The sequence below is a fragment of the Nycticebus coucang genome, chromosome 24 (assembly GCF_027406575.1).
Source record: "Nycticebus coucang isolate mNycCou1 chromosome 24, mNycCou1.pri, whole genome shotgun sequence".
NCBI classification, from domain to species: Eukaryota; Metazoa; Chordata; class Mammalia; order Primates; family Lorisidae; genus Nycticebus; species Nycticebus coucang.
Genome location: NC_069803.1, coordinates 17,672,328 through 17,816,506, shown reverse-complemented (window position 1 = coordinate 17,816,506; position 144,179 = coordinate 17,672,328). Strand labels below are relative to the sequence as shown.

The following is a 144,179-nucleotide window of genomic DNA, read 5'->3' as shown; positions in this document are numbered from 1 at the left end:
AATTGTTACGCACAGGCAACTTATTATTGACCTGATATTTAAATTTTTTCCCTAGGTAATATCTCTACGGTGATTCATATCACCAGGAACTGTTTGTAGTGTTTCCAATGCTTTGAAACTGTGAATATTCTTCATCGTTAGGTTGAATATTCAGTTCATCCAGGCTAGTCTCATTTCCTTAGAACCATTATGCTAGACAACATATTCAATTCTGCCAGTGGTCTTCCAACCACATGAAAGTAATCAGACTCACAGATATAAAGTGCACCAAGAGTGTTGTAATCAGTTATAACCTCAGAAAAAACTGTATGGAAATGAAGTGTTAGAATCCATTTTTACATTATGTTATAGTTTAACTGTAAATATATTGGCCTCTATATCACAGAAAATATATGACATATTTGAAAGATGCTAAAATACTTCTTACTAAATGATTGGTACATACTTGAAAATTAGGCTCAACTTGCTTCAAAATGTTTTCCAAATTAATAATCGAGCTCGATTTTCCAAGCATGTAATTGTCACTTTATAAATTGCACCCGTGCACTCGTGGTGCTCCGGCCTTCTGAAAGAGTTAAAAGAGCTTCCAGAAATAATTTATTTCCCCATGATGTCGTGGGGAAAATGTGGATCATAATGTAACACAATGACTAAGTTACAAGTTTTCAGAGCCAATAATGAATAGTTAAGTTCTCTACCTTTTCCCAGCAAGGCTATATTGAAAACAAGGCCATATTTGAATGGTAGCAATAAATCGGCAATTGTTTTGTATAAATAAGCTACATGTTTATTAACCTATTTTCCATTTCCAATATAATAAAACCAAATTTTATTATTCTTACATTTTACAGATCCTTAAATTTTAAGTGTATGTGAGTATCTATCTTTTTGAGATTTTATATTTGATACAGTGGTGAAAAGAGTGTGTAAAATAACTTCATGCTGGCTACACATTTTATTGTAAATAGCACCATAGTAAATTATAGCTTGTGTTGTAATTCCAAGGATATTGTTGTTATCTGCTATTGCATTTTGATGGTGGTAATTAACAATGATGTGAAACATTTTATCAAATATTGAGTTAAATATTTAAGTTAGCAAATTATTCCCTAATATAAATGTGTATTAGTTATCTTATAATATTTAATATAATATAATATTCAGAAGTAAATGAAGACTTCCTTGTATAAAATGTTTGCAACTAATTTAGAGTTCAAATTCAAAATATATTTTGCATGACAAATTCTCAGAAGATGGCAAACACTACTAGAGAGCTATGTTTCTAATTTCTCATTAAAGACATCATGGATTTACCAGAAACCAAGAACTAATACATATATGCATATATATGTATATGTATATAAATAATATATAAATGATATTTTATATATATACGTTTTTCAGAGTATCATTTACAAGAGTAATTAGATGATCTAAATATCTAGAGATAAATCTAACCCAATATGTGCGATTTTGTGGTATCTGTATGAAGCGGGGAAAAAGAAGTATTTAGTTTGATTCTGTGGATTATAACTCTTTTCAATGCTTTCTGCAGGACCTAGACCAACCTTGTTTTTCTAAGATGTTCTAACCCTTCCTTAATGATTGTTTTTTATTCTCAGGAAAAAAATACGTTCCCTTTCAGTAACTAGTGTCACACAGTGGTGTGTCTGAACTACGGGGCCACAGAGATTTCGATCAGATTCAGGCCCCACAATCGCATAGCTCTGTGACCTTGAGCAAATTAGCTCTTTTCTAGGACCATTAAGCTTCATCTCTTCAATCCCCCCCATGCTACTGTTCAGATAGCACTGAACTGGCACACGCAATGTGCCTAGTGACCGTGTTTGGGACTTGACGAATGATGAATTATAATTCATATCAATCCTCTCCCTTGGTGCCTCCATGTCACTAATGTGAGTTTGCTATGTCATTTGAGAACGTGCAATTCTGCTAGAGAAAACAGAAACAAAGAGTATTGATATAAAATATTCAGCAGGTTGTAAATAAATAATTAGTATGTGAATGTAGACAGGTTTTAAGAGAGAGAGTAATTTAGTATCTTGCAAAATATGCTAAAGATCAAATAAATGGACTAATAGTGGAACAAGCAAAACATTTTATTCTAGATAAAAAGGACTGAAAGACTGAGTCATAAATATGACACCTGTTTCTTTTCTGGCTGCCTAAACCTGGCCAATTAGCAGCTCCAGCTGTAATTCTGTGTAATTACCCCTCCAGTTCCCTCTAATAGAGCGAGGGCGTAGTGGCCCCAAGCACGTTCCTTCGGCCAGGCCCTCATCCTCCGTTCTGGTTTCCTGGACCATGTCCTCAGTGTGCTGGAGGTGGAGGGATGTGACAGCAGACTGACCCCCTAATCCAAGCTCCTAGAGCCACAAATCCAGTCTGTACAGGGGGACTGGTAGAGCCTTAAATATGGTATGTGATTTCTAAAATTCAAGCTAAGAAACTTAAAACAATGGAATAATTATGGCATTGAAATTATATGTTACTAAGAGACCAACACCCCAGCCGTGAAGGTGTTTCAACATTACATGTCTATATTTGAAAGCAGTGACTGAAAAATAGAACTTTTTCTTCTTCTTTGTTTTTTTTTGCAGTTTTTGGCCAGGGTTGGGTTTGAACCTGCCACCTCCAGTATATGGGGCCGGCGTCCTTTGAGCCCCAGGCACCACCCCGAACTTTTTCTTCTTTATATGTGGTACACAGAAGCTGAGACTCCTCTGAGCACCAGTTATACAGGTAATAAAACCATGATTCACCAAATAGTTAACTGTAACTACAAGTTACAGTTGTAGTTCTAGGAACAAGTGTTCCTAGAAGCTTTCAGATCCAAGGAAAAACTCTAAATTCAGACAAGATTATCCCATGTTTTGTTGTAAATAAAGTAGCTATTTTTTCTTAAATCTTGCTCTTTGCACGCAGAGAGAGAGAAGAGCCCAAATCTTATCAGCTGGTGGAATTTTAGTTTTGATTTCTTTTTCTGGGTATATAAAACCACCTGTGATCACCTTTTAACAAAATAACTTTTTAAAAAGTATTTACAAAAGTGACAAGGAGTAATAGTGCTTGAAGGCAAAGTATCTTATCTTCTCAGACACCTCTGTAAGACTCTCACTGACCCTCAAGCTGATTATTTCTGGGAAACACTCCCTGAGCACCTCCATTGCCCTTCTGTTCCTCGCTTCTTGAACACCACTATCATTACCTGTACAGAAGATAAGAGCCTTTATTGGTAAGGAAGATATTCAGAAGATAAAATGGACACAACTGTTTTTGACTTGTTTTGTTTTGCAAATACAAAATATCTCAACAGTGTATCGAAACCCCTGGGATTATAAAAAACAAAGCAGTGATGTGTGAAACATAATATGATGTCATGAAAGAAATATTTTTAAAATAATCTATGTCCTATGCTCACTTGTTATTTGCAAGAGTAATTCTAAAGCACCCAAGATATAGCAAAGACTTTTTGATGGATTTAAAAATCTAATTTCTGTCAATATAGAGGAAGGCTATAAATGAAAATGTTCTGTTGTTGCTATTAATGGATAATCTATGTTTCTTTAGGTTGAAAGACATTTTTCTTTACCTAAGTGTACATGTGATTTGCCTCAACTGTGTAAAAAACTAAACGTATGTCCATGGTTAATTTCTTCATGTCTGTCAAAATTAACATGAGTCGGTCAAGACTTTAGCTCGTGTAAGCATCTTCACCTACAAGGTATGGCCCACGAGGATTAAAATAGTCACACACACACACACGTATGCACACACAAAACATTTCAGTCACAGACAGGTCACCGGCCTTTAAGAGATATGTCCCTTCACACAAACTGAGAATAGAAAGTGAGGAGACACTCGACAAGTCATCCAGAGGCAAACACATGAGATGTTGACGCCAGACAAAGGTGCTATGATGGGGAAAAAAGAGGCTGACCTCACCACAAACACAGACGCAACATTTCTATGCACAGTATCAGCAAGTTGAATCCAGTAAGTAGAAAGTAGTTACTTTGGGAAAATGTAATGTCGAGATCAAGTATGGATTAGCCCAGGATTCACATATGGTGTGTCCCAAGATTTCAAATGTGAAAAGGCAGATTTAACATTCATAAATCAATCAATATAATGGACTATATCAAAAGAATAAAGGAGAAAATTCATATGATCATCCCAAAGACACAGAGAAAGCATCTGATTAAATTTTATATGCATTCTTTTTTTTTTGAGACAGAGCCTCACTCTGTCACCTTGGATTGAGTGCTGTGCTGTCACAGCTCACTGCAACCTCTAACTCTTGGGCTTGAGTGAGCCTCTTGCCTCAGCCTGCAGAATAGCTGGGACTGCAGGTACCTGCCACAACACCTGGCTAGTTTTTCTAATTTTAGTGGAGATGGGTCTTGCTCTTGCTCAAGCTGGTCTCCAACTCCTGAACTCAAGCAATCTATCTACCTGCCTCAGCCTCCCAAAGTGCTAGGATTACAAGCGAGAGCCACCGCGCCCCACCAAAACATTTTATATTAATATGATTAGAAAAGCATTGCAAGTACAGGCATCTTTGCAACATTTAATTCCTTTATCTCAACACATGGGATACATCTCTGATAAATTAAATTTTTCTCTCTCTTTTCATATTTTTCCAGAATATTTCTTACAGTTTTAACATTAATTATTTTAATTGCTTAATCCTCTCACAATTCTGAGTAGATGCGTTAGCCTTCTAATTTCTAACTCATCACTTTTCTATAAATACATTTGGCCATATTTTGAAATAATGAAAAGGACAATAGCACAGCACTATTTTTTGCATCAGTGGAGAAAGGTGTTGTGATCATTTAAAAGTACTCATCTTAAAAATGGATTATAGAAAGTTATTGGCCGGTAGTCACACACCGTTCACTAACCAAAATCAGTATGTCATCATTTCTTGGCCCTGTAATTTTAGTAAAATAAATAAAATACAACTTTAGAATTATCCTCGAATGTGCTAATTAGTTATTAATACATAACTACTTTCTAAATTGTTAAAAGAATGCTCTAGTAATGTATCTGTCCATTCACACATGTTCGATATTTTTAAAGCAATCCTGGGTAATCAAGAAAATGTTAGGGTATCTATTTTTAGTAGTCTGGGACTCTTAGAAAAGGTGAAGATTTATTACTCTTTTGGTAAAAGACAGATGTAGGACCAGAGATGATTTGAGTGTGGAGAACCAGAAAGCCAGAACGGCAACAAATTCCTTTGGTTTGTTAGAAGGCCACCATTTCTTCAGCACAGGGGACTTGCTGCCAGCATATGTCATAATGAAACATGTCAGTGGCTCCCTGGGCCTTAGTTTACAAACATCTTTTTCATTTGGATCTTTCATCCTTTTCTTTTTTCCATGGAATATTGAACAGACCATTGCAAGACGAATTATTAGTCTTTTTGTTTCCTTTTTGTTGTTCATGTGATTGTTACATTTACAGAGAAAAAGGCCTTTTATGTAACATAAAAGTGTGTTAATTTCAACTAATGTTTTATTTGTTTTGAAGACAGTTCATCCTAAGTTGACACCGAGAGCCTAGAGTGCAATTGAAAGTATAATTTTGTCCAATTGCTAGTTAATCAGGAGTTAAAAGCACTTGAGCAGAGAATTGGCCAAACCCTTCAGTCAGCGGCAAAAGGCAACCTTCTTTTGTCACATAAATGAAGACATTTCCTATTTCAGGAAAAAGAGTCATAAAAAATGAACAGGCATTATTATCACATTACCCACATCGTTTAATTTTGTTTTGTGCTCTCTTATAAAATTTGTCACAGCACAAAAAGTTGCCATTGGATGTATGTGAGCAGCTGCTGGTGACCTCACTATCAGTGTGATTTAGGGATTCTTCTCTAGCCAGGCCTATCTTTTCCCGTTGATGCTTTGAAAATTAAAGCAGATTCTATCACCTCTCCTCAGTCATATTCATTTGCACTTCAGTTTTCTCTTACTTACGACCTCACATTTTTGCAGGGATGTTACATCCCCGTTCAAGGGGAAGCAGTCTCTGGCAGAATGTGATTTTTCATTTGCATAAAAAATAAGTGGATTTTAACAATTGTTCACAAGCACAACCAAAACCGTAGGCAACGTGAGATGTCACCTTTGACTAAGGTATGAATGTGGCCCCAATCTTATTATAGTTCCAAATATAATTCATATTCTGCCTTAAGCAATTAATCCTCTGGTCTGCCACTATGCTCTGTTTTTATATCATCACGAATGGTAGACATCTCCAGAGTCATGCAGGCTACAGTGGCTTCACTTATCTCTTTGGCACTTGAAGAATATTGTTGAATTTAATGATTTTTTTTTTTTTTGGAAAAATTCCTAAGCAGTGGAATAGAGGGACAAGTATTGATATGCCTGCTGTTTTCTTTTGTTTTCAGATAGAATATGACAGATAATGTTGCTATCAGTATGTGCAGGTGATAGGAAAAGGCCAGCAAAGGATGACTGGAAGTTGTTTCCAATTCCATAAAAATGAAGATGGACTTTGCTTTCTTTGTTCTTTTTCTTCTTCCCCAAGATTTATTCATAGTGAAGCCCCAAGTTCTGTGGTTGTGGTGGACTGTATTGTTCTTCCCAAGCTTCTTTGCATCCATTACATTTGAGTTCTTATTAAAGCTGACGATGTGTCTTGCCTTGTAGCCTTCTACGGCTTCTAATGCCCTCTCTGTCTAAAATAATTTCATTTGGCGTGCAGGACAGCAGCCGCTTATGTATCTTTTCCCCATCCATCATTCTCATATTAGTACACATTCTGTATTTCAAGGGAATAAAAAAGTCAGTTACTGCTAATAGAAAGACTGTATTCAAGGATTCACTTGTAGAGAATCTAACTGAAGCTTTAAAAATATCAGAGGATTGAGGGCGGCGCCTGTGGCTCAAAGGAGTAGGGCACCAGCCCCTATACCGGAGGTGGTGGGTTCAAACCTGGCCCTGGCAAAAAACTGCAAAAAAAAAAAAAAATCAGAGGATTGGATGGAGCTTACAAAACACTTCCATGTTGTCCTGATTTTGCCACCATCATCCTTACCATCATACAACACAGCTACACAATGGAACTGTTACCTTTATTTGGGAGGCACTGAGCTAAAGACTTTATTGGAATCATTTCATACAATATTCTTGCTCATGAAAAAATAGAAAAGGTGAGAGGGGTTTCATGAGAAAATTCATGATGAGAGTACATAAGTATCATTCCTAGAGTCACAAAAATTGGTAAGCTCTTGAGAGAGAACTACAGACCACCAGTAAGTGACCATTCTGAATTGTTAGAAATAGAAATAAAATCACGAATGGAACCAAATGTTTCACTTTACCACAGCTTAGTTTCCTCTTCTATAAAATGCATATAATAGTAGTATTTTCTTCATTGGTTTAAGATTCAAATGAATTAATATGTTTAATATGCTTATGATAGAATCAGATTACTGACCTGCCCAGGTAGAATTGACCCACCCAGGAAGAATGGACTGTATGTCCCTCCCAGGAAGTGGTGAACAGACCACTCCCAGTGTCCCTGCCCCTTAAATCCCCACTCCCAGTCTCCCTGCCCCTTAAATCCCCCTCCCAGTCTCCCTGCCCCTTTAAGTCCCCACTCCCAGTCTCCCTGCCCCTTAAATCCCCACTCCCAGTCTCCCTGCCCCTTAAATCCCCCTCCCAGTCTCCCTGCCCCTTTAAGTCCCCACTCCCAGTCTCCCTGCCCCTTAAATCCCCACTCCCAGTCTCCCTGCCCCTTAAATCCCCCTCCCAGTCTCCCTGCCCCTTTAAGTCCCCACTCCCAGTCTCCCTGCCCCTTAAATCCCCACTCCCAGTCTCCCTGCCCCTTAAATCCCCCTCCCAGTCTCCCTGCTCCTTTAAGTCCCCACTCCCAGTGTCCCTGCCCCTTAAATCCCCACTCCCAGTCTCCCTGCCCCTTCAAGTCCCCACTCCCAGTCTCCCTGCCCCTTTAAGTCCCCACTCCCAGTCTCCCTGCCCCTTTAAGTCCCCACTCCCAGCGTCCCTGCCCCTTTAAGTCCCCACTCCCAGCGTCCCTGCCCCTTAAATCCCCACTCCCAGTCTCCCTGCCCCTTTAACTCCTCACTCCCAGTGTCCCTGCCCCTTAAATCCCCACTCCCAGTGTTCCTGCCCCTTTAAGTCCCCACTCCCAGTGTCCCTGCCCCTTTAAGTCCCCACTCCCGGTGTCCCTGCCCCTTAAATCCCCACTCCCGGTCTCCCTGCCCCTTTAAATCCCCACTCCCGGTCTCCCTGCCTCTTAAATCCCCACTCCCGGTCTCCCTGCCCCTTTAAATCCCCACTCCCAGTCTCCCTGCCTCTTAAATCCCCACTCCCAGTCTCCCTGCCTCTTAAATCCCCACTCCCAGTCTCCCTGCCCTTAAATCCCCACTCCCAGTCTCCCTGCCCCTTTAGTCCCCAATCCCAGTCTCCCTGCCCCTTTAAATCCCCACTTCCAGTCTCCCTGCCCCTTTAAGTCCCCACTCCCAGTCTCCCTGCCCCCCTTAAATCCCCACTCCCAGTCTCCCTACCCCTTTAAGTCCCCACTCCTAGCGTCCCTGCCCCCTTAAATCCCCACTCCCAGTCTCCCTGCCCTTAAATCCCCACTCCCAGTCTCCCTGCCCCTTTAAGTCCCCACTCCCAGTCTCCCTGCCCCCTTAAATCCCCACTCTCAGTCTCCCTGCCCCTTTAAGTCCCCACTCCCAGCGTCCCTGCCCCTTAAATCCCCAATCTCAGTCTCCCTGCCCCTTTAGTCCCCACTCCCAGTCTCCCTGCCCCTTTAAATCCCCACTTCCAGTCTCCCTGCCCCTTTAAGTCCCCAATCCCAGTCTCCCTGCCCCTTTAAGTCCCCATCTGCTATAACCCAGAATTGCTTTTCTGATGTCACCCCGCCTGCATCCAGGTGGAAATGAAGACCACGTTACTCACACAGAATGGGGATTCTATTTTCCTTTGTTTCGCACCTTGGAATAATCTTTTATCCTTGGGTCCAGAACCTTTCAGCTGATATTAATAATATTTCCTAGCACGCATAGCAAACATTTAACGAAGGTCAATTCCTATGAAGTTCACAGCTATAACGATATGGTTACTTTTCAGATGTCTAAAGGAGAATACTACTCATCATAATTCACTCTAAGTAATAGATCTTAAGTGTTATTAATTACTTTTTGTTAATTAATTCTGTAGACTTTTTTAGTCCCTATGATAAAGTTTAATTTAATAATTTTCTTAAATATATATTTGTTCTGTATTTCTCCTTAAGGTCAGGCTTATTTTCACTGTAATTAACTGTAAGTAGAGTCTCACTTTGTTGCCCCCAGTAGAGTGCTGTGGCATCACAGCTCACAGCAACCTCAAAGTTTTGGGTTCAAGCAATTCTCTTGCCTCAGCCTCCTAAGTAGCTGGGACTACAGGTGCCTGCCACAGCACCTGTCTGTTTTTAGAGATGAGGTTTGGCTTTTGCTCAGGCCGGTCTTGAACTCACGAGCTCAGGCAATCCACCTGCCTCGGCCTCCAGAGTACTAGGATTACACGAGTGAGCCACTGCGCCCAGCCTTGTGTATATAAGTTTTTAAAGCTTGAAACAAAGTTTACTGAGGAAGGAAAAGATAGGTTTACAAAACATGAGTAAGATATAGATTTACAGAGCAAGGTATGTCCTCCATAGACAACGAATGGGTCCCATTTGTCCTAATAAAAGAAGAAGACTGAATTGTGTATAATCTTGATAATCTTGGTAATGCCTCATTAAGTAAAGGCTACACTGTTCACATAAGCAACATTTACCATCTTATAGAAGAGGATAGAAGACTATTGAAAACGTTGCTCGGTCACCAAAGTCATTATCAAGGTAGAAATTATTTAACATCTAAAGTATCACTGGGGAAAAGCACACAGCAAGAATAATCTGTGTTTACCGTGTTCTGATTTATTTTGTTGGGAACCGAGAATGAACTAGATGTGATTAAATGTTCTTGGTGAGTAGCTTTACAATGTATCAGAAGGAGCAGTTTGGTTATAAATCCCAGTTCTGCTGATGGCATCAAACACTTTAATGAGTTAATATTGAGTCACATGTCGATGTCTGTGGGGAAAAGGAACAACAAAGAAAAATCGTAAAAATAGAGAACATTTTTTAATGAGTAAGATGAATGTTCTAAATCGGCAATGAAATTATTCCAACAATTTTACTATGATTTATGCTTTTTCTTTATCGTAGTAAAAATGGAATGCTAGGTAGTAATTCCTACAGAGTCATTTCTATTAAGAAAAATATGGAAATATTATTCAAAATATTTGCCCTAATCTTCCTTGCTAAAGACCACATATTTTTTAAAAAACATTTACATATTAATCTTCCTACTTTGGGCAAACAATTATTTGAGATAACAAAAAATACTGCCATCCTGAAATTGATAAATAATTTTTCTATTTTCTTTTTCTGTTTCACCCAACAGTTTCACATTCAAAATAAAATTAGTTTAAAGACTCTGAAGAGAAATTTCAGTGGTTTTGAAAATTGTCAACCATTGTCCCTTAAAATATTGCCTCTTTTTTTCCCCGAAACTCCGCTAAGGTGGATATGAGACATTTTATTCCCAAAGATGCTTGACACAGTTTCTATTTCCTCTCCCCAACCTTGTACTGCATTCTGCTTGATTTCTTCAGATAAATCTTTAGGTTCAATAATTCTCTCTTCAGGCTTATTTCATCTTTTCTTTAATCCACTGTTAGCTGACACTTCTTTAAAAATTTCAATAGTTATAAAGGATGGTTACAGAGTTCGTGCGCAATTTAAAATAGTAAACTATTTTCCTATTTTTACCCCCCCGTACTTCTCATTTCTGGAAGTTTTAATGTTTTTCATCTCTCTCTCGTCTGTCCTCTGTTCATAGTTGTCAGCAGCTACCTCACATTTCTTTAATCATTTCATATATAATTATTATAATCATTGTATATCGCAATTCTGCGGCCTCTGACAATTTCATGCTCCAAGTTCCTTTGGGGGCCTGACCGGTTGCTTATAAATGGTGGTGATGTTTATTCTTGTCACTTGCCCCAGGTGTTTCTAGTACCCTCATACTTGCTGTTTCACGTCTGTGTGGTAGTGAGTTGCGACACTTTCAATGTTCATTTCCAGAAAAGTTTTATGTCCATTTTGCTAGGAGCTGCAGTATTTAAAGTCAGCATGTTTGAAGGAGAGAAATGGAAGCACTTGCTCCTTTTTTAAAATGCCTTAGCACTGCGTGGACTCTGAGGCTTAGTTCCCAGGATTTGCTGCTGGGCCAGGCTTGGGTCTGGATGGCGGCAGTATCAGCAGCGTTGGCCATCAGGCAAACTGTGTTCTTTCTGTTCTGTTTCTTCTCCAGCTTCCCTTTATCTGGCCACTACCAAAACTCCTTTGGGCTGATAGTTCATTTTATTTATCTTCTGGAGGAGGCGTGTGGAGATCATAGGAGATTTTTCTAATAACTATTTGTCTCTAAAGATAAAGGGTATTCTGTTTTCTATTTGTTAAGCAGCGACATTCTTTTTAAATACCATACTATTGGTTTAGACCAATAAGATTCAGACCCCTTTGGACCACTGAGCCGTGGATGAATGACTATATTACAAACGCAGGCCCTTCTGCTGGGCTGATAAAGTCTTATGCCTTTTCTTGACCGGTTCTGTCTTTCCCTTCACCCCATCCACCCATGTTTTGTGTGGCTGAGGCTGTGTAAGTCATAAAAATACATTACGGGGTAGTGAGCCTGGTCCAGACTGTGATTGTGACAAATCACAATATACAGACAGCATGTCTGTATTGGCCCCGTTCCCCTGGCCCACTTTTCCTTGGAATTAAATCTCCTAAAGAATCTAAGCTAGATGTGCTGGCAACTGACATGTTAGCACAATGACACCTGATGGCTGCACAAACCACCTTATCTACCCAGGGAACCGCGGGCTGTTTCTTTTTAGAGTAGAGAAATACTTGTACTTTTTTTTTGTTGTTAGATGATCCTTTGCCTTCATCGGGATAGAAGAGTGATCAGATTTAAGACAAGAATGAGGGATGTGTCTAGATTGGACGTATGTAGGAAAATGGAACTCATATTTAATAAGAATATCATATTGATTTTATCTTCCATGAGACACATAATGATTTTATTTTTTTTCTGTTTTCCCATATATTTGTAGCCCCATAGCAGGAAAACAACCAACCAACCAATAAAATTAAAAGGCAGCCTCACTGAAGATTACCTGAGAGAAAAGCAATTATTTATAAGCCTTTGTAGAGATGTTCAGAATCCTTCTTCCTCTTTTTAATTTTCCAAGGTTCTGAAGACATTGGTTTTGCAATAGACATCATATCTTGGCAAAATAAACAGCTTAATAAAAAGAAGCATGATATATATCTCCAAGGAATAAAAGTAAATGGAACACAAGTTAAATCTGTCTCAGGGTAAAATGAATAATAAAATGCCTCTCATAATAGAATAGGGAAGGAAATATGTATTTTTTATAGTCATTCATAACATAGTATTGAGATAGTGAAATAGCAGAGAATCATCTCTGAATAATTTTTCCTTTTTTTTTTTTCTTTTTTTTTTTTATTGTTGGGGATTAAAAGTACACACAACTTGTCTCAAAAAGTCTCCCAGTGTTAAAACTGCATAGAGGCGTCTTTTCAGAAGTAGATTTACCTTCCCATGGGACCTTTTTCATATTGTCTTTTAACTCAACACCAATTTCTTGTTACTCATACAGGACTGAACAGTACCAATAAGCAAATTGTGTCGCTTAATTTCTTTCCATAGGAAATTTGGTATCTCCGACCAAAGTCTTCCAATCCTTTGTGAAATTGCGGAATAATGGTAACGACCATTGGAAATATATATGGTGCTGTAGAAAATCAGGAAAGCCTAAGTTGACTTTGTCCTTGTCATCTCTGAAAGGTTGATGGCCCACAGATGTAAGTACATTTTATCATATGGATGGGGACATGATACTGAAGGGGATGGAGGAAACCTGTCTTCTTGTGCAGCTTACATTCTAGCAGTGGGAGACAGAGAATAAACGAGAAGAATCCGTAAAATGTGTAATATATAATATATCATCTGGTGTTAAGTGTTAGTGGAAAAATAAAACAGAGGCTCAGAGAGGGGTGGTGCAAAACACCAGTTGAGATTGGGGAAATGCCTCTCTGAGAAAGTGGTTTTGAGTAAAGACTTAGAGAAAATGAGAGAAAGCTATCGTGTAGATATTGGAGAAGAACGTCTTAGAAGAAAATTCACACACAAAGTCCCTGAAATGGGGGTGTTTCTGGGGTGTCCCACCGACAGAAAGCTGCTGTGGCTTCAGAAATCAGACAGATGATGAGGTGTAGAACCTTCATGTGTACAGTGAGATAGGAAGACTCTGGAGGATTTTGAGATATGACTTCCTAAGAGTTACTTTTTAACACAATCACTGCCACTGAAGTATTATGAATAGTCTTGCAGGGCAGGGTCTGAAGTAGGGAGGGAACCTATTTTAATTAAAGTAGAAGAGAGAGAAAGAGTGGAGCTCAGGTAAGTGCAAGGCCTGCTGAGTTAGTGAGAAGTACAACTGGTCTGGATCTAGTTTTAAGGCAGAGCAGACAGGATCTGCTGATGGAATGGGTGAGGCTTTTGAAGGGAAAGGAAGAGTCAAAGACGGCTGCAGAAGTTTTTAGCATCAAGAATGGAAAGAATTGACTGGCCAATTCTTTCAAGATGGAACAGTTGAGAGGGAGCACTTTCTAGAAGGCAATGAGAATATTAGGAGCTCAAAGTTTGCCCGTTAGGCACTAGAGTGGGCACAGCGATATTGTAAGATAAATAGGACTCAAGTTCAAGGGGAACATAGGAGCTGAAGATTTAAATGCAGGAACTATATGTCAGATTGTGGATGATATTTCAAGCACCTAGATTAGATGAAATCACCTATGGAGTAAATGTTGCTGGAAAAGGAAAGAGGTCAATAACTGAGACCAGGGTCACACAGAATTTAAAGGTTAAATGTGAAAATAAAATAGCAAAGGAATCTGAATAACTAGAAAGGTAGGAAGAAAGCCAAGTTGATATGGTGTCTAGTGAAGGAAGTGCATCAGAAAGGGTAAAAAGGATCGATATGTCAAATTTTACTATATTAAATCAGATAGGACAGGCAGCGCTTATAGCTCAGTGAGTAGGGCGCCGGCCACATACGCTGAGGTTGGAGGGTTCCAACTGTCCGAGGACCAGCTAAACACGAATGACAACTGCAACAAAAATAATAGTTCGGTGTGGTGGCAGGCTCCTGTAGTCCCAGCTACTAGGGAGGCTGAGGCAAGAGAATCACTTGAGCCCAAGAGTTTGAGGTTGGTATGAGCTATGATGCCACAGCACTCTACTGAGGGTGACATAATGAGACTCTGTCTCCAAAATAAATAAATAAGAAAGATAAGACATGTGAAATGACAGTGACTTTAGGGACTTTAACTTGAGAAGAGCAACTCTCAGGAAAATTCAAAGTAAAATCATATAGTGTTTTATTTTTAAGTTTTTTTTTTTTTTAAGTATCATCAAATATTCACCAACATGTAAAAAATGGATAGAATGTACATTGCTTATGGGAATAAACATGATAAACTCTTAGGGGAAAAAGTTTCACTTATTTTGCAAATATGAAGATGAGCATGCAATTCCATTCTGAAATCTCTCCCTTGTTGCCTACTCCAAGGAATGTTTACACATCACATACAAGAACCTTTGCAGCAGACTCTGCTGATAACAGCCCAGACTGGAAACAATCCGAATGCTCCTCAGTGTAGAAGGGGTACATGGATTGGGACTAATTTATACGATGAAATAATAATCATCAGCAAAGATGGATGAAGTACACTTAGAAGAAACAGCACAAAGATTCTAAAGAAGAAATATTGAGGAAAAAAGCCAGTCTCACAGAAGGCATAAAATAGTTTCTACTTAGATATGATTAATAAACTTAACCACATAAACTTTAAGGACACAATTCTAGATTGTAAAATTACAAGTAAAACGATGAAACTGTCAATGCCAAGTTCATGATAGGGGTCCCAATCAAGGGAAAAGCAAAGCTGTTAGGCCTGGGAAGGCCCATGTATAAAACTTCAAGGTAATGCTAAACTCTATTTCTGAACCTGAATAATGAGCGTATGGATATTTATTACTGCTACACCTCACATCCTCCATGTATGTTACAAATGTTAGCGTGTATCTGCTCAATACTTAACAAAAACAAAAATTAGTCTGTAGCAACCTATTGTCATTATTCATAAAATATATACAACAAACGTAAGTCGATTTCCTATATTATATAATCTCATACTATCATGTGACTCTTCATTGTCACATTTATAAAATTATACCTTTTACACACATCTTTTCAATTATTTTATTACTATCTTCCACTCCATTAGGTAATACAATCCAAAAATGAGAAGCTGTGCTTTCTAACCCTGTCTTATGGGACAAATGGCTGGGGTTTTGATAAGCTTTTAATAAACACTGTGTGTATATATAGGTGAACCAATGAATGAGTAAATAAATGAGTGAAAATGCCACTTTGTACAAGGCACTCATTTAAAAAGACCTTATAATTTATGACTCAATGTAGTATTGTAGGACTTGAACATTCAATCATTTTCCACATTTGAATATGACCTTCATTTTCCCATCACCATATTGTAGTTCCAGTATATGCAGAAGATTTTATAGATCTTATTGAACACATATAATATAATATTTATATATGCACTCATTTCTCAGCATTTCTTTGCAAGTGACCATGATGTGGAGGTCCAGGCCATCTGGCTGGGATTCAGCAGTGTACCGTGCAGAGCATGGCCCTGTCTCGATAACATTAGTCAGCAGAGATTCAAATCTAAACAAGCAAACGTCACCTGCGGTGCATCTTACAAGGGTATATGTGAAACTTAGTAAATGTAGAATATAAATGTCTTAACACAATAACTAAGAAAATGCCAGGAAGGCTGTGTTAACCAGTGTGATGAAAATATGTCAAACGGTCTATAAAACCAGTGTATGGTGCCCCATGATTGCATTCATGTACACAGCTATGATTTAATTATAAAAAAAAATTTAAAAAAAAAGTTTATTTAATGTTGTGAGGTAGAAAAAACAAACCAAGCAATGGAACAAAAAGAGCCTGACAACTATGAGGTGGGGAATCTTCTTTTGCTTGGGTAATCAGAGTCCTCATATTTCAGTAAAAGGTAAAATGAGGTAAAAGAACGTGCAAGGATCTGAGAGAACTGCAGTTCCCACAGACAGCATTCCAAGAACAGTGCCCCGTGAATTCTCTGAGCAGATTCAGGGAACAGAAAAAGGCCAGAATGACTGGAAAAGTCTCAGCAAGAACAATCAAGGGCAGGAAGGTGCATACCAAATGGATCGTGCCAAGTTTAATAGACCTGGCAAACCTTAGGAATGAACTCCAATTTCAATGAGATGTCGCTGGAGAATTTCGAGTAGCACAAAGACACGTGCAGAAAGAACAATGAAAGCAAGAGAGGAAAAGGGGCACTATGGTCACTTTTTTGGAAATGAATATCAGTTAGGGTGACACCTTTTGTTTGGGTTTGTCACGATTTATCATGCTGCCCAGAAAAATCATTTCCAAGGTTGGATAAAACATTTTCCACTCTTTCTAGTATCCATTCACACAGTGGCAAAACTTTCCAGAATATGTGTTAGCTCATTGCACGCAAAATGTTTTCCTTTCATTCTATTTTGTGAAAGATAGAGAATACTTTTGTTGAGGATGATTTGGGCGTCACTGCCCCTGTATCTAACATCACACTCGCGTCCTACACCTCATTCTCCGTTCTACTCCAATGTCAAGATTTTATGAATTAGGTTATTTCATATTAGCTCGAGACTTAGGAGACAGTTCTAAACCTGATCCAAGAAATTATCCAAAGGGATTATAAATCATCTCCTGATTATCTTCACAGTTGCCACTGAAGTGTTCAGACAGTACAGACTTGTTGCTTAGCTTGGACAAAAGTAGAAAGTAATAAAATGTCCAGAAAAGTGTCACACAAGGGTGATAAAGTTGTGATAAAAATGACTTGGATTTTGTGATTCATAGTTTGCTGTTTGGCACCCAGTACTTAGAAAACGGGCAAAGGGGCCTTCTAGTATAGACAATAAATTATTCAGAAGCATTGGGTTGTAAAAATGAAGCGTTGAAGTCCTACATATTCTTTCTTTTCTCTCCCTTTCCTCCTCTCTGCTCTGTTACTGAGGCTTAAATTACGGAAAATGGAATCTGAAAAGGAAAAACAAAAAGCAGGTAGCTATTTACTTCCACCAAAGTAACAAAAACACAATTAAAATCTGAAGTATTAAAAACATCTCAGGAATCTGATCCAACTTAAATTTTCTAGGAACCAAGCCACTTGCTCTTGGCAATGTTAGATGCTTTGCTATGTACGTATCTACTGTAATCACAATAACATAACTGTTTTGTGAGTTTCTGTTATTTTTATTGTTGCAAAGAGTCTGAAATATAAAACTTATGGATATAGGGTCTAAAACATAAGTAATCTAGGAAAAAAATGTGCACATAATTGTAAACAAAAAGATCACACGCAGACATCACACTCAGCCTCTTAAATTTTACCTGCGCACAATAGTTCCATTCCTACATTCGACAGATTGGCACCATATGTTTCTTGCAGGAGGCTCCCTTTTGGGGCTCTCAGTTAGGTTCTCTGATGGATTTATCATTACGAAAAATGATTGCCTCTAAGCCATCATTTTTGGAGAAGTCAACTTGAGGTGGAAACTATCTTTCTAAGACAACTTCCGAATTAGGTTATTACTATCATTTTTAAAAGCTTAATAATATCCAGTTACTCCCAAGGTAAAATCTGAATAAGTTTTATGTTATAAAAATGTCATTTTTCAGGCTAACCATTCTGTCTTGACTTCCCCCACTAGCCCCACCATCAACCCTCAGTTCCATGACATTACACTTGCACGCATACCTTTACACTTAGGCACATTTTATTTCTCTTCTAGTACTTGGATTTTAAGATCAGGTTAAATGCCCAGCTTTCTTTGAAGACATTCATGGCTTTGGACCTGGGGAAGAATGACTGTCCCCCTCTTGCCATTTTCCATAACGGGGACATTAGGGAAGGTGACACGGTAATAGAGGTCGAGACATGAAGAACCTGTGCTCCTGGTGTCCGCCTGGGGAAAGCATCGATCCTCGGGGCACACTGTGTAAAGTAGACCGTTTCTACAACCATGCAGTGCAAGGCATTGAGACCCAGGCAATGAGCATTCAAAAAGGGAAACAAAGCTATTAGCAGGGGCAGCTGTGATCCACATCACTTTCCTTCCTTGATTTTTCCTTCCTTGATCCTCCATCACTTTCCTTCACACATTGTGCAGTTTCCATTACGCAGTTTCCACATCGTCATATTTTATTACAGGCATTTTTCCACCTTAGAAGGCCTGTTGAATGTTTGCAACCCGAGGCCCTGTGGCCAGTTCAGCCAGCATCACCATTGTCCTACTACAAGTCAAGTTCTACTACCTCTCGCCTCCCTGGAGTTCTGCAGCCTGTGAGCCTCAGAGGGACCCATTTTCTGCTGTGGGTAGAGTCAGATAAAGATGGTCCTGGGCCCATGGTAGGGTTTGTTTGAACCAGGTTGTAAGAGTATTAGGGGTAGGGTATTTTGTTCACCTTAAAACTTCTCTTTTGAAATAGGTTTTCCACGAACTTCTACATGCCTCACAAAACAAGGCAAGTGGGATGATGATAAGATGATCTTGGGAGCTGGTCAGTTGAGACACCTGTATTGAAGGACTTAGAAGGCCTGGCTATAAAAGGCACAGTCGTCCTCTCTCTGGTCACCCCTCACATCCTCCACCCAGTATACATCCTTTTGCCCGGGAAGGTACCCTTCTGCTCCCCAGTATTTTCTCTTGGTTTAGTAGGTTACTGAAGAGTCACATAACTTTCTCGTTAAGACCAAATTTAAAAGAGAAAGAAAGACAGAGAGAGAGAAGGAAGGATGGAAGGAAGGAAGGGAGGGAGTGAGGGAGACAAGAGAAGTTAAGGGAAAGGAGGGAAGAAGGAAGGAAGGAAAGAAGGAAGGAAGGAGGGAGGGAGGAAGGGAGGGAAGGAAGGAAGGTCCTCACATTTCAACACTTGTGAAACTTTCAAAGCGTAAGGAACAGAAAAGTAGCCCCTGGTGACCAGCTCTGGAGGTGCCACTACCCCTAGCTGGACACTGATTGCTAGGATTGGATTTTATTCATATTTTCACAGTTTCCAAAAAAATTAGCAGCTGAATGATGTTAAATAAACTTGAATGAAATAAAAAAAATATTTTAAGCATGTTTAACAGAGAGGTTGTGTTCTGCTCAAGGACACTCGCATATTGGATGCAAAATTTCAGACCAATGTAATAGTCAATTGAAAATTCACATTGCTGATACCTCTGACGCACGAGACTTATAAATTCATGCGTATTTTGGTCATTCCTTTCATTTTTAACTATTTCCTTATGTGTGTGTGTGTATATTTATCAATAGTAGTGTTAATTGGCATTGCTCAAATCATTATTCCACATCTGGAAAAGTGCTGGTGCAGCACAAAGAGATATATCGGCCTAATACACTTAATACACTAAAACATACTAATTTTTAAACATACAATTCCACAGACTCCTCATACATACATCTTGGAATCCAGAATTTAATTCATTTAGTCATTTAACAAATACAGAGCACCTATTCTATGCTAACCACTGAAGGAACATCAGGGGATTGTTCTTACTGATTTCTAACATACCATATTTTCTCCTTAAAATCTATTCTTCTCAGAGCATCCAAGATGGTATTCTAAGAACATTAGGCAGGAAATGCCATTTCCATCTACAAGCCCCCCCAATGGCTTTGCAATTCAAGAATCCAACCTCTTGGCCCCCATTTATTTTCTGGACACTTTCTGAACTTGGGGCCTTTGAAATCGCTACTGCATGTTAACATTTGCTCACCACCTGTATATACCAAGCTTGTTTCTTCCTCTGCCTCTGTAGGTGAAGTTGCTGAGTCCAGAGATCCTTCTCCCGACGATCATAGCACCCTCAGTCTCAACGAAGCAGTCAACCCCTCAGAGATACAAAACCTGACCTACCTTTCAAAATTTCTCTCCACCCACCTGACAGTCCTCAGGCACGTTAGTAACATGTCTTATATTCTGCATAGCAATCATGCATATGTGAAATTTTCTTACATATTTAAACATATTTTACAAATGGCTTCTAGCTTCTTCTATACCCTCCTTATTTCTAATTTCCAGCAAGGGTTTCTGTGGCAGTGGAAGTTATGGAGTTCAGGAAACTGCATCTGCTCAATAAAAAAATGTTGAGTGGAAGTCATCACATGAAGATGAGATTGAGGGTACCTTTTTAAAAAATATGCTATGACTCCACTTCCATAATTTCAGGAAATGACACTTCATATAATTAAATGAATTCTCATTCAAGTTACTTTGAATATCAGGTTCTCTTTTTCCTTTTAGTCTGTAGTATTTTCTTGTCTTTGACAGGAGGTATTAAATGCTTTGTCTTTACTTGAGGATCTATACACACCTATATACACACACATACACATGTATAAATACTTCTGGGTGAATAGACATTTAAAAAAATTATTTAGTGTTCAACTGAAAGTATATTTGAAACATCATTTCTTAACTTAAAAAATGCAAAGCAATCTACTGAAGATCTCTAGTGTACATTTAGTGTTATCTGTTATGGTTTATTAAGGAGGTATATCCTGAGGGAGGCTACCTCAAAGGCACATTATGTGCTAAGATTACAAAAGCAAAAATAGTTTTACTGGTTTCCTCTGGAGGATGGATTTAGTTGCCCTTGGTTGTGACTTTTCTCTTTATGTTTGTAATCTTCAACTTGTAGAACACTGTATTTTGTTTTTTTTTTTCCTCAAAATGCTTTGCCTATTTTTTAGCAGTTGGTTATAGAGAATCCATATCTTCCTATCCAGTCATGTTTCTGAATGGAAACATGGCCTTTATCTTTTAAAGAAACATGTAAAAGTAAAATAATATTTCTAAAAAATATCAAAATATATGTTAGTTTTATTTTTGAAAACTATGCCTAGGAACTAGTAGAAGTGTTGTGTTTCTTTTTTTTTAACTTTAATAATTTAAAACTTCCAGGAAAGTTTTATATTGGCTAGACTCATGGGGGTGGGGGGGCTGTTACAACAAAGTATCACAAACAGAGTGGCTTAAATAGCAGAAACGTGTGGCCTCATCGTAGTAGAGGACAGAAGTCCAAAATCAAGGTGGTAGCACGGTTGGGCCCTTCTGAAGGTGGTGAGGCAAGGCCGGCTCTGCCCAGGGCTCTCTGGCGTGTGGCTGGAACTCTGCCCTTTGCGTCTTTTCGTATCGTCTCCCTACCCTGTTCATCTGGCTTTAAATCTTCCCGTTTTATGAGGATGCCAGTTATAAACTGAGTTAAAACTCATGCTACAGACCTCATTTAAACTTGATACTTCCGTAAAGACCCTATCTCCCAATAAGGTCACACTTTATTCATTTGTTATAATTTTTATATAAACAAAATGCAGTGAAATTATATATTAATCTAGAATTCACATTTTTGTCAACGTGTTTCTGAAATTCATTTATTCTGACTAGGTTTTGCATATTCGTTTTTTCCCTTTAGAGTAAGCCATTAATTCATGAGACCCAATTTAGCTATGCATTTTACTATTCCTGGGTATTTGGATTTATTATTATTTTGAATTTTCTTTCTGCTATATTGAATGAAGGGGCACAGTCCCCTGCACCCTTGTAAGGTGAATCAGTCTCATTTATGCTCCTTGAGGTATGAGGCTCTGAGAAGGAACATTTCCAATACTTGGGCTAGATGTGAGTTTGAGGCGATATTCTCCCCCGGCTCGCAGAAGCGGTTTTGCTGAAAAATGCAGGCAGTCATGCCCTAAAGGAGAGAGTGTACCAGAGGGCCCTGCCAAGTCGCAGCTGGAGACAGATCATCTGCCTGGGGCAATGGACCATCACACTTAATCGCCTACCTCTACTTGCACAATAACTTTCAGTTAGTCATATAGGGAAGTGGGCAAACAGAACAGACAGCCCAGCACCTTTGTGGTTCATCTCCATTGTTGTTTATCTCCAAATAGGATATTCTTGGTTTAGAAAGGTGTGTACATACTTTGCTGTATTAACACTGATAAGGAATTTTTACCCTTTGTCGTCTTTATTCTTGGATTATTTTTATCTGATGAGTTCGGATATATAAGAAAGTGAATAAAGACGGCCTGAGTGAGCAGCAGCCATCTCTTTTAAAATCAATCATTTCATCTCTAGTGCTGCCTCTACGTCATCGACTAGAAGCCCAGTGGACAGCAACAATTGAACAATGCTACTGTTAATGGTCTCATCTAGGATTCTTCCTATTCTGCAGCTCATCTTTTTATTTTCCTAACAATATCTTTCAGAAAGCAAATATTTCTTAATTTGACAAAGTCTCATTTGGCCCTGTGTTATTTTATGGATAACACAAAATTGTCACACCTAAGAAACCTTTATCACCCTCCAAAATTAGCAAACTGATTCAGCAACCTAGTGACAAATTAAATACATAATTAAGAAAAAAAAGTATCGGTTGCTCTGGGATTGAAAGGTTGTTCATCATGAGAAACTCTATAATCAATTAATTAAACTAATCAAATTAAGAGTTAAAGTTATAAACCATATTATCTCATAAACCTTGAATAGTAGATAGTAGCATTTGAAAAAAATTTATGCCATTTATGATAAAGACCTTCGGTGAACTGGACACCAAATTAGCTCTCCTCAAATCAAAAAGATATCTACAAAAGATTCAGAGTAAACGTACTCAATTACATAATGTTGAAAGAATTACCTTTAATCTCTGGAGGAAACAAATAAATATTAATATTCAACATTTTACTTGTGCATGTTGACAGCACAATGAAACAGGATAAATGTATATAATCTGAAATAATTTGAAAGAAATTGAAAGAAACAGAATTTTCATTCTTTACATGTTAAAAGTTTTTACATAGAAAACCAAAAACATGAGAGACTCGACAAAGAATTTAGTAAATTATTGGATATGAATTCAATATATAAAAATTAATTGCATTTCTATACACAGAAACCAGAGTCATAAATGTTGTACTAAAGATTTACAGTAACATATACTCAAATATGTTGCATAGGAATAACTCTAAAGAGAGGTGCTCAGCCTTCCCTGGAGAAAAGTAAAACATCAAAATGCTAAACAAGGCTCAGCGCCCATAGCACAGTGGTTATGGCGCCAGCCACATACACCAAGGGTGGTGGGTTTGAACTCGGCCCAGGCCATCTAAATACCAATCACAACTGCAACAAAAAATAGCCGGGTGTTGTGGTGGGCGCCTGTAGTCCCAGCTACTTGAGAGGCTGAGGCAAGAGAATCACTTAAGCCCAAGAGTTGGAGGTTGCTGTGAGCTGTGACGCCATAGCATTCTACTGAGGGTGACATAGGGAGACGCTGTCTCGATAAATAAATAAAATAGATAAATAAATAAACATGCTAAATAATTCTCAAACAAATGAAAAGACATATAATGTATATTGACAGAAAGATATTACATTCTCCAGGTATAAATCATTTACAAATTTATAGAGTCAATGAAATTTCAGTTAAAGTTCTAAAGCACTAAAATAGTTGTTTTATAGACTTTATTTTTTTCCAAATAGTATATTGACAAATAAAGAGTCAAGAATAGCTACAACGTTCTTAAGCATGGCTGGAACTCAAAGTAATTGTACTGAGTGCAAGAAGCTTGAACAACAACAACAAAAAATCATCTGCTCTATATATGATTCTATTTATGTAAAATTCTAGAAAAACGTAAACCAAATTTAGCGACAGAAAGAAGATCTGTTGGTTGCTTGGTAACTGGGGAAAAGTGTGAAAAAGTGCAGGAGGGGTGAATTTCAAAGAGACGTGAGGACATTCTGAAGGGAGATGGATATGTTACTTATGTTGGTTTCATGGATGTGTACAGATCAAATATATCCCATTTCACATTTTATATTTGTAGCCTATTGCGTGTCAATAATGCCTCGTTAGTATTGTTAAGATAACTAATTAAATGAAAAAAAAAAGTAGATGCCATTATTTGGTTTTGAGAGTGATTATTTTGTATTCAAACAATGTCAAAGAAGGCACCGTAAAGGTCTATCCCCATAACGTCCTCAGAAGCTTTGGATGTGATTTACAGACCTTCTATTTGTCAACAAGACCACTGGACACTGAAAGCAGACACAGGATACCCGCTGAACCGACGTGGACTAACCACAGCTGGCAGGTGGAATACATTGGCCTGTTAGCTATAGACCTCCTTGTGAATATCTATGGGTCTCAATTAAAATTAATTCTCGTTCTTACTTTGGATCTGTTTGCTTAGTGTAACTGAAGCAAAGCTGCAACTAAGACACACATCACAGAAAATATTATTCCAATAGGACCCCTTGCTAACATATCATCTGATCCTGGCAACAGTTTCACTGCAGGCACAGTATTACAACTAAGAGCCCATCTAGAATAGGCTTATCATTCCTATCCATGAGAAGTGGACGGATTCGGAATGATAGTTGACAGCTGAAACACCTACTTCATAAAACATTAGAGTAAGAAAAGGCTGAAGACATTATTTGCACAATTGAATGAATGTGTTTAAAACTATGCACGGAATGAAAGATCATGATGAACTAGATTGTTAAAGTATTATGGGGAAGTTGGAAAGAGGGAATGGGAGATGGCTTAGGAATTGACATAAACTTCTTTCCTACTTCTATTATTATTTTCTTTTTTTAGTTCTGCCTGATCCTATAGAAAAGAGATCTGAACTGGATTTATAACTTTCAGTTAAATGAAACTAAATGTTATCCATGGCACTACCTCACAACTTTATTATCCCAATTCCTAAAGGAGTGATAGGGTCAGGTGGTTGGTTTCCCTCACCTGTCCAAGCTGGTATGAATGGTTTCTACCTCTTTCTGATACAGGAGATTAAAAAGTCTGAATAAGCTGGGACTTACCCTACTCTACTCTGTATGGCACGGAATGAAAGTTGGGAAAGTCACTGGCCAGATCTGGACAGCTGTCAATTCACTGTGTTTGTCCTTTGATAGAAACTGGTACCCCTCTCTCTATAGAGGCTTTGGGTGAAAGTTAGTAACAAATGGAAAGAAAGAGAAGTGGTTGCTCTTGGATAGGAAGCTGATACATGATAAATCATAAAGGAAATGCCCACCTTACCCTGGTGCCTCCTAATGTTAAACCAGAATTTCTTTCTTCAATAGGTCCTTGGTCTGGGGATTCAAAGAATGAATCCACCGACCACAGATCAGTGGTAAGATAGGATTTAATACAGAAAAGAATGCAGAAAATGCACCAGAGCCGGGCAGAGGGAAAGACCCAAATTGAAAGTTCTCAATCCTTGGTTTAGGGGCCTATAGAGTCACCTGTGTCCTTTGTAGTTACATTTGGCCAGGACTTGGTAAGAAATGAATGGACATAGTCCATCTGCTGGGGTTAGAGGAATGAGCCCTTCCCTTGATGAAATTGCCCAGGCCTAGGAAATTTACGTGAAATTGCCCAGGTCTAGGAAACTTACATGAAATTACCCAGGTCTAGGGCAATGGGGGTCCCTGGTCATCCCTGAATGTGGGAACCCTATATCATCCTTAGGCCTGTGAAATGCTCACAGTGGGGCATCACAGTCAGAGGAAGGCTCTCTAGGCCCAAGGGTGGTTCTGAGGTTGGCACCGGCAGCAGCACGGGCCGTGCCATGTCTCTCTCAACTTCCAGATACCACCAGATTTTCACCCCGCTTGCCCCTCTCTGCCTCACTTGGTTCTCCAGCCCTCCCTTCTCGGCATCCCAGCGCACTGACACCCCCGGCGGCGACACAGAAGGTGAGGCAGGTCCTATCGGGCTGCCCAGGGCAGCCCAGCCAGGGCACCAACCATCCTGTATCCCCAGAGAGCCAGAAAACGATAGTAGCTTTTAGTTATGTTTACTGATGCCGGAAAGGTGAAGCTAATTACTTTGAGTTGAAGATCCAGCATGGGCACAGCTAATGGAAGAGGTTCTGTCTGGAGTCATTTATATGATACATGGCGGTGACACTAATACCACCAGATAAGGAACACTTAGAATAATTGTAATGTTTTATCTGCTCAAGGGCAATGGCCTGGCATTATGGCAGAAGTCCAAGGAATGATGTTATGGGAAGTGCGTGGTCTGGATTCTCCAAAATAGGAGAATACAATTTGCATTGGTGTCCTTGAACTGCCCTTGAACTGCCAAGGCTCCCCTCATAAACAAAAGTCCCAAGTATCCAGTAGTGCAGTTAGTTGGAATTGGAAACCTGTTAAACTAGATTGGATTTTAATAGTGGGGAGAAATAACCATTATTTAAAGCCCATTATTTGGAATCCACCTCAGTATAACCTTGCAGGGGTCCTCAAACTGCGATCCGTGGGCCACATGAAGTGGTGTGATTGTATTTGTTCCCGTTTTGTTTTTTTACTTCAAAATAAGATATGTGCAGTGTGCATAGGAATTTGTTCATAGTTTTGTTTTTTTTTTAAACTATAGTCCGGCCCTCAGTGAACTGGCCCTCTGTTTAAAAAATTTGAGGACCCCCTGATGGGCTCTTCTGGAAAAGACCTACAATCCAAAAGCAGCAGAAATTTCATTTTTGGTTTATTCCTTAATCCTCGATATTTCTTATAGTATAGGTATAGGCTGCTTTTGTTGGAAAAGCCAAGAAAATGTTATATTTAAATCTGACTGATCTGATAATCTTGGTCTAATTCATAATGCAACTATTTTTTTATCATACCATTGATGATGTTGATCAATTAATTGGACTGATAATACGGATATTGAGGATCAAGTTAAAACATACACAAAATGTCATACTGGACACAGGCAGCCTGTAGGAGTAACTGGCTAGTAACATCAGCACCTGGGTTATGCGCGAGGTAGGTTCTGTGGAATGGGTATGTTTACCCATTACCTGCAACAGTCTCTGTTCATAAGTGCGAGCTGTGCTCATGTCAGCTGTTTGTAACTTGCAGACTCCCTGGATTTCATCTAGTAAGACCCTTCACAAAGTTCACATTTTACTGGCGAAAGACAAAAGAAATGTTGAGCTTTTGCACGATTACAGGCAAGTCTAGGCTGGGACAAATTTAAGTATTTCCTTGAAGCAATACTGCACCTTATTGAATAATAGAACTAATTAGTATTTTAGATATCCCCCCTTTTCTGTTTAATCAATGGCAAAAATCCACAAAAATATGATAACAAATGATTTGTAATTTTTGAAAGTTTGAGCAAAAGAGCCAAGAATGTGAATTGCATAAGGTAAAATTATTTTACAGATGGACTAGGGCAGCTCTTGGGTCATTTTTGAAGACATCCGTAAGTCTGATATTGACCCTTGGTCAAGATTAGGATGAAATGAATTAGCTTGTGAGTGACAATGTGCTACTGAAAGTTCTAAATTATCCTTGAGACACCAAAGATCAGCCTGTTTGCATTACTTAGGATTATGTGAAATGGTGACCTGGCCTGGCTGTACCCGCTTTACAGCCTGGCTTGGCTAAATGACCAGTGGGACAGAAAGTTTCCCAAAGTTGAGATCCCTCAGCCACTTGTGGTGTTTCATAAACTGGAGATGAAGCACATCGTGTGTGCCCAAGAAAGGCCCCTCTGGGGCTGTGCCTGGAATTACTTTTTCTAATTCCAGTGCTGCCAACTTTCTTTTGTTTCCTTTCTCCTTTGCCTTTATTAAAGTTGTACACGACTCAGCACCCAGAGAAGAATACTGAGACTCAGCACCCACAGAAGAGTACCAAGACTAGCACCCACAAAAGAGTACTGAGACTCAGCACCCAGAGAAGAGTACTGAGACTCAGCACCCACAGAAGAGTACCAAGACTAGCACCCACAGAAGAGTACTGAGACTCAGCACCCAGAGAAGAGTACTGAGACTCAGCACCCAGAGAAGAGTACTGCGAATTCCTGTTTGTAATCGACACACTTCAGTACAATTTTATAATGCTAAAATGTGTTTTTGTGCTTATGTATATCAATATTTTAATGGTTTCTGGTTTTGTTGATATCAGTAAGAGCTAACATTTATTGAATACTTATTATGTGTCAGACACGGTTCTAGATAACTTCTAAGGATATTAATTTGATCCCCCAAACAACACTGGATACAGTTTTTAAAGAAACTTTTTTCATTCCCAATTTTTGCATAAGGAAACAGAGGTGCTAATATCCTACGAAGTTTGCTCTTCTAGGTCAGTCTTACTAGCTGAGATACAAATCCCAGCAGCTGGGCCCAGGTCTACGTATTTCTCCTCCATTATTTGTTGCCTTAATAGAGTATCCGGATATCAGAATTAGAACATTTTTTCTCCGCTAAAAATGATAAATACATTTGTACAAAATTTTGCCTCATCCTCACTTCTTTCAAACTAAACTATTTGTAGTTTCTTAAACATTTTATATTTTGGGCTGTTTTGATTTTTGTTTTTTATAAACAGAGCCTCCCTCTGTCACCGAGGCTAGAGTGCAGTGGCCTCATCATAGCTCACTGTAACCTCAAACTTCTGGGCTCAAGAAATTCTCCTGAATCACCCTCCTGAGGAGCTGGGACTACAGGCACACACCACCACACTGGGATTTTTCTATTTTTTGTGGGGATGGTGTCTTGCTCTTGTTCAGTCTGATCTCAAACTTGTGAGCTCAAGTGATCCACCTGTTTCAGTTTCCGAGTATTAGGATTTCAGGCAAGAGCCACCCTGCCTGGCAACATTTTATATTTACTATGACACCTTACTGTGTCTTTGTGTCCCCCACCCCCAGAAAATCTGTTACAACAAACAAGTTTTTTTTTTTTTTTTTGTGATTTTTTTTTTTGGCCGGGGCTGGGTTTGAACCCGCCACCTCCGGCATATGGGACCGGCGCCCTACTCCTTGAGCCACAGGCGCCGCCCAACAAACAAGTTTTTTACTGTTTATTTTTGCTATTAGGTCATTTACTTTTCCTTCCTTACTCAGATCATATCATTGGTTTATTTCAGTTTTTTAAAATAAGACAGCAATAACCATCAACATTCATTTTACTTTTGCTTTTTAACTTGAATAAATGTGGTATGCAAAAGTATATGAAAATAATTATGCCCAAAGGAATAAACATGAACTAGTATTTAGTACATGGTAAAATCATTGTGTTTTTAAAGAGGAAAAAGAAAACCCTAGATTTCCAAAGTTCCTACTTTAAAGAGAATGCTGAGTTTCCACTCCTTTTCTGGACTCTCGGCTACATCTCTTTTATCTCATTCCAAGAATATACATTTTGATTTTTCTAAAGCATATTGCCAAGTATCTCTTCTTTAAGAAAGTTAAAATGAGAATGAATGGGCACAATTAGGTTCATTTATTAAGATGCTTGATTTAGAATGCTAGGCCTTGAATTAATGAGTTAGAGAGAAATTTAGACTGGTTTTAGGCAATCCTAAAGTACTATAGCAATTAGCTGGTTTAAAAGTCAATAACCCAGTGAGATTTTAGACCCTCTTGTCTTACGTAACATCCTTGCAGTAAATGGACCCGTTAGCCAGGCGTAGCCCCAGTTTGGGTTAGAACTGCAGTTCTTCAGTTTTTCACTTATAGCAATTGTTCTGTTTGGATTGGACCTGGTCTTACTCTACTAACTTGGACTCTCAAAGCCACAGATATGCCAAGAGATCACGGCCAATCATGTCTGTGAGGAGCTATAAGCATATCCTGGTCACTAGTCACATTTGGGCCAGTAAGAAAAATATGAGAGTTTCATGCCCTCTCTCCAAGTAAGAAATTAATGTTGTCTCCTACTCTCATTTGTCTTTTAGTTTTCTTTGTTCATTTATTTTTGTCTTGATGATTAGTATTAATCAATAAAAACGAAGTTACTGAATTAGTTTCCTTACCTGAAAATTAAGAATAATAACTCACTCTTTTCCTGAGTCTTAAAGTTGAGCCCCAAATTAATGTGGAATATGTTCTAGCAAGCAAGCTTTTCTGGACATGCACATTTTAAGTTGTGCCAGGATACGTGGCCTCTATCTTACAGTTGGGGGGCAGGAGGAGTGGAGAGAGAGCTGCAGCACGAATTTCCCTGCCCTGAAATCTAGCCACGACACAGCTGCTTCCCTCAGTAAATACAGGATTCAGGATTCTGGGACACAGCTCGACTTTCACTTGCAAAAATTCCATTTTAGAGCTGTGATTCTTTTCTCCTATGATCCCAAGTGCTGTGGTTCTTAATACCTTGTCATGGAATATTCCTAAAGTCTGAGACTCCCCTGGATTCCCCTGTAAGCTCACTTCTACCCATATGTCAGCTCTGTTTCAAGAACACTTCCTTTCCTTGCCTGCGGACCCAGATCTGAGACCCTCGTTTTTCCTTTGCAACACATTCATTCCGGTTGTCCCAAGCTAAGTGGTCACCCGTGTATCTGGATGTGCAGGGGAATCATATTCCTCCTCACTATTCCAAGGACAGCATTCTGGAAAACTTGCTCTCTAATCCTGAGACTGGGATGAAATTAACTCAGTTTTCCTATGATAGGAATCCACATGAATCTATGAATGCTGCATTTTTCTCCTGATCTCAGCTCCAAACCTCAAGATTGGACATTTGGAAAGACTTCGTATATCCCAGGAACTCTGCTAAGAATTCTATAGGAAAGGGGCTAATGGACTCTTTCAAAAACCCTATGTAAGAGAATCTGTGGCTCAAGGAGTAGGATGCTGGCCTCATATCTGGAAGTGGTGGGTTCAAACCCAGCCCTGGCCAAAAACTGCAAATAAATTAATTAATTACTTAAAGCATGAGATTAAAAAAAATTTTTTTAAACCCTATGTAACTTTTATTATGTAACTTTCCTCATCTTTTAAAGATGAGGAAACTAATGTTAGTAGTGTCTCTATTTTGTTTCAAAATAGAACTTTAAAATTGTTAAACCCAGAGTTTAACCTTAGGATCATCAGGAGGTTAGAAGCAGACTTTATAATACAATGTGCTTCGAAGTACTCCATAAGATATGAAGTATTTTAAATATATATAACATTGTCATTATAAAAGAATAATGGTTTATACGATAAACTTAACAGTGACTTTGTCTTTCTTCAGCTTCAGTTCTAGCAAATAGATCTGGATTACAGTGAACAAACCTGGAGGGGGATTAATAAAAGTTTGCTTTATTAGGATGTAGGGAAAGGATGGACATACTTTTTTGCTTTAATGCTAAAAATGTAGACGAAAAGGGAGGTAAGTGGTCTGAACTTAACGCCTACCCTTGACCCTGAAATTCAACCAGAATTAATACTGACAACGACCAGATATTCTGCTCCTGGTCAATGTCCGTTAGAAAAACTGTAAGATTCAGCCTGTGTGTGTTGTCATCCTTGTCAGAGATGGTTACATGAGGCCAAGCAGAAAATGCTATTCGGTGAGGTGAAAAGATGATTATTCTCCCCAAGGTACCAAATTCCATAGGGACAAATCCAGTGATTAGGAATCACAGACTCCCTTACCATGACCTTGTTCCGTTATTCAATTTTGTTTGACCATTTCATAGGCTGGCAAGTATCAAAACATGGGGTGCCACGTACTCAGAGAGGAATGGCATTTCTTATGTGCCCTGAAGGGCCACTGAGGTCAGAGTAAGATTCAACCACAAGTACTAAGATCAAACTTGCTAGAAAACTAGTTAAGTTTTCAGTTACCATCGAAAGATAGCCCTTATTCTATCACATGTTGCTGTATCTTCTGTTGAATGCACTGAGAGTTATTTTACCATTTCTTCTATGTTAATATAACCTAAAATAATCCCTGACCCTGACTTAATGTCTGTTGGAATGCAGCATTCTATAGACAGGAGATGTGGATGGATCGCCTAGCCTCATTTCAGGTAGGAAACATATCAATGTACCTGATTCACTCATCTTCTTAACATAAACTGTATTTTCTTAAAGCTGAAAACCGAATATCCAATTTTGAATCAATTGAAAAAATAATACAGAGGAAATTTATGCTGCAAATTTCCATTTCAATAAAGGTATTAAAGAATAAATCTAAATCTTTCTATCTTCGTGGCTTGGTTTATTCTTCCAGACGAGTTCTCTCGATAACCGAATATTTGTCCTTGATGATAACGGGAAGGAAATGTCTAAAGTATGTAATCCCACACAAGATTGTCATTTTCTCTGAACATAAAATAAAATTACACTATTACTCACTTTCATTTGATTTTTAGTATTTAGACCATTACACTAATGGTTTTTATGCAGAATCAATCAAACAGGCGATAGGCACTATAGTAACTATGTTCAGATATACTTTTGTTTTAATAATAGTTCAGTAAAATTTGTGGATTTCTAGTGAAATTTTCTAGATTTTTTTTTTTTTAGAGAAACTTTTACAAAAACGGTAAAAGCACACACCAAAGGTGCGCAATGAAAGTTGAAGGCAGGATTGTGCAATTCTGGGATAAGGAGATTTTCAAAGAGGGCTTTATTAGTGAGTCAAAAACTTGGCATTAAAGATCAGCTATCAGCTATAATATCTGAATACAGAACAAAGAATAACACCAACTAACTTCCTGTCTTCCCCCATCACACCCCAGTTTCCCCTATTCTTTGCTGACTCATTTACCGGTTGCAAAATAGTCTGTGCTTTCAGTTAGAGTGTTAGACCGTTCATGCTTCTCCGCACACTTCAGTCTGAAAATCCTTCAGACAAAAACCCAGTAAGACATGGGGCTCTTCATGGAATTGTTTCTCCTCTCTGAGGAATCACTGTCTTGTGCTACTTTGTATCAAATACCTGAAAACCATTTTCATGTATTTTAGCTAGTTCTGTAGTTGTTTCAAGCGGGAGGGTAAATCTAATCTCTGTTACTCTCTCATGACTGGAAGCAGAAGTTCTATTTCTTTTCTTTTTTTTTAAATCTTATTAAAAACGGGAAAAGTAATTTAATTTTGTATTTTGTATTCAGATTGAAACTGGTAGTCTCAACTGCTTCATGCATCATGGGCTGCTTGGAGAGTTCTCTTGCATGAAAAGTCTCCGTTTCTTAATGCAGAGGGGTTTGGCTATAGCATGATTTCCCTTTTAGCACACCAAATGAACATAGTATTTCTAGGTAAGAGATCAGGAGTTTCTACTACCTGAGTTTTAACTACACCAAATGGTCAAGTGTCTAAAAAATTCACCAAGAGGGGCGGTGCCCCTCAAAGGAGTTGGGTTCAAACCCGACCCCATATACCAGAGGCGGCGGGGTCAAACCCGGCCCCAGCCAAAAACTGCAAAAAAAAAAAAAAAAAACAAACAAAAAAATTCACCAAGATAAGCCACATATTGAAGAAATTAAGACCAAGAAAATAACCAGACAAATGTTTAGTTGTTAAGTTATAAAGAGTAGGAACTCTTCATCAGACATATTATGGGATAAAAACCTTGATGACTCGGTAGCATCTGTGGCTCAAAGGGGTAGGGGGGTAGGGTGCCAGCCCCATATGCCGGAGGTGGTAGGTTCAAACCCAGCCCCGGCCAAAAACTGCAAAACAAACAAACAAACAAACGAACAAAAACATCTTGATGACCTATTTGAATATAAGAAATTTCAAAATAAGTAAATTATTGAATATCTGGAAATATAAATTTGCATTTATCATTATGAAAAATGAGTTGCATTGTAAAGGATTCCTTGTTTAAGCTATTAGCTAATACCATAAAACATCATAATGAGTAAGGCATTTAACAAATACAACAAAAAACATCTATAAAACAGAAAAAGATCCATCCAGAGAGTGTCAATTGAATTGTGACACAGCTTACATCTCAATGTTGTTGGGAAGGGCATGTCCTTTTTGATAGTGGGGTTAAGTTAATTAGATATCTACATAGAAAAAACCCAATCAACCCTTTATTGGACAAAACAAAAAAGTCATTCTAGCTGTATTATAGATTTAATATTGAAATAAAAAGTAAAGCTTTTGGAGGAAAACATAAAAGAATACTCTCAAGATCTTGATAATATATAGGCAGATTTCTTCAGAAAGGGATAAACTTAAAAAGTTAAGAGAAAATTCAGCTACCGTCTTGAAAGAAGACATTGCTATAGATATTTGATAAAGAACTCATACACAATATAGAAAAGCCTCCTTTGCCAAAGCGTCAACCCAGTAGAAAAATGCATAAAAATATCTAATAGAATTTCACAAATTAGCATATCTAAAATCCAATAAACATATAAAACTGGGTTCAAATTCATTAGTCACTAGAGAATCGCAAATTAAAATCACATACATAACAATGACTAAAGAGAAAAAGACTCAAAATACTAAATTAAAAAGAATAAGGAATACCTAAAAAACTTCATTACCAGCTAATATGAATGTAAATTGGCACAAACATTGTGGAGAACTAATTATTATCTACTACGAAACCTGAAAATCTACATACCCTATTATCCATAAATTCGTTTTCATGTTCTCCTAAAAAATGTGAACATTAACTTGCATTTTTATATAGCAAAAACACACCAAAGCACATATAAAAATGTTAACGACATCTTTTAAATGAACCCTCTATGAAAAAGAGTCCACTTATAATAAATTGCCCTAATTCATTTATGTTTATACAAAGACATATTGTATAGCAATTGGAATGAATGAACTGTAACAAAATGCCTCGATAATGAATAAACATAATGTTGTGAGAAAAGAAATCTACACGCAAAATATACTGTATTCATTCTTGCATAAGATATTCAAAAATAAACAAAACCTATGGTGTTAAAGATTGCAATTATGGAATCTTTTTCCCCTAATAGTTGCTAAATTCTTTATAAAAAAAAAAAAAAGACAGATAAAGAGTATGTAAATATGTTCAGACTTTCTTATCATTAAATGCTATAGGTAATTTAAAATAATATATAAATGAGTCATAAAAATCTGTTTTGAGGCAGATACTTAGGATGACTTTAATTACGTCATGAATATATAATCTGTAAAGCTCAGTAAGAGAACCAATACAAATATACATGGTTAAAAAAAAAAAAGAAACTTTTAACCTTGAATTCTAACATTATTTTCAAAGCATTTTGTCCTTTTGGTTTTTTACTGTTCTCTTCAATCCAAGAGTTGAATTAGCATTTATAAACATTATCTCTAATAATAAACAAATGGTATCTTCGCTATTTCAGAAACAGGTAAAGAAGTAGATATGTCTCTTACCTAGCTTATTCTATTGTGCTAAATAAACTAGGGAAAAGTCCAAACCCAAGGTCACACTGAAAATCCTGGAAGCCTCAGGATAAATCTGCACTCACATAAAAAACGAATAGAGCTCATGTTTACATCAACTATTTAGATACTTCAAATATATGTGGACTTTTGTTCTATTTTGTACTGAGTTATGAAAATAACTTGTAAAAGGACAGAATTTCAAGCCCTTATTGAGACTCCATGTTTTTGTTGTTCAATTATGGCATAATTCTGTAATGTACACTATGTTCTTTGAAAAGAAGCAGAGGTTAGATATCAAAGGCTAGTGATATTACTGAATATGGTGTTCAAAATAACAAAGAGCATTTTTTCATGTGTCTGTAGGCCATGCGCCTATCCTCTTCAGAGAAGCTTCTGTTCAAGTCCCTTGCCCACAATGAAATGGGATTACTTGTCATCATCTTTAATCATCAGAGAAATGCAAATCAAAACCACTTTGAGATATCATCTAACTCCCATAAAAGTGGCTCACATAACAAAATCCCACAACTACAGATGTTGGCGTGGATGTGGAGAAAAGGGAACACTTCTGCACTGCTGGTGGGAATGCAAGCTAATACGTCCCTTTTGGAAAGAAGTATGGAGAATATTCAGGGATCTAAAGGTAGACCTGCTATTTGATCCTGTAATTCCTCTACTAGGTAAATATCCAGAAGACCAAACATCACTTTATAACAAAGATATTTGCACCAGATTGTTCATTGCAGCTCAATTCTTAATAGCCAAGTCATGGAAGAAGCCCAAGTGCCTATCGACCTATGAATGGATTAAGAAATTATGGTATATGTATACCATAGAATATTATGTAGCCTTAAAAAAAGATGGAGACTTGGGCGGCGCCTGTGGCTCAAGGAGTAGGGCGCCGGTCCCATATGCCGGAGGTGGTGGGTTCAAACTCAGCCCCGGCCAAAAGTAAAAAAAAAAAAAAAAAAGATGGAGACTTTACCTCTTTTCTGTTTACATGGATGGAGCTGGAACATATACTACTTAGTAAAGTATCTCAAGAATAGAAGAAAAAATATCCAATGTACTCAGTACTATTGTGAAACCAGTTTACAATCACTCACATTTCATATGAAGAATAGATCACAACTATGGCCCAGGATGAAGGAGGGAGGAGGGGATGGGAGGAGGGGAGGTCACATTGAGGGAGGGTGAATGGCGGGATCACCCCTATGGTGCATAATGCAAGGGTACATGTCAGCTCTATTAGTATAGAGTGTAAATGTCTCACAATAATTAAGTAAATGAGAAGAGGTACATATTAACCAGTGTGATGTAAGCGTTCCTAATTCTATATGAAATCAGCACATTGTACCCCATAAATGCATTAATGTACACATGATCTATGTGTTTGATTTAATAAAAAAAAATAAAAAAGACACAGTGCTCAAAAACAACAACAACAACAAAAAAAACAACAAAGAGAGTCTTTCAATAAGTAAGTGATTTGAGGTCTCTATGGCTATAATTAAGAACCACACAGGGACGTCAGAGCATGCTGACATCGAAAAATATGTTTTGCTAAATGTGAGCTTGAAACAAAATGTTTTAAGACAAACAATTTTTAAAACATCATAAATTTATTAATTACAATATAAATATGTGGGAAACAGAAGAACTTATTTTAATAATGTGACTTTTTCTTTTTTTTTTTGCCGTTTTTGGCCAGGGCCAGGTTTGAACCCGCCACCTCTGGTATATGGGGCCGGCGCCCTACTCATTGAGCCACAGGCGCCGCCCCCAATTTATTTTAAACTTGTAGTCCAGGTTTCCCCAAAATGAAATATGTAGTTCTGTGCAGAAAAGAGAGGAGAAAATGGATGCTGTTATTTTCTGTAACATGGATTTCAAAAATAGAGATCTGACCCCTAACCCCTATCCTGCATTACTTTAATCTGATTATATGCAAACATGGAGGGAACAGGGAAAGGACTGGACAGCAATGGTATTCCCAGATTTCTATAGAAGAACCATAAGGAAATAAGTTTAGGAGTCTTATCATTCTGGTTTCTTGAGCAGAGCACCTGTAGTTGGTACGTTTTTGAAACACAAAAACACGAAACAAAGGAAAACACTTTGAGTTGTGTTTTGGCTTGGGTGCTAATCCTTGCAAGTAAGACATTTGCTGTGGATTGTTGCTGATGGAAAACAACAGCCTGAGAGGAGGCACTCCCTCAGCCCGGTCTCGTGTTTCACCTGCTGTGTAAGGGGAATTGGGAGAGGAAAAGATGTGAAGGAGGGGAGAAAAACTTAAGGGAGGAGAGTGTGTGCAGATGAGAATACTAATCAGTCAGGCACCTAAAAAAGAGGCACCTGTCATCCCAGCTACTTGGGAGGCTGAGGCAAGAGGATCACTTGACCCCAAGAGTTTGAGGTTGCTGTGAGCTGTGACACCACAGCACTCTACCAAGGGTAACAGAGTGAGACTCTGTCTCAAAAAAAAAAAAAAAAAAAAATTAAACATATAAAGAGAACATAGGGGAAAAAATGATCCAGAGGCACTTGAATGTGTCTTAAAATAGATGCATTTGTGTGTATGAAAAATACCTGAAATACATTACAGAGTTATTTGCATCAGGATGCTTTTAGGAGTATTACAGGTGATTTAAATTTATCTATCTATCCATATATATATATATAGAGAGAGAGAGATTTATCTATCTATCCATATATATATCTCGAGCCAGGTAACACATGTGTGTATATATTCCAAATCGTCTTAAACAAAACAAGAAAGTGTGAAAGCTCTACTTCTTTTTCTCAATTCATTGGTATGTGAAATCACAAAGACTTTAAATGTTAACATACGCAAATGTTTATCACAGCACAATTCACAATTGGAATTGGCCTAAATGTCCTTCAATTTATGAGTGAATAAAGAAAACATGGGAGAAATGTTGGAATGTTTCACCCCGTGGAAAAATACCCAGTCATATAAAGGAACCCAATCATATCTTTGCAGCAACTTGGATGGAATTAGAGACCATTAATAACATGATTTGTGGATATGTAGCCCAAATGATGGAAATTCCTTTCCTTTCTGTGATTCATTAGATTTAAAAATCATATTCGCCAAACAAGAAATGAAAAATATGTTAAAAACGAAAACTTAAACACAACCCTCTAAAAAACTAGAAAAGTAAAAGAAGTAAAACATTTATTTTTTTCTTTCTAGAAAATTGGAACCTAGGACGTAAAAAGCCCCGTAGCGTCCAAGTCAAGTGAAAAAGGGAATGTATCTCTGAAATTAAAATATTTCACTTGAGGCAGTGTCCATAGCACAGTGGTCAGGGTGCTGGCCATGTACACGGAGGGTGGCGGGTTTGAACCCAGCCCAGGCCTGCTAAACAACAATGACAACTGCAGCCCAAAAAAAAGCTGGGTATTGTGGCACACACCTATAGTCACAGCTATTTGGGAGGCAGAGACAGGAGAATCGCTTAAGCCCAAGAGTTTGAGGTTGCTGTGAGCTGTGCCGCCACAGCACTCTACCCAGGGCGACAGCTTGAGACTCTGTCTAAAAATAAAAAATAAAATAAAAAATTGAGAAGAAAGAATTGTGATTCAGGCTATACACGCTGACTGGGTAGTCTTCAGTATGTCTGAAGAACAAAGAGAAGGTTGGAGGTTTTATGAAAAGAAGGAATATTGGGTGGTGCTTGTGGCTCAAAGGAGTAGGGCACCAGCCCCATAGACCGAAGGCAGTGGGTTCAAACCCAGCCCTGGTCAAAAACTGCAAAAAAACAAAACAAACAAACAAACAAAAAAGAAGTATTATATTTTGCTCTTCAAGAAAGTTCGTTGACACTGGGAAAGTTTTAGGGAGTTAGCAAGCTTTGACTGATGAGTAACTGTGTTGTGTAAAACGAGTCTTCAGTCACAACAGGTCATCTTAGTAACCTTTAGATAAAACTGGGTTTCAAGTTGCAGCACCAGTTTCAGCTGCTGAGCTGCAGAGAATTCTACTCTTGCAGCTGTTATATGCCCTGAGTGGTTTTTCCCTCTGGCCTCTTAACTCTGTTTTACCTGGGCATAACGAGGACAGCCCAGTGGGTATGATTGACTTTCACTGTGGCTTTTGGCTTGCTGTTATTTACTGTTGGATCACTAGACAAGAGAGAGGTAAGCCACCCACATGGTAAGCAAATTAAGCCTCCTGCTCAGAGCCAGCCAGGAGAGCAAGGTAGCATCTTGACTGCAGCCTTGCAGAGACCCTGAGCCAAACCATCTAGCTAAGCCAATCTGAGTTTCCTGACCCACAGAAACTGTTAGGAAAAAAAAAAAAGGTTTTTTTTTTAAGCTGCCAAGTTTGGAGATAATTTAATAATATCCAACTCCATCAGTGATACCCACTTTTCCAGGAATTTGAATATTGAGTAGAGTAACACCAAATGAAAGTGCTGAAGTTTCTAGACAATTTAATAACTTAAAAATATAATATAAAACTATAATTAAAATTAGTGTCAACCCAGGAACTGGTAAGTAAATTAATGGGGAAGAAATTTTATTATTATTGAATTTAGTGTTATTATTCTATTTAATACAGAACATCACCTTCCTAGAACCAATGAAAACCCACAAAATAATCTCAGGAGCAGCTGAAAATGCTTTTGTTAAGTGGTACAGGACAAAAAAAGTTCACACAGAATATTCATGCTACGACACAAAATTAATTTCAAATATGTCAAACACATTTTCTTATGCAAAAATTTCAATTATATGGGAGAAAAATTCAGTTTAGAACTTTTCTTGTGACTGTATTCTGAGATAAGGTGTAGAGTGCTTAAAGATTTAAACACAGTGGTATTCAGGAGCTGCTCCTACTGGCTTATAAAAGCCAACAGCCAAATATTCAGGAATTTTATGAGTTAGTTTTATTAGCAGCTTGCAATCAGTCATGATTGCAGCATCTCCCCCAAGAAAATCGGCAGCTGCTTGTTACCAATCAGCCCCTGTTGCAAAAGCCAGTTAAAAGGTTGCCAGCATACCAATCTAATCTTTTAAAGATTAATTTATTTTTATTTGATATTGACCAATTGTGATTGTATATGTTTATGGGATACAAAGTGATATATATGTATACAATGCAGAAAGATTGGATCAAGCCGATTAAAGTATCCACCCCCTCAAATACTTACCATTTATTCTTTCTGTCTAACTTATCATTTGTGACACCATGAATGGACATGGAGGACACTATGCTGCGTGAAAAAAGCCAGGCACAAAAAGATAAACATCGACTGTTCTCACACATGTGAAGCTCGAATAATCAAATACATAGAACCTATGTAGGTAAAAAGAGGATTCATTATTTTTAAAACACAGAAATATGCACAACTAATTTTGGAAGAGATGAGTCCTTTTGCATGTAAGCTCAGTGGAATTGACAACAGAAGATGTCAATATTTTGTAAACATAAAATTGCTTAAGTTTTTGAATGTTAAAAAATAGCAAATGGTAGCAAGGAATGTGATCTGTGGAGCACCATGCAGTTAAGAGTTACTATAGCTAGTATAAAAAGAAAACAAACGGGGGCAGCCCCTGTGGCTCAGTGAGTAGGGTATTGGCCCCATATACTGAGGGTGGTGAGTTCAAACCCGGCCCTGGCCAAACCGCAACAAAAAAATAGCCGGGCCTTGTGGCTGGCACCTGTAATCTGAGCTACTCAGGAGGCTGAGGCAAGAGAATCGCCTAAGCCCAAGAGCTGGAGTTGCTGTGAGCTGTGATGCCCTGGCACTCTACCAAGGGCAACAAAGTGAGACTCAGTCTCAAAAAAAGAAAAAGAAAAAGAAAGAAAACAAATGGAAAAACACTAACAAGGTATTGAAAGTTCACGTAGTGAAATTTCAAATTAAATAAGTGAAATATGAGGCATCTCATTATTAAATAGAAATTAAAACACAAATAGATTTTCTAGGTCACCTATAAAACTGGCAATATTAGTTATGAATGATTATGCTAACAACTGCTGTGGGAAAACAGGCAAAGCTTATCTTGTTGGTTTGAAATGTAAATTAACACAATTTTTTTTTTTTTGGTGCTAGGTTTGAGTGCTTTAAGCAAGAGTTCCCTTTAGGATTCTGTCCTAGAAAAGGAATTAAAGATATACATACAAATTTATATGTAATAATTGTTATTGAACAGCTTGTTGTAGTATTTCAACTGAAAATGATTTACATTAAAAAAATAGAGGAACATTATGTAAGTCAATAAAAATAGTGGCATAATAGGCAACCAACAAAATGTTTTATCTGACATTATTTAGGACATGGAAAAATGTTCATAGCATAAACATAAACAGCAATAAAACGTGTACACAAATTATAATCATAATTAATTAATAAATATTGCGTACATTAAAAAACAATGTCGGATGGGAAATATTCCAAAATATTAATATAATGTATTTCTAAGTAAAAGCAAGTTAATTTTTAATTTATAAATTTTCAAATTATTTTTATGTTTCACTTTCAGAACACAAAATTGCATGATAATCTTCAAATTAAAAAATGCCACAAACTGAATTATGTATCTCATTTGCTCTCATAAAAACAGAGAATTTTTATACAACAATCACGGTGTCAACAGTTTTCAGATATTTTGAGTAAACTTTTTACTTGTAATATTTGTAGCCTGTTATCCTGGCAATAATAATATTTCATGTTTCTACAATTACCATTTTTAAATTATATGCCCTAAAATATTTTATGGTTACTATCATTTTCAAGAATAAAACTCTTACTCATTTTTGAGGTCTATCTGAACTGATTTTGAAGCAAAAAATTTAAAATCCATTGTTTGAAAATAGCATGAGCGTATGAGCCACACAGAAGGATCCCAGTTCTCACTTCTTGGAATGTTGTGGAACACCTGCCAGGATAGTTTTTGGGCAACAACATCAGATGGCCTTTGGAATCAGAGCCATCAGTCCTTTTACAGGGAATGATGGCCATGTCACTCCAGGAGGAAAGGAAAGCTGGACCTTAGGTGCTAACTGGGTAGGTTATATAGCAGAATATCTGGGTTAGCTGGAGCTTAGGTGCTAACTGGGTAGGTTATATAGCAGAATATCTGGGTTAGCTGGAGCTTAGGTGCTAACTGGGTAGGTTATATAGCAGAATATCTGGGTTAGCTGGAGCTTAGGTAGCTAACTGGGTTAAACAGCAGAATATCTGAATCTTGCTAAAGCTTTTCTATTTTTTTTCTTTTTTTTTTAATAAATCATAGCTGTGTACATTGATATGATCATGGGGCATCATTCACTAGCTTCACAGACCGTTTACCAAGTTTCACATATACCCTTGTAAGATGCACCGCTGGTGTAATCCCACCAATCTCCTTCCCTCTACTCACCTTCCCCCTCCCTCCCCTCCCTTTCCCCCTTCCCCCTATTCTTAGGTTGTAACTGGGTTATAGCTTTCATGTGAAAACCCTAAATGAGTCTCATAGTAGGGATGTGTACATTGGGTACTTTTTCTTCCATTCTTGGGATACTTTACTAAGAAGAATATGTTCCAGCTCCATCCATGTAAACATGAAAGAGGTAAAGTCTCCATCTTTCTTTAAGGCTGCATAATATTCCATGGTGTACCTATACCACAATTTATTAATCCATTCGTGGATCGATGGGCACCTGGGCTTCTTCCATGACTTAGCAATTATGAATTGGGCTGCAATAAACATTCTGGTACAAATATCTTTGTTATTGCTAAAGCTTTTCTAAATAACTACCAGTAGACACACCCCGCAAATGTCTGGAATGTGAGAAACGATCAAAGGAGTCCCATCCTTCTATTGTTTCATAACTAAGAAAGCCCGGCTAATCAATGGTTACAAATCTACACTGAATTTTCTATGTGTAAAAACCAGCATTAGGATACCCTTTCTCTTAAATAACATACATTCTTCTGTAAGAAAATGTCTACCAGAATGATTATCAAAAGATATATTTCTTTATTTCCGTCTTTGTTAAAGAAGTGATAAAACTTAAGTGACAAAATATAAGGGATAAAGTTTAAGTTATTCCTTATAAGGAAAGTAATGTGTATTGAACTAAATGTAAAATAATTTGCAAAAACTATACATGTAAAAAAAAAATGCAGCTGTAAATTATAAAGCAATGTGGAAGGAAACCAATGAGCCTTTATTTGATATTTTCAAAACATATTAGATCTAAATTTTAAAAAAGCAAGTATAATTTTTGAAATGTTATTAGAGGTGGAAGGTGGAAATAGGAACTAAAAAACCTAAAGGAACAAATGGAGGTGTGTAATGTTATATTCATGGATTAAGGAGTGAGCAAGGCATTTACAGATTCTTCAAGATGAAAATATTTTATCATAGCATTGAAGTATATGCTTTTAGCAATAAGAAAAGTAAATCTAGAGCAGTGGTTCTCAACCTTCCTAATGCCGTGGCCCTTTAATATGGTTCCTGTGGGGCGCGACCCAAAGGTTGAGAACTGCTGATCTAGAGGGAAGAAATAAAATGGGAAAAACAAGTGTGAATGATAATACATTAAATCTAAATCAGATCACATAAATATGGATCAAATAAAATATAAATCATGTAAAGCACATTTTACTCTATCTTTTTTACATTAAAAATTGCCTGACTTCAAATTCTATACAAACGTCATAAGAAGGGAATGGTAAATAAGTAATTAAAGAATACAATATCTGTTTTGTGGTGCAATAAGATAGTGATACTAAAAATATGAAATTTTATACAAAAAATGCGTTGTCGGGTGGCGCCTGTGGCTCAAGGAGTAGGGCGCTGGTCCCATATGCCGGAGGTGGTGGGTTCAAACCCAGCCCCGGCCAAAAAAAAAAAAACAAAAAATGCGTTGTACAGTAGAACCTCCATAGTTGACCACCTCCTTACCTTGGCCACCTCCCTATACTGACCACTTCCCGACATTGACCACCTCCTTAAGTTGACCTACTTTTCATAGACCAGCCATTCACCACATGTGTTTATCAGTACAACACACATGGCCTAGGCCTAGTTCCTTATGTTGACCATCTCCATAGGTTGACCAGTGTGTGATAGTCTCTTGGTTGGTCAACTTACAGAGGTTCTGCTGTAGTATTAAATTATATATTAATAGTTGCCACAAAAATAAGAGAAATGCAATCTAAAAATTTCCAAATCAAGAGAAGCAACAATGGACAACTAAAACATTTCTGACATACCTTTTCCCCTTTTTAACCTCCTTCCTTAGGCCAAACTCCTCACTTCCAATCACTTTCAGACTCCCAGAATTGTGGAGGTGAAAAGGCGAAAGTTCTGGATGCTGGTGCAACCTCAAATTTGTAAAGTTAAAATTTAACACCCGAGGTGATGGTAGGGAGATGTGGGACCTTTGGAGGTGATTAGATCATGAGGGTGGAGCCCTGAGGAACAGGATTAGAGCCCTTATAAAGCAGACCTGAGGCCATGTTCCCTGTTTGTGTCTGGTGAAGCGCAGAGAAGCCTCACTAAGACACTGGATCTAGTGACACCTTAAACTTAGACTTCCCAGCCTCTAGAATTGAGGGCAAGAAATTTCCCATTGTTTATAGATTACACCCTCTAAGGTATTTTGTTGTAGCATCTGGAAAGATAGAAAAGAGGGGGGAGCAGACTCCATTTCTTTAGTTGCACTTTTACCAATATTTGAGTTTTAAAATAAGCAATGGAAATCAAAGAGATTTTAAATAGTTGATGTGAACTTCCTGAGTTCACTTTAAATGTTTACATAGCAAGGGATCTGATTTTATAAAGCAGTAGGCACTACGTGTTAGGAATCCTCAATGAGAAATATAAGAGAAATACTGAAAAATTCTGAACACAAATCAGAGCTTAACAATAAAGGTAGACTGATCAAGAGAAGCTGAGGGCAGAGCTAGGGAATTGAAACCTGACTTTTGTCTTTTAATCTGTGTGCACACATCTGCAAACTGTTGAGCAAATGCTATAGTAGTACCATGGGAAATTGTCAATATTGATGCTGCCTATAGATAAAGGGGACTCAGAAGGTAAAAACAGACTAAACCAACTTAAACTATGTCACAGAATTCCAATTATGATCATTTGGGGGAACTTCCCCATGTGAATCCCTTTTTGTCATGCCTTTCCCTAAGATTCTCATTAAATCTGCACCATTTAAATTTAATTAAAATGTGTTTGATTTTGTAAAATGATGATTTTTTAATTTCTTGATTGTGCTGAGGTCACAACTTATAAAACAATACCATCTTGCTGGCAGAGTTCAATCAAACAGGTAAATGTGCTTACATAGAATTTTCTTTTTGTCATCTGATGTTTTACATGGAAATTATCTATAAATAACATTTTTCCTCTTGTAGATTGTCACTATGTTATTTTAACTAGTGTTATATGTTCACAGTATATACAGACTGCCAATTGGATAAAAATGCATTTCACTTTTTTGTAGAATCAGCTACTTTAAATATAGGCAGCCCTCACTTAGCCTGGTAGTGTGGAAAAATACGAATAAGCATGCAAGTTAAAAATGTGATACACAAACTCAGTCAAAGAAAAACTTAGAATATTTTGTCCAAACATTAAAAATTATTTTACTGTTAGTTATATGTGTATAGAAAAATGAGCCATGGTAGTTTAATATAATTTAAAATATTAGAAACATTGAGGATTTGTGTTTTACTAATTTGTAAAATAATATCATTGTGTGGCACACCTCTTGGGAATGGGGCACAATTTTAAGAGGGACTGTAACACATATAATCATTATAACCTCATTCTTTGTACCCTCAATGAATCACAAACAATAAAAAAAGGAATTTAGAACAACGGCAACAGAAAAGTATCCGAAGTAGTCTGAATAGCCCTTGCCTTCTTTTCCGTATGTAATTTATAAATGAGCAAATGCTTTTTTCCATCATGACTTAGCAATTTGCCTTGCTGTTTTGTGAGCCTACCATACACATTTTACCCTTCTGCTTTCAAGTTGGGAAACATCCCCAAGAGATTCTTTCATGTGAAGGTTTTGCTAGTATCAATTCTTCTAGAATACCTTAATTCTTTCTTTTTCTTTTTCTTTTTTTATTAAATCATAGCTGTGTACATTAATGTGATCATGGGGCACCATACACTGGTTTCATAGACCGTTTGACACATTTTCATCACACTGGTTAACATAGCCTTCCTGGCATTTTCTTAGTTATTGTGCTAAGACATTTACATTCCACATTTACTAAGTTTCACAAATGCCCTTGTAAGATGCACCACAGGTGTAATCCCACCAATCCCCCTCCCTCTGCCCCCTCCCCTCCCGCTCCCTTTCCCCCTTCCCCCCTATTCTTAGGTTGTAACTGGGTTATAGCTTTCATGTGAAAGCCATAAATTTTCTTAGTAAAGTATCCCAAGAATGGAAGGAAAAGTATTCAATGTACTCAGCCCTACTATGAATACCTTAATTCTTTTTGTCAAACCACTCTGCCAATTTGGGTTGAGTTTATGTTCACTATCTTTCTCTAGCTGTCCATCTACAGTCTGTTGAATGGGGGCAGTTTCAATGTTCCCACCATTAGGTGTTTCTCCTATAACTGAATTTCCCTTCTTGATCTTTCAGTCTTGGACAGGTTACTGTTTTGACATCTATGTTTGCAAAAACGTGTGCAATTGTATTCCTGGGGAGACAAGGAACCAATGTAACTACATGCTTTGTGGTCTGTGCATGAAATTAAGAACAGGTGTGCAGTGACCAATCAATGAAAGATTGTAAGAAAAGGGCACATCTGTTATTTAAAGTAGTGATCTGTGGCTAGTATCCAAGCTGTGCTGTATGAAATTACTCTCAGTGAATATGCTATGGCAACTGGAATTTGAACCACCAGTGGAATTTCAACACATTCCACTGAAGTGTGTTAACCGAAAGCTATTCATATCAGAATCATTCAAAGCGAAGGCTGCCTGTACAAGAACAAGATTAGATTAAAAGTTAAAAGTGGAAAACAATTTTCCACATCAGTACATATACATATGCCCACCTGCACGCTGGCTAATATCAGAAAAAGTAGATTTCCATAAGGAAAGCGAGAATTTTCCTAATAATGTGGTAAATTCAGGACATAAAATTATATAAAATCTAAAAACAGATAAAATGTACAGGAGACAAACCTGAGATGTCTGGAAGAAGAGATAGGCAAATCCAGATGGAAATTTCAACGTCCACCTTTCAATGATTAATAAAAAAAGAAATAGAGAATTAGCAGGAATGATCAAACTAATAAGCAGCTGGACATAATTGACATCTATAGAAAACTTCACCGACTGATAACAAAGTACACTTTTTAATGCACACAGATTATGTACTAAGATAGATCATATTTGGGACCATGAGACAAGTTTCAGTAAATTTGAAAGTATTGAAATCATGAAAATATGTTTTCTAATAACAATGGAATTAAAAAACAAATGAAAAAGAAAGGTATCATTAAAATTCCCAAACGTCGGGAAATTAAATAGCAACTCGTGGATCAAAGAGAATATCATATGGAAAATAAAGAAGATATTTTGAATTGGATGAAAATGGAAACAGGAACATCAGAAATCTGTGGAATGGCAGGGAAATTGTCCTCAGAGATAAATTTGTAGCATTACACATTAGAAAAGAACAGCAAACTTAACCCAAAAATTGTAAAAGAAAAAAAAAAAGACTAGAAATCAACGAAATTGAAAACAAACAGCAATAGAGGCTATTTGGTTCATTTGGTGCTTCTCCGACGGAGAAGCGAGACTGTGTGATCTGTAATGAACAGCAATGGACTGGCTCACAGTTATGAAGTCCGAGAAGTTCAAAATCAAGGTCCACATCTGGGGAGGGCCTTCCTGCTGCATCAGACGGCAAAAGGGCCAAGGAGCATGTGTGAGAAAGGGCAGGAAAAGGCCAAAATCACATTTTAAACAAGCCCACTCTTGAAACAACAAAACTGTCCACAGTAAGGACATCACTCATCTATGCCCTTGTGTTCTAACAACCTCTTTAAGACTCCCAACTCTCAACAGAGTTGCTCTGGGAACGGTTTTCAACACAGAAGCTTTGGGGAACACACATTTAAACCACAGCAAGAGAAAATCAGTCAAAACAGAAGCCAGTTCTAATACCCTTGCCAGACTAATGTGTAGAAAAAAAAAATCCAACAAATTACCAATGAAAGGGAAGACATCACTCAGTATCCTAAAGACTTTAAAAGATAATTGGAGGATATTCTGACAACGTACTTGAAAACTTAAAAAAAGAATGGATTTCATGAAAGACACAAAGTAACAACCTCATATATGTAGTATCAGTAAAACCAAATAATCTGAAAAGCTCTGTAACTTTTAAAGATTCTTAATTTGCGGTTAAGAGCTTTCACACAAAGAAAACCCTCTATGGGTATCTACAACATTAAATTACTACCAAACATTTTAGGAAGCAATATAGCAATCCTACCCAAATTCTGTGATAAAATACTAATGGTGAAGACACACGTCCTCTCATTCTATGAAGTCAACATTACTCTAACACTAAAACCAGACAAGACATTACACACATTAATAGTATCAGAAACCTTATCACAAAAATCCTCCACAAAATATTAGCAAATTTAAACTACACACATAAATAAGGTAATATGATTCGTTGGAGTTTACTTAAGAATGAAGGTTTTATTTCAATTTCAAAAATTAGACAACATAAGTGGTAAGATTAATAGATTAAAAAAAACATTTACATTTCGATCAATGTAGGAAAAGTTATTGATAAAACTCAATACAGTTTGATGATAAAAATTCTAAGCAAAATTGGAATACAAAGGAACAATTTCCCTAAATCGATAAAAGGCACTTGCAAAAAGAAAAAAAAAAAATAACTATAGCTAATAGCAGATTTGATGCTAAATTCTTTACCCTTAAATTTGGTAGCAAATCTCAGTTGTTCGTTCTCATCACTTTTATTCAATATGACAGCAAAGGTCATGCCTAGAGTGTGATATTGATGTATAACAATAAAGAACAAAATGTATAGATACTAGAAAGGAAATGTAACTTTATTTGTAGAATATGTAATTGCCTGTAGAAAAACTGAAGACATCTATGCCCAAATCACTGGAACTGTTAAATGAAGTCAGAGAGGCTACAGGATACAACGTTTGTTTGTTCGTTTGTTTTTGAGACAGAGTCTCACTATGTCACCCTCAATAGAGTGCTGTGGCGTCACAGCTCACAGCAACCTCAAACTCTTGGGTTTAAGGGATTCTCCTGCCTCAGCCTCCCAAGTAGCTGGGACTACAGGCGCCCTCCACAATGTACGGCTATTTTTTGTTGCAGTTGTCATCGTTGCTTAGCTGGCCTGGGGCGGGTTCGAACCTGCCAGCCTCCGTGTATGTGGCTGACTCTGCAACCACCATGCTATCGGCGCCGAACCAGGATACAATGTTTATATACATATATCGATTGCATTTCTGTATGTTAGTGTATTACTCTGCTTTGCGTTGCCGTAAGGGAATATCTGAGGCTGCGCCGTTGATGAAGAGACGTTCCTTTAGCTTAGGCTGTACAAGAAGCACAGCAGCAACATCTGCTTCCAGTGAGGACTTTTGGGGGAGCTTCCAATGAAAGTAAAAGGTGGAAGGGGAGCAGCTGTGTGACATGGCAAGAGCAGGAGCTGGAGCCAAGTTCTTTAGAACAACCAGCTCTCCAGTGAACTAACAAAGTGAGAACTCACTCATTATCACAGTGCGAGAACCAAGGCCTTCATGAAGGATCCCCCAACCCATGGCTCAAACACTCCCACCAGGCCCCACTTTCAACACGGATTGACTTTCAATGTGAGATTTGGAGGGGCCAAGCATCTAAACCTTATCAACTAGTCACAAACAATTTGAAACTGATGTGAAAATTCTATGATACTTACCATGAAAAATTGTGAACTACTGAAGGAAAAATTAAACAAAGCCTGTATGAAACCCTAAAACATTGCTGGGAGACATTTTAAAAGTCCTAAATAATTTGTGAGATATATCATGCTCCTGGAACAAGAGACTTGATTGTAAGATGCTGTTTCCTTCAAATAAATCCATAGACTTACCAAAATGTAAATAAAAATTCCAGTAACCATTTTATAAAACTGGCAAGCTTGTTCCAAATTGTATATGGAAATGCAAAGTACGTGAAATACGAAAAACAATTTTAAAAACAAAGAACAAATTTTGGAGAAAAATAACTTTTATAAAAGATAAAGAAAATAAGTTTCTCTTCTGCTCAGGGTGCCATAACACATTACCGTAGCATCAGTGGGTTAACCAATAGAAATTTATTTCTCACATTTCTGAAGGCTGGAATTCCAAGGTCAGGGTACCAGGTTGGCTGGGTTCTGTTGAGAAGTTTCTTCCTGGCTTGCCAACAATTCTCATTGTATCCTCCTATGGCAGAGAGAGTAAGGGAGTACTTGAAGTCTGATCTCTCTTCTTTCAAAGGCATTGATGCCATCGTGAGGACCCCACCTGGATGACCTCTCCTGAACCTAATTACCTCCCAAAGTCCCATCCCACAACAACATCACACTGGGTTAGAGCTATAAAACTTTGGAGGTGGTCACAATTCAGTCCCTGGCCATAGGCTAAAGTGAATCATCCTCTGTAAATATGTATTTTAGAAACTTATTAACAAAAGAATGGCTTCTATAGTATCATTGTTTTAAGCAATATTTTCACGATCTATGAAAATTATGTTTCATCACCTAATTATTTTGAGAAATGTATGTCCTGATGCTTACTTATCTATTTCTGCTGACTGTAGAGCAGTTTCTCTGATGACAGGTGGATGAAGGCACGTGCTTTTGGTTGAGGAATCAAATGATAGTAAGAACAAAAAGGAAAATAGAGTAACTGGTTGATAAGATGTTAGCTAAAGAGAAATTAACCAGTTTGATGGAAGCATTCCAAATTGTAGATGAAATCAGCACATTGTACCCCATAAATGCATTCATGTACACGGTGATGATATAACAAAATAAAATAAAATAAAATTTTTGTTTGTTTGCTTTCATTAAGACATTGTGTATAAACTGAGGAAAGGGTGCTGTAAGAACAGAAAACATGGAGAAAAAACAGAAAAGAAGGGAGGAGCTTGATGGGGAGGATGCTGAGTCTAGAGGAAGGGGTCGCATTCAGGATAGAAGCGGAGCTATTTGTGTGAACAGCAGGGAGACAGCATCTGAGGCTGAAAACACATCTGGATCAGTGCACGCTGAAGTTGGTATCTGGAGGACATTCATTTTTAATCTCCTTTTTATGCAGGGAGGCACGAAATTAAATATTTGGCAGAATGTAAAAAGAAAGCGTCTTAAGTTTAAATCTTTAATCCAGTGAGAGTCTATCTTAGTTAATGGTGAAAGGTGTGGGTCCATATTCTTCTTAGTAAAATATCCCAAGAATGGAAGAAAAAGTATCCAATGTACTCAGCCTTACTATGAAACTAATTTATGGCTTTCACATGAAAGCTATAACCCAGTTACAACCTAAGAATAGGGGGAAAGGAGAAAGGGAGGGGAGGGAGGGGGGTTGGTGGGATTACACCTGCGGTGCATCTTACAAGGGTATATGTGAAACTAAGTAAATGTGGAATGTAAATGTCTTAGCACAATAACTAAGAAAATGCCAGGAAGGCTATGTTAACCAGTGTGATGAAAATGTGTCAAACGGTCTATGAAACTAGTGTATGGTGCCCCATGATCACATTAATGTACACAGCTATGATTTAATAAAAAAAAAAAAAAAAAGAAAGTGAAATTTGAGTGGAGCCTGAAGAGACTACAAAAAGCTTAGATTAGACACCTAGGTGATAAAATGACAGCAGGTGGAAAGGTTGGCATGTGATGAGGGCTCAGTCAAATCGGAAATAATGAATTTGTAGCCCGATCCTCTGTGACATCTTTTGTTTCCTTCACTAGCCCTGGAAGTCCAGGAGTGGGAGCTCAGAAGTTACATCACAGATTTGAATAAAACTGGAGCTTGGAAAGGCGAACACTCAAAAGATAAAGCAAAGCTGCTTGAAATTGTGAGTGATCAAGTAGTTCTAACTGTTAAACTTTGTCTCCTAACTGGTCAGGAATGGTAGAGACTCATAAATTGGAGAAAATTAAAAGACCAAGGGCTGCAACAGGGTCAAAGAATTTTGATTGATCTTGGGTACATTTGGACAAATTGTCCATTCTCATTTCAAACTACCCAATACTAAGTTTGTCTATCAAATATTTTTAAATGAAGCTCAATCCTCTGAAATATTATAGAATTATATTTTAAAATCTTACTCATTGATATCTAGACTATGGGCACCTGAATTGCCATTTATTTTATCACAGCACAAAAATTATTTATCAGAATTGCAACCAAATAGTTCATTCTTATGCAAATGTGGTTTCATTGCACCTAGGTGTCCCAAATATTTGAAAGTGAAATGTGCAAGAAGCAATTTAAAGTCTTCAACACTTTAAGAATGAAATGAAAACTTGAAATTCGAAATTGCAGTAAGAGGACAGATGGACTGTTTGTATTAAAGAGTAGTTGAAGGTACAGTTCAATAACTAATTGAACCATTTATTTTATGTTGAATTCTGAAAAACTACCCACTTTTTTCTTTATTTCAAAATTGAAGTTTTTATATCTTAAACAATGCTGCTTGCCGTGCTACTAAATTTAGAATTATTGTAAAACATTTATTTGTCCCACTTTGGTAAAAAGAAAATTTATATAGTTTATTATCAGTATGATGTAGATATTTTACATATGAATACTTCGGTAGTGTTCATGTATATGCTTAGATTGGTATGCATGCCAAATCTGGTTGCTATTCACATTCTGACTTAAGACAATTTATATTTTTGCCTGATAGTGATGTGCACACCATTATGTTGACTATAGAATACACAGCTATTTAGTTCAGGCACTTTATTACTCCCAAGGTCAAAGCCAGCAGTTTTTCAGTTTGTTAGATTTATAATCCATCTGAGTATGATTTGAGATTACTACATCAATCAGGGAACAAATAGAAGGAATTAATATTGTTAAAAAAATGCATTGTAGGAAAAAATTAAATTAACTGTTAAAATACTTTTAAATATATTCTATTTCTAGATGTTAAAATTGAACAATAATACAAAATGTAGTCTCATACATCTAAGCTGTACTCATGGCTTATGAAATAACATAAAATTTACTGTGGTTTGATTCTATTTGTAGTCATCATAGGAAAGTGTTCAAAAATATTTATTTACCTAATAGCTTTGCGAATATTAAAATATACTAATTATATTGAGCAGAAACTTGAAATGGTAAGAATATTCTTTTTCGTAGAAAGATTATTAGTTTAATAGTTTCAACCCTGAGATGTTACCCCATAGTAATTTCTGTTAACCTCCTGATTTTTTAAAAGAAATTCTCTCAACTGGAAGACTTACTAGTTACAGTTAATATTTTATTCTCAGCTTCGTATTTTAGTATTAAAATATTACCAAGTAATATTTAATAAAAATTTATTTTTAAATAGTCTGATTTTAAACAAGGTGCTTCATTCAATTCTTTTCTTCATTTAGAATATATTTTTTCAAACATAGATTCTACAGTGATAAAATATTTAAGAAACTAGTGACATTTTCATGTGTCTAGAAACTGTTTTTAGCGGCTAGCACAGAATCATGACTACCTGGTTCACTACAGAATCGCAATTCTGCACATCTTCACAGCAAGCACTGTGTCTCTGAAAACTTTTATTTTCCTCTGAGTATTTCAATGATTTCTTTCCTGATTCTTCACAGCAGCAGCATCAAATTTAATTATAGCATTTTTTTCACTGCTTTAATTTTAACTTCTATGTTCTTTAGCTCGCTAACTTTATAACCTTACTTTCCCACTTTTTTATTCTATCCTCATCAATTATAGAAATTCTGCCTATTGCGGAAGGGTCACTAATGAGTCATGTTTTGCCCTGACCAAATTATCAATGAACTCTGCATAACATTCCCTATGTCAACTAATCCGGCAATAACCATATAGGTATGAGTTACATAGAAGTAGTTAAAATAAAAACATACAGATTTGAGTACTATTTATGTTCACAAAGGTCCTTTATGTGCATATTTACTTCGAAGCACAATTACTAAATCATCATGTCTTCTACTCTACCATATCTTCTATTACTAGGTAATTTTTAAAGAAATATTTCCATCTATAGGGTGCTGGCCCCATATACTGGAGGTGGCAGGTTCAAACCTAGCCCTGGCCAAAACTGCAAAAAAAAAAAAATTTTCCATCTAGTTTAGATGCCAGACGTTTTCATGTTAGGTTTGTTAACATTATTTTCTCTCACCCTGGACTTTTTTTTTTTTTTTTTAGTGTCCTTACTAAAACTTTCTTTATATGATATTGAGGTTGGAAAGATCCTTCATCACCACCAGGACCACCACAAAAGGTGAGAAATAAGAACAAAAACATAAAAGATCTCACTGAAAGGATTTTTATTTAAATCCTCCTAAAATATACAATAAACATAATGGAAATTTTAAAAAATGAAAATTCCTTTAAAAACAGATAAAACAGGCTCGGTGCCTGTGGCTCAAGTGGCTAAGGCATCAGCCACATACACCTGAGCTGGCGGGTGCGAATCCAGCCAAATAACCAAATAACTAAAAATAACTGAAAAATAGCTGCGCATTGTGGCAGGCACTTGTGGTCCCAGCTACTTGGGAGGCAGAGGCAGGAGAATCGCTTGAGCCCAGGAGTTTGAGGTTGCTGTGAGCTGTGATGTCACAGTACTCTACCCAGGGCGACAGCTTGAGGCTCTGTCTCAAAAAATTAAAAAGAACAACAACAATTACAAAAAAAAAAAAGCCAGTTAAAACACAAAGGTCATTGTTTTTGCTGTACAAATTCTTATAACGTCAATGAGAATAAAGGAATACAAACCTAATAAAGAGATGACTTGGGCAAGCGATCATGAAATAAATATAAACGACCAATGCACTAAGAAAATGAAGTTAATCTTGTCTACAATCAAATAAATGCACAAAACATATTGCTAAGAAAAATTTTATTTATTAATTTGACAAAGTTAAAATAAGAGAACAAACTTAAGAGCAATAGATGTTTAACAAAACAGGTATTTACTTCCATAAATTGCTCATGGAAAGGCACATTTCATAATTTTTCTAGAAGAAAACTGGGTTTCATGACCGATTCATTCAAATGTTTTGAGAAACTTAAATGTATTCTTAGAATGTAATTTACTTATTTTATTATAGCCCCTGACAGAGGCACAAAAAATAATTTCAACAATTTTCCTTATGTTTTAGTAAATAACAGGAAATATGATTTGAGTGCATGAGATTTATGAATAAAACAGCATTCTTCTTCTTAGGATCTATGACTATCTTAAGGTTGGTTTCATTTTGACAATATTTCAAAACATTTCTAAGAGATCTATTTTATCTATTTATAACTCATTTTATTTGGAATTTTATAAATTATTCTTAATTATATCTTATAATATTCTCCAAAATATCTCTTTGTCTTTAATTTATCTTAACTAATAGGTCTTTTAAAATGTAGAAAATATGGTATCTTTGTTACAGGTTTTAAAGACAGGCTAGAATATTTGATATGCCTGTCTCAAACCACAGTAAAGTAAAAAAACCAAATAAATAAGTAAATAAACACAAAGCCACAGAAGACTGTTCCCTTTGGTTAAGACAAGGCTGCATGAGTGATGTGTAGCTTTGCTATAAGCGTTATGACAAATGGCAAGGAATTCATTTAAATTTAAAAAAATCTTTTTTTCTTCCAAAGGAATCTTATTAATATAATTCATATTCATGTCTAAATAATAGAAAGCTCAAGATTAAGCATGGCAATTACCGTTTATTTTACGAAGAAACATGCTATTGAGCAGTTTATATTACTATTGGTTTCATTTCTTCATTTTTCTGAAACATCCTTTCCTTTTAAACTATTAAGCGAAAGATGGTGTTGCCTTTTTGTCCTTTGTGGGATATCCGGCTCTTTGGCTGATGATAAAAAGTTGCCAGTTCCTTTCATTCTCATTGCTGTATTTAGTGTTCTCCGTAGCTGGGTGCAGAGAGCTGCGGGACTCCATCAGATCTGCTCAGGCCCCTGAGCCTAATTAACACCTGTTCTTTCTATCATCGATTTGGTGCATGAGGGTGTTTACTTCTAAGTCTCTCTGGGTTGAGTTGACTACTTTAAAATGGGTCATTACTGAGGATCATAAAGCGTATCTCATATCCATGCTACATATCTAACGAGGAGGAGCAGAACATGACAAATCTCCATGTGAGCATCTTAGACTACCCATAGTTTGGTAGAGACAGCATGGCATTTATACAGTTACAATCGGAATAGTATAGGGTACTTAACATTGAACTATAATGACTGAATTATAGAGAAACAAAGAAAGAAGGAAAAATCCTGGATAGTGGTAATTAGAAAAGAAAAATTGGTATTCTTCATATCATCAATCTTCTCTATATCAGCTTCTCTTCAGTTACATTAAACATCATCACTGTCATAGCAGTAAGAACTCTTGCTAATATAAGCAGCAAAGGAATTTTCTGGAAGGTTATATAGCCTCTCATAGGAGGAGTCTTTTCTGGACTCCTATTCTGGTAATTGCTATGAGTTACTTCTTAAAATTCTAAGACACATCACTTAAGATGCTTCTAACATCTTTGTGTTATTTTTTTCAAGACCCCAAAACTCAGGCAGAATGCAGTCCTTGGCTGGGCCTAGGTCACGGCCTGCATTGCAGATACGAGGGACAGGGTGAGAGACTTCCTAGAGAAAGACACCACTGCATTGTAGGAAAAGCCTGGACATCTCAAAAAGACAGAGAAATAATTCGAAATTGTAAGCCCTTTTTAAAAGATGATCTAAGAAAGGAAGGCCAAGGACCCAGTGTCAGGTATTGGCTAGAAGAAACATTAAATTCTGTCAATGGTCCAGAGCTTTTCCAGACAGTAACGGAAAAGGGAGATGAGTGGTCCCAGGACTGTGGCCGCAGGCTGATGCTAAAAGCCATATGAAGAGTATCTGGCCTCCCAAAGGGATCAGTGATCAGGGTGGAGACTCAGGAAACACTGCACGAAGGCTCCTAGGGTTTGCGTGGAGGGGTCCTATCTGTGGTTGTTACACCTCTCGTCTTCTTTATGTCGCTCTTGGTTAGAATCTGTTAGTGTGTGGTGCTTTCAAAGGATCAGGGGAAAGAGAAAGGGAGATTTCTTATCTGATTCCAGGAAGATCAAACAGCAAACGACAGATCTGAGGTTCGGAGGTTCTCCTGGAGATTAGCAGGTAGTAGCTGACAGAGATGTAGAAAATGAGTGATTATCTTTGTTTCTGGAGGCTAAGTGAGCCACGTGGCTTAGTGGCAAGAACAACACCGAACACGCCTTCTAATTAATGCTGTGTCACTGGCCCGGGGACCCTAGATAATTTATTGAAGAGCCTTTGAATTGTCTCGTTGCAAAATAAAGAGCTTTGCTGTGAAAATAAAAGAATGTGGAGGATGTGAAATTGTTATAAAGGAAATGATATTCACCTTCCAACAGTCTGCTTGGCTACAGTGTAAGTTCCACCTAGTTTTTCTTTTTTTGAGCTCTTATGCTGAAATTCCATAATGATTTTATAAACGTCTGTGTAAAATTTTGCTTAATGTATTTTGTTCAGGCGTAACATAATTGACACTTTTACAACATTTAAACTTATGTAAACGGCATAAGTCTTTCACTATCACTATGAGGTCATACTTCCCTAAACTCAGTGCAATGTGAGTTAATTTTTTTTAAATAGCATGTAGAAAATGAGATCGCATTCACTTTTTTATTGCATTTTTTGTGTTTTTTTTTTTTTTTTTTTTTAGTAAGACATGATCACGAGGAAAGTGTAGATTTTTTAATGTTGCTTCTGGGAGACAGCTGAGCTTGCAAGTAAATTAGTCACTAGTATTTGGAGTATATTTAATTTATTCTACTTCCCTATCTGTCTAAGAACAGTGTGACTTATTGGCCTGTTAGCATGAGGTTTTATATGAGTCATCTAGAGTTGGGTTGTGTTTGCTGTTTATGTAGCTCCAAAAAGCTAAACTTTTCTCCCGTGTCCTTGATTTTTTTTCTCTTCTGGAGTCTTTGGGTTTCCCTAGAAACACTCCTTTAAAAAAATAAAATAAAACTTTTCAGTTGTAATCCTCCTATATCATACAGGAGCACGTATGATAAGGTTGCTGGAAGGGAAGGGTTCTAGGGTCTTATGATTAAATCTCAGTCATTTATTGGGCCCATGTCCCTGTTGGGACTTTCGCAGCATTTCTTGGATTGTTTTTTTCCTTTTCCTTTTTCCCTATTAAGTTGGACTGGAAGGCAGAAGGAATAAGAATTGAGTAATTTCCCTTCCACTGTCTGGGTAAGACAAAGGATCAGGTCTTTTTGCTGGAGAGTAGGCCTTGGTTCCCGCTAGGTGCTCTGAAGAGTGGTTACGTTTCCCTCTCTCTGCGAGAGGCATCTGGTGATTTTTGTTGCCTCTACACTGTGAGAACCTGGGGGGAGTCCTGTAGGGGCAGCCTATGATTGTCTGGGGGTTCCACTAAAACTACGGAGGCTCCCGATCTCCTGAGAGTCCACACTTAGCTTCTTGCAATTTGCTAGACTTCCCACCTGAGGAATCCTACCCGTTTGCGGTCCCAGTGGCTCCCGTTGCAGGTAAGCCTCTATCGACTGGGATTCTCTGGATTCTCCATGTCTTCAGCTTCACGGGGCTGATTTCCCTAAGACCTCAATTGTCTGAGGGGCCCAAGCCGAGTCGTTGATTTTCAGCTTGTCCAGCTTTTCCTTGGTACAGGGGCTGAGTGATGGTTCCCAGGCTCTTTAGAGCTCAGAGCAGGCGCTAGAAGCCATTCATGCACTTTTCTTTTAAAAACTAAAAATACGATATCATGTAAGGTTTTGAAAATGAATATATTGGTCTCTTCGCTCCACTGAGTACTGACATATTATCTGTTATATGTTAAAATGTAGAAACACACATGTAAACCTAAATTCCATAAGTCTACAGTTCTTAATCAATATTTGAAATGTAATGGATTCATTAATTAAATTTAAAAATTCCACAAAAATACTAACATTTTAATTAATATAAATTTAAGGTTGTATGATTGATCCAAAATATTATGTTTTGGAAGATATTGTTTAGTTTTAATACTATATCTGTTTTTGTATTTTGACTTTAATAAGACGTAGGAAACTTCTGTTTGCATAATGTATAAAGTATTACTGATAACATGAGGCTTTACTTTCTTTCTTTCTTTCTTTTTTTTTTTTTTTAGAGACAGTCTCATTTTGCTGCCCTCGGTAAGAGTGCTATGGCGTCACAGCTCACAGCAACCTCCAGCTCTTGGGCTTAGGCGATTCTCTTGCCTCAGCCTCCCAAGCGGTAGAGACTACAGGTGTCTGCCACAACGCCTGGTTATTTTTTGGTTGCAGTTGTCATTGTTGTTTAGCTGGCCTGGGCCGGGTTTGAACCCTCCAGCCTCGGTGTATGTGGCTGGCACCGTAACCACTGTGACCGTAACCACTGTTGCTGCCAACATGAGGCTTTTCTACTTACAATATTTAAAAAGAAAAGCTCAGCTGGTCCGAAGGTAGTGAGTTATCTGATTGTTCACAGTCAGTTACAGATTGAACTCCTTGTTTTACTCTTTCCCCCTCCCCTCACTACTGCACTTGACTAGTCTCAAAAAAAAAGAAAAAGAAAAAAGGGCGGTGCCTGTGGTTCAAGGAGTAGGGCACCAGCCCCATATACCGGAGGTGGCAAGTTCAAACCTGGCCCCGGCCAAAAACTGCCAAAAAAAAAAACAAAAACAAAAAAAGAAAAAAAGAAAACCTCTGCCAAGATGCAATTTCAGTATCAATTTCTATGAAGTATGTATGATAATTATGTACATGCAATGTCCTTTATAGCATTAGTAAAAGCTGTATTTAAATCATTATCTAATTATTGCTTTGAATTAAGACATGAAAAATATTATCTTTGTAAAAATATGATATTACATATATATCATATCATATATGTTATGACTGTCATTTTAGACATACAAAAATATCTCTTAATGAGTGTAAAATATTAAATCTTTATAGAGCCTTCACTTAAGACACATCTCCCAAGCAACAAAAATGAAGTCATTGAAATCTAATTACATTAACTATTAGCAAGGCACCTATTCAGGTGATCTAGATATTGTGCCCATGTTTGTTGTTTGTTTTATACATAATTTTCTGATGGAAAATTTCACAGATTCCTGATAATATCTACAGTTATCTCAGGTTAAGAAAAAATACACATATTGCCAAATTTTGAAATCAGACTGGATGTAAATACCAGCTCTGGTGACTCATAGCTCTATAATCTTGAGAAATTTACTTAATATTTCTAAGCTTTAATTCCTTGATCAGGAAAATTACCTGGCAAAGCCACTGTGGATTAAACAAAACAACCAAGTGAAGTTCCAACCCTTTAGACAGTCCTTCTATTCTTTCAGTGAATCGTTGGATTGGATGAAACATTTTCCATGTGGTTTCCTGATAAGGTGCTTTATAGTGAAGACCTAATAGGTAATTGTACAATACATTATTATACACGTAAAAGTATAAAACTGTATGTAAATAAATGTGTGGTATATACAAGATTGGCTGAAAGAAAATGAAGGTCATCAAGAAGGGAGGTGGCTTAGCATAGTGGAAGGACAGAACAATATTATAGAAACATGTCAGAACTAAAGCTCACTGGCAGAAAGAAAATTCATTAGGATAGAATTTTGGAAAGTTGATGTCTTAGCTTGTTATTTCTAGAGCCTGACTTTGATGATCACGTGCGACAGGACCATCCGAATTTGACAATATACAAAGGAGTTCTGAAATGCCGTATTTAGTAAAAGCCTCAAAAGGACCCCATATTCGTCTTTTTTTTGTTTTTTGAAACAGAATCTCACTCTGTCACCCGAGGTAGAGTGCTGTGGCATCATAGCTCACAGCAACCTCAAACTCTTGGGCTCAAGTGATCCTTTTGTCTCAGCCTCTTGAGTTGCTGGGACTACAGCTCTTGCTACAACGTCTGGCTAGTATTTCTATTTTTAGTAGAGGTGGGTCTGGCTTTGCTCAGGCTGGTCTAGAATCCTAAGCTCAGGTGATCCACCCACCTGCCAGAGTGCTAGGATTACAGGCGTGAGCCACCGTGCTGGGCCAGGACCATATTCTAAATGACATGTATATACAAGTAATTGTTATATAAAGAAAATAGAGTGAGTTCTGTTCTTAGTCTCCAGTTCCTCTTCAGTAAAAGTTCTGATGTTCAAAACCACTTGAACCATGTGGCTAAGGCCTTCAGCCTGGATCAACTTGTGACTCTTTGTTTAAAGCTGCCTTGGTGAGACTCAGGCAGCTGTATTGCTATTAGCCTTTTAGTGGTAGACTTAGGAAGGGCTGTGTGTCAGTTAGACAAGGTTAGTTGCTTTGTGTATCTCAAACACAAGGCACCATCCTGCATTCTTCCTCCTGGGCATTATTGTCTTCTGAGAGATGGCACAGAGGACTTGGCAATTTTGGTCATCTTTTGGTGGGAAGCATGACCCCTCCTATTGAGAGCCCCAAGAAGCAGCTATGGAATGCAAACTGAACATCTTCTCCCAGAGGTATCAGTCCTCAAAGTTAGCTCATTAATATGATGGTGAATTTTTTTTGTGTGAGTTATTGTTCCACTGACCCCACACCTGAGACCCCTTCCATCTCTATAGTCCCAGGGAAATACACATCTTAGGTGCTTACAATGTAACTAATGGTAAGACCAGTAGAGAGTCAGCAGAAGTGAGCAAGATTAGGTGATGATTTTTACTTACCAGGCATCAACTTTTCCTCATGTGTTTTGTGTTTGCTGCTAGAGATAAAGAAATAAGGGGAAAGCCTGAGGGGAAATAAGGTGTCTTCCCCCAATGTTATATAATACGATAGAAGAGATGATGGGAATTAATGAATGTTATACAAGGCGTACATAACTCACCAACAAGGAAAGTGCTATCTCCCATGAATTATGTGCCTTGTTTCAACAACCCTTGTTTCTTTTCCTTTTCACTTCTCTTTTTCTTTTTTAGTGGCTTAGATGGGACCGGGAATGAGTTATACAACAAATTTAGATTTTGCTAACCTGTGCACTGATGACTATGCTATGGAAACGCATCGTTAAGAAAGATTTTCAACACACACATGTGTCATTTCCTTTCTTCATGTAATAGACGCTGAAATACTATGAGATAAAGGTTTTAGGTTTCAATTGTAAAGAGAGGGAAGTGGATAAATCAGCGCTGTTTCTTTAGGAGCAGAGGTAAAAAAAGTTACTTTTAATGTTTTTGTTCCAAAATTGTTTCTGTTTATTGTGTGTGCGTTTTTCCTCTCTCTCTGTCTCTCTGTATGTGTGCCATGGGAGATACATATTTGTATACATATATAATCATTTCTGGCAGAATAGTTTATTCTAACATCAATAATTTGGTTTGGTGGTTCTCAGTTACAAAAATTAAGAATTTCTGTTAAGTTTTCCATGAGTGAAAAATATTTTGTGTATTCATAAAGACATAAGAAATATACCATCTCCTTTGTATTTTATACTAGGAAGAAATTTTTGTCATGTAATTATGCATATTTTATTAAAAATATTTGCTTTCTTTAGAGTATGATGTAACAGATTTTGGCTATTCTTTTCAGTAACATTTTTGGCTTTAACCTAATGCCTTTTATTTTACCTGTTCATATTGTAAATATTGGCTGGGTACCTACTATGTGCACTTTATTGAACTGTATAAGGAAAAGGGATACAAGTAATAAGATATATTTACTGTCTTCAGGAAGTTCATGATCTAAAATATATACCAAATAGGCATAATATGAGTGTCTTCAGTAGCATGTAAGTGCTGTAGATAACTACTCTGGAAATATAATCAAGACAAAAATTACTTCAATGGGAGAAAAGACGACCAAAAAAATCTTTATGGAGATACCAGAAGTGAGGATGATCTTGAAGAATGGGGAGGATTTACACAGCTTAAAATGGCAGGCGGCATTCTCATGGAGCTTGTCAAAATTGTGATGGAATAGTCAGGACTGAGACTGTGGATGTTTTAGGGAGAGATTAGGAGTTTCATGCAGTCCTTGGGAGCCAATATTCTGGAAGTTCACTACCTGCCTCTGTTCAAATCCCTTTTCCCCTGCTCTCAAGCTGTGTAATGTTGACCAGTTACTTAGAGATTTTAAGTCTTGGTTTCCCAACCTGTAAAATGGAGAAAATACTACTGTATACCTCGTGGAGCTGCTATGAGGATAAAATTTAAAAAAATACCTTTTTGAAAAGTTGGCATCCTAAAGTGAAAAACATTTATTGATGATTTTCTTGTCTATTGAGAATTACACAAAAATTATTTTAAATCCTCATAATAATTATTTAAATTCACATCATAATCATATTTTACATGTAAAGAAACTGCAATTCACAAACGTTAAAATATTTGCCTAAGGTCACAGCTCTTGATAATGGCATAGTTAGTACTCAAATCTAGATTTCAGAGTCAAAAACTGATATTCTTTCCTCTTTGCTACCGAGGCTGAGGGTCAGTGCTATCAGACACAATATGGTTGTTTCTATTTTTTACTTGAGTCCTTCTTCTAGGCAGATTCCTTAAGCACAGAACTATTGTGAAGAGACAGATGATAAATATGTATTACCTATGAAGAATCTGACACAGAGATACAAAAAACACACACAAGAAAACCACCCTGGGTATCTAGAAGCAATAAAAATTGATAGACTATAACCCACTAAGAAAAACAAATGATAAACATTACATGGAAATATCTCTTCTGCATTAATAATAAAAAATGAAAATGAGAGCCATCATGAGGTATCATTTAAATCTGTTAACCAGTTTGATGAAAATATTTCAAATTATATATAAAACCAACACATCGTACCCTGTGACTACACTAATGTACACAGCTATGATTTATTAAAAAAAAGTTAAAAATCTAAATGATTCTAAAGTAAACTTTATTATGCATGTGGTTGTGAATTTGGTTTAAAACTTCCCTATTCATATATGACTGGGATATTAATAAATGTATATGATCTTTTATGAGCACTAAGGCAATAGATACCAAGACCTTCAAAATATGGTTCCTTTCACCTGGTAATTCAATATACAGTAAATTATCCTAAAGAAACATATCAAAAGAATAAAGCTAAATTATGAAAATATTTGCAACATCATTACTTACATTAGTGAAACATTGCCCTCCATAAAACCAGAGGAAACATTAAAAAGACAAAAATCCTATTCTAGGAAAATGGCTTGTTACGTTATAAATATATACTTAATGAATTACTATGGAGCTCATAATTTTAAATTAAAAATTATTTGAAGTAAAAAAATACTGAGATGATTTCAAGGGAAACGCATTAAGACCAAGTGATATGCACATGGTGACATCAACAGTGTAACATGAATACATAACGTATAAAAACTCAATCTTCATAGGAAAAATATGGTATTTGTTCCTGTTAGGGTGATGGGATGACAGAAATTTTATACAAATTATTTTTAATCTTGTTATGATGTTTTTATAATAGAAATAAACACACAGAAAGAGTCTGGTTCCAAACAAGTTAACCTTGAAAGTCTTTTGTCATGATTTTCCTGTTGTAGTTTCTGTAAACTTTTCACCCATTATTACAAAGCTGATGTAGCAGAAATCTGTTTCACTTCTCATGAGAACGTGTTTTTATAGATTATACAAACACAAAAGATTTCACAATCCTTTAATAGTACATTGACATTTGCAAGGAAAAGTAACTTCATGTGAAGTTACCTTTTCTCCTAACTTAGGAAATGATATTTAAAGGAGCACTTACCTGATGGAAATTGTCCACTCATTGCTAACAAAGCCTTACCTATACATGGACACGGACATTACTAAACAATGACAGTGATTGTAACCCGTAAAAGAGCTGAAATAATTCAGAAATCCTAATAATAAATGCCTTTGAAGGAACGTGGAGATATTCAGAATAGTATTTTTTGCTTCAGTGTGTGAGTTACATGCAATTCACAGAGAAACCTTTTAGTTGCTAATGCGTAACGGAATTTTAAAAATTCCCACATTCGTGAAATATAAACTTTTCTTGAAGCAGAACCCAAGATATAAACCCCAGTCATCTTGAAAATTATTTTGCCTTTGATTTATGTATGTGATTTTAAATTCTGTAGTACGTATATCATCATCACGTTCAGGAACTTTCTGGTCACTGAACCAAAGAGGTTATAACTCAGTAGGGTGGATCTATCTTAGAGGAGAGTAGACAGTGCATAAAATAATAAGAAACACGTATTTTGTGTTAGTGATATGTTTTGAGGGGAAAAATACTGAGTCAGGAAAAGGGAAGAGGAAGCCCCAGGGGAAGGTCTAAGTTGAAATCTGATAGTCTAGAAAGGAGACCTTACGTCTTTTTTCTTTTCTTTTTTTTCTTGACCAAATATTTTCTAGTGTTTGGTTTTCTCCCCTAGTCTTTGTTAATAGGCTATGTTTTGATGTTTGTCCATCCTCCTCTTTCTTGATGCCCTTGTATTTATTTACCCCTTAATTGCTTGTCCCTTTGGTACTGCTAAAGATGCCTGGCTGGGGTAGATAAAAATGAGCTGAAATAGAAAAATTGGGACACAGTGAAAGAAATGGATTTTAAAAAGCCAGGATTTGTGTTTCAATTGGATATAGATCTTACAGGTGAGTGTGGTTTAAGAATAAAAGCCTGGGGTGGCACCTGTGCCTCAAAAGAGTAGGGCGCTGGCCCCATATACTGGAGGTGGTCGGTTCAAATCCAGCCCCGGCCAAAAATGCAAAATAATAATAATAATAAATAAATAAATAAATAAAAACGCTAGAATAAAGGCCTGGCTTCTGGTTTGAATGACTGTGTCTTGGTAACATTTCCATAATTATATTTTGTATTTTCCAATACAATAAGTAGAGGATGATAACAAATAAATAGTTATAAGAATAAATTGATGATATGCCAACATGGAAGATCCTAGAAATGGAACAATTATGCCTATGTAGAAAAGGTATCATTGGGGCTAGTTGTATTACTGAAAAACTGAAGCAATTTTGAGATATGAAAGGGATAGATAAACTTGGTCAACCTACAGGTAGTTCAAGCCATGGAAGTGGATGGAATTCCTAGAGAGATAGAGAAACTAAGAAAAAAGAGAATAACAACAGAAAATGCCAGCGATCATATGACATCTCTATTATGGTTAAACAAATCTGTTTTGTTCCTGGAAAAAAATAATATACTAATATTTTACGCAGTTTATGATTAACTAACCCCTAATGTACAGTGCCCCAGAAAACTAACAGAACTTCCTCTGGTGTACCAGCATAGCTAGAGGGCGATATTTTTTCATTCATCATTCTATTCAGTGTATTTTATGTTTATCTCTCTTCAAGTCCCCTACAACTGTCGGGGGTGTTAAATAGCCCAAATATGGTTAATTAGCCTGAGCCACTTACAGATATCTACAATCAAAGTTTAAATAAATTTGCCCAGGGCAGTGCCTGTGGCTCAGTCGGTAAGGCGCCAGCCTCATATAACGAGGGTGGCGGGTTCAAACCCGGCCCCGGCCAAACTGCAACCAAAAAAAAAAATAGCCGGGCGTTGTGGTGGGCACCTGTAGTCCCAGCTACTCGGGAGGCTGAGGCAAGAGAATCGCTTAAGCCCAGGAGTTGGAGGTTGCTGTGAGCTGTGTGATGTCACGGCACTCTACCAAGGGCCATAAAGGGAGACTCTGTCTCTACAAAAAAAATAAAATAAAATAAATTTGCCCAAATAAACAAGAGTTAAAAATACAGTAAAACACAAAATATTTATCATCACCTTTTTAAGCTAAATTAAGATAGATCAAAGTTTAGAGGCTTAAAGAAAAGCAAAATTGAGCTTAATTTCTATTTCAAGGTGAAAGAGATAAAAGCAAAATGTTTAATAAACCACATATACATGGATTGTGCCACTATTAATATTAATCCAGGTTGCTAACACCAAAACAAAGGATAATTCTTTTCTGTTTTATATAGAGTTCAGTATTATATTCTGAGTGTGTTGTGAAAGGCAGATCAGACTTGTGCAATCCAAAAAATGGATGAAGAAATTGATGAGGACCATGCTACCAGCTATATGCCACACTAGCCTCCTCTGCTGGGTCCTATGCCAGAAATCCTGCTTCCCAGATGCTGGTCCACTCAACTTCTTTGGTTCATGCCTTTTAACACAATATTTTCTGCATTTCTGGCATGGTGCCGGTAGCACAGTGGTTATGGCGCCAGCCACATACACCAAAGCTGGCGGGTTCGAACCTGACCCGGGCCAGCTAAACCACAATAACAACTGCAACAAAAAATAGCCAGGCATTGTGGTGGTTGCCTATAGTCCCAGCTACTTGGAAGGCTGAGACAAGAGAATCACTTAAGCCCAAGAGTTTGAGGTTGCTGTGAGCTGTGATGTCACAGCCCTCCATAGTGAGATTCTGTCTCAAAAAAAAAAAAAACCCAAAAAACAAAAAAAAAACCATAATATTTTCCATCTTGGACTAATCTCTTACACAAAATATCTGATTTTTTTTTTTTTTTTGACTCTGTCTTGCTATGTTGCCTAGGCTAGTTTCCAACTCCTAGGCTCAAGCCTCCTTCTGCTTCCCAAAGAGTTAAACACTCTCTTTTGTACTAGGCCTGCAGATTTTCTGTATATATGTCACATTGTCAGGCAGTTATTTATAAATATTTCAGTTTTCTGTATTAAATGGATAAGATCTTTGGTGGTTTGGGGTTGAGAATGACCTCTACACATTGATCTTGACATTCTGGTAACTTGCATGGTGCTTGATTTAATAACTCAATAAAAGAACTTGTTGACTAGAGTAAGTAGAAGGATTGTGTGAATAAAAATGTTTATGTTACTTGATGGAGGCAAAGATTAGATCATTAGATGACCATTCTGATACTGTCATTTTCTCTTCTCTAGAAAATAATAAAATGCTTAAGTTTTGTTGCATTGTTTGTGTAAGTACAGTCTACGACATTTACACAATAATAAAATGATGCATTTATTGGAATGTGTCCTTGTGCTTAAGGGACACATAAGTGTACATAACCGATATTTATGAACACTTTCTTCATGGGCTCATCCTTTACACAATGAATTTAAAGTGACAAAGCTTTACTACATAGTCCCAATTGCTTTAAACTATAATTTTAAAGTGAATTTATCTGGGTTTTATTGTCATCTCAGTATTGAAAATGTTCGAGTTTGTTTTTTTGGTTTTTTTTTTTTTAGTTTTTCGCTTGGTTGTACAAACTGTCATACAAATCTGATAGAGAAAATTAAAAGGAAAGGAGTGAGAGGGGAGTCTGAATGATCTGATTTCGTTTTTTACATCAGTCAATTTTCCCAGATTATTGTTTATTTTTTTTTCCACTTTGCCTCTGCCTGAGAGAACAGCAGATTTAGGACTACTTCCCTTCATTCCCTTCCTCCACAAGGGTCTAATGCTTTAAAGGACACAGTCCTTGGACAGATCAATGTAGGATTCATGGAAACCAATTCTCAGAAATGATGCAGATCCCAATTGTCAATGCAAACAGCCAATAAAAAGAATCCCTTTAGTAATATTTAAAAAAATGTATTGACACAAAGCGAGTCATAGCCTTAGATGTCATTGCCTCTCCCCAAAGCAGAATGCGCATGTGTGCGTATGAGTGATTGCCCTTGGTTTCCTGGTCTGAATTTGTGTGTGGTGCCCTGGAGCTGCTGGTATACTCGGTTAAAACTATGCCCTGCTAAATGCACAACTCAGCATTAGAAAAAATAAGAAATGGGGGTGGCACCTGTGGCTCAAAGGCGTAGGGCACCGGCCCCATATGCTGGCGGTGGCAAGTTCAAACCCAGCCCTGGCCAAAAACTGCAAAAAAAAAAAAAAAAGAAAGAAAGAAAGAAAAAAAAAGAAAGGATCAGAAGATGTTGGCTTCATGCTACATTTATCAAGCAAACAAACTGAACTGAGTCTGACTAAACAAAAAAAAAAATTCTTTTTGTGGAAAATAATTCTTCAAATGTGACCCTTAAGCCAGCTGCAACATCTCTTGAGAACTTTTTGGAATTGCAAATTCTTTTTTTTTTGTTATGATGTGTTTTTTTTTTTTTTTATTAAATCATAGCTGTGTACATTAATATGATCATGGGGCACCATACACTTGGTTCATAGATCGTTTGACACATTTTCATCACACTAGTTAGCATAGCTTTCATAGCATTTTCTAATTCTTGACCTCCACCCCAAATATCAGAAACTCTGTGTGTGAGGGCCATCACCCTTTTTTTTTTTTTTTAATTAAGACTTCGATGATTCTGATACATGTTAAAGAGACAAAGGCAAAAATTGGGTCATATAAGTTGTGCTTGAAAATGTATAAGAATAGGTTTGCGTTCCCTAGAAAGTGAGATAGAATGGGGAGAGGGGAAGAGAGACAGAATTTTTCCCTGTCCTTCCTAATCTAGTAATAGACTTTGTTTTATCTTTCTAAAGTGAACAACAGATGACTTGGGAAGGAAAAACTGACTATGCTTAAAATATTCAGTCCAGAACCAAGATAAAAGATCATGGGAAATATTTATTTCAAATGTCCAAAAATATTTGTTCTAAGGAAATTACTTTTTTCTTTTCGGCTAAATAGTTATTTTCTGTCCGTTGGAGAATTATGTATTTTCCCCTTTAGCTAAGAAAGAAAAGCTACCTCTCTTCCCACACTCAAAACTACACATCGATAAACACAGATAGGCATTTGTATCTAGAAAGATCCATGAGTAGATTCAACGTAAATTTGTCTTTTTATATTATAATGCAAAACGTATGGGTAAGTTTAATACATTGCTATGGATGACAGGTATGTAAGTTTAATTATACTTGCTTCTTTTTTAAATTAAATTTCATTATAAAAAATAAATTTCATCTGTAAATTTCGTTTTGAAACATTATGTCAAAGGGCATCAGCCATTCCAGGTGAAGTTAATATATTTTTTATGTGCTTGATAGAAGAATGGAACAGGGGGAACCCTTTCCTGATCAACAGGAAGACAGCGATAGCTGCTCGGAATCTGTGAAATTTGATGCACGTTCAATGACAGCCTTGCTTCCTCTGAGTAAGTAGAAGGGGGTGGGGGTGGGGGTGGAAGGCTGCCCATGGACATGTTCCTAAAGTTATTGACAATATATAAAATTATACTCTTGAGACTTACCTTAAGTGTGTCTGGATGTTAAAATAAAACTTGTTTGGTAAATAGATCTGCTTCTCTCTTGAGACAGAAAATAAGCTCGAATTGAAGACAGGAAACATAGTATGAAATTAAATTAGTCTGCAGGATTGATTGAGTCCTCTGATTTCCCAGCCGTAGGCCTTGGAGGTAACTGTGATCTTAGCACTAGGAACTAATAATTGGAAATCATGGGTAGCAGGTACCTCTGTTAGTTTTCTAGGAGTGTTATAACAAATTCTCACAAATTGGGTAGCTTAAAACAACAGGAATTTATTTTCTAGCGGTGCTGAAGTCTTGCAGTCTGAAGACAAGGCTTCAAGAGAGACATATGCCCCTTTGGAGGGCTGTAGAAAAGAATCCCAGCTTCTACCCTGTTTCCCCAAAAATAAGACAGTGTCTTATTTTAAGGTGTGCTCCCAAAGATGCGCTAGGTCTTATTTTCAGGGGACATCTTATTTTTCCTATAAGTAGGTCTTATTTTCAGAGGATGTCTTATTTTGGGGAAAACAGGGTAGTAAGTCCTGGCAATCTTGGTGTTTCTTGGCCTGACTTCTTTATCTGGTTGTCCTCTCTGGGTGTCTATGTGTTCTTTGCAGTTGCTGGAACCTCTTTTTAACTGGATTATATCTGCAAAGACTCTATTTCCAATTAAGGTCCCCTACACAGGTTCCTTGAGTTAACGTTTCACTCTATCTTTTTAGGGCACATAACTCAACCCCAAATAGTGCTGAAACAAATGTTACAGGGTACAACAAAAGCTCAAATGAAACAATACTCAGCTGTATCTGAACAGGCTCATTCAAGGCAGCAGGACAGAAATGCTTGCAATTCTGTTAAACCTTGAAGTATAAATACGAATCACCAAGGGGCTGGATGGAGAGGAAGGAGTCAAAGACATTTCAGTTAGAACAACAGTTAGCATACACAGAGTTTATAGGCAGACCTGGGGTATAGATCTCAACCCCAAGGCATGTGGATCTCCGGGACTGTACAAAGGCTGATGGGAGGCTGTGACGTCAGTAAGATATGTGTAAAAGTGAGGATAGTGAAAAGCGAAATAGAAATAATGAGAGACGGAGGAGGGAGGACTAAGGCCTTGGGACCAGAGAAAAGGAAACAGAAATATTTGAAAACACAGAGAACTTTTAAAATCTATTTAAAAGATGGGATACTGAAAATTCATTCTAAGTTAGAGCTGAGGCAGAAGACAACTCAGAGTTTTTAGTCTTTTAGTCTTTTACTCTGGCGGATGGAGTTTCCTATCTTTCTTGTATTGCTGTGTTATTTTTCTTCTTCCTTCTCTCTTTCCTTTCTTTTTCTTTCTTTTCCTTTCCTCTTTAATTTTTAAGCATTTTCTCCTTTTTTACTCAGTCAGTCATAGAATATTAGTGAAAATGGTCTAAATTTTGCATTTGTTTTAGGAGTTGACAGTCTGAAAGCAAAATTTCCTTCTTTTTTTATTGAACAATAAGCCATGGACACAGAAAAGAAATTTTTAATGGACTTTTCAGTTTTAAAGTTTCATTCCCATAGTCAGGGAGAGCCCTTTTTATTATCTACTATGCTTCCTCCTGACATTGATTTATCTTTGCTGTGATTAGCATCTCATTGTTCTATATAACTGCATAAGTCTAAAAGGTTATGGTTATTATTCATAATATGTTTTGAAACATCCATAGGGTGAGCTTCACTTAGAAAGTGTAAGCAGGGGGCGGCGCCTGTGGCTCAGTCGGTAGGGCGCTGGCCCCATATACCGAGGGTGGCGGGTTCAAACCCAGCCCCGGCCAAACTGCAACCAAAAAATAGCCGGGCGTTGTGGCGGGCGCCTGTGGTCCCAGCTACTCGGGAGGCTGAGGCAAGAGAATCGCTTAAGCCCAGGAGTTGGAGGTTGCTGTGAGCTGTGTGAGGCCACGGCACTCTACCGAGGGCCATAAAGTGAGACTCTGTCTCTACAAAAAAAAAAAAAAGAAAGTGTAAGCAGGGCGGCGCCTGTGGCTCAAAGGAGTAGGACGCCGGCCCCATATGCTGGAGGTGGTGGGTTCAAACCCAGCCCCAGCCAAAAACTTCAAAAAAAAAAAAAAAGAAAGAAAGTGTAATCAAAATGCAATTCACTCTTCTGGTGTGTTCTTTTACATTGTGCTCAAATCATAATATCTAGATGCAAAATTATTGAGATACGGTTGGAAAAGAAAAATATGTTTGCATGATAATTATTGAAAAATGAATATTTCTTATGTGATTTAAATGAAAATTACACAGTTGAGAAATTTTACTTTCACTTGTAATATATTCTCATGTAAAGTACATAGATAAATAAAATTTATGTTTGCAGCGGCACCTTTGGTTCAGTGCGTAGGGCACCGGCCACAAACACGGAGGCTGGCAGGTTCAAATTCGGCCCAGGCCAGGTAAAAGAACAATGACAACTGCAACCAAAATAAATAGCTGGGTGTTGTGGTGGGTGCCTGTAGTGCCAGCTACTTGGGAGGCTGAGGCCAGAGAATCGCTTATGCCCAGGAGTTTGAGGTTGCTGTGAGCTGTGACACCATGGCACTCTACCGAGGGTGACAAAGTGAGACTCTGCCTCAAAAAAAAAAATTGTGTTTGCATATGTGAGTAGCAATATTAAAATTACCCATGAGTCCCCCAAAAGGGAACAAGCACAATTTCTATAGGACAGTAACTTTCTTGTGGATGTTTAGTGAATGACTAAGTAAATCAAATGTCCATAGTTATACCTGTATTATTTTTTCCTGCAAATGTCCCTTTGCTTCCTACTGGATAAATGAGGACCTATTTTTTGGCATTATTTTTATTCAAAAAGGTAACAGTATAATTGGAGATTACAAAAACGTTAATTAAAAAGAAAAGTTTTCTAATAGCATGCTGGGTTTTGCTTTTTTAGATCCTAAAAATGGCCCTACCATTCAGGAGAAATTGAAGTTCTTCAAAGCTGCATTGATTGCCCTTTACCTCCTTGTGTTTGCAGTTCTCATACCTATTATTGGAATAGTGGCAGGTAAAGTATTTTAGAGTTTTGAAACTTAACAATGCGTGCCATGAATTATTTATTTGCAAAAGCAAAAAGGAAATTTTCCATCTTTGGCATATAGCGGATTCAGGAAGAAAAATTTCAATTACAAATTGTGATACAAATTTATTAAATAAAAAAATAGATTCTACAGATTTAAGTGGAAACTAGTTTTTTTAATTAAAATGAAATATAGTACAATGGAAAAAAGAACAGTCAGATAGAAACATAGATATATAAAAAAAAAGTAGCCTGGGTACTATGGCTCATGTTTGTAATCCTAGCATTTTGGGAGGCCAAAGTGGGAGGGTTTCTTGAGGCCAGGAGGTCAAGACCAGCCTAACCAAGAGTAAGATCCTATCTCTACAAAAAAAAAAAAAAAAGAAAAACTAGCCAGGCATAGTGGCATGTGCCCGGGTTCCAGCTACTTGCAAGGCTAAGGCAGGAAGATCAGCCAAACTTAGGTATTAAAAGTTGTACTAAGCTATTCTGACTCCACTGTATTCTATCTCAAGTGACAAAGTGAGATGCTATTTCATAAACAAAATAAAATTAAGTTAAATTAGAAAATGAAAGTAAGATGGAAAATATTATATAATATTTTCTAATTTCCTCTAGACTTGTAGCGTGAGCCACAAATTTCAGGAGAAACATTCTCACCACCAATTCTAAAGATGTAATGTAGCGCCATCGCTTACATTAACAATGCCCAGAGTACAAAAGAAGCCTGTTGTTCAGGAGAAATCCTTCTATTCCTGGTACTGAGATGAGAAAAAAGATACTCCTGGCAGTCTCTAAAGAGAGGAGACCTTGGAAAAGAATGGCCTACACCTTAGTAAAATCCTTGCAGTATATACGATCACATGTTTCATTGGGCTATTAATTAAAATGTCTCTAAAGATAACTGGATAGCATCCTCTAAAGAAAAAATAATAGTCCACCTTAATTGAGTTCAAAATGAACTGGGGACAGATTTGAGGGTTTCCACAATGGTGAATGGCTTATATGTCCCATAAGCAAATATGTAAATATTCCCCCAGTAGCAAGTTTTGGTGTCCCACCAATTACCCTCCCTCCACTCATCCTCCAGTCTTCCATGGTCTACATATATCACAGCTTGTTACCCACTCCAGGATGGTGGGCATTTACAGTGTTTCCATAGCATCACGAGACTGGGGAAGCAAGAACCCAATGTACTCAACTGTAATGTGAAGGCAGGAGATGATCCAATGCAAGGTGGGGGTGGGGGTAGGGAATGACTGAACAGGAGGAGCAGGGGAGGGGAGTCACAGTGTATGACACATCTCTTGGAGGCATGACACAATTCTAAGAGGGACTTTACCTAACAAATGCAATCAGTGTAACCTAATTCTTTGTACCCTCAATGAATCCCTCCCCCCAAAAAGATTTGGATTCTTTTGATGTTGCAACACAATAATGCTTGGAAAATGTAAAAGGAAAATGTAAAATGTAAAAGGCAGAGCTGTCTGTTTCAGTAAAGAATGATAGAACAGTGCACCAGTGTCCAATTGGGCCACATGGGTGTTCTACCCAGGGACAGAATAACAGGGGGAAAAAGAAAAAAGAAAAGAAAATCCTACCCTATTCCAAGATCACACAAATAATTATTTGTAATGTAAAATCTGTATAGTTTGATACAGACTTTATGTAATGTAAAATCTGTATGGTTTGATAGTTCTTTATGACTTTGTCTGAATTTGTTTTTCTGTATTTGTACAAGGTGAAAAGCTAAATAATTTTTTTCCAAACGGCAAGTGACTGTCTCTGTCTTTCCAACCCATTTATGATGCTTCCTTATCTTAAAACGTTTTTGAATTACCATTTATAAATTTAACTATTATTGTTACTGAAATAAAAACAATTTAAATCTTAAGAAAAAAAGAACCTAAGGATATTTCATCATTTTATCGAAACCACAGCCTGTGGCTCCCACCCTGGGGAGTGTAGTTTCTGACAGGTGCAGGTGGAATGCAGACAGAAAGCTGAAAAGAATCTAAAGTTCTCATCAAGTTCAAAATCTCTGGGCTATCAAAAAATAGGAAGTCAATACAGTTGTTCTAGAGTTGACAATGATTGATCTGAAGTAATTCGTTTACTGAAACTACAATAGGTACCTGTAAAGATTGACAAGAAGCTAAAACTGTTCTGATCTTGTAAGTTCACCACAATGACCAGAATTTGGAACAGCCTTCACTATGTCTATTATGCCTTAATGATAAACAACTGACAAACCATTTACAATTTTAATTAAGTTATAGATCAGAATATTTTCAATAAGAAATTAAAGCACAATGTATATACCTTCACTTAACATAAAAATTATAAATGTAGGCAAGATATAACTCTAAAATGATAGACTATGAATTGATGGTTTCTGAGTTTTCTGCTATGAATATATGTTTTATAATAGGGAAGAAAGAGACGTATAAAACCAATATGCTTTTAAAATGGAAAATAGTTATTTGCCCAATTTCCTGATCTCACAACTGTGTATTAGGCTTGTGTGAACAGAATGTGGTAATTCTCTGGCAGCTTATGTGCCAGGATGAAGAAGATAAACCAACAGTGTCTCCATCCCATGGGTGACACCACCATCTCACTACGTATTGTTTTTGCCATCATCATTATAACCAACAGATTCGACATGTATATTTCAGAAACTGTATTAATAAGCATGAGCTCATTTTATTCTAACAGCAGTCCTGTGAAGTAAGATACAATGCCTTTCACAGTTCATAGAATTTTCCTTAACCAGCAAAACCAAATCCAACGGTCAACGAGATTTTAATAGCAGCCGTTCAGACAGCGCGATTAATCCTGGAATAAATGTTAACGTGAAACAGGAAAGGGGATCTTCATGTTAACATTTAACAATGCCAGAGTAACTTCAGCAATATCCCTAGTGTGAGTCACACATTATATATTTAAAATAAATACTTGGGCGGTGCCTATGGCTCAAAGGAGTAGGGCGCCGGCCCCATATGCTGGAGGTGGCGGGTTCAAACCCAGCCCTGGCCCAAAACTGCAAAAATGAAATGAAATGAAATGAAATATAAAAACTTGACTTAGCCTAGCATTCAAAGTGTTGGATGGAATGGAATGGAATGATAAGTGTAGAATCACACATGCGTTTAAGGATACAAGCCATGACTTGCTTTATTTTTATTTAATTACGCAGCTCAACTTCTGAAGTGGGAAACGAAGACCTGCATGGTGGGTTCAGTGAATGAAAATGGCATATCTCACAGTCTCCCAGGAAGAGGAAATAACAGTGAAGAAGTGATAAGTTTTCAAGATGCAGAAGCCAATCCCATAGATTCAGAGCAGTTCCCAAATTTTAGTGTGACAACTGATCAAAGATTGAGTGATGTTCTTCTCCAGCTCGGAGGCTTGGTTTCGTCTGTCCGGGAACATGGGAATGCGCTGGATGATCTCTCCCAGTCCCTGACGGCCCTGAACATCACACTGCTGGGTGTGCAGCTCAGGATGGAAAAGCTGAATGACAAAATCCAAGAGAACATGATTAAACAACAAGAGGTAAGAGATTTTGTTCTGGAAAGTCACACGCTGGAACATCCAGATCCCACCTCCCCAGGCAGCCAAGGAAAACATAAGTTTCAAACCCTATTTCAACACCATCTGCTTACCAGGATTTCTCTGGCAATCTTACCAAAAGGTTTCAAATGGATTTAGCTGGTGTCTTCTCCAGACCCCCAGAAAAATGGTACTTTTTATCCATTGGATATTAACTCTCTGAAGGTATTTTTATTTTATAAGCACTATTGAAGTGTCTTATCTAAAATAATTTTAATTTTTAGATTATCTTAACAGATTTGAAGAGGTTAACACTGTTATAAATTTTACAATAGATTTGATATTTCTTCATTATCAAAAAAATTAAAACCGGCTCGGCGCCTGTAGCTCAAGCGGCTAAGGTGCCAACCACATACACCTGAGCTGGCAGGTTCGAACCCAGCCCGGGCCCGCCAAACAACAATGACGGCTGCAACCAAAAAATAGCTGGGCATTGTGGCAGGTGCCTGTAGTCCCATCTACTTGGGAGGCGGAGGCAGGAGAATCACTTGAGTCCAGGAGTTGGAGGTTGCTGTGAGCTGTGATACGATAGCACTCTATCCAGGGCAACAGCTTGAGGTTCTGTCTCAAAAATAAATAAATAAATAAATACATAAATAAATACCTTATTCACATGGATAGTCTGCAAAATATAAAGTTTAAGTTTTTATTTTTCCACTTCCAAGAATTTTTATACATAAAATCCTAATGTATTAATAATGTAAGATAGTGCATTAATCTTAATTCATTTTTCCACTTCTGAGATTTTTTTACACGTAAGATCTTAATGTATAAATACTATAAATAAAAACATACATTATCACATAAGATCATCAGAGAATAATAAAGGATACTGATTGTCATCACAAGATCAAAAACACATGAAGTTTTCTACTTCTGTGCAAGCTGTGATACCCGTTAAGCATTGAGAAAGATAGCAACAAGAAATGAACTATCCTAATTAGGCTGAAGAATCATCAGATATCCCCTGATACTGCTCTAGACCATTTTTCGGCAAAGTTTCATTGTAAAGGGTGAAATGGAAACATTTTAGAATTGGGGGCCACACACTCAGTCTGTTGTTACTAATCAATATGGCCATTGTAGCACGTAAGCGGGTATAGCAATTATGTAGACAAGGTAAGCAAAGCTATGATCTAATAAATATTTATTTACAAAAACAGATGGTAGGTTGAATTTGGCCTGTGGACCACAATTTTCTCATCTCTGCTGTAGACTATTCTGTGGCCAACCCTGATGAATGTCTAGATTACTTTGGATTGATGAGAAAACAAGAAGCAAATAACTTGTTTCAAAATTACATTATCTCTTTTTGTTAAATGAGTATATCTGTTTTTTTCCATGCAAAATAAATATTGGACTAAAGAGTCACTACTCATCTGAAATTAAAGAAAAAAAGCTTTATATTATAAAATACCTTCTAAAAGACCCAAGATTATAATTAGCATGAAGCTTATAAGATTCCCATCATTATGTAAGCAAGCTGGAATCTTTAAATAAATTTTACTTAAATAGACTCATTCTTATCGAGGTTGTTTCCTGTATAGATACAACATTACTCAGTAGTGATTTTTATTTTTTTTACTTAAATTTTATTAAATCATAAAGTTATAATTATACATTTATGGGGTACAAAGTGATGATTTGATATATAACGTGGAATGCTTAAATCAAACTAATTAACATAATCATCACCCCATTTATTTCTTGTAGTAAGACATTTATAATATAATCTTAGATGTTTCAAAATGTACCCTTGATGGTACACATTAGGTGAGATCCCACTGAATACCCTGCCTTCACTCACTCTCCCTCCTCCCTTCCTCTCTCTCTCTTCTCCCCTATATATTTGTGTTTTATCATTCGTATACTATTATGAAACCAGGAGTGACTTTTAAAAGTGAATGTTCCTATACAGCAAAGTCATAAACATCAGAGGAAAACCAACTATCGACTAAAGAATAAACAGGTTAAGAAAGAATTTGCTACATGTTTGTTATTTTGTCAAGTTCAATAACTCCAAACTTTTACATTTTTACATGATCCTCATCTTAAAGGGACAAAGGTCTTAGAAGACAAAGGTGTTGCGATTTAAATATGTGGTTTCCAACAGTGCACTTCGTCTCAAAACCAACCTTGATATGCTGTTCCTATTCCACTTTAATTCTTCCAAAATTTGACGGTCGGTCTTTCCCACATTGTTAATTAAGTGCCTAAGCATAATAAATGGTATTGGGATATCAAGAACTTGGGGCTATGAGGGGATTGGGGGAATTACATGAAGGAGAAATTATCCCTTTGATTGAAGAATATGGCAGACAGGAAGTTAAAATGTCAGTTATAGAGGTAAACATGGGTTAAGTTGGAGGGAAAGAAGAAGGGAAAAGAAACTCTATGCGGAAACAGAGTCAGCGGAGCAAGGAGATGGGGAAAGGAGAGAGACTATGGGGGACAGGAGAATAAGTGGACACTTAGGTGCCACTCACATGCCAGAGACAATGGAATGCCTTTGAGCCACCCGTGCAAATGAGGAATTGAAGCCAAACTGGAAACCGTTTGAAAGCCAGTGCAATTTTGAAACTGTTTGAAGTGATACTTAATGGAAATAATCAAAATCTGGCTGTTTGGGTTTGAACCTATTGCACTTAGGTTTTGAAGGAAATTCCAGCATTTGAAAAGGAGACACAAGGAAATGGTGGGACTTTTCAACTATGATTCAGCTTGTTCAAGATAGTAGTCACCTGGAGCAATTTAGAAATTGGGTCAGTGCCAGAGTAGGTATGTTTTTTTGTGTGCAGACAGGTGAGCACTGAAAAACAATATTGTGACTCTCATCCCCATTGCTTAAACAAGTTTATCGATCTTTGAATCTTTAGCCCAACGCGGAAACAATAAAATGGATGCCTGAATTCATAAATGCTGCTTGAGGAAAAGGCTTTTAAGTTACACCATTGCATATTACTTGTCAAAAACATGCCGAGTATTCATTTGAACAGAAAGGATGGACATTTGCAGTAGATGGAGATAGGGGAGACATTTACTATTTCCATTGTTCATAGAAAGAACTGTATGATTGAAAAATTAAATGGCTGTTTCCAACAGGGCCCCCCCTTTTTTTTTTTTTTAAGTCAAATGTACTTTCCCTCCTCCCAGTAAGAATAATTCCAAATGAAATTTGAGAAACGTGAGCATGGTTTTCAAAGAAGGGAATAAAAAGGCATCTTCAGCCTTAGGTTGTGGGTGATTCCTGGTTTCCAAGTAGCTAAGTTACTTGCCAGCTCCCTAAATTCTGCCTCCTGGCTATCTGGAACAACCCGATCAGGCAGCAATTTGTAGCCACCTGCTAATAAATAAAGTCAAGCCTATTGATCATGGTGCCATGTCCTATAAATATCTATGCTCATTATTATACCTTTACTGTAATTCTATTGTATGGAAAATGCTAAATAGTTAGGAAAGGAAGAGGTAGAACAAGGTTGTTCCAGAACAAGCTTCAAACGTAAACTTTCTGTAACAACAGAAAGTTGTTCTAGAACAAGGTTGTGGAGGACAGAAAGCACACAGCAGTGAAACTGGTAAGCTTCTCTGCTTCAATAGAGTGTCACCACTGAAGGGGCAATTCTGGATCCATGGTCATCTATTTTCTTTCTTTTTTTTTTAATTATTTATTTATTTATTATTAAATCATAGCTGTGTACATTAATGCAATCATGGGGCACCATTTACCTCTTTCATGTTCATCTATTTTCAAAAGTCTTGTGTCTTAACGGTCTTAATCCTCTCCTCCCCAGTAGTCTAGTTCAGGCCAGTCCTAAGAGTGTCATTTTCTCTTCACCCCTCCCTCGAGGCACAATATACCATCACGTATTTCCATGTACAGAGGGAAATGAGAATCACAGACGTGGAATATGTTGGCACTCTGCGCATGGTAGAAGGAAATTGTGCTTCTGATAAATTTTTTTTTTTTGTAGAGACAGAGTCTCACTTTATGGCCCTCCGTAGAGTGCTGTGGCATCACAGCTCACAGCAACCTCCAACTCCTGGGCTTAGGCGATTCCCCTGCCTCAGCCTCCCGAGTAGCTGGGACTACAGGCGCCCACCACAACGCCCGGCTAGCTTCTGATCAATTAAAAACCTAAATTTTCATGAAAAGAATAACTCTTCAATTGCATTTAATTTTCAGTATGTTGACATCTATATGTTTAGGAATAGAAGCATTTCTTGTATTTATTGAACTGATTAAAAAGAATTATTATTTTAAAACAGTTTTCTAACTTTCATATTCTTATTGCATAAAACTCATATGGAGTTTTGGAAATGTTTTTTGTTTTTTTTAAAACATGAACTCCCATGTCTTCTTGAGCTTATATATTTGATACGTACGTACAAAAGGTTGTGGGTACACATTTATGTTTCACAGGAAATCGGCAAATTAGAGGAGCGTGTGTACAATGCATCAGCAGAAATTACATCAATGAAGGAAGAACAAGGGCATTTGGAGAAGGAGATAAAAGGGGAAGTGACCGTATTGAATAACATCACGAATGACCTCAGACTGAAAGATTGGGAACATTCACAGACATTGAAAAATATCACTTTCATTCAAGGTAAAACGTCTTGTCGTTCGTCCAGAAAATGATATATATTAACATGTACTGACAGAAGCAGAGATAAGTAGTTTTTGAGCAGACATTTACTACAGTTACCCAGAGGAAGAAATATTAAAATCAGAGCAAGACAGGGTTAAGGCAGCCGGGAGCCTGGCATCCTTTAAACGGAAAGCGATAAACAGATACAATGTCTCTTAAGATCTAATGAGTTTCTCATTGTTAAAAATCTCTCTTAAATATTGAAGACAAACATAAACTTTCTGTAAATACTAAGTTCTCTACATGACCGTAAATTGTGCTTGTTAATATTGTTTTTCAAAGCTTCCAGAACAGTCTTTCTTACTTCTCACTTAACTGTATTATTAATTTAAACAGTCTTTTGAACTCTCAGAAATAATAGTTTTGTCAATTTTTGCTTAGTTCCTATTAGCAAAACAGGGTGCATTGAATCTTATTTTGTGATTAATATATTAAATATATTTCCTATAAAGGCATGATTTTTATGCTAGCTTTTAGTTATTTTTGCACTGTAGATATTTTTCTGTGTTTTGCTTTCAGCCATTTGCCATTTGATCTTTTTCTTCTGTTTTAGGATTGTCTGTTATAATGAACACCTCCCTATTTTTCTACTATAATCTGACATTCTTTCACTGTATTTATTTTCACCATATTATTATGTGCTCTGTTTTTCCCCAGTTTGTTTACTTCTCTTGTTTTCCTTTCTTGACGTTTTTGGACTGATGGAGATTTTTCTTTTGTAAAATGTTTTCTCCAAAGTTACCAAAAAGATTTTGGAAACTTCATAGTATGTTTTCTATTTTATTGATGGTTGCCCTTGTTTATCTGTGAATCTAAAGTTGATCAGTATCTTAACCTTCATCTTAAAATAAACAAGGAATCTAAAACACTCTGCATTCCTCTCTCCTAGCTTCTTGCTATTTTTTATTACAATTCATTTATATTTTATGCATTTTTGCCAAGAATTGAGCAATTATTTTGATTTTCCCATGAATTTACCAATTATTCTCCCTTCTGAATGCATGTTAGTATTCTTTCTGGGAGTATTGTGACTTAAACTATCCTTATGATGAAAGTGTATCTTTTGGAAATTCAGTCCATGACAGTCCATGGGTGGTGAAAGATGTTGGTTTCATTTCCTTTATTTTGTTTTGATCTTTAATACTGCCTGCATCCACACTTCTTAGATTGACAGTTACTTTGAATATTGCTTCTATCAGTGTTTGGAAGAAATTATTTCCTGGCTTCCAGATTTCCTTTTTGTTTTTAAAATGACTGCTACCCATCTGCTAGTCATTCCCTTTGTCTTTAATACCTGCAGTTTTACTAATCTGTGTTTTTGTACTGATGATTTGTTCATTGACAACTGGAAAGGAAAAAAAAAGGAGACAGGTTTAAGCAGCAGAATCCTAGAAGATCTGGGAGATTTTTTCTGATGATCTGAAATGAGTCAAGGTCAAAGACAGTAGAAAATTAATGATCATTATGAATTGGAAATGGAGCAGCATAGCTTTGGAAATATAGGCAGATATTGTTAATGCTGTTAATCATCTGAGGAATTTAAATGATATGATATGCCAGAATTTACTTTTTCAGTTACTGAGCAATTTTGATATATAATGTATATATCAATTACTATTATAAGAAAGTACATTCCTTGTGATTATGTAGGAATCTTAGTGGTTTTTGTTTATAATCATGAGGGAAGCTAAATAGATTTTGTGCATGTGTTTTTTAGAGACCATTGTTCATGGCAGATTATTACTATAGCATTTATGAATTATTCCAGTAGCTTCATAATTAGAAAATATTAAGGATGAAGAAAAATAGCATCAATGGGTTCTTGAATAAGGGCCAATCATACACTCTGGTCAATATTAATCTAGTTTCCTTTGATACATAGCAGAAAAAACCTGACAGGTAGCACTGTGTCCCCTTATTGATAAACTGAGCAGTTATCGATATGATTCTGAAACATAATTTTGAAGAGGCTAAATAGTAACTAAGAGCAGTAAAAATGATTACAATAGACTCTTTGTCTCCTGAATCAATTCTTCATTCATTTTTTTCATAACATAGCAGCATAGATTACTATATGTCTTTATAGTTAATGGAGACATTATAAAATAGATTATTATTTAGAAAGTATCAGTATTGGGGTGGCACCTGTGGCTCAGTGGGTAGGGCGCTGGCCCCATATACCAAAGGTGGCGGGTTCGAACCTGGCCCCGGCCAAACTGCAAACAAAAATAGCCAGGTGTTGTGGCGGGCGCCTGTAGTCCCAGCTACTGAGGAGGTTGAGGCAAAAGAATCTCCTAAGCCCAAGAGTTGGAGGTTGCTGTGAGCTGTGATGCAACAGAACTCTACTGAGGGTGACAAAGTGAGACTCTGTCTCTAAAAAAAGAAAAAGAAAAGAAAAGAAAGTATCAGTATTGAAGGAAATGGGAGGGTGATGAAGACAAAATACTTTCAGACCAGATAAAATGCTTCAGCAATAGACGAGCTGCAGGATGATTAGATGTGAGCCACCCCAGGGATAGAGAGGGGCGCAGTTTGGGAAAGTAGCAGGATAGCACTGTGACGCTAATATTCTCAGAAGTCCTGCACCAGAAACCAAGAGTAAAGTGGGATGTAATTTGTTTAATTCCAGTTCCCCAAAGTATCTAAAAGATGTTTAAGTCATTTTTTGAAATTCTCCCCACACATTATTGGAGGCAGTGAAAGAGATCTAACAATACATGGAAAAGTGAAACATGATGAGATTGGTGTTATATGAAAAATAGAATAACAATAAAATGCCATGTTTAACACGACTCGTTAGAACTATTCAAGAAAAGCCTGTCCCTGGTTTTCCTATTCCTGGATTTGGATACCAGGTATCAGTTATTTTTTGCACAAAAATACACAGAGAGGTTTCTTTAACTCCACATTTTATAAATGGATAGACTTAGGCTGGGTGCAGTGGCTCATGCCTGTAATCCCAGCACTCTGGGAGGCCGAGGCAGCTGGATTGCTTGAGCTCACGAGTTCGAGACCAGTCTGAACACAAGCAAAACCCCATGTCTACTAAAAATAGAAAAACTGAGGCAAGAGGATTTCTTGAGCCTAAGAGTTAGAGGTTGCTGTGAGCTATGATGCCACGGGACTCTACCCAGTGCAACAGCTTGAGACTCTGTCTCAAAAATAAAATGAAATAAAATAAAATAAAAATAGCAGATAGATTTGTTGTGACTGCACAAAAACTCCCAAATGAGAGCCATATGTAGATCCTATATTATAGGTAAAACAAATGAAAGGCTAGTTAGTAATCAGGAAAGAGTTCCATTGCTTACCAAAGAAATAGTGAAAATTCAATCTCAGAGGCTAAGAGCTTAGATCCAGTCCATGCATTCCTATTTCTTTCTCACACATCTTAGTTTTTCCTGGAATGTTTAAGCCTTGCTTTAGAACTTGACTTAGTAAATCAGAGTCTCTGCTTGCACACTTTTTTTCCAAAACGCCATCCTTGAGTACTGGTGGTTTGCTTGTCTTCAAAATTCAGGCTGTGAATTCAGGCTGGCTGCTCTGCTAGTCTCCTCATCCTCTGCTGTCAAGTGATGAGTGGACACAGTTGTGTTCATGATTGCGGAAGGTCCCCTCCCTTTCTTGGGAAGAACTACATTCTTCTGCATAGAATATTGTATGTAGATTCCCATGACATTTCTTGGGGCAATACCTAAATATGTCTTCCAACAATTAATCCATAGCTTAGAATTCTCTAGTTAATTGCATAATGCCTGGTAGTATGGTTTGCATGAAGATGATGTAAATAAAATTGCAGCCAAAAAATACATGACACTCACTCATAAAAGAAATGTTAATGGTATTAACTTAAAATGATACAATTACGAATTATGTATGAATATATAATTATATGTAAACATAATAGGGGTTATGGCTTCTTTATCATTGCTTTATTCAATAGTAGAGTATTTCTGCCTTCAGGAAAGTCAGTCTTTATCATTCTGTGTTACTACACAACAAATCAAAGACTTTGAATTTCCTTATGTAACTACCTTAATAGGGGACAAATGCATTCTACCTATACTTTACAACCATGGTCAGTAACTGTAATTTTTTTAAAGGTCCTCCTGGACCTCCAGGTGAAAAAGGAGATAAAGGTCCTCCTGGAGAAACTGGTCCACAAGGCGTTCCAGGTGCAAGAGGTATGTTAACTATAACTATTTTATAATATTCGATGAAGCTAGGTGATATACATCCATGTATGTGTATAGGGGAGAAGAGTTATTTGTCTCCTGTGGAGTGTGTGTGTGTGTGTGTGTGTGTCTGTGTGGGTCAGAGACACATTAAGTGTTCTGGTAGCCTAATCATATAATATACTGAATAGAAAGCACTGACATAATTTTTGAAGAAAAGCAAAGGCTTCATTATCCAGACTCACCACATGAAGTTGCCTTAAGTCTAGAGAGTGCCATCTGTATCATAGACCATGAACAGTATATAGCAGACCTAACTTTAGATCACATATGAAGGAAAATGGGAAAATCACCTTTGCATTGAAAAATTATAAGTTATCTTGGTTTTAAGATGTAAAAAATGTGTATTAGTGAGTTAAGAGTCAAAAGCAAATTGGATTATATTTCCTACATAGTCATTGAGTGGAATATATCTGCTTAAACTCATGAAATCAGAATGTAAATACTGGCTATAGACGACCTTTGCTGTCAGCCACTCTGTATTCTACTTAGAGCCAAAAATATTTCAAATTATTTTGCTCTGTGTTTAATCTTAAAAGCAATATTTTGAAAGAAGATACAGAAAAGAAGAGAGAGCAGAAACTTTCTTTGCTCTTAAAAAAAATTAAAAAGACAATAACATGATTGTCATCTCACTTTTGGCTGGAAATCAAATATTCTGCATACTGTTTGAAAATTGGAACTATGTCACACAGTCTAATTATAACTAGAATGGTTTGTGCTGCCAAAAATATCACATTCTTCATCTTATTTTTCTGCCTTTTGAGTATATAAAATATTCTTTCTGATCAATGTATTGACTAGCCCAGGTTACATCAGAAAAACAATTTTTTTTAGAGATAGTCTCACTTTGTCACCCTAGGTAGAGTGCCATGGTGTCACAGCTTACAGCAACCTCCAGCTCTTGGGCTTAGGCAATTCTCTTGCCTCAGCCTCCCGAGTAGCTGGGACTACAGATGCCCACCACACCGCCTGGCTATATTTTGTTGCAGTTTGGCTGGGGCTGAACCCGCCACCCTCAGTATATAGGGCCGGTGCCCTACTTACTGAGCCACAAATGCTGCCCAGGAGAAAAACAATTTTTAAAAATTAAAAGCACAAATTTGGTATCTGCCTGACCTCTACATTCTTATGCTTAAAAAACAATATATAAAGTTTACATTAAAAAGATTTTTCTTTTGGAGCTGGGTATGTGGCTTATGCCTGTAATTCTAGCACTTTGGGAGGCTGAGGTGGGTGTATTGCTTGAGCTCAGGAGTTCAGGACCAGCCTGAACAAGAGTGAGACCCCTGTGTCTACCAAAAATAGAAGAACTAGCAAGGCATTATAGTGGGCATCTGTAGCCCCAGCTACTTGGGAAACTGAGGCAGGAGAATTGCTTGAGCCCAAGAGTTTGAGCTTACTATGAGCTATGATGTGTCCTATAGCTATGGAGCACTCTATTCAGGGCAACAGAGTGAGACTCTGTCTCAGAAAAAAAAAAAAAAGATTTTAAAATATTTAAAAATAGGGTGGCGCCTGTGGCTCAAGGAGTAGGGCGCCGGTCCCATATGCCAGAGGTGGCGGGTTCAAACCCAGCCCTGGCCAGAAAAAAAAAAAAAAAAAAAATTTAAAAATATATATGTATATATATGGTGCACAGCTGGTATTGGTGTTCTTTGAAAGTACGATCAAGTAAGAATTTTTATTCAGTAAAGTCTTTCTACTTGACTAGCATGAGTAGATACTGATGATGGTGTATTAATGTCATAAGCACAGAAAATTACTAGTATTAAATCAGCTGCCAAAATTACTATTGTCAGGGGTGTCAGCTCCTGCCTTACAAATGGCAATTGCCAAGGCTTTATAACTCAGCCATAAAAGTTCAGTCTGGGCTGCAACTTGCTGTACAAAACTTCATCTTGGGAGTTTCTTTTGCAGTTGTTTCTGAATTACGATATTCAAAAATAAAAAGGATTGAAAAGTTTCAGCTTTTGTTAATGTCAGAACAGATTCCATTGTGAAGATTCATTTTCCTTTTTCAAGCTTTTGTATTGTAAATTGAAAATGTATAATCGTTTGCATTTAATGGGCACAAAGTGATGTTATAAGGTGCTGTTCTTGTTACTGCTTACTTAAACAAGTGCTATCCAGTGCTTCATAAAAGAGAGTTGGATATGGTTGTTGATTGAATAAATCGACTCTTTGTAGTTTTCCAGATTACCACTTTGTTTAGTTCATTTCTGCAAAAGTATTCAAACTACCAGGTATCTGTCCTCATGCCTTCTTCCCTATTTAATTGCTACATTTTGTTAGCTCTTTGCCAGATTGCTTCATATTTGATACTGAACTCAGGAAGTAAAGAGTACATGATGGACAGTCGTAATAATTCTTTCTGATTTGAGCACCTTCATTAAGCCCCCATCGGTAGGTCCATTTGAGCCTACAAAACTCAGCTTGACAAGTCAGACCCACATAGACTCACAACTGATGATTGGAATTATCTGAGAAATGTAAGGGGTTAAACCAGTGCTCTTAAATAAAACTGATGCATTAAATATATTACGATTATTATTCACATACGAGGGCGAAAATTATGTTAAATATGCTTGACATCAAAATACCTAATGAATTCATTTTAGAGTGTTATTCCCTTGGAAGCACCCCAGGGAGAATGACCTATCACCTTTCACTCCAAAAACACACACTGAGCACCAGTCCACGGGACACTGTAGAAAGCAGATCTGGAGGATGTGTAAACAGATAAGGCTTCTGCCTTGGCAGAGCTTCCAGTATGATAAGTAATTATACAAGGGAGATGGACATCATGACCAAGGAATCTTGATTTCACTTGAGACCCTTTTGGGGGCCAATGTTAGAGTTATTTCCCCGTGACAACAATGCTTTGAAAAGGAACACTTCCTTCATTTCCTAAAGGAACCTTTTCATAGGCCACATAATGCGGTGTTTATGCCCAGTAGGATCAATGACAAGATTGCCTGACCTATAGGCCTGGGAGGGGCCACCTACCCCGTTTCCCCGAAAATAAGACATCCTCCGAAAATAAGACCTACTTACAGGAAAGATAAGACGTCCCCTGAAAATAAGACCTAGCGCATCTTTGGGAGCGCACCTTAAAATAAGACACTGTGCCTTGACAGAGAACTGAAGCTTTCTCTGACTTCAAAATTTTCACCATCAACCAGTGCCTCTTATTTTTTCTACATAGCCTGAAATTTCCAGCATTGGGATAAGGCTTCTAAAGGAGAAAATAAAGCCCATCTCAAATGTGGATATCGGAAAACAGGAACCATATTTTATTAATCTCTATATCCATATGTGTTTATATTCTATCCCACTGTTTTCTGCAGTCTGTGGCCCAGCAAGGGCTCTCCCTTCGGCTTCAACAAGAACAGAATCCCTAAATACACATGTCAGCAAGAAACTCTGCCAGCTGCAGGCTGCTGCTCTGTGCCTTAGTATTGAAAATGGGTTTCTTCTGGCGGTAACAAGTTGTGCTAATAAATCCAAAAATGTCAATGCTGACTGTATACATATCATTAAATAATACCAAATATAGACGTTGTCACAAAAAGCTGCTGAAAATAGTGATTATAGTACTGGGGAGGATGAGGGAGGGAAGCTAATATAAAACTGTTCATTACACATCAGGTACTTTTCTAAGTATTTTACATTTTTATTAATCATCTTTTAATCATCACATCAAACTGATGATGTAGAAATAAGTATTACACACATTTTACAGGTGCACAGGGAGGTTAAATGGTCAATCATCAGCTGGTAAGTGGCAAGGCTGGTTTTTCAACCCAGATGGGTATGACTGCAGGGTCAGTGCGTTTAACCAGTCTACTAGACCACAGAAAGAGAATTGAACAAAAGGGTAGGAACCCAGGCTGTGTAAATATTTGTCAGACCAGACTAGACACAAGTGATTTGATCTGTCTAGGTTTATGGCCCTGCCTCTATAAAATGATGGATTTGGAATGGATAAGGTAAGGTCTCTTGAAACTCTAAGCTCCCAAGGCTGGGATTCTGTGTGATTGTACCCATATTGCCTATGAGTTAGCAAAGATGCCAGATCCCTTCAACATGTCACATATGACTGTAGAGAATTAGCTAATTTCCACCTGAAAAACTCAGAAAATCTAGCCTACTGAAATAAAACTTAACGCTTGTATTTAGAAGCCACACTTTCAAACATCATTGAACATGCAAGTTACCTATCTCTATAGGCCGTATAAAGTCTGCTTAAACATTTAGAATAGAGGGCTAATGATCAACTATTTCTATGAAAGTATCCCATGTGCTTTTTTTATGGGTTTATTTGCTCGCCTAATTGAAAATATACATAATTCATAGTCAAACAACGATATTCTGAGTGTCACTGTGACATACCCAACAAGCCATCTGAGAGGCCTTTTCTGGTCCACCTGTCTCAAGCGTAGCTTAAGACACTATCTCCTTTATTTCCCAGTTTTTCTAAATTTAGAAGCTGCAAAATTATCTTCTTAATTTATCTGTTACCCTTCATGCCACGTCTCTCTCTTGTTTATCCACACTGGGAGATCTGTTTGAATAAGGATATTTTCTTTATTTCTTTACCCATCCCTCTTCCTCCTACTCTCCCTCCTCCTCCCCCAACTTGAACTGAATTGTGTTTTTCTTTCGTATGGGAGTGTATTAGTTTGTCTGCTGGCTTCATATTAGTATTGAGTACCCTGGATCCTTGCTTTTCCATTCTTGTGATACTTTACTAAGAAGAATGCATTTTTAACTCCGTCCAGGTTCATACATGCAGATGGAGATGTAAAGTCTCCATCTTTTTTTTTTTGTCTCCATCTATTTTTAATAGCTGAATAGTATTCCATGGTATCCATATACCACAGTTTATTAATCCATTCTTGGGTTGATGGGCGCTTAGGTTGTTTCCACATCTTGGGGATTGTAAATTGAGCAGCATTAAACACTCTAGTGCAAAGGCCTGGATAAGGACATTTTTAATTCCAGGAAATGTATAAAGACTGGCAAAATATGTGTGCTCAATATATATTTGTTGAATGAATGGAGAAAATAGTAAAATGGGGAGTTATTTGTGAGTAGAATTCTATAAAAACTCTGAAAAAGATGGGAGAATATATTCATTTTTTTTTTAATGACAGGATTTAGTATCAAATAAAAACTATTTGTAAATTTTAGCCACAGATCTCAATAACTACATGAATAGAGATATGGCCACTTTGTTTATATAATAAAGGAAGGTCTAAATACTAGGGTAATAGATCAGCTTGTCCTGAGAACAGATGTTAGGTCATTTTTAGGCTGTGAAATCCAGCTAATATATACTACAAAGTATAAATAGAGTTGAAATGTTCTGACTTTACTAATATTTCTAAACATAATTTATCATTTTTTTCCTTTGGATATCTGCTTAATTTCTGTTGAAATCAAAGTTTTATACTGAGTTGAATATATTTCTTAACTCTTTAGAATAATATACTTCTTTAAATGAGGGTTTCTTAGAGGATAGTTTGCCCAGGATCTATATGAATGAGCTTCAAGAAAGGATCTCTAATGAGTGAAATGTGGATAAGACCTACCTCCTGGAATTTGCAAACTGAAGGCAACACTCTAGAAGGCTGATACTGAGAAAAGAAGTATAATCGATGACTCATAATGGGCCTTCCCAAAGAGTCAATAAAAATTTCGATTAATGAGATCTTTGTACATTGATAAAGACACTTAAAACACAAACTATTTCACAGAGTGTAGCTCACACCACTGAACTCCAGAATAAAATATTTTATACTATAGGAATATAATATTTGCTTTTATATGCAGTTATTTTGTGATCACCATGGAAATATGGAGTATAGAATGGTCATTCTCAGTTTTCATGTAAGCATTCCTTGGATTTTTATAAGTATGTAACATATACTCATAAGTAAATCAGTGGGGTGTATGTGCGTGTGTGTGTGTGTGTGTGTGTGTGTAATGTTTGGGATTACAATAGAATTTGTAAAATCAGGTCCATGAAAGTAATACATTTCAGCGCTAGGACCTCGATTTTTTTAATAAACATCCTGATGCTTTTCATTGTCTGGGCTGGTTTTTTTTTCTATGGTACAGCTTAAGAATTCAATTCTCAGCTTATGCACATTTAAGTTACCATTTCAGCTACAGCAGAATCCTTCTATTTGATGTTTTCTGGTTGACTATATAAGCCTCAGGTTAAAACTCCATGTCTTATTTTTTCCTGTACTTTCAGTGCTGCTAACCATGTTATTTACTGACTATCTACAATATGCTGGATGCATGAATGTTTATACCTATTGCTTATATTATCTTCCAATGTCACATACGAAATTTTAGAAATGATACTATTCTTCTGCTGGAAGACTCACCTACTTCATGTTCATTTATAAAACCAGATAGTTTCATTAAACGCTCAAATATGTATAAAAAAATGAACTGTTATACACTTTTCTTTTCTCTCTTTTTTTTGTAATTAACCACGTAGGTCCTCCAGGTCTCAAAGGTGATCGAGGAGCAATTGGTTTTCCTGGAAGTCGAGGGTACCCAGGATCAACCGGCCGGCCAGGTATTAAGATAATGTGTATTTTCTTTATAGAACACACAAAAGTAACACCAGCTCATAAAAATACAGTAGGACCTCTCTAAGTTGACCACCCAAGGGACTGTAACAAACTGATCAACATAGGGCGGTGGTCAACATAAGGAACTGGGCCTCCTGTACTGATACGTACTTGTGGTACATGTCCAGTCTATGAAAATCAGGTCAACTTAAGGAGGTGGTCAATGTAGAGAGGCGGTCTACTATGGATGTTCTACCCTGTACGTGTATGTGTATGTACATGTATATATTTTTTAGTTCTTAGATAACAAATAATGGTCCTTATTATATGTATAGTAGCATTCACATGTAGTTTATATTGTGGGTTAAAACATTCTGAAACTGGGCGGCGCCTGTGGCTCAGTGAATAAGGCGCCGGCCCCATATACCGAGGGTGGTGGGTTCAAACCCAGCCCCGGCCAAACTGCAACAAAAAAATAGCTAGGCGTTGTGGCGGGTGCCTGTAGTCCCAGCTGCTTGGGAGGCTGAGGCAGGAGAATCACATAAGCCCAAGAGCTGGAGGTTGCTGTGAGTCCTGTGACGTCATGGCACTCTACCGAGGGTGGTAAAGTAAGACTTTGTCTCTACAAAAAAAAAAAATAAAAAATCATTCTGAAACTGATTTCTGCCCACCCAAGGAAAGTTTCCATGGCCCAAAGGAAAATAGTTAAAAAAAAAACACAGGCTTTATGAACTCTATATTGTCATAAATCATCACAAAGAACACTATCTAAGAAAAAATAGAGTGAAAAGGCTGGCAAAAAAAAATGAATGAAAAGTATGAATACTTCTTTTTTTTTTTTGCACTGTTTGGCCAGGGCTGGGTTTGAACCCACCACCTCTGGTATATGGGGCCGGCGCCTACTCCTTTGAGCCACAGGCGCCGCCCATATGAATACTTCTTTAACCTCCACTGGCCAAAGCCTGCAACGTTATAGTTAGCAAAATATAGAGAAGTCTGAAATCTAAGCCTTTACAAAATATACTGCCTGCTATTAGCTATTAGTGCTTAATAATCAACATTGTTTATGCTTTAAAATGTGCACATATGACAATATCATTTCTAGTGGCTATGCGGGGAACCCAAGCTTGAGTAGCAAGCTCTGCACAGTAATTTTAGAAGCAGATACACTTGTTGTTTCCTAATTTCAAAGTAAATTATCATTAAGAAATGAACGGCATAGCTGTGTTGTCATTGCAGCTACTCAGGAGGCTGAGGTGGGAAGATGACTTGAGCTCAGGATTGGAGAGACTACAGGGAGAGTATCTCCCAGAAATAGTCTCACAATGGCCTCTCTCCTAAAGTTCAATGAAAAGGATAATTTCGTAATGTCTATGCGAAGTATATAATCTTTGGTCACATATAATTGCCCCCAATGAATGAAAAATCATTCATTTTTGGCAATTAGACATTTGTCAAGGTGTTTTAAACTTGAAATCCGTGGTAACACGTAGTTATTCCACTTCCATTATTTTCTTTCCCCCCTTAGGGAGCGACATAACAGAGGATGGTACATATTTGAATCCTAGATTGAAATTCCGCTTTCCTATTCAGTCTCTTTCTGCCTCGGTTTGCTTATATACAAAACAAGGCTGATGCATATAAAAGAACTGACATTTTAGACATTCTGTAAAAATTAAAGAAATTAATAGATGTCTTAAATTGCCTCAAAAATGTCCTGTCACCTAGCATGGTTTCTATATATGTTGGTCTGCACAAGCTCTAGGTCTGTTTGTGCTCTCAGACTCCTGGAGTTCAGCAAACACTCACTGGTTAATTTACTTGGGAGAGCATTCTTTGGTTGATTCTCGCAGCCAGCACGGTTTAATGCAGTTTCACTGTGTGCTGCAGATAAACACAGCGCAGCTGCTGCCCTCAAGGAGCAGGGGCAGAACTATGTGTAAGCAATTAGCTATAATGTAATGTGGTGAAGAAGCCACATCTGTGAAGTTGGGCAAAATGCTAGGGGAGTAGAGAGTTTAGAGTGATTCATTCTATACTGCAAGAAAATGTATTACAGAGGAAGTAGTGTTAGTGTTGGTCTGAAGGATGTTTAGAGTTTCTTTAGGTTTGGATTTCTCGAGCTTTAGCAGATAACAGGATCTCTTGGAGGTCCTTATAAAACAGCTTGGTGAACTCTGCCCCAGAGTTCCTGATGTGATAGGTCTGGGATGGGGCTGGCTTCCTTCCCAGTTGGGAGTGTTGCTGCTGACCCAGAGACCACATTTCAGAACCACATCTTTAGCTGGAGAAAACGGGTGGAGAAGGAGAAACTTTCTAATAAGAAAAGCAAGGTAAGAAGTTAATTTCAAGAGCTATCCTTAGAATATTATTTTCTTTTTAAAAGAGTCAAATTTGGTAAAAATGTGAGCAGCAGTGCCTTGCCTGGTGCGACTTTAGTGATATTGCAGATGAACAGAAGGAATGATACAACTCCCTCCTCTGGGAGAGTCTACAGAAGGTGGTAAAGCTAGAAGTAAATCCGATAATTGCCACAGCGTAGCTGATGACAACCTACGCTGCGAAGGACTTCAAAACGTTACCAGATTTTGACATTCAAAACAGAGCACTTCCTGTTATTCGTCTGCTATTTTGTCTCCTGTTCTCCCTCCCTTCTACATGTATTAAGTGCACGTGATCTATAGGGGATACAATGCAGGGAAATACAATACAGGGAAATGAAAGGTGAGTGAGGCCGTCTATAGTTAATAAGACAGGAAAACATGGTAAGAGAAAGACTTCAGCATTTCTCCGGGCACAGCAGAGCTGGACAGTGGAGCACTTAGAAGATCTGGCATATTTACTTCAGAAAGTTTGGAGGATTTAATGGAAGTATAACCTCACACGTCTTCAAAATCCCTAGAGAACTTTGCTTAACAGCCAATTGGAGCTTCCAGCATGTAAACATCAAAATTCCATCCAGTCAACCTCTGAAGGGTATCCAAAGTCTGACGATTCCCAGAAAGGAGCGTTATGGTCATTTTTAGGAGTGTCTAAAACCATACATAATTCATTTGTTCAATAAACATTTGCTGAAAAATTTCTCCATATCATTCATGGAGATAGCCATAGATTTTTTTAAATATATGAGTCTGGAATTCAGAGCAGAGGCCAGAGATAAGTAGAAAGACTAAAGAGGGACTATCATCCTATTAATGTTACAAGTGAATAATGTTAAAATGATACAAATATTCATGTATATTTATTTATAAGGAGATAAGACATTTTATTTACCACCTCTAACAGAAAAAGTCATGGTGTATGAAAAAAAAGCAAAACAAAAAATAAAATGGATTTTCTATTCAGCATAGACTCCTACAGCTAAAAGAATATTAAGGGGATCTGTGTTCAGCTGTTTCTGAATTATCCAAGTATTTCTGTTCTCAAGTATCCAAGGCAAATGGCTGAATTAAAAGGCTTCCAAGAATAAGGCCTCATTTCGTTTTCTTTAATTTTGAATTGAACTTGTTAAAATTAGAACTAATCAGTTACACCGTTTTTAATCCCCCTCAACCAATTTTTAAAAACATCTTTAGATTTTTTCCTCTTGAACAATCTGAAAATTTGGAAAGGTTTGGGGTACTTTGTGCTAAAATTGATTTTTGCCAATTCAATAGTCCCAAAAAGGACTCAATCATAATTAAGAAGTGAATTTAGTGATATAAAGTATAATAGCATTATGCAAAAACAATCAGAGAATTAAAAGTGCTCTTCATTGTACTTGAATACGGAATGGTTGGCATTTCATTAAATCTTGAAAGTAAAATTTCAATTGGGAATAATTTATACCTTTTAAGTGCCTCGAGCCTTATGCTACTCATTACACATTACATTATTTAATTTCCTAAATTAGGGACCAGAATACTTCTCTAGAAGCTGCATAAAGATATATCTTCAAAATAAAACAAAATAAACTAGAGAAACCAAAAAATAAGTAAATACATATTAATAGTAAAATTAAAAACGTTTGTACTATAACAGTGATCTGAGATAAAAAAAAGTCCTTTTCTCTCATTTACTGAGAATAAAATCACAGAGAGAACAGATTCTAGCTAAGTTTTGGGAGATGAAGAGCAGAAATAATTGGAGCTGCCATCTCTCACGTGCATTGCGGATGGACAAGGTGCTTTAAGACCATTGTCGCTAATTTTCAAGGCAACTTGGCAGTGATGGAAGATATTATTTTTTCCTTTCATAGAAGAATAAACTTTGGGCTACAAGGTTTAAAGACTTGTCCTGAGCCACATACCCTAGCACATGGCAGAATAAAATAATTCAAAACAAGGATTTTTTAAATTGTTATTATTTCAAAGTTCATGATTTTTAAATGGCATCCTCTGAACTCTTGGATGCGAAGATGGAAGTCTTTGACTCGTTGGAGAGACTCAAAACCAAGCCTTTGATTTAGAGGCTGACAACACTAGGTTCAGCCCTGCATTTAGGGCAAGATGGTAATGACTTGCAAGGTGTCTCGTGACTGTTGGAAGAAGAATCAAGAGGCAAGAACAGCACCTTTTCATGAGATGAAATTGCCACTATTAATATCTCTTGTTGGTACTGAAGAACGCTCTCCTGCAGAACTCTTTTCAAATGGAACTATGGGTGAAGTTGCCCTTCATTAGCACAAGGTCCAGCAATGTTGCCACAGACTTTTGAAGCCCTGACCCTTGTATGAAATGCTACCAGTTCTCCCACACCCCTGTGCAAATGCAAGAGATTTCTCAAAACCAAAAGTGCCCAGCCTGAGGTTTGGATGCTGCAAGGTTCTTCCGACCTTCCCCATGACTGAGGTCGTCAGAATCTCAGCATTCCCAGAAATTCAGTTCATTGATAATCAGGTCCTTGGGATGCTCTACTTTCAAGAAATGCAAAGTAAGATAAACAAATTGTAAAGCAAATGGAAAATAACTAGGTGTGGGATGTGATGGAAGGCGCTAGGCTTCTGGGGATGGGAGGAAAACAGTCACAGAAAACAGTCACAGAAAGAGGAGGGGACAAATAAATAGAATACAAGCTCCTTACTTTTCAGCATTGCCTCTTTTAGGAAAACTGGAGGTTTGGTGTCCTCACAAGTAATTTGAAATAGCACATGACAGGGTTTCAAAAGTAATATCTATTAATCTATGAATATTATTATTGTTAACATTGACATTATTGTTACAGTTAAATACCTGTAGGCTGTAAAGCATTGATGTTTTAGATTACCTTGTTCCGTTCTATCTCCATTTAAACCAACATTGTGAATTGCCCTGGTTAAAAACATTTTTTTTTTTTGCTTTTTTTCAAGGAAATTCTGGACAAAAAGGCCAGAAGGGGGAAAAGGGGAGTGGAAGCACCTCAAGTAAGTTCATAGTTTTTTATTTCCTCTGTGCATTTTTTATAATATATAAGCTTGCAATGTTAGTTATCTGAGCTTGAGATAAATTTCGAGAACTTCAGTATTGATCCATGGAGATTCTATGAAAACCAACCACTGTTTTCTACAAACAAAGCATGCTAATTGGAGTAAAACAAATAGATCATATTATGCAACTCTTTCGATCTCATTATCCATTTGTGTTTTGTTTTTGTGATGAGCACTATTTGCTAAAAATTCCACACAGAAAATTGTTCAATTTTCAAGTCAATCTCTATTCACTGAGGGAAAATCAAGCTTATGAATAAAAACAATTACAGCCTCCTTACTTACCGAGCTAACTGAAACCTCACATGTAAGAATTTGGACAACTTAAGAATTTTGAAAGATTAACTCTGCTGTGGCTGGGATTTTTGGTTTTATTTTATTAAAAACTTTGGAAAGTGCTGCCCCATGCCTTAGATCTTTAAACCTGCAACCGAATTCGACATTAGGAATCTTTATCAGTAGAAGGCTGACCTCATGTTGCAATGAAAAAAATCTTTAAAGTGGGCTGGGCACCTGTGGCTAAATGGTTAGAGCACTGGCCCCGTGCGCTGGGGCTGGCAGATTCAAACCTGGCCTGGGCCTGCTAAACAAAAAAAAAAAAAAAAGAAAAGAAGAAGAAGAAGAAGAATCTTTAAATTGGATGGTAGTAGCAGCTAAATATTAGATGTCTTCAATTTGTCATGCCATGAGTAATTGGTGTGCCTTGCCTGATTGTATAACAATCAAATGGAATGGTTATAAAGAGGAATGAAGAATACCAGCTTGGCTTCTTATCCTGTTTCCCTGAAAATAAGACATCCTCCAAAAATAAGACCTACTTACAGGAAAGATAAGACGTCCCCTGAAAATAAGACCTAGTGCATCTTTGGGAGCACACCTTAAACTAAGACACTGTCTTATTTTCAGGGAAACAGGGTAGTATCAAATACAGGCTTCTCCTCCTATATTCCCAGTAGGAGCTACATGATATAAAGCATAAGACAACTCCATGTTTAAAAAAGAATCATATACATAAACATCCACTATCGTATGTTGTGCTTTTAGCTTTAGTTACTACTCCAATCATCTGTCTATACGCTATGTGTGTCTACGGGAATACTGACACACACAGAGGGGTCATTATCTTCACTCATTAGGACGAATCCCTTTATGTACCAAAATCTATCAGTTTCTAGTTGTAGTCATTATCTAAAAATGGACAGTACCGATTTCTCTTCCTGAGTAAAAATAATTATTTTAACCCAATACTGTGTATGGATGTCACATTTTGACGACTTGGGGTATGGTTGAGGATACCAGCCATTAAAGTAACCATTAGAATAGCCATGATACTTTCTTTTTTTAATGATTATTAGAATTTATATCAACAACACTGTAATTCAACAAATATTGGAGGGCGTACAGTCGTATTTTGATTTTTTTCTACCAAAAATATTTAATATGTCTATAACAGGTTCAATTAAGTAAAACAAATAAGGTAATCATGACTTTTAATAACTTCACTTTCAATGACTACCTAGAGAAAAGACATATTAGATAAATGCTTCCAAAATAAATTCGCAGTAAAGTTACATGGGAAGTAGAAATATACGTGTAAGAGGAAGACTTTTCATGATGAATTCCTTGTGGAAACCAGACCAGTGGAAGATTTGAGTACCTTGCTTATATTGATATTTTACAATTTTGTTTTAATCAGCAGCTGTATCCTTGTCAGTTTTGGTGTTTAAGCTTTATGTTTCAGCTTTGTTCATTTCAAAAAGTAGCCAATCTAGGCATGGAATACGCATTCCTTTTGTTTATACATAGCTATGAAAGATAGCACATTATGCAGTTGAAACATAATTATCCCCTTAGAATTCTTTTTTTATTATTATTGTTGGGGATTCATCGAGGGTACAAAGAACCAGGTTACCTTGATTGCATTGTTAGGTAAAGGCCCTCTTATAATTGTGCCCCACCCCCAAAAGGTGTGTTACACACCGTGACCCCTCCATTCCCCTCCCTCCCTCTAACACAGGGTATTATACTGTGTGTCTCCTGAGGGCTGTAGTTAGTTAATGGCTAACACTGTTGTTCTCATGATATTCAGATAATAGAAACATGTGTGTGTCTTTTCTCATTTGTGTCATTTTATTGTTTAACGTGGTCACTTTTGTCTGCTGTAAACTTTTTTTGCCACTTATTTCCCTTTTTTCTCCTTTTCACTCTATTTTTGGTTAAGATCCTCTTGTAAGTTTTTCTTCCCTATCTTTAGGGGTATCTTTATCGCTACCCTTATTCTTATCTTTTGTTTTCTTTATCTCCTTTTCCTGAGGCTTCCTCTGAGCTTCTACACACTGTCTATAGTCAAATGTGGCAAGAAGAAAACTTCTCTATTTTTAGTCTGTAAACAGAACACCCACACTGTCTTCTGTTACCAGAGGTTATCAAATGCTTTGAATCTATTTTTTCGGATATGTTCAAAATGTTTTTGGTTAGATTTTTTCATGGCTATTTTGGTATTTATGAGCCAATTTCTTTTTTATTCCCCATATTAGTAAGAGAGATGTTTCTGTGTAAAAGCATATTTAGTCTCTGAATTCCCCTTCATGCCTTCTCCATGTAAAGTATAAAATTCCCCTTAATGCCCTCTCTGTGTAAAGTATAAAACAACTCCATGTTTAAAAAAGAATCCTATACACAGGGTGGCACCTGTGGCTCAGTGAGTAGGGCTCCAGCCCCATATACCGAGGGTGGCGGGTTCAAACCCAGCCCCGGCTGAACTGCAACCAAAAAATAGCTGGGCATTGTGGAGGGCGCCTGTAGTCCCAGCTGCTCGGGAGGCTGAGGCAGGAGAATCGCGGAAGCCCAAGAGGTTGGAGGTTGCTGTGAGTCCTGTGACACCATGGCACTCTACCGAGGGTGGTAAAGTGAGAATCTGTCTCTACAAAAAAAAAAAAAAAAAAATCCTGTACATAAACATCCACTACAGTATGTTGTATTTTTTGCTTTAGTTAGTATTCCAGTCATCGGTCCACATCATTACATAGGCCTCTAATTCTTTTTCTTCAATAATTATGCATTATTATTCCATTACACAGCTGTACCAAGATTACCATAATATAGTCATTCAATCCTCTAGTCCTAAACACTTAATGATTTTTGTTTACTTTGGTTTGGCTTTAATAAACAAGGCTACATTCATCATTCCCATGTGTGATCTTGTGGGAATACTTTATTTAATAGAGAATTTGCTGCAAGTAGAATCAATAGTTCAAAGGTTATATACATTTGACAAATTGATGAATTCTCATAAATGGCTCTAACAAAGGCTGTACCAACTATATGGCCAATTTCCCACATTTTTAAATTAATTTTGATATATGAAATTGTTATTGATTTATTTTAATAGATTTTAAAATGTTTTTCAGGCATGATTTATATATAATACCAATAATCATCAATTGCCTCTTTTACATATGTGTCAGGACCAGGGCAGCTCCCTGGGCCCTTTTAAGGTCAGTGGGGTTGGGCAAGACACCTTCTGGTATTTTCTCATTAAAAGGCCCTTCAGGTTGTACAAGTCACCAGCACAACTGACTTTCAAGATCCTTTTGTGGCTCCTCCAAATGACCTTGGTTCCTATGACATCCCCGACTTCCACATGAACTTCCTCTCCTGGTCCTTGGTACTATTTAGACCTCTCTTTACTCCAGTTACCCCACCTTCACCCTGATCCCCTAGCACCATCTGCTGCTCTAACCCGTCCTCAGATACCAAGCAGGAGCTCTCTTCTACCCTCCCACCTAGACTCTTGCTGAACCCAGTTTAATCCATTGGGTTCTAGGATAAATCTCATGGGCACTTATGAGATGTGGGTTCTTTATATTCAAAACATTGTTCACAACCAGGGATAGGAAAGACATAGAAGAAAATACACTCATTCAATCATTTCTTCACTCATTCATTTAGCATGTTCATTTTGTTAACACCATGAGATAGATATAACAGCTAATAAGATAAATTCTGTCCCTGACCTTACAAAGTGATTGTCCCTGAGAAACCTATAAGGATAAAATAAAATAATAAATAAAAAAGGCAATTATAATATATCAAAGTTATATGGTGGGAAGAACATGACTGGATAGATAGTCAGAGGAGATGAAGATTTTTGAATTTCTTAGAATATTTTTTAAAATTAATTTTGATTTATTTACTTAGTTTACTTTTTCATGTTATTCTCCAAATTTTGGAGCTTACCTTTTCCTCTTATTCTCTAAATTACAGCATATTTTCTTTTTTAATTTCCAAAAGAGGTAAAGTAGAGCTTGAACGGTATATTTAAAACATTGAAACCAAACACAAAACTTGTTTTCTTATATTACTTGGCTATTTCAAACAAAAACATCTTGAGCGCTTAAAACATAACGCTGATTTCTTTTGATTCCAAAAAGCTCTTTGCATGTGATGCTTTAAGAATCTATATATACCCCAAAGAAAAAGAAATACTTCAGTAGAACTGATGCTGGAATTTTGCTCTTCAGTAGGTCCTTGGTCTTGGGGATTCAAAGAATGAACCCAAGAACCACAGATCAGTGGTAAGAAAGGACTTTTATTAGAAGTTAGAAAGGAATACAGAAGAAGTAAAAAGCACCAGGGCTTCTAGAAGGGGGAAAGACCTGAAGAACTCCCTTGGGAGTCTCCACATAGGCTCTTTTATCTAGGGGTCTTGCCAGGGGTCCTCAAACTGCGGCCCGTGGGCCACATGAGGTGGTGTGATTTTATTTGTTCCCATTTTGTTTTTTTACTTCAAAATAAGATATGTGCAGTGTGCATAGGAATTTGTTCATAGTTTTTTTTTTAAACTATAGTCCAGCCCTCCAACGGTCGGAGGGACAGTGAACTGGCCTCCTGTTTAAAAAGTTTGAGGATCTCTGGCTAGTAGTTGGTCCTTTACAGTCTTTGTCCCTGAGAAAGGATTAGGGTGTGTGCTCCTACCCAAAAAACCATCACAGGCTGCTTTGTTCATGATCTTATCAGAGCCCAGAGGGTGTGTCCTGAAAAAGGCAGTCTGCTTGTGCCTGGAAAGGGGGTCTGACCTCTGAGCTCACCTGGGCCTAGAGATTGGGGGGCTCCCTGTCTAGCCCTGAGTGGTGGAATCCTGTATCAGAACTACAGATATTTTATGTAGGTGAAGAAAGAGAAGGAAATGAGCAAAGAGAAAAATAAGAAAAGACAGACAGAAAAGGAAAAGGAAGAATGTGGGGTTCTGTGTTATTCTGAGTTTTTATTTACTGATTAAAAGACTGTTTTTGCAATTCTTCTCTCCTTTAACTTTGCACCATTAAATTTCTAGTAGAATTCTGAGTAGGGCGCCTGTGGGCGTCTCACCATTCCCCCTTCCTCCCCTGTAAAATAGACATGTTAACTCCCACCTGACAGGGGTGCTGTGAGGATGAAATGAGACACTGTGTGTGAAGCCGCTCTGTTAAACTATAAAATACTGTAAGGATGTAAGGGATGGTTGCCAGTGGTCTTCCCAAACTGGAACCTCTGCTCCTTGCTGGTAGAATACAGATATTGTAAATCTGTAATCAGAACACGAGTGAGAGCAAAATGAAAATGCAAGAAGCCAAATAAATGTCCTGGACAAAAAGAGAGATGCTGGAAGAAAAGAGAAGACTTTATATTAGACAGAGCCATGCAAGTGTGACCAGAGCACAAATCAGTGAGTTTGTCAGAGCTGAGCACAAGAGCTTTAGTTATAAATAAAAGAAGCCACTGAACAGAGTGCATACCAGAGGCCAGAAGCTGTCAACAGAGGTCAGAACAAAATGTCACACTAATAAAACACGAGTGCAGTCTCCGAAGGACATAGCACGAGCCCAAGACACTGCTGATGAGAAAGTTCCAAGAAGGGTTGAAACAAATTAAAATTGTCAGAGGTACTCTGGGTTTATGTCTACACGACACTAAAATCTCCAGGGAGGCAAAAAAAGGGAAGGAGGAATTAGCCAGTCTTTTAGATAGTCTTGAATATTAGGAAGCTAACAACTTTGAATAGGTAGTTAATGCAAACATCTAGAGATAAGTTGAATCCTTTGCCAAGGATTTAATTTGATGTGACTTCCTGTTTCACTCTGCACTGGAGACCAGGTAGACCCAGGGGAAACTATTCAGCAGACTTTTGTTCACATTGGCCACAGAAAAACCCTGATCCCAGAGATTCTGGGAGGTAATTCCAGTGGATTTAGCTCCCTAGATTGCTCAGTGTGAAATACTAATCCAAACTTTCCAATTTAGGGGAGAAAGGATTCTTTACTCTCTATTGGCAAAAATAGACGGTGAAAGCCCAGGTCAATCGCACCAATTACAGCAACTTTAATAATGAATAATGGTGGCCAGGCTGGTGGCTCACACTTATAATCCTAGCACTTGAGAGGCTGAGGTAGTGGATAGCCTGAGCTCATGGGCTGGAGAGCAACCTGAGCCAGAGACCTCGTCTCTAAAAATAGAGGATTGTTGTGGTGGGCGCCAGTATCTGGGAGGCTGAGGCAAGAGAATCGCTTGAGCCCAAGAGTTTAAGGTTGCTATGAGCTATGATGTCATGGCCCTCTACCAAGGGCAACAAAGTGAGACTCTGTCTCCATAAAATAATAATAATAATAATGAATAACGGAGAGAGGTCTGCACCAAGCTTCAAGGGTGTTCAACAGACCGTCTACTGTGTTCTCACCCAAACTCGAAAGAGTGTGTTTCACTCAAGCAGAATTCCTACCATTCAGTTAAACACTTGTGTGAGAATCTGTCCTAAATATCCTAGTTGCCAATGTGTGGTCTGGTAGTATTTCTTGCCAAGATTTGCTCATGTCCAGTGAGACTATAACTAAAATGTGAATTTTGAATTATCATCTTATTTTGAACCTCATATAATGAATTTTAAAAATCGATTTTTATTTCATTTGATTTCTACTGAGGACTCAACTCAATCTTAAATGAAAATTGGTTTTCCCCAAAGTATTCCATTGATCACAGTCAAACCTCCTTCTCTAATCACCAAATAATTCTGATAATAAACATTTAGAGAATCTTGTTGCATGACAGGTGCTTTTGATGCATTATTCCACCTAATCTTCAGAAGAGACTCTGGGGGAAGCACTATCATTATCCCCATTTTATGGATTAGAAACTGAGGCTTACTGCTAATTAGTGAAAGAACAGAGACTCAAAGCCAGGTCTATCACTCACCAAAGTCCCTATAACTCCATTCAATATTCCCCATATTCCTGTGCTACTTTTACATATTTATAAAATACCACAAACATGTAGTAATGTGTAGTGTGAAGGGGGTGGAAGGAGGGCAGGAGAGAAAGAGAGAGAAAGGTAGGAAGGAGAAAAAGAGAGATTTGTAATGAACAGAATAAGTAGGCTTTCTACAATGGACCTAATAATTTGAAGACTTGATAAGAAGATAGAACATTCTTACAGCAGACCAAATTCCAAATAAGCATTCTCAATTAATCAGTATTTGCTTATACTTCCACCTTCATAACTACTCCAGCAACTGCCTCCAAGCTCTCCCTGAAGCACATTACTCAGAAACATAGACTTCCTGGAATACTCACAGAGCTTCCATTATCACTAATGAGCAGTTACTTATGAGCACCTGGGGAAGAGCTACCTGTTAACGTTCAATCTTTATTTTGGTAACTGGATCAGCTTCATTTTTTTAATCTTATCTCTTTTTTTAACTCAACAATGTACTTTCTCAGTAGCTCTAGTTAGGAGTTAGCAGAGCTGAAAACACCTAAGCAGTGATGGCTCTTAGGTAACTTAGATCAATAGTGCACATTCTCGATAGTTACGTGGTGTTCAAAGCTTTCTGTGATTCCACAAATTGTTGTTTGCAAGCATTCCACGTTCCATTAACACAATTGATTAATAGCGTATGTAACTAACACAGGCATACTTCAGAAATATTGTGGGTAGGGTTCCAGACCATGGCAATCAAGAGAACGTCACAATTAAGCAAGTCACACAAAATGTTTGATTTCTCAGTGCATACAAAGTGTAGTCTATTAAGTGTGAAATAGTATGGCATTTTTTAAAAGAAGTAATGTATCTACCTTAGTATTGTAAGAGTTTATTGCTAAATATGTTCACAATCACATGAGCTTTCACAGAGCTATGATATTCTTGCTGGTGGAGCTTGAGGTTGATGGCTGCTGACTGATTATCACTGTGGTTTCTGAAGATTGGGGTGACTGTGGCAGTTTCCAAAATAAGACAAAGTTTGCCACAGTGATTGGCTCTTCCATTCACAAAAGATTTCTGTGTAGTAGGATATTCCGTTTCATAGATAGATCTTCTTTCAAAATTGGAATCAATTCTCTCCAGACCTGCTGCTGCTTTATCATCTAAGTTCATGGAATATTAGAAATCCTTTGTTGTCACTTCAACAATGTTCACAGCATGTATACCAGGAGTGGTTTCCATCTCAAGAAACCACTTTCTTTGCTCATGCATAAGAAACAACTCCTCATCCATTCAAGTTTAGTAATGAGAGTGCAGTAATTTGGTTATTCACATATCTTGAGGCTCCACTTCTAATTCTAGTTCTTTTGCTATTTCTACTATACCTGCAGTGACTTCTTCCACTAAAATCTTGCACCCCTCAAAGTCATCTCAAAGGGCTGGTATAAACTTATTTCAAATTCTAGTTAATGTCGATATTTTTACCTTTCCCCATGAGTCATAAATCCTCATAATGACTACTAAAATGGTGAATCATTTCCAGAAGGTTCTCAATTGACTTTTCCCAGATCCATCAGAGGAATCACTATATCTATGGCAGTTTTAGCCTTACAAAATAAATTTCAAATGTAATAAAAAAGTTGAAATTACTCCTTGATCAATGGTGTGTTAATAGGTGTGACAGCAATATTCATATCCCTTCGTAGTCCCATCAGAGTTCTTTAGTTACCAGGTACATTTTCAGTGAGGAGTCATATTTTGAAAGAAATCTTTTTTTCTAAGCAGTAGGCCTTGATCATGGGATCAAAATATTCACTGAACTATGCTGTGAAGACATAAGCTTTTATACAGGCTTTTTTGTTTCATTTATGGAACATAGGCAGAGTGGATTTAGTACCATTCTTAAGGGCCCTAGGGTTTCCAGAATGACAAATGAGTATTTGCTTCAACATGAAGTCATCATCTGCATTACCCCTAACAAAAGAGTCAACCTATTCATAAAAGCTTTGAAGTCAGGCATTGACTTCAAGCTGTGAAAGTCTTTGATAGAATCTTTTTCCAGTAGAGGGCTGTTTCATAAGCATTGAAATCTATTCTTTAATGTAGCCATTTACATCAGTTGCCATAGCTAGATCATCTGGTTAACTTGCTTCAGCTTCTACATTACTATGTGTTCCTTCAGCTTGCATTTCTATATTATGGAGATGGCTTCTTTCCTTTTTTTTGTTTTTTGGCCAAGACCAGGTTTGAACCTGCCACCTCCAGTATATGGGGCCCATACCCTACTCCTTGAGCTACAGGCACCACCCAAGATGGCTTCTTTCTTTAAATCTCATGAATCAACCTCTGCTAGCTTCCACCTTTTCTCTTGCAGTTTCCTCACCTCTCTTATACTTCAGATAATTGAAGAGGGGTAGGGTCTTGGTCTAGATTAACCTTGGCTTAAGGAAACGTTGTGAGTGGTTGGTTGATCATCTATCCGGACCACTAACTAAAACTTTCTCCATATCAGCAACAAGGCTGTTTGTTTTGTTATCAATTGTTTATTAACCAGAGTATCACTTTTAATTGCCTTCAAAACTTTTACTTGCATTTACAACTTCACTAAAAGTTTCACACAAGAGGCCTATCTTTCAGCCTATGTTTGCTTTTCATGTGCTGTCTTCACTGAGCTTAAGTAATTTCTAGCTTTTAATGTAAAGTGAGGGGCATGTGACTTTTCCTTCCACTTGAACACTTAGGAGCCCTTGTAGGGTTAAAAATTAATCTAATTTCAATATTATTGTGTCTCAAAGAATAGGGAGGCCATGAGGAGAGGGAGAGAGACAGATGGGGAAATGGCCAGATGGTGGAGCAGTCAGAATGCACACAACATTAATCAAATAACTTTGCTGTCCATAAAACCATATCCATAAATTTTACAAAATTTATTGACATGGTTTTTGGTCCCCGAGACAATTTCAATAGGAATATCAAAGATCACTGATCAACATAACAAATGGTGTTATTTGGTCTTCAAAAAGTTCATGGAAAATGAGTATTACATGTATGAAACAACTATGCATGGATTTGAAAAATTTTTTGCACTAATGTAAACTTGTACTAACATGTTATAATATATCTGAACAGGATATAGTTTGAGGCACTAAAGAGTCCTTATCAGAGCAACATGAATTCTGCTAAAATTAAAGAAGAACAAACACCAAATTTATGATGAAGCTTGCTGGAAGAATGGTAAAATCATCAATGCTTTATGAAAAGCTTATGTGGACAATGACCAAAATTAGCAGTTTACAGATAGATAACTCATTTTAAGGAAGGATAAAGTGATGTTAAAGATGAAGTCAACAGCAACAGATTATCCACATCAACTTGTCAAGAAAAAATTCATCTTGTTTGTGCTCTAATTGAAGAGGACCAAAAATTAATAGCAAAAACCATAGCCGACATCATAGACATCTCAAGTGGTTCAGCTTACACAATTCTGATGGAAAAAGTTGAGCAAATTTTCCTCTTGGTGAGTGCCAAAATCATTGTATCCAGATTAGCTGGAGGCCAAAGCAGAGCTTTCAATGGAAATTTTAAATAACTGGGATCAAGAACCGAAAGCATTTCTTTGAAGAATTGTGACCAGAGATAAAACATAGCTTTACTTGTACTATCCTGAAGACAAAACATAATAAAGGCATGACTACCAAGAGGGGGACATGGTCCAGTCAAAGCAAAAGGAGTCCTGTCGAGAACAAAAGTCATGGTGACTGTTTTTGAATGCTCAAGGTATTTTGCCTGTTGGCTTTCTGGAGAGCCAAACAATGATAACATCTACTTATTATGGAGAGTGTTTTGAGAAAGGTAGGAAAAGCCCGCAAATCTTTAGCAGAAAAACACCTGTGAAAGCGTCATCAGAGCGTTTTTTCAGCCAATGTTCCTGCTCATTTCTCACATCACACAAGGGCAATGTTGTGAGAGTATTAATGGGAAATTATGATCCACCTGCCAGTCCTAATTTAGTTTCTTCTGACCTCATTTTGTTTCCTATTCTTAAAAAAATCTTTAAAGCTCCCATTTTTCTTCAGTAAATAATGTAAAACAAAGGTAGCATTGACTCAGTGAAATGCCCAGGACTTTGGATATGAACTGAAGGATGGATATCATCCCATTAACAAAAAGTGTGTTAACCTTGTTGGAGCTTATGTTGAGAAATAAAATTTTATTTTTAATTTTTCCCCAAACTCTTTGAAATCTGTTTGTATGATAATGAAAAAGTCGGAAATGCTGTGAGAATTTCCAAAATACGAGGCAGGGATTCAAAGTGATCACAAATGTTGGAAAAATGGCACTGACAGATGTGCTGGATACCGGGTGCCATATGCCTTGTAATTTCCAACAGAGATTTCAATCAGTTATGGAGCTCGTGGTTAGCACATGTCCATATAGTCCCCGTCTCTACTCATACTCACAGCCTAACCCTCACCCTGAGGATGTAGAGCAGTTAAGTAAACTTTGTAAAATCACACAATTTGTTTATATGTGGTAGGTCCAGAGTTTCAATCTTGGTTTATCTGATTTTAAATTCCAACAGTTAGGGATAAAATATTGCATCTTACCCCGACTTGCCCCCTCAAACCAATTAAAGTACATTTGTGAAATAAACTAACCCTTGCCACATTCCTATCAGAGAATTACAAAAGGTGCTATAACAAAGCAAGAAATTAAAGTGAAAACAGGGAGAATAGCGTGATCAAAGTCATAAACCATTTTTGTAGCACAGCTGAGACTAGTGCTTTGGTCTCCTGGCTTCTAGTCTAGAGACATAGCTTGTTTTATGACATTAATTCCTGCCCCTTCTCTGATGAGTAAGAACTGGGACCTCCCTTGCCAGAAGGCATTTGTGCCTCAACCTAACTAAAGGCCTATGTGTTGAGGTAATACCATTTTTACTTATTAGATCATAAGTATTAGATCATTTTTACTTATTTTTATTAGATCATAACTGTGTACTTTACTGCATTTATGGGGTATGATGTGCTGATTTTATATACAATTTGGAATGTTTACATCAAACTGGTTAACATATCATTCACCTTGCTTATTTAATTGTTGGGTTTAGACATTTATACTCTACTATTAATATATTTGACATATACACTTGCAATATGCACAGTAGGTGAAGTTCCACTGATTACCCTCCCTCCACCCGTTCCACTACCCCCACTTTGGCCTCTTCTTCTCTCCTTTCTGGGCTATAATTTTGTTTTATCTTTCATATGAAAGCGTGGGTGATGTTATATTGATTTCATAATAGTATTGAGTACTGTCGGGTATTTTTTTTGTAAGATTACCCTACATAACAAAATCCCAAAACTACAGATGTTGGTAATATCATTTTTAACAGTTTTTTCCTGTTTCTTTTTCTCTGTCCTTACTCAAACAAAGTATGTCATTCTGTATTCTTTTCTTGTTCCTAAAAAGATTATCTACTTTGAGTACAATAAAATCATCAGGGTTTAAGCTAAGCAAATAGAACCAATGTTTTGTGGAAGAGAGAGTTAGATTTGCTGGATTTTTGAGTCTTCAAGTGATCTGTCCCGAAATACTTCTAGGCACTGCTATTGGACATGAATTACGATCTCTCCTGTCAGGTGCAGATGTAATGAAGACTGTAGACTCTATTGTCTTCTACCAATCGCAGTAAGTCAGTGTGGTCGCAGCTGCAGAGACCTGCACAGTTATGAGCACAAGCAAAATATAGCACACAATGTCATGGAGAATGAATGTTGACTTTCGATTACCTCCAACTTCAAGTCAAGGTTCAAGCACTCAGTTATCTTGGAAAATTATATTCTTTTCATAAAGAGTCAGAGAATTCTGTACTGAGTTCTTTGCCCTGCCAATAACTGGGCAGATTAAACTTTAATGGGTCAAATTTAGGACATTTTTCTCTGTAAGAGCCACATCTCGAATCCCCTACCATCTATATAATTTCACAAGCTCCCAGAATAACTTTCAAAATAAATTATAATTAATAATTCTATTATTACTGTTTGTAGAATACTTCACAGTTTAAAATACATTTTTTCACATATTGTCACATTTGAAACCTCAGTCCCAGGAGGGAGGTGTTATATTTATTTTATAAATGAACAAATGAGGGAGCAAAGAGATTAGATCATTTATCACTGTCTCGACAGCTCCTGAGGAGGGATGCTAGGACTTTTACAAGGTCTGGCAAAGGCCTACATTTCCAGAAATCAGAAAGAACAGCAAAAGAATTTATGCTATTTCATGATGGAAGCTTTCTAAATGAGCTCTGTTCAGTATCTTAATGGATAATTTGATTATTTTTGCATCCCAGGGTTTTAAGTGGAAAACCAAATTGTAAATACTGCTACACAAGTAAAATTCTCCTTTATAAAGTTTTAAAAGTTCTTTCTAAGTAAATCTAGAACTTGAGTAATTTTATAAAGTAATAAAATATTAAATAATAACAAAAAATGGCTCTAAAGGGACAGCAAATATCCTAATAGAGGAACACTCTCATCGAAGGCAACAGTATGCTCCTTGAAATGCAAATGTTTTTCTTTAATTGGCAATTTGGAAATCCAGAGGTGGGCCCAGCACTGTAGCTCATGATACTCTGAAGGGAACTGTGTGCTGACACGCTCTGCTTTTGTCTCCTTCGACTTTATTTTTTTTTTCTCCCACAGAGACTTATTCTTAGCAATCACTTCCCTCTAGAGATCTATACAACAAGGGAGTATTATTCATTTCAAACTCAAAGTTCTTCTTTCATCTTATATATTTACCATTTCTTTTAACAAGATTATCTTGAAGTCCTATCTAATGATTCAATTCCAAACCGACCAATGAAATACAAGAAATAATGACCATCTTCTACTTTTTAATTTTCATGCATTGAAGTAATTAACATTTACTCATAATTAGGTTAGACTTACACATTATCATCTGACTTAGTATTGTTTATTTGAAGCAACAAATTTGTAATCTTTATTTTAGTTGTTCAGTACTTGAACTGTAAGTGTTCAGTATGATCATGCTCACTAACCAATTTTCAGCATAACCAAAATAGCTACCACCCTACTATTCTGCAGTCTTCCAATTTAGGGGGTCATTTGGTTCTTTAACATGGAAATAAAATTGAGCACTAACCGGATGTTCTCAGGCCATTCTGGTACCTCCTAAGTACAACACATTAAGGAAAGTAGAAAACAATTACATTCTCCTATATCTTACTCAATTCTTGATCACCTCTCTGGTTTAACGGTGTTTCCCAAGATTGACATCCACCCGGAACCTCAGAAGGGGGCCTAATTTGGAAGTAAGGTTGTTGCAGATGTCATTAAGGTAAAATGACATTACACTGGATTACGGCATGCCCTAATACCTGTAAGAAGAGAAAAGCAGTCAGACAGAAGAAAGGAAACCACCTACGACAGAGGCAGAGATGAGTCATGTGGGTGTAAGTCCAGTGATGCCAAGAACTGCTGTGAGCCACCAGAAGCTAGAAAAAGGCAAGGAAGGAATCTTCCCCAGAGCCTTCAGAGGGTGCACGACCTTGTTGACATCTTGATTTCTGACTTCTGGGCTCTGGAACTTGGAGAAAATTAGTTTCTTTTGTAAACCACATGGTTCATGATAACTGTTATGGCAAAAAGCCCTCAGAATGGGAGAAGATGTTTGCAGGTTATGTTTTCGACAAAGGTTTAATAACCAGAATCCACAGAGAACGCAAAATGTATAAGCAAGAAAGGAACAAGTGATCCCATCACAGGCTGGGCAAGGGACTTGAAGAGAAACTTCTCTGAAGAAAAGACACATGGCCTATGGACATATGAAAAAATGCTCATCATCCTTAATCATCAGAGAAATGCAAATCAAAACTACTTTGAGATATCATTTAACTCCAGTAAGATTAGCCCGTATCACAAAATCCCAAGACCAGAGATGTTGGCGTGGGTGTGGAGAAAAGGGAACACTTCTACACTGCTGGTGGGAATGCAAATCAATACATTCCTTTTGGAAAGATGTTTGGAGAACACTTAGAGATCTAAAAATAGATCTGCCATTCAATCCTATAATTCCTCTATTAGGTATATACCCAGAAGAACAAAAATCACATCATAACAAAGATATTTGTACCAGAATGTTTATTGCAGCCCAATTCATAATTGCTAAGTTATGGAAAAAGCCCAAGTGCCCATCAATACACGAATGGATTAATAAATTGTGGTATATGTACACCGTGGATTATGCAGCCTTAAAGAAAGATGGAGACTTTACCTCTTTCATGTTTACATGGATGGAGCTGGAACATATTTTTCTTAGTAAAGTATCTCAAGAATGGAAGAAAAAGTATCCAATGTACTCAGCCCTACTATGAAACTAATTTATGGCTTTCATATGAAAGCTATAACCCAGTTATAACCTAAGAATATGGGGAAGGGGAAGAGGAAGTGGAGAGAGTGGGGAGGATGGGCGGAGGGAGGTGATTGGTGGGATTACACCTGCGGTGCATCTTACGAGGGTACATGCGAAACTTAGTAAATGTAGAATATAAATGTCTTAACACAATAACTAAGAAAATGCCAGGAAGGCTATGCTAACCAGTGTGATGAAAATATGTCAAGCAGTCTATAAAACCAGTGTATAGTGCCCCATGATCGCATTAATGTACACAGCTATGATTTAATAAAAAAAAAATTTAGTCTCACAAACAAAATTACTTTCAATATGCTTGGGACATCCTTCCAGTCTTATTACATAACACATTTTGGGTGTATAATTATAATCAAGTTTTACATTTTAATATAGTTGCTTAATGTTACATTATCATCTTTTCTCACCTATTTTCCACATGGTCATTTTGACAGTTTAATGTTTGTAAAACTATCCTTCAAATTTATATCCTATAATTGCTTGAACTTTCTCAATTCTGAGATATTTAATATATATCTGTTTTACATCCACCTTTAAAAATAAGCCTTCAATAAACAATACAAAAATAATCACTGAAATTGTTAACTTTTAGTCTATTTGGAGTTATTTTCTTGTATTATATTATAAAACTGTTCCTTCTTTTGGAAAGTATCTTCTCTATTACTTTTTTTCTGATCATAGAAATATGTCTATGTCTTCTGATCATATAGATATGAATTAGCTTATCTGTATAATAACTTCAATATACATTTTTAATTTTACATAGAGACATTAGAAAATATAAAGAACTCATCGGTATACTCTGCCCTCTAGAAATATGTATTATAGGAAATAAGAATCAGGGAACTTCCTGTAGAAAGTCGAACTTTGGAATGAATATACCATGGAACAGAGCAGAGATATGTCAAATTGTCTAAGCTGGTTGAATGTATTAATATGTATAAAGAAAAATGTACTGCTCAAAGAGCATTGGGCAGGCCCAGAGACAAAGTCCCACAGCTGTGTCTCATTGTAAATTAATAAATTAGTGAAACTAATAATTCAGTGGTTAGAATTTGGTTTCCCATGTGGATTACCCATGGGAAGAGAATGGCCTTGTCAAGTAGATTCAAACATTCCCCGTTTTTGAGGCAATTACATTTCTCATTGTAAACTGAATTAACGTTTAGTCCCGAGATTCTGTCCAACATTAGTCAGCTGCTGAGAGAGAGAGCAATCTTTTCTATGAGCTGATACAATCAGGTTTCATAATGTCTAAGGCTTCTGATCAGAGCCTGCCAAGTTCTCCTACCTTGGGAGGCTGTCAGGACCAGCCACGTAGATTTTTCCCACACCAGAACTCATGTTTTGTGCCAGTTAAATTCATCTCTCTTTCAAGATTTTTCTTACTGCTACTGCACATAGAAACTATATTCCTTCTTCTAAAGACTTGTATTCTATTTCTTCTATTAGTTGGCATATTAAGCATGTGCCAATTTAATCTCACTAGATAATGCATTCCACATATCAAGAGGGGCTCCCCATGCTTTCCTTCCCTCACTCAGACCTTAACTCTTCACCAAGGGGCCCCTAAGTAACAACCTATGTTCTATCAAGGACTGTGAAAATACCGTAAGGGTTTCAGTCTGGGGCAAATGAACCAAGAATAGAGTTTATTATAGCATTTATAATAGTGCTCAGGGAGCTTGAAAGGGGCAACCAGTCCAAATATGGGGATTCCCTGTGGAAAAATGGGAGGGGAAGAGGGAAGGAAGAAGGAAGCATTCCAGACAGAGACCGAAGCCATGGAAATAAAAAAGAATGAGACTTATTCAAAAAATGAGAGTAGTTATATAACTGGAAGAAAAAGGGAAAAGAATGCATGGGCAGACAATTTCTCAAAGGGCTGGATTGGAAAGGTGAGCAGAGATAAATCATGACCTCCTTCCAGGAGTCATTTGCCAGGAGTATCCCCGCTGAAATCCCCTATCATTCTAGTCCATTGTGTTTGTAACTCTACCAGGCAATGCCAAAGATTTGTGTAAAGGACCAGATAATAATAAATACTTGGTCTGCTTGCCATTTGTTCTTTTTCACAACTATTCAACTTTCCTGTCACAGCTTGAATGCGGCCATACATAATACATAAACCAGTGAACATGACTGCATTCAATAAAACTTTATTTATAAATAGACAGCAGCCTGGAATTGGTCCACAGGTCCTAGTTTGCTTACGATGGGTCTAGAAGACCCCCCCACCTCAAAAAAAAATAGAAAAATATGTTTAGAAATAATAAAGGCAAACTAGACTCACATCATATCTGCAATCCAGAGTAGGTCTTATCTATCTGCAGAAGCTCATTATCATAGGCTAATAATTCCTCTTTGATAAGGAGACCATTAAATGAGAATTAGTAAATTCCTGTGTGTGCATATGTAGAAAGGTAATTATATCACAAAACAGAAAACTTAAAATTTTCAAAACTTATAAAAGTAAAAACTTTTATATTTGTACAGGATTTTAAAGAATACATTATTTCTTCTAATGCCTCATGAAACATGGAGGGAGGATATATGTTTAGCTAAATTATTCCTAGAAACCAGGAAAGGGCCAGGCACACAGTTGTGTTTGAATTTATTTAACTTAAAGCACATATTAATTTCTCCTTTAACAGTTGAAAAGTATGGTCTCACAGAGATTAACAGCATCAGAACGTTTCAGAGGCAGAACTAAAATCTAGATTATCTGACTCCTACATTTTTAATTTCAGTTGTACTCTAGAGTCACAGATATAAAAAGAACATAGCAAAATTGATGTTATACAAATACAAGTTAATTAAAATATTTTTTTGGAATGAACTTGAGATTTTTGTCTGTTCAAATCTCTTCTTCCACCAAGAAATGTCTTTGCAAAAACGCTGTGTTCACATACACTTTTTCGTTCACAGATGGGCATCTGACTCAAACCAGGCTATTGAAGGACTTCCCTGGATATTTTAGATGCTGTCTCTGAGAAAGAGACTGTAAAATATAAACTTAGATGACTATTAGAACTGTCAGTCTGTCGCTGAGAAAAAGAATGTAAAATATAAGCTTAGGAACTGTTAGCAGACATATTCTATGGTGTGATGGGTGAGCAAAGATAACCAGCTTGCAACAAAAAACAATCACAAAGCAACTTGTAGGGAGAGCCTGGATGGAAGTCGAAGTCCTGAGCTGATTCGAGTCTTGGTTCAGCTGTTCCAGATATTTAACTACCATCTTGTCCCTGGGTTCCATGCAAAAACCTCATGATTCTTAAAATATATTATTATTTCCATTTTGATTTAAGTTACGTTGGTTTCTGTTTCTGGGGGAGGGAGGTAGCCAATTAAAAAGCAATAATTAATACAGAGAACCATTCAGCAAGTACATGGTCAATGCTTATCTTTGTTTATTTGTTTTGAATCTGGAAAAAGTCTACACTAATAAAGATAAAAGGAAAATTAAGGCAGCTGTGCAGAAAACAATATAGAAAAGTGAGTCTCTTCTGACATCTTTAGATACAAGACAAAATTTTCCAAATTAACAAAGAACAAATCCGTCCGATTAAATATGTTAGCTTGATGCCAGAGGAACCCTAGACGTTGTTGACATTCATATGATGATGCTTTAACTAGACTCAGAGAAAATTCTTACCTGCGGTCTTGAAGAGAAAATGTGATTGAATGGTGTGAAAGGCTATGATCGAGGCTGGTGACAAAAGGAACTTTTCTCCAGGGCTAAAATAGAACGGTTGAGTGGTGTGTGAAGCCAACTCTCATATGGACTCTCTGTGGACCTCTCTAGAGACCTTTCCTCTAAATTAGATCAGGGAAGCCTGTCTATAGTTGATTACAAATGAAAAATATTCTAGGTAATAGGCACAGACTATTGATGAATATTATATTATAGAAGAGCAAAATATAATTGTCACAATAAGCATATCTCTCTGATGTAAAGATGGAATTTTAGGCCAAATATAAGTGGTCTTTAGGACACTTTAGATTCTGAGAGACAGTAAGTCCCTCTATAAGTGGGACCACCCAAATATAAGTGGTCCTAAAGAATGTGAATAGAGGGACTTACTGTCTCTCAGAATCTCATTAGCATAGTATATTTGTAAGAAATTTTCAGCCATTCTGTGCAATAAATGAGACCAAGAATTATATAAATATCCCTATCTGTTTCTCATATAACATATTTCTCTTTTAAAAATATAATGCAAATTTCTAGGTTAGTGGATCTTTATATATGGTCCCTGGACCAATAGTGTCAGTAATGCCTGGGAAATTGTTAAAAATGCAAATTATTAGGCCCCACGGAAGGCCTACTAAGTCAGAAACTCTAGGCGTAGGGTCAGAAAGCTGCGATTCTGCTGCCTAGGCAAGTTTGAGAATGACTGTCCCAGGACAAGCTCGGCGCATTAATAACATTTTGGGAGGAGTAAAGGATAAAGACTGCACAGTGAGAAGGCTTACATATACTCGTTTGGGCAGTAAGATAACCAGGCTCAGGAAACAAATGTTTGAATATGTCTATTTTTTTCATAGCACTCATGATAAATGTATTAGGCGTGGATGTATCTGACTTGTGTAATAATAAACATTTGGCCATGACACAAGTTACTACAACACGACTCTAATACGTTAAAGACTTTACACAATCCATTGTTGGGTCATACTTTCTTATTTTCTTAATTATGTGGAATGATTGGGTCACCCAGGTAACTTACTACATAATTGAAAGTTTAAATATTGCAATGAAAACAATATTCATTTAAAAAAATATTTTAATGTATGCTTATTAGGTAAGGAACTGCTGGGCATTTGGGCATGGTTAGGATTCAGTATTTAGCACTGAATTCTATTTTGGAAGAATCAAGAAAATAATTATAGTCATAGTATATATTAACATGCTCAGATTTTTATTATATAAATTGTTGATTTTTTAAAAATGTTATTGGATTATTATTTCAACAAAATTTACTTCAATTAGGGGAAGAATGTTATTGAATATTTCTTCAATCAATTGTACTTTGAGACTTACCCTAAAACTCCATCTTTACATGAGAGAGACATGCTTATTGTGGCAATTATATCTTGCTATTCTATAATGTAATATTCATCAAACTTATATTTGAAAACATATATTTAAATAGATCTGCATTTATTCTTTGGTTTTATGACTATTGTTATTTTTAATTAACACCAGTTCATTTTTGAAATTTTTTTCTGTCTCTACCCTTCCCTCAATTCTTCAGATAAATGATATTTTAAAATAAATTCAATTCTTACTGAAGAGTTCAAGTTGTTGAAAGAATTTTGATACTCCAAGCAAATTGCTCTTATAAAATCAGTTGCACACTTTTGTTTTATCTGGTCCTAGGTTCAAAATCGATATATTGGTTTTTAAAAGTATAAAACCCATTGCATATTTGTGTAAATCTTTGCTCATGTGGTCATTTTGATTAACTAGGCATTGCAGGAAAAAAAATAGTTTTGCTAACTGTAAACAAAGGTTTTTTCTTTGTATTTATTATTTTACTCATTTCTCAAAATACACAAAAATCATCTTTTTAAAAATCTTATCAATTTTTTCCCCCAAAACCACCACAGAAAAAAATGTGGGACAAAATCCAGGTGTCTCATAATAAGAAATATCCTAACTATTTTCAAATGAATGTTGTCACTATAGTTACCTGGCTTCTTTTAGTAAAAGACATGAGGTTTTCTCAGCTGTTTTTCTGTTTATTTTATTTTAAAATATCTGCTGCTCAGCCTCCTATATTATTTAAATCCTCTGAACTGTGCATTCTAATGTATGTTCCAGAGTGGCAAGAAAACAACCACTTTGTTATAAATTTCTGTGAATAGTATGAAAAATCTATGGCATTTATGAACTTAACAGATGGCAGATGTTAAAGTCATTGGACTATAAAGGTTGACATGTATATATCCTGCATAAATGTTAAAGTAGACTAGATTTTGCTCTTTAGCTTTTACAATGGAGTGTTTGCAGTTAAACTCTTTGCCAATAGGTGGTGCTAGAAAGTTTAAAATTTATTCCAACTGTGAATTTAATGAGAAAAAACATGCTTTTTTAAAGAATGCTTTTTTTAAAAAAAGTGTTATAAAACAATGTCTGCATAATTAACCCTCTCTGTTTTTAGTGTTATCTAGGACGATCCGACTGGTTGGTGGCCGTGGCCCTCATGAGGGTAGAGTGGAGATACTCCACAATGGCCAGTGGGGTACCATCTGTGATGATCGCTGGGAACTACGGGTGGGACAGGTCGTCTGTAGAAGTCTGGGCTACCAAGGCGTTCAAAGCGTGCACAAGGGAGCTCATTTTGGACAAGGTAACTTCAAGAAAATTAATTATTTATATATTTATTTATTTTTAAGACAGAGTCTCATCTTGTCGCCCTTGGTAGCTTCATAGCTCACAGCAACCTCAAACTCTTGGGCACAAGCCATTCTCTTGCCTCAGTCTCCAAGTAGCTGGGACTACAGGCGCCCACCACAATTCCCAGCTATTTTAGAGACGGGGTCTCACTCTAGCTCAGGCTGGTCTCGAACTCCTAAGCTCATGCGATCCACCTGCCTTGGCCTCCCAGAGTGCTGAGATTATAGGCGTGAGCCATGGCGCCTGGCCAAAAAAAAATTTATGTGGAAAAAAAAAAAAAGAAACTTGAGCATTCTTTAACAACATAAAACCAAGTAGAGACAAGAACATACAGGATAAGATGAAAAAAAATCAGAGTAGAATTTTTTAAATGGCCTTTCTTAGACAATAAAAAAAAATTAAAATGTGATATTAAAAACAGATGACATGCTCTAAGACAACCTCTGCTATTTCAATTTTCATGTAGACTCAAAAATTTTCATGTAGACTCTCATGGCTAGTTGGAGAATCTGACATGGAAACCAGAGGAGTTGGAAGGGTAGACCAAGAGCAAGAGGGACAAGGCGTGATCCCTCCTCTTCTGGGGCACTGCTGTGTGGGAGTACCATCCCCTACTTTTAACCTCCCTGTGAGGTCCCGCAGCATGAGATGCATTATTCGCCCCTCAAGGAGAACGTGTATTCCCAAAGCACAGTGAGTGAAAACTCATGAAAGTGAATGGAGCAATTGCATAGGCTTTCTACACCCACTGTTTCTGGCTTATCCTCCCTTAAAGAACATGATAGGAGGCTTGGTGCCTGTGGCTCAAGCAGCTAAGGCACCAGCCACATACACCTAAGCTGGCGGGTTCGAATCCAGCCTGGGCCTACCAATTTTTGCAGTAGTTGCAGCTATTTTTGCTGCAACAAAAAATAGCCGGGCTATGTGGCAGGTGCCTGTAGTCCAAGCTACTTGGGAGACAGGAGAATAGCTTGAACCCAGGAGTTGGAGGTTGCTGTGAGCTGCAATGCCATGGCACTCTACCCAGGGTGACAGCTTGAGGCTCTGTCTGAAAAGAAAAAGAAAAAAACATGATAGGAAATAAAGAAAGAGAAAGATTACTTTACCCTCCATTTGAATTTGAAGAAAAACATTGACTAATTCTTTTGCTGCATATATATTTGTATATTTTCACGTGGATGACTCAGTAACCTGTACTATGACTATATTGAAAGGGCTGGGAAGAGAATGTGTAGGGCTCAAAAATACTTGAACATATACTTATGAAAATTTCACTGTCTGATTGTTTTTCTAAACTCGCATCTTACAGCAAGTTTTATGCATAATTAAACATATAAATGCTTCAACTCTGAATGACAAAGAGATGACAGTTATACGTGTACACTTCTGTACAGAGGCACATACACTCTTGTCCAAGGTTTTAATCAAGTCAGTATTTCTTATTTATTTATTCTACTATCCAAACCTGATAAATAATTGGCATCTCTAACACTAATACTGACAAAAAATAAGATTTACTGTTTTGATTTCATAAATGAAGTTATTTGATTTCATAAATGAAGTTATTCTTCTAGTTACATACGGGCAAGCTGGCAAAATGGAGAGGAAGCTATATGTAAAATTACAGATTAAAATAGCAGCATTTCCAGATAATCTAATCTATGGTGATAAAATAGGAGAATATGCCAAATCATCATATCAGTTGACTGCAACAAAATGGAATTCTCAAAGGCCTACAAGATATTGTTAGGTGAGATTATGCTATGGTTAATTGAGTAGTAACTATATACCAGGCAGGGTGCTAAACAAACCTGAATAGTGTTGTTAATAAGGTCACAATTATTTCCTTTATTCCTCTGCCGAAATTAATGCCCATTATTAAGAGGTGAATTTAAACCAGGGTCCCAGATCCTAAAGCAGTGGGTTTTAATGCCACGACCCTTTAATACAGTTCCTCATGTTGTGGTGACCCCCAACCATAAAATTATTTTTGTTGCTACTTCATAACTATAATTTTGCTACTGTGATGAATCGTAAGGTAAATATCTGATATGCAGGATGGTCTTAGTCCTGTGAAAGGGCCCCCAAAGGGGTCGTGACCGCTGTCCTTAAGTCTTCAGAGGCCAGAAGGATAATTGAATTTGATGAAGAGACTAGGCATTATTGGATAGAGAGTGGTAATATGCAGATTTTCTGTATTCATGTTCACTCCCTGGTCACCAGTTTATAACTTGTGCCTTAGAAGTTTGAATAGAAGAAAGAAAGGAAAGAATCTTCCAATAGGTGTAAGGGACCTCACATTTCCCATCTATAGCCCATCTTCAGAGCTTTCTTCCCAGGATGAAAAGTGTGTAACCGAAATCATTCTTGTCCCTGTAAAATTTATCTCCTAAATGTTTTCAAAGTCAATCTTTGTTTGTTTGTTTGAGACAAAGTCTCACTTTGTCACCCTCAGTAGAGTACCGGGGTGTCATAGTTTGCAGCAACCTCAAACTCTTGGGTTCAAGTGCTTCTCCTGCCTCAGCCTCCTGAGTAGCTGGGACTACAGGCACCTGCCACAACACCTGGCTATTTTTAGAGACAGGGTCTCACTCTGGCTCAGGCTGGTCTAGAACTCCTGAGCTCATGTAATCCATCTGCCTTGGCCTTCCAGAGTGCTAAGATTATGGACGTGAGCCACCACGCCTGGCCATGTTTTTTTGTTTTTTTATAGAAGAGGAAAAAGAAAAAAAAAAAAATCCCCAACAATTGGTCACTCGAGAATCAAATGACGCAAGCAGTGGCAAGACTGAGCCGCCAGTTTGAGTGTCCACATGTTGTCTGAGAGCAGAATCCATTTCTGTGGTAACTAGTGTTCACAGAATGAAAGCTATTTATTTTAAACACGTACTTATATACAACATTTCAAATGACTGCTAGCATCTCTGAAGGGGAGAGTTGCAGGCCTGACAGAGGACATATAATTCTCAGCCATGGTGTCTTACCCACTTGGGAAATGGCTGAACATTTTTCAGTTATAGAAATAACAGCTATTGAGTCTCAGCATGTGCACAGATTGGCAAAATGAAATACAGAGTTTGCCAGTTTCTCAGGTCATTCAATCAGCCTAGATTAGCTCGCTTAAGAAAAGAAAAAGAAATTCTAAAATACCTTTAATCAGGGTAAATTCTTCAGTCGCTTATGTTATCTGGAGAGTTGACAATGCTGCATTTAGCTTGTGTCTTGAAAAAACTGTACAGTTTAATAGTCTCTTAAGTCTTGACATAAACCTTCCTCTATTACGAAGAGAAAACCAAATTCAGAACAACAATGGTAGTGGACATACTTGTATTCAGCAAAAACTAATAAGCTTTGCCAAAATGCATCTATGGTGTGGAAGCGAACAGAACATCACCCCAGTTTTAGTTGCTATCTGAATGCGAAGCTTTGCCATGGACTTCCAAGATATTTTTCCACTGGTGTTCCAAACATAGGCAAGAAACACCTACCTGGGGGCTCTGGTCTTAAGATTACATTAACTGTAAGGCCTAGTCTCGCAAGTAAAATATTCTTTTCTTCCAAGTTTTTATTTCTTCTTGCTTATATCACTAGGGATTTATGGTCGAAAGCCCTGATAAGAAAGAAAGAATACTGGCCCAAAGCAAATTGTTTGCTGTTTAAATAAGGAATAAAACAATGAAGTTTAGCCTAGTGAAATTTTTTACTCGCTATGTGGAGAGAAGCGTCTCAAGTTCTCTTAACATAACTGATTACCTGTCTAATACAACCTTTGTCTGAAAAGGTTGTTTGCCAGGCCTAATTCTCAATCAGTTCACAAGGTAAGCCTGTCTCTTAAAATACAACACCCAGTGAAGTAGATCGTAAAATTTATTTTTCAAATTTTTCTTCTTTCAAACCAATAACCTTAGTTCTGTTTTTTTTTTTCCTCTTTCTCCCAGCTCATCTTGCTTTATTTATTTTCAACTTATCAAAATAATTCTTCTGTTGTTTGGTAGCCTATCATAATCATTCTGTGTATTTACAGCAGCTGGTGATTCTATACATTGTTCTAATAAAGTACGTGAGGGTTTTGGTTTTCCTTTTCCATTTTATAGCATCCAGTGAAGCAAATTTTATAACTAAGAGGGTACAAGTCGAAACCTTAGCTCTAGTACTTATGTCTCAGAGTTTCAGTTTCCTTTCTAATAAAATGAAAATAACGCCACCAACCCAGCAGATTTGTTTTGAATCTGAAATGAAATAGCACATGGAAACTTTCCCCTACAAAACATGACTCATTGTGTTACTCCACACTGGCAGAGATCACTGCCAGCGGTAACACAAATTGCATAATTACAGTTTCTTTGAAAGAGTCAGACCGATCTTGTACAGTAACATAAGTGATGTTCCAAGGGTCAGAAAGGTCAATGTCACCTCCAGTGACCTCATAATCTCCCCACTCTACTCAGTATTGGCCAAAGTCTTGTTTCAGCTCCCTGCCTAGAGTTCAGTACCAAACAACAGAAGAATGATTATGATAAGTTGAACACAAATAAAGCAGATGAGCTGGGAAAAAGAGAAAAAAAGAAATGACTAAGATTATTGTTTTGAAAGAAGAAAAATTTGAAAAATAAATTTTATGATCTGCTTTACTGGATGTTGTTTTTTAAGAGACAGGCTTACCTTGATTGAGGATTAAAGATGGCAAACAACCTCTTCATGCAAAGCTGTTTAATTAAACTCTTTCTATTTTTGTTGACTCCTCCACCATAAATTTACAATTTCACTCAGAAGGAAAAGAGAAAGTAATTTCGAATGCAGAATAGAGACAGGAAAGAAAAATTAGAAATATGAGTGGATGGGTAGGGCAGTGAAAAAGAGACACATATTAAAGTTTTAATTATTTGTCATTCTCTCCCGAAAGTAAGAAGAATCAGAATGACGTGGTGTATCATTACAAAATTGAAACAAAAACGAGAAAGAATTAAATGTATCCCCTGTTCAATTCCCTCATTATAGAAAGAATATAATTTTCTAGACATAGCACCTCCTCTCCACCACCACGATTTTTTTCTGACTTGGAAACAGCCAACCTGGCTTACCAGATAGAAACCTTGTTAGTTTTAAGAACAATTGGCTTTGCAGCTGCGAGCAAAGTGATTTATGGGAATAAAGCTTAAAGCATGCTCCTTTAAATAGACTCTTTCATTTGGATGTACCTTTTGCATACAGAGGAATGTTCCTTCTTTTTCCTGAGTAGACAAAACAAGTTAAATTAAAGAAGCATTGAGAGGTCTCTGGTTGTCATCATTACACAGGGCAAGGAGGGGAGTGAGTCACTTTTCACTCCCTTTCCAGGCTTTCTGACCTCTTGTCCCAGTGGTTACCCTGTAGCAAACGTGGGTAAGCTTTGTCCGATAATGATGGCTCCTCTGGGAATTTGTTCCAGGTATAGCTGAGCCCATAGGGATGCTGAGGAAGGAAGTCAGAGGCGGATCGAAGGTAGCTATTTCATCTTCTCCTCTGGTGCTGAAGCACCAAACCTAAAAACAGGAACAAAAGAAAATTCCAAACATAAATGCCATTTTCAAATCATTGCTAGCTGCCTATTTGCTTTTGTTATTACCACTTTTACATCCTATGATTATTATTTTCAAAGTGGAATTCTCAAACAATGCATGAGTAAATGTAAGACAGTCAAAGAATAGAAGTCTTCACCTCTCAACTATTGTTTAGTGAATGGGAGTAAAAATAATCTCAGTGATAAAATACATCAGTGGGTCAGAACTCTAATTCTTAGATACCTGTTCTCTGCAGTATACAATTGAAAGGTTTTTGTTTTGTTTTGCTTTGTTTTGTTTTCTCACTTTGTCACTCTCAGTAGAGTGATGGCATCACAGCTCACAGCAACCTCAAACTCTTGGGCTTAAGCAATTCTCTTGCCTCAGCCTCCCAAGTAGTTGGGACTACAGGCACCTGCCACAATGCCTGGCTATTTATTTTCTTTAACTTAAGGTGGTAAAAAATATTATTATAAAATTATGAAATCTGCAAACTTTGAGAAAAGTAGAAAGATGAGATTAATGACATCCATTGATAGACTAGATTGGAATATTTTGCTATATTTATAGCATTTATTTTTTGCTTAAGTGTTTTCAAGTGTATTAAATAAAATGACATTTTACCCCTTAGTTCTTCAGTATAGATCTCTAAGAAGATATAAGCATTTCTCTATATAGTTACAATATCATCACGTCAAACAAAATAAGAAAATTGTTTCTTTTTTTTTAAATTAAATCATAGCTGTATACATTAATGCAATTATGGGGCACAATGTGCTGGTTTTATATACCATTTGAAATATTTTCATCAAACTGGTTAACATAGCCTTCACCACATTTTCTTAGTTATTGTGTTAAGACATTTAGACTCTACACTTAGTAAATTTAACATGTACCCTTGTAAAATACCCAGCTATTTTTAGAGATGGGGTCTCACTCTCACTCAGGCTGGTCTTGAACTTGTGAACTCAGGCAATCTGCCTGCCTCGGTCTCCCAGTATTTACTCAGTCTCCGGTATTACAGGATTGAGCCATTGCACCCTGCCTATAATTGAAAGTTTTCCTATAATTTAAAGTTTTAAGATGTAAAGGCAGATATTTATACTCTATTCTTAATAGTTTTGAAATGTCTTGCCACAACAAATAAACAAGCAACAATAAAACAACAAATAAACTGGTTACATTAATCAGTTTGAGGTAAGCGTTCCACGTTGTTTATCAATTCAGCACGCTGTACCCCATAAATGCATTAATGTACACAGTCATGATTTAATAAAAAAAAAAAAAAGACAAGAAATGTTTGGATAATGGGTATTATGGAAAGTAACACAGACCCCATAGAATTTAAAACTTTTTGTTAAGTAACTTAAATAATACTGAAAACTTTTTGTTAAGTAACATAAATAATACTGAATATAAAAAAGTATTATTTGTCCAGCGTTTACTATCTGATCTCATTTGGTATTTACAGTGGTCGGGAGAAATAGATATTACAGTCCCAGTTTTTCATACAGAAAATAACTATTGCTAGCAGAAGTCACCAAATTTGCCCACAGTTTCGTAGCCATTATGGTGGTGATGGGGGTAGCAAAAGAGGAATGTTAAGACTCATGCCCTCCCTGACTTTCATCCCTCACCCTTTCCACTAGACAAAGTATCCTGCTGATTTCTCTATCCTTAAGAAGTTCATTTTTCAAAATATTGCTTCTCCAGAATCTTAGCATCATAGACTCTTTTTTGTTTTTTGGCTATTTTTTTGTTGCAGTTTGGCTGAGATGGGGTTTGAACCCGCCACCCTGGGTATATGGGGCCAACACCCTACCCACTGAGCACAGGCACTGCCCTTTTTTTTTTTTTTTTTTCAGTTTCAGGCCGGGGCTGGGTTTGAACCCGCCACCTCTGGCATATGGGGCCGGTGCCCTACCTCTTTGAGCCACAGGAGCCACCCACAATCATAGACTCTTAAAGGTAAATAAAATCTTAGACCTATTTGAGCCCCACCCTTTTCTTCTGCATATGATAAAATCTTGAGAAACCTAGTGCTTTCTCCAGAATCACAAAACCAGAATCTAAATGATAATTGATGTTTACCTGTTATCTGTTCGGATTCCATGACATGTTCAACTTTAATCCAAAAACTCCTTTGATTTTTATAAAGAAGACACTGTTCACAAACTACTTCCCAAGACTCAAAAGAAATACTCATTCACGTTGCCCAGCCATGACCTGGTATAATTAAAATACATTCGGACACTTCCAACCATTAGTGATTTTTGCTTCCCCACTTACCTATTCAACAGCTAATCTCAAATCTCATCACTTTTTATCTGGGTAATGTATGAAAACTGATTACTTTCTGTTCCATAAATATGGTGATAAGATTAAAGATGCTCAAACTCCGCAAAGAAATATCAATACCTGTCTTTTTTTATAAAGAGGTTAAGAGAAAATCGTGTGCGCTGTGAAGTATACTCTCAAGCATCGTAAACTGAGACCATAAAAGCCCAGAAGCAACAGACACCACCTTTATTGTTGTCTGCTTTTAACAACACCAAATCAATCAATTTTTTCCTCTCTATTGCCCTTAAATTATAAAAGACATTGTAGATGTATAGATGCATTGGGAGACAGACAAGTGAGAGACAGTAAAATCATTATCTAAGACACACACACATCAATTTCGCATTGCTTTCTACTGAGTAGAAAAAACAGTTCAGAGGCTAAATAAATAAAAAGCCAACAGTGACAGCAGCAACAGCAAAAGTTGTTGAGTAAAAAAAAGTTGTTGTATGGTCTCAAGAAATAAACACAAATTTGCTTTTTTATCTTTTGGGTTTACACGAGGAGAACCTTTTATGAATTTTATGCTATCTTTGCATTAATTTTTTAATGCAGAAAGCAATTTGGAATGAGATGGGAAATACGGATTAAATAAATTTGTCCCTTAGGCTCAATAGTCCTGAATATATTAATGTAAAAATCAAACAACAAATCTTTGCAAATTGTTTCTATAACTCTATTTGAGCATCTCTGTAGCCAATGGATGTCAGTAAGTTTTAAGTGTCACCGTCTGCTGCTGCTCTGCTCGGTTCTCTATTATTTTGAGAAAGCCATACTCTCTTTCTGAGTCTCAGTTGATTTATCTATAAAATGAAATTAATTGCCCTTATTTTACAAGGTTATTATAAGAAGTAAATTTAAGGCTATGAAAGCCTAGCGTATTATTTTATGCACAGAAAGTAAAAACATGTTCATTGTGCCTGAATCTTTTCTAGGTAGGAAAAGACAGAGTTAATCAAATAGCTAGATATACAAGGGGTCTATAAAATTCATGTGCAATTTAAAGTCGTTTAACATAGTAAATTGTACACGAACTTTGGGGGCACCCTATATTTATCACATTCGTGTGTCCTTGGTGGAAAAAGAACTGGGATAATAATTAGAGGTTCTAGAAGCAAGGATCATTTCTGCCAGTAATCGCATATGTGACTTCACTTGTTTTTGTTTTGTTTGTTTGTTTTTGGGGGGGTTTTTGTTTGTTTTTGGCCAGGGCTGGGTTTGAACCCGCCACCGCTCGCATATGGGGTCGGCGCCCTACTCCTTTGAGCCACAGGCACCACCACCTTCACTTGTTTTATCTACCCAGAACATAATCCCTCACTAAGAGATTAGTCCAGGAGAGAAGGATTTGAGTTTTCTTCACTCTTCGGTACTCAAAGCAGGTTTGATGATTGACTAAATCTAATCATGCAGAGGATTGCTGTATACCGTTGATTTAATTTTGTTTTAGTTTCAAGTTTTGTTTTTGGTTTTGGTTTTTTTGAGACAGAGTCTCACTTTGTTGCCCTGGGTAGAGTGCTGTGACATCACAGCTCACAGCAATCTCAAACTCTTGGGCTTAAGGGATTCTCTTGCCTCAGCCTCCCAAGTAGCTGGCACTATGGGCATCCGCCACAATGCCCGCTATTTTTAAAGTCAAGGTCTCTCTCTTCTCAGGCTTGTGTTGAACTTATGTTCACCCGCCTTGGCCTCCCAGAGCGCTAGGATTATAGGTGTGAGCCACTGCGCCCGACCAAACCATTGATTTAATAAGGTACTGGCTCAGGGCAGACACAGGGTGAGAATCCCGTGTAATCTAGGAGAGTTCTTTATTCTCTCTGATTTTGTTTCCTTGACCGTGAATGGCACAATAATGGTACTTAATATTTTAAGGTTCTTTGGGCATTTGGCGGGTTCATATATAAAAAGTACTTTGAACGTTTCCTGCTGCAAAGTAAATTCTTAAAAGGGAGAGTTTAAATTTTCATTATTTTTACTGTAGCCTTGATATTCTAATATTTAAGAATTTCTTTATTGTGGTTTTTAAAAATGTGTGCTCACTTGTCACCGCATTCATTGACTAAATAATTTCTTTGCTGTTCCTCCCCTGTTTGGATGGTTTTCCTGGTGCAGCAGCCTAACTCTTAATTCTTTTTGCTTGAGTGGTAAAAATTCTGCCCTGCAGAGATGTAAATTCAGTCTCAAATCTATAAAATACAGAGCAAGAGCATCCCAGTACTCTGGCTCCAGAAGCCATGAAGCCACCCTCTTCTTATACTCCCCAAATTGTGACGCTATGGCTTTCACCAAAAGTTTAACTTCTGTTTATTTAAATAATTCAAAAATGTCAATAAATGTAAGAAATACAACATATAAATTTCCCCTCTGCTTTGGCTCCCTTCTCTGTTGACATGGGCATAGATTTACTATTTGTGCAATTGATTTTATTTACCTATATTTTTTGAGTAGCCCTTAGGAGCTTTCAGAAAGCTTTTATAGATTTTAGATTCTTAACAGGAAATACAAACACACCTACACATATAAACACTTATAAACCCCAAAGGGAATGTCCCAGACTTAGCAAGAATAATTTGGGGGCCAAAAAAGTGTTCTTGGAAAGGTTTTTGATTTTGAGATTATATTCCCTTATTCTTTCCTTTTTGTTTGCATTAAAGTTTCAAGTTGAAAAGCCCCAATACTGTTATAAATATCTCATAAAATACTTGAGCTATCCAACTTACTATTACTATTCTTATAATCATCAGCCCAGGAAAACATTTGCATTTTTTGTAACAGAAGATTGTTTGAAGGTGGCGCCTGTGGCTCAAAGGAGTAGGCCCCATATACCAGAGGTGGTGGGTTCAAACCCAGCCCCAGCCAAAAAGAAAAAAAAAAAAGATTGTTTGAATTCTAATAATTTGCTTAATAGAAAATGAAGAATGTATTTTTCGTAATTAACTTGCTAACGCAAACCAACATGTAATTTGTCTCATGTTTGAATCTTTCTATTGAAGGCACAAATTACTCAAAAGTTAAATGAATACACCAATCTATTTTACATGTGAAAATCAAAATGTTCTATCTAATTCTAAAATCAAATAAAAACATGAGTCTTCAGAGGGGTTCAAGGGTAGAGTTGGGACAAACTCAGGAAGGAGAGGACGCTGGTCCCAGGGATCGTGGAGAAGTTTTATTAGGAGGAAGAGCAGAGAGGAGTTGGACTAGAAGTCAACTCAGCTCTCGCACCATTCCAAGAGGCTTTTATTAACCTTACAGTGTAGTTGCAATGTGGGGAGGGGGTAGTTGGGGGAGTCATCCTCTTTTGCAGAAGGACTGATCTTTGCACCAGGAGCTAGTCTTGGAGTTACTCCCTTCATTGCCCACCAGCTGGAGCCAGGGTGGAAAGTTACTGTTCTGTGTTTCCCAGGAACACCGGCCTTGAAACATTTAGGAGTGGGAGGGGTGGTCTGCTGTGGTCATGATGCAGCTTGGTTTGTGGCCTGTTTCCCCCTAACCAGCTATCCTCCCAAAGTGCTATATTCTTATCAGAGACGTGATAAGAAGTCATGAGGATTTCTTTCCCTTTGCAGATGTAATCTGCAAGAAATGTCTGTGTAGACACCCATGAACTGTGCTTATCAACAGATTCTTTCCTCTTTAACCCAGTTTCCACGTTGCTGCCAGACATGCAATTCTAAATTGTAGATCTGATGATGTCATTTATTTTGATGACTCACAATGTGAAATTCAAGTACTTTTATAATATGGCCCCAGCTTTCTACCTAACCTTCCCAATGAGTCTTCCTCCTTTCATTAATATATTTTGAGTTTTAGATGCCAAAAGACTGTCGACTATTATAAAACATCGAGTATTTTCATGCTGTTCCTATATATGGAATGACCTTTTTATACATATGAAAAGCCTCTATTGATTTTTTAAGGTTAGCTCAATGTTATCCAAACTGTAACTTACAAAATCTCCTGTATCTGTTTATTTATATTTGCATATACTACTATACAATTTTCATAATATTAACCATGTATGTATTGTTATATTTATTGAGCTCACAGAATATTATTATGTTCAGAAGCCTCTGAAAAAACATGGCTTCATTTAACACTGTACTACATATCATGTAGCTAAAATCAGAGGTCTATCTCTAAGTTGAAATATTTTATTTTTACGATGGGGTATAACTATGTGGCACGGGTTGGTCTCAAACCCCTTGACTCAAGTGATCTCATGCCCAGCTACTGAAGTTATTCCTAAATATGTTTTCTATATCTCTCGAGACTGAAAGAGAAGCATTAGATATTATATTGATCAAAATTTAAGAAATACATTATGTTCACACTATTCAGATGTTTATTTATCATCCATCAATTTTGCAAAGGTGTTTGTTGAAATTTAATAAATCATTAGTTTCTTGATGGCATGAAATGTTCTTGAAAGCTCACCAGGGGGTTTACAATTTTATGTATTTAATAGAACGTGACAAAACAATTCATTTAGAAGTGTTTCAGAGAGTCTGTTTCCAGATACCTGAAGTATAAAAGGACGGAACACTGGTGAATGTCAGAAAGAAATTTCCAATTATTTATTTATTTTTCTTTTATTTTTATTTTTTATTTATTTATTTATATATTTTTTTGTTTTTGTTTTTTTTTTTTGGCTGGGGCTGGGTTTGAACCCGCCACCTCCGGCATATGGGACCGGCGCCCTACCCCTTGAGCCACAGGCGCCACCCCAATTATTTATTTTTAAAACTATCTTTTCATAGCATGGATTTCTTTCAGAACACAGCTGTTTCCTTATTCATTGATAAAGTAGTGTTCTTATCAAACAAATGGTGGCTAAACTTGTTCATTTATTTAGTTAATTAAGTATCTGCAAGGGTAGCCTCTGGTGGAAGCCATTGTTTCTCCTTATACCGTATTTGAGATGAGATCAAGGAGAAGCAGCATTAAGTCTGTCGTGTTCTTATTGTTTGACTGTGCTTGTGGTTCTTAATCCATGGTTTCCTTACCAAGGTAGTTTGTAAACCCTTTGCTGATTGGATTAGTGTCAGCTTAATTAAAAATAGATAACATATTTGGTAAAACATTCACACATACATTGAAATACACTGGAATCTAAGAAGAGGAGGAAGATGCTACCATCGAATCCTCCCTTCTCTAATGTAGCTTATGTCCATTCCAGTATGACCTAAGACCCTTTGAGATGCAGACACACGTAGATCATCAGATTATTTCATACATCCTTGATCATGAAAGCTTATTTCCTTCCTTAATTTTAGATTAATAATAACACTAATTTAAGTCCTTCCAAAAAAAAAATCATTCTTTAATCTGTGCTTTCATAAAATTGTGTATGTGCTTTTGTTACCGCTCTTGTGACTTTGATATTGTTTGTTTTTTTTTTTTTCTTTTGTGCCAGGGCTGGGTTTGAACCCGCCACCTCCAGCATATGGGACCAGTGCCCTACCCACTGAGCCACAGGCACGGCCCCATGCTCTTGTGACTTTGTATTTTAGTAATTAGATGTTAGTAAAGTTTCCTGAGACAGGGAATTCATTTTTGAATCCTAACAGAGAACACAGGGCTTGCCTGTCAATAACGATCAACACTTTTTTGTTTAATTAGTGAGGAATTAATGCCTTTATCCCACACAAACACTAAACTATGCTTCCTAATGTCCTTGTATCTGATTATTGCAGGTACTGGTCCAATATGGCTGAATGAAGTATTTTGTTTTGGGAGAGAATCATCCATCGAAGAATGTAAAATCAGGCAATGGGGTGTGAGAGTCTGCTCACACGCTGAAGATGCTGGAGTCACTTGCACTTCATAACGCATCGTATTTTCATTCACTCTTAAAAAAATCACTGTTCAAAACATTATTATTATTATTTTTGAGACAGAGTCTTATTATGTCACTCTTGGCAGAGTGCTGTGGCATCACAGCTCACAGCAACCTCCAACTCTTGGGCTTAAGAGTTTCTCTTGCCTCAGCCTCCCGAGTAGCTGGGACTACAGGCGCCCACCACAACGCCTGGCTATTTTTAGGTTGCAGTTGTCATTGTTGTTTAGCTAGCCCGGGTTGGGTTCGAACCCACCAGCCTGGGTGTATTAGCCAGCACCCTACCAACTGATTTACGGGTGCCAGGCCCTCCCAAAATATTTTTATTACTTTATTTTCAATAAAATCAGTTTAATGTGTATTTAAAAGATTAAGAATATTTTTCAAAGAATAAGAATTTTTTTAAATTACTGGATAAATATATTGAACGTCGTCTTACTATATATCTACATTTAAACCATTTCAACTTCCATAGGTTGTAAAGTATAATTTTCTAATGGAATATATTGAAATTCAAGAAGAAAGGAATGAGTGAGGGAAAAAAGAAGGAAGGAAAGAAATAAAGGGGAGCTCCAAGGAATAGAAAATGTATTAATAATTTCTTCATTATATGCCAAAAATGGTGAATTAGAAGGCAGGTTGGTTTGTGATATTTTTAAACATCTTACACTGAAGAACTGGGATAACAAATTAATTGAAAGAAAAGACCCTTGGGCCTATAGTAATATTAGACAATTATTTCTATCTTAATATTAAAATCCCCCACTTCACTTCCTACTTAAAAACAGTCTCATTCCACATTGTCCGTACTTAGGAAGCCAAGAAATCTCAGGGAAACAAATTTATCACAAAAAATTCCCACCAGTTTCTGTGTATTCAGACAAAAGTTTGGAGATTTCTACCCCCAAACTTGACTTGTGTTCACATATGAACAACATAACAGCCATTCCTTAGGCTAAGAGCACCATTTGTTAAATTTTTCATTTTAAACTAACATGATACAATTAGTTATTACCTTTTGGTCATCCACATTGAGTGAAATCATACCACATTGAGATAAAGCCCAAATGCGCAATATTCTCTATTTCTGGATAATGCAATTCTACAGAAAATAAAGTCTTAAACAGTTCACTGCTGTTTGCCAAATGCCTCCTCCATGAACAAGGAAAGCAGTGTCTTCTGAGAGAGGCTGGCTGGCATTTGCGATGTGGTCAGCGTCCCAGGCAGGAAAGGGAAGACCTATTTTTCTGTGCTGACCACTTGTGCTTCTTGCTGACAACACTTTCATTAGGGAGTCACTGAACTTCTAATCCTCAGCCTCTCGCGGGTAAAGTAGGAATGATTCCGTGTGACCTGCCTAATTCAGGATGTGACTGTGAAGACCAAAGGTGAATGTGTATTACCGACAAGACAAAAAATAATTTTCAAGTGCCCATAATATCTACCAGCCTCCCACATTTGAAGGTATTAATGACAGTAAAGAAATTGAATTACTACAAACTGGCTTTTGTTTTCCAGACCATGTCCTTTTCATTGTGACATGACTCTGAGACCCCACATGTCATAGTTTTATTAGGTTTCAAATGTGCTAGTGCTTCATAAATTAAAATAGAACGTTTATCATGTCGCTAGAACTGTTAATTTCCCCAGATCTCTAAGGAGGGAAAACTGCTGCATGAATCAGCTTAGTCTAATTTAGTGAAGGAAGTGTCTTATAAACTGAAAAACAATTTTAAAAAATCCTCAAAGAACTCAAGCTAGACATTTCATTTGATCCTGCAATCCAGGCATCTACCCAAAAGGAAAAAAAAAAAATCCTTTTATCATAAGGACATTTGCACTAGACTGTCTGTTATAGCTCTATTTACAATTGCCAAACTGGGGAAACAGCCTAAATGCCCACCAACCCAGGAATGGATTAACAAGCTGTGGTATATGTACACTATGGAATACTATTCAGCCATTTAAAAAGATGGAGACTTTACATCTTTTGAATTAATCTGGATGGAGGTGGAACACATTCTTCTTAGAAAAGCATCACAAGAATGGAGAAAGAAGAATTCAATGTACTCAATTCTGGTATGAGGACAATTGATGACCAAGTGCATGATGGGGGGTGGGAGAAGGGGAGAGAGTGGACAGAAGGAAGGAGGGACAGGTGGGGGTCACAGTGTGTGACACACCTCTTGGAGGTGGGACACAATTATGAGAGGGACTTTACCTAACAATTGCAATCTGTGTAACCTGGTTTTCCGTACCCTCAATGAATCCCCAACAATAAAAACAAACAAAAAATAACTCTGCCTAGATCAATCTACTTCCTCCTGCTTCCCAGATCCGGGCCCGTTTAGTTCTCTCTCTTTTCCTCAGTTCTCTCCTATCTTCACCCTGTTTTTACTTTCTCTTCTTACTCTAGAAAGGCCTGGGGTTGAATTGAATAGTTGTTAAGCTAAATCTGGCCAGTGCTGCAAAATGCCTGCCAAGGTCTTCATCCAACCGCTTACTCCCTGGGTCGGTCTGCCAGCATCTGACACAGCACAGCATCGTCCGAGTCAGAGGAGGGACAAACTTGGACCCATCCTCCTAGGACTCCCTTCTGGTGGGAAGGAGAAGAATGTAGTCTGGCATGGGGGAGATTTTTTAAAAGCAGTGCCGTGACGGGATGAAACTTTAACAATCAGCATGGAACACTTAAAGCTGAAAAGAAAACAGTTGCTAGAAAAAGGGAAACTTCAACTCGGTTTTTAGTTGGGTTTAAGAGGCATCTGAAAACTCCTAAATCGTGGAAAGGGAAGTGCTATCTAATGATGACCGCAACAAGAAGAAAAGCAGGTTATCTGCTGGCTTGAGAGATTGGTGAGACCTAACGCCCTCTTGATAAGGGGGCTCGGTTCAGCTGAGAGTGCTGCTCCTTAGCAGTGCTCCACAGCGACTCAGAAAGGGCCATAAAAATCTGGATTGAGCCTCCACAGTGCCCCCATGAGGACGCTCTCTCTGCTTAGCATTTTTCCATCTTTCACATAAGGTATTCCAAGGTCAACTTTACCTCCCAGTGTCACTGTGGTAATGAGATGCTGATGTGAAAAATCTGCATAAGCTGTTCAATCTGGTAACATTTCAATCAGCTTTACTCTTATTGCTGTCTAGAAAGAGATGGCCAGAGAGAGGCAGAGGAAACTTGTTTCTGCTTTGCACTTAAAGAGTTGAGTCTGGCTTCATGTAATTCTCTACTCAGAATGATACCTCAATATAGGGCAAAGTTTTAATACATGATAATATTATACATTTCTTTGTGGATCTGATGAATCATCTTGGCCTAATTACCTTGCTTTATTTTATAATTCATGTCATCCCATTGGCAGGTAATGGCATTGTTAGTTTCAGAAGTTCTGCAGTAAAGCTGAGCTTTCCTGTATTTTTTCTTTTTCTTTTTTTTTTTTTTGTAGAGACAGAGTCTCACTTTATGGCCCTCGGTAGAGTGCCGTGGCCTCACACAGCTCACAGCAACCTCCAACTCCTGGGCTTAAGCGATTCTCTTGCCTCAGCCTCCCGAGTAGCTGGGACTACAGGTGCCCGCCACAACACCCGGCTATTTTTTGGTTGCAGTTTGGCCGGGGCCGGGTTTGAACCCGCCACCCTCAGCATATGGGGCCGGCGCCCTACTGACTGAGCCACAGGCGCCGCCCTTTACTGTATGGCTCAAGCAAGGTCTGCCTTGACACAAAAAAGGCGCAGTGTCCTGGGGAAAGTTTTGGGGAAAAGGATTTTGGGCCATGATTCATCCTTCACTATTCCTGTTCATTCAGTCTCATGGCTAGAAGATGTGAGGTTGTTCCTGTTTCCACCACATAAAAGTGAAACTCCAGAATTGTCAATTGATGAGCACCAATCTTCTCATATGTGTGTATGGGGACACTAAAAAATTAACGTTTTTGTTGTTGAAAATCAAAAACATACTGTGAGAGCAATTAAAAGCAATCTAAAAATAAGCATTCTAATTTAGCAATTATTTTTTACTTTTATTTGTAAATATTGGTTGCCTATTTTTTTAGACTTATAAAAAAAAATAAGAAGTTAACTGATGACTCCATACTGAATCTCAGGGTTTAAGCATTCTATCACAGACATACTCTTATTTGACAACGTGAATCTTCCTTTTTTGCATCATTGTTATTTTTATTGTTGCTTAATATTTCAATGTAGCACTTGTCTGATGACTTTTCTGATTGTATTTATGTTCGTTTGTTCTTTACGAGATTTTTGTTTCTAGTCCTTATCTTAAACATTGTTATGGTTATTAAATATTAAGCCTTTTTAATTCTGTGATGGCAAAAAAATGGAAACCTAATACATACATGTATATGTAAAAATAAAAAATAAAAAAATAAAAACATATTTAAAAAATTGGCATCCTATGAGAAATTATCTAAGAAAAGGAGTTTCTCAAATTTGAAAGACAATGCTGATGGGCATTTTATTAAAAAAGATTTAGTAACAAGGAGAATGGACAGAATTCTGTATATTTTTTTAATTCTAAGGGGTTGCAAGTCTATCTCCCTGGAGTCTTTAAAGGTGAACTTTCAGGATGTGGGTGGCTAATTATCAAAATTCATCATTTTGAAATGATTATAAATGTATTTTTATAGTGATCAGAAGTTCCTTAAAGTCTAGCTTTTTCTTTTTCTTTTTCTTTTTTTTTTTTTGTAGAGACAGAGTCTCACTTTATAGCCCTCGGTAGAGTGCCGTGGCCTCACACAGCTCACAGCAACCTCCAACTCCTGGGCTTCAGTGATTCTCCTGCCTCAGCCTCCCGAATTTATTTATTTATTTATTTTAAATGATGGATCTGTAATGAATTACAGAGTGGGAAGAAAATATGTATAGAGGATTTCTCTCTGCTCTGATGGGCTGGAGCTGGGATGTCTTGAAAAATTATCACATCATTTGATGTTAAACTGATTTCCCTCCCCAGACCTTCCATCCTCTTGGGCATTTCACTGGTGTGAACGGTCAAGCAGGATTCCCAGTCCTGTTGCTTCTTAAATTGCTATTCCAACAGTACATTTATTTCCCTGCATTATCTGTGTGGACACTATTCTTCTTCCATTTTGATTAAAATATAACAAAGATAAAATTCATGGATGCAGAGAAACAGCTAAGTTTCCAATAACATAAACAACTCAAAACCACGTATTAAGCATCCCTGTCCTTTTTTTTTTGTAGAGACAGAGTCTCACTTTATGGCCCTCAGTAGAGTGCCGTGGCCTCACACAGCTCACAGCAACCTCCAACTCCTGGGCTTAAGTGATTCTCCTGCCTCAGCCTCCCGAGTAGCTGGGACTACAGGCGCCCGCCACAACGCTGGTCTCTGTCATTTCCCAGATGTCTCCTTCCTCAGCTCTTTCTCTTTCATTTCGGGCTATAATCTAGCCCCCAAATGCCTATGAATTGTTTGTGCATTAAAGATCTTCATTTTATTTTTTTAACTGTGTCTTTTACTAGTCTTTCTTTCCTCTTATAACTCTAGCCACAAACTTAACTAACACAGTAGGCAACCAAGAGATCTATTTTGAGTGGCTAAAACAATAATATCCCCAATCCTATAGGGAAAGATCATCATATATTTACTATAAACTAAAAACAGGTAAGGATTTATCTACCAGGGATTTTCAGCCTTATTTTCTTCTCTGTTGCACACTGGAAGAAAAAGACTTGTCTTGGGCTATGCGTTAAATACATAAACACTACAAAAGCTGATAAGCAGAAAAAAAAAGGTCTGTGCATAATTTCATGATATCCAACACCACAGGTGAGCAAGAGACTCCTCACATAATCAGCATGCAGCCTGCGGGCAGTAAGATGGGCTGGTAAGTAAGAGGTGAACAGGCAGAGTCACCAAAGTTTTAGTTGTAATGAGTTTATTATACAGATTTAGCAGAAGGCTTTAGGAAATAAATAGGCTCTGGTACTTAACGACTCCATCTGGCCAGTTCTTGAAATAAGACTGAAAACATGTTAGAAGCCCAATGCCAGTCCCGACAGGTGCAATCTCACATCACTAAACGTCTATAGTCCTGGTATCTATTCTATTTCCAGAGCGTCGTGATCATCCTGGTGCCTCAAAAACCTGCCTCCTAAGTCCCCCGGTCATGTCAGTTGCCCAAGTTATTAATGGATGTTGGCCTCGATGCCTGGTTGTTTTAGGGGATTTCTGCTAGCCTGAAGGAACTCTGGGGACCCTGCTTAGCTTGATGACATCTTATGGTCCCAGTTGTTCCATTCCAGCACCTTCTCCCTTTTGGTTTAGCTGGGTCCTCTGGTCCAGTAAACGCTAATTGTATCCCTACTCATATATAGAGAAAAAATGAAAACTGCAATTCCCTCTAGCCCTATCTGTGGTGTTGTTACTTATTATTTGGACCCATCTAGAGTATCAATCTTCTTGGTACATCTCTTTCAACATTCGGAAGAGGGAGAGCTCACTTACGCCCCTTCCTATCCATCTTTTGCGCCAAACTCATTGATTCTGTAGTATCTCTCCAGTCATCAGTTCAAAATAGTTTAACTCTTTTATCACTTTTTATCACTTCATTCTACTGGTAATGTAACACTTTATAGTCTGATGCTTCTGAGGGTGGGGCCTTAGTGTGTGTCACACTTTATGAGGGCAAGACATGATTGCAAGAGGGACTTTACCTAACAATTGCAATCAGTGTAACTGGCTTATTGTACCCTCAATGAATCCCCAACAATAAAAAAAAAAAAAAAAAGAAGATAAACGTAACTCCTCGTTTAAGCACAGAATTGTTAATAGATCGTGAAAAGGTATTTGTTCATATAAAGTATCACCCATTGCTTTCCTACCGTACCCTTTATCTAAGCCCTGTATTGATGTCCTTGTGCAGTAATAATTTCATTGTTGAACTTTCGAATAAGCTTTGAAATGATTCAAGCATCTGCTTCACTCGGGAGGCATAACCCTCCCTGAGTGTCGGTACCAGGGCCTATTAAAAGGGCTCCCTGAACATTTCCTGAGTTCTCAAAGGACATTTTAATAAATTAAAGCTAATGCAAAACCATTTACAAGTTGAATATATAATTGAATGTTTTTAAAACTTCTTCTATAGCTCAGTAGTCTCTCACGTGAAAGGGCAATCTCAGAATCAGCACAATGGAAATAGGCAGAAGGGACTAGAAATAGGGAAGGTTGTAGAATGAATGGACTCTTGGTTTCTCAGCCCTTGTGATATCTGGGGATTCACCAATGAGTCAGGGTAATAAAGGGGATGGAGGACAGCACCCCATCTCCCCCAAGCCAGAGCAGAATGAGACATTGTGGTGGGGGGTGAGGCATAGAGAGATTTGCAAAGTTAGTTGCATTCTATGCATTGAAGAAGTGATGTGATGCAGTTAGATCAGGGGTCCTCAAACTGCGGCCCGCGGGCCACATGAGGCAGTGTGAATTGTATTTGTTCCCGTTTTGTTTTTTACTTCAAAATAAGATATGTGCAGTGTGCATAGGAATTTGTTCATAGTTTGTTTGTTTTTTTTAAACTATAGTCTAGCCCTCCTGAGGGACAGTGAATTGGCCCCCTGTTTAAAAAGTTTGAGGATGCCTGAGTTAGATTATCCAATCAGAGGGTTGAGCATAGAATTGGGGAATTTAATTGCATACTATGATGAAAAAATACAATGAAAAGGACACAGTCCGAAGCCTAGGATGCCTGAGTCCAAATCTAGACTTTGTATTTTGCTACTCTACGAGGTGTAGAACCTTAGGCACTTTATTTAAGCTTTCTTAGACTCACTGGCCTTATCTATAACATGAATGTAATAATAGTTACCACAGAGAAGCTCAGTGTCCGAAGACCTGTTCAGTAGAACCCTTACTAAATGTTATTCGCTGTGTTCTAATTCGGTCCTGTGATGATCACCCCCAGGGATCAGATTAGAGATATCTGTTCATGGACAATAGGGTGACACTTCTGGACCAATGAGGAGGCAAGAAAGAGACCAGCAAGAGGACAGAGTCTGTCGATAACTCAGACTAGTGTTAAAAAATGGAATGAAAACAGATGACTCTAGGTCCCCTGGGAGCGTGCAGAATTGAGGCACAATCCAAGGAGGATGAGGAATCTGGGTCCTAGCATTGGCCATTCAAGATACAACAACCTGCTGAGCTCCCCAGGAGGACATGAGCACTGTTCATGCAGGGGCTGAGGGGGTGCACTACTACCCTGTCCCAATTTAATGCAACAAAGGCAGCAGCTGAGTCTGAGACATTGCTCCGTTCTGTTCCTTGATGGTTGTTCCAGAACGTCTTCCCTCACAGTTAGATTAGTGCTTAAACCAAAGGCTCTTTTGTCTATAAGAAGAAGAAATTATTCACTCTTGCCTTCCCTCATAGATCTATGAATATATTCATTTAAAACTTCTCTACAAAGTCCTTAGAAAATGGTGTTTGTCATTTAGGGATTAATTATTAGGATTTTGTTACCCTGCAGTGGTTTCTCACGAAGGCATCTGGGTAGCACTGAAGCACCATCTTCAAAATCTTAGACATGTAATGTACAGGATCTGTCTCACCATGACAAAATGCAAAAACCGAGGCCAATATTTTGAGTAGTAAAGAGACGGGTACTGGAAATCTAGCATTCAACAGTATTTGTAATGTTTTAGCTCTCAAGATAGGAGGTGGCCTGTGGGTGTATGGGTGTGTATCCTATTACTATTCAAACCTTGTTGTAATTTTATTATTTCATTAACATGTTTAAAGGAAAAAGTATTGTAAAGGTATAATATGTGTAAGTGGTTGTTTCCAGAAAGAAGGAATAGTAATAGTGTCACATGCTGCAGAAAGTTCAAATGTAAGAAGTAAAAGGCGTCCTTTGGAAGGAAGGACCTAGAATATTCTCCTTGGCTTGGTGGCCTGGTAGAAATGGAGGTTGAAAAGAGATCGAAAATTGTGAGATAGAGACAAGGACTTCAAACATGAAAGATATATTTACTCCAATTGAATTGTGTTGTAAATTGGCCTGGGCACATTTTAATTAATTAATTATTAATTAATTTTATTTTTAAAATTGAGACAGAGTCTCACTTTGACACCCTTGGTAGAGTACCATGGCATCATAGCTCACACCAACCTCGAACTCTTGGGCTAAAGCAATCCTCTTGCCTCTGCCTCCCGAGTAGCTGGGACTACAGTTGCCTGGCACAATGCACCACTATTTTTAGAGACCAGGTCTTGCTCTTGCTCAAGCTGGTCTTGAACTTGTTAGTTTAAGCGATCCATCTACCTCAGCCTCCTGGAGTGCTGGGATTACAGGCATGGCCACTACGCCTTGCCTGGCCTCTTGGGAGGTCTGAGCACATTTTAAAGCATACCTAGCCTTAAGAGGTTTATCAACAGATCTGTAATCAGTGTGACTACTGAGAAATCCTGAGGACAAAGCAGGTGCTTGTAGTTATGCTCTGTGTATTTTTAGAGACCTTGGGGGCTTTGCATATGTGAGGCAGCCAGAAAGGGTCTATGGTCTGAGTACTTTTAGATTTACCTAAGAATGGACTGGGCTTGGGAGCTGAGGGACAGTTTCCAATTACTGTCTCAGTTTAAGGGGGTAGTAGGAAAATCAGAGGTGGGGGGAGATAGATCCAGGAATCAGGTAGAGACAAAAGAGAAACAGAAATAGAACAGCATGAGAAGGGAGGATTAGGAGCAGCCTTCCTCAATTTGCAATTACTGACCCATGAGAACTCATTTAATACCTCCTTTGCCTT

At 37.3% G+C, this 144,179-nt stretch overlaps 1 protein-coding gene across 3 annotated transcripts; it reads left to right on the top strand.

Moving 5' to 3' along the window:
• Positions 1 to 62,785: 62,785 nt before the first annotated feature.
• MSR1 (macrophage scavenger receptor 1) lies at positions 62,786 to 137,750 on the top strand. Of its 3 annotated transcripts, none has more exons than XM_053578713.1 (10): positions 62,786 to 62,993; positions 70,798 to 70,904; positions 73,924 to 74,037; positions 77,249 to 77,607; positions 82,085 to 82,271; positions 86,417 to 86,497; positions 93,066 to 93,146; positions 98,468 to 98,521; positions 120,445 to 120,633; positions 134,257 to 137,750. In XM_053578713.1, the coding sequence occupies exons 2-10, from the start codon at positions 70,802 to 70,804 to the stop codon at positions 134,388 to 134,390; spliced, it is 1,302 nt and encodes a 433-aa protein (XP_053434688.1). In that variant the 5' UTR covers positions 62,786 to 62,993; positions 70,798 to 70,801; the 3' UTR covers positions 134,391 to 137,750. The 3 variants fall into 3 exon arrangements, with proteins under 3 accessions (XP_053434688.1, XP_053434689.1, XP_053434690.1); XM_053578714.1 differs by having other exon boundaries at positions 62,837 to 62,993; positions 70,801 to 70,904; XM_053578715.1 differs by lacking the exons at positions 120,445 to 120,633; positions 134,257 to 137,750 and adding an exon at positions 108,947 to 110,566 and having other exon boundaries at positions 62,839 to 62,993.
• Positions 137,751 to 144,179: the final 6,429 nt, after the last annotated feature.

Coding starts and splice junctions, on each gene's coding strand:
- MSR1 (XM_053578713.1), top strand. CDS start 70,802: ATGGAACAGGGGGAACCCTTTCCTGATCAACAGGAAGACAGCGATAGC. Junction 77,608..82,084: donor ACATGATTAAACAACAAGAG/GTAAGAGATTTT, acceptor TATGTTTCACAG/GAAATCGGCAAATTAGAGGA. Junction 86,498..93,065: donor AGGCGTTCCAGGTGCAAGAG/GTATGTTAACTA, acceptor TTAACCACGTAG/GTCCTCCAGGTCTCAAAGGT.